This window comes from Balaenoptera ricei, chromosome X (genome assembly GCF_028023285.1).
Source record: "Balaenoptera ricei isolate mBalRic1 chromosome X, mBalRic1.hap2, whole genome shotgun sequence".
Classification (NCBI taxonomy): domain Eukaryota; kingdom Metazoa; phylum Chordata; class Mammalia; order Artiodactyla; family Balaenopteridae; genus Balaenoptera; species Balaenoptera ricei.
Window position 1 is genome coordinate 127,002,853 of NC_082660.1, and position 144,179 is coordinate 127,147,031.

Genomic DNA, 144,179 nt, shown 5'->3' on the forward strand with positions numbered 1-144,179 from the left:
AATGACTCATGACACAGCCTCCCTCGGCCTTTGGGACAAAGTCCCCAATGCAATTCCTTGGTTGACAATCATAGAATGGAAAATCTTGAGATTTCTCCACTGGCAAATGTTCTAAAGTCTGTTTCAGAACAGCAGCTTTTGCTTCCATGGCTGCCAAACTTTGCCATCCCCCTAACTCCCTTGAGTATGGCCCCAAACTGAGTCACCACCAGGTCTGCTGGCAGATGAAAAATGCTCCAGGCACAGCCAGCCTCCATGTGCGACACTCTACCGTAAAGAGACTCGCAGGAAACCCATCAAGTCCGATCTCTACTCTAAAACCCTGCTTTGCACAGACATACACCCAACTAGTGGTCTGACTGCTGTGGGGAACTAGAAAGAATGTGTTACCTGAAAACTGGAAGATCTGGGGTCTAGTCCCGACTGGGAAGGGGAATTAGCTGTGTTGAATGTGATCATGATGATGGAAGTGCCCGGGCCTCAGGTTCTTCATCTGTAAATTGAGAAGTCTAGACTGGAGAACCTTCAATGCTCTTTCTGGCTCGAACAGGCTATGATTCACAAGCAGATTTCTTCCTGTTTTTCTCCAAGGGTCATACATACTTCTGTGGCTCTCAGGAACTCGCTCTTTCGATTCATAAACAGCTTTTAATATTCATTTAGAAGATGTAAACTTTTTAAAAAATATTTATTTATTTTTGGCTGCTTTGGGTCTTTGTTGCTGCAAGTGGGCTTTCTCTAGTTGTGGCGAGCGGGGGCTACTCTTTGTTGTGACGCACGGGCTTCTCATTGCGGTGGCTTCTCTTGTTGCGGAGCACAGGCTCTAGGCACGTGGGCTTCAGTAGTTGTGGCATGCGGGCTCAGTAGTTGTGGCTCGCGGGCTCTAGAGCACAGGCTCAGTAGCTGTGGCACACGGGCTTAGTTGCTACGCGGCATGTGGGATCTTCCCGGACCAGGGCTCGAACCCGTGTCTCCTGCATTGGCAGGCGGATTCTGAACCACTGCACCACCAGGGAAGTCCCGATGTAGACTTTTTAATTAATTAACCAAACTGTTCAATGTACTATTTTGACATTTACAAAGATGGACATAATTTTATACTCGTTTATTTTGCGTCCGACTATTCTATAAAGCATTCCAAAGCTCACGCTCATGTGGGAAATGAAAGATACAAGCATGCATTAATGAGCAACATATCAAGGAGTCTGGAAACTCTTCAATTAATCTGGTTTCCAGACTGTTCTCTCAGGTTTCATCCTATTAAAAACCTGCCATCTTTCTTCCGACAAGACAACTTTCTCACACTCCACTAATAAATCACCAAAGCATTCCACCTTGACTGAAAGAGAATAATTCTCATGAGTTAAATGAACCTTCCACAACGGTGTACACTGAGTGATAACGGTTGACCTGCACTCATGATGAAGCCAAGTGAGAGAGAAGAGTGACTGTTCTGTGCCTACATATAAAGTAACTCAGCAAAAGACAGTGGGACCAGATGTGGATCCGGGTGTCTGCTGAACTCTCCTTATGGGGATATGTGGTATAGGCTCAATTTCAAATATCTGTTCCCATGGTTTCCATAAATTATCAAAATATCCTTATTATTCCAATATTCCAGTATTCAAACTACTTCTACCAGCATGTGTCTCCTCAAAAGTAACACATAGGTCTTTGGTGTCTCCACCCTGCTAGGTCCCTCCACAGTTTTCTCTCCTTTTCCCATCTGGCCGCCTTGCACGCAAAATGGAGCCATCTTCAGTGGGCACAGGAAGTCCTCTTTCCTCCCTGATTTCCTCCTATTTTCTCTTCTTTATCCACCTCCTTCTTCCTGGACCCCACCCCAGGAAGGTCAAAGCCGGGGGCCCTCCGTTCCCAGCTTCCTCCTGGGAGATCAGGCTCCTTCCCACGTTGACCCTCACAGCCCACTCCAGGGTCAGCTTAGGACTTTCAAACAAACAATGAATCACAACTACCACTCACCACATGCTGTGCAGTGTGCAGTTACTTTACATATGCATTTGTTCCTCACAGCAACTCTCGGAGCTAGCTGCAGTTATTATCGCCTTCATTTTATAGATTAAAAAACAATGGAGGGGGACTTCCCTGGTGGTCCAGTGGTTAAGACTCCGTGTTTCCAGTGCAGGGGGTGCTGGTTCCATCCCTGGTCAGGGAACTAAGATCCCACACGCTGCACGGCCAAAACAAAAACAAAAAACAATGAGGCACAGAGAGATTAAATGACTCGCCCAAACTGACACAGCAAGTAAACTGTGGCGCCCTTTAAGACACAGAGCGGATCATTACAAGATCAACGTATTTCACACCGAGAGAGACTGCCTCTCGTAATCCAATTTTAAGGTGTTTAAGGTATGCCTACAACAAAAGTTCTTCCCACTCGAGATGGAGAAAGACAGAAACACACAGGCCAACAGGTCCAATCTCCTGTCCTAACACATTCACACATTTTTCATTTTAGTTCTGCAAAATTTGATCAGTCCAGAGGAAATCGCCGCACTCCCTCCAAGACCAGCACTCACAGGTGCCAAGTGGCTGAACGAACTCACAGTGATCGAAGCCCTAGAGGGTTGGGGAGGGGGAGATGCTGCGTGGTACGGGGTGCAATCTGCAAAGGGATATGGGGTTCCCTTGCGGCCATACTTATGTATTTAAGGCAAAAGTTATAAATAATACCATCCTTACATATTAAACACAGAGATTCCTGTAAAGAAGTAACTTAAATTGGGGAAAAACTAAACCAACAAAAGAACAAGACATCAATTTTCTAAGACTCGTTTTTTAAATGTTTCAAAGAATGGTAGGAGAAGAAAAATAATTTTCCTTCTACCCTGCTAGATTCTTGGCTGAGACCCCCGTAACAGGAGGAAAACAACAGAAGTTTAATAGCATGGATCCCTCCTGTATACATGGGAGAGACCCAGGAAAACTGAGTAACTCCCAGAAATGTCCAAGCCACCACCTTAAATACCGCTCCCAGCTAAAGACCAAAGAAAGATGTTGGGGGGAGGGAGCCAGTTATGGGAGGTTTTCAGGCAAAGCACAGTGAACAAGGTTGTGCAGATTTAGGTTACTGCCTTCTCCATTGATAAGAGTTTCTAGAGATTTAGAGTCACCCTTGTCTTCCAAATCTCTTCCTGGTACAGATAGGGAGACACCTTTACAAATGGAGATTTCCCTTGTAAATGTAAATGTCTCTTACAAAAGGGTAACTTCTACTCAGCTTTCAGAGCTTTTCCCGTGTCTGCTTTTTGTTAAAAAATTATCTGCTCAAAATAATCCTTATGTCAGAGGCATATTTTGAGGTGGAAATTCTGCTTCCCTTCATAATCAAACATGGGAGAAAATGAATGCAGGAAAAAATAATTGTCTTTATGTCAAGTTGAAGGCTTCAAAATCTTAAGTCAGCAATGAATGAAAGACGAGTGATAACATCTGAGTATAGATTAGCTTCTATTATTGCATCTCCCCTCATTTTTAAGCATATGTACCTCACAATGGAAACATAACATACAGAAAATTTGAAGCTTCAGATTATATGAAACTGCAAGTATTTGAATTTCCACCTCTTTCCTCTCTAAATCTGAACAAACAGAATATTGTTTCTGTCGGTTCCCAGTATTAGGCAGGAAAAGATTTAATAATGCAGTAAGCAGGGCTTTCCCATTTTTAAATGACATTTTAAATCAGGTTTTACTGGAAGCTTAGTTTTCCCCCCAGAATCCCTTAATACACAGAATCAGAAAAAGAAAGAATTAAGAAAACCAGCACCATATTCTTCATTAAGAAAAAAGGAAAAAATACTTTGGGGATAAAAAAATTTTATATGTCAAAGAATGTAAAACCTATGCCTATTTAATGCATGATTCCCATTGGATTCTTTGTACAAAGAATGTGTTTCTCTTTTTTAAAAAATGATATGGAAAAAAATCCCTTCGAGGACCCAAACCCCCAAGCATGTCACTGCTAGGCATACGCATCTATAGTCAGTCTGTTATGGGATGTGCACCAACAAAAATGCTCCAACTATAACCACTCTCTTTCCTGTATCTAAGTATACTAGAAGCCCTGTCTACCAACCCTGTCCACCACGAGTAACCTGCTTGTTGATTTTAAATAGGTGCCCTGGTGCCCCTGGGAGAGCAATCTTTAAAAGAGTCCGGCCATCATTTATTTGATGGGTTTGAAAGATGTCTGAACAGAGGCTTGTGCACAGCAAGTCAGGATACCCCACTCTCCAAGCTTTCAGAGCTGGGACCTGTGTCATGGGCACTTACTTTCTCAAGAGAATCCAAGTGCTCTCATTTCTCCTTGGGGGATGGAAAATGCAAAGTTGCTCACTCTTTCGGCATCTATTCATGGAGCACCTGCTATGTGCCACGGTGTTCTAGGCAATGGGGACAGAGCTGTGAACAAAGCAACAGAGGATCCCTACACTCATGGAGCTAACCTTCTAATGGGCCAGATAACACAAAATTTTTTTTAAAAACAGGAATGCTTATTCCTTTACAAGTGTAAACACTTTATTCATACTTCATCAGTAACTCAATGAGGCAATGGGGCAAGTTAACCGTTGCTGGCCTCTCACAAAGGCTATTCCTTAGATCATGAGCATAAGCCCTGAGCCACAGCATAATTGACCAGAGATGTCTCTAATGAGGGAATTTCACCAGTACTAGTCACATAATCATAAAGCAGCACTTTGCTTTTCTATTTGCCATTTCCCTTTGCGTGCCGGTCTCTCGGGAATCTCACAAGGAAGAGGAGTTCTGGATTAAACGAGATTAGAACATTCCTGGATTCTTGACCTAATACAACTCAGTTACCCTCAAATCTCATCACTATTTCTAACAGACCTTATTTTGTAGTCATGGTCTGATAAAGTCTGGAATATTTGGATTAAACTATTTGCCAAAATTTTCTTTTTCAGGTTCTTGGGTACGGTCACCTTCTTCAGACACGTTATCCTAAGTTGCCCTTTTCCATTTCTTCTTGGAAAGCTCTCTCCCTTCCCAGTAAGTGGATGAGATTAGAAGCTGCCATCCTCAAGCCACCTCCTACCGTTAGTTAGTTACTGACCTCTGGCATCTTCGGTGCCAAATAACATTTATTCATTCATTTACTCAAATTGTATCCACTGAGTGGCAACCTTGATGCCAGGAATATGGCACTGAGTAAATCAGGAACCATCCCTGCTCTAATGGAGCTTATTCTTGTGAGGGGATCTATAAACAAATACACACAATACACCAGGCAGTGATACTTGCTATGCAGCAAAATAAAGCAGGGGGAGGGGGCTAGAGAGGGATAGAGGGAATATTTGAGACAAGATTCCCTGTCAAGTGACATCGATCCTACTCCACATTCCAGCCTCAGCAGCAAAGCTGTTTCCAGGTCATAAAGATGGGGATAAGTCCTAAAATGGCTAAATACAGGGACTCTGGCACCAGAAACTGTCAGGTAAGTTTTAACCTCTGCCAGGTGACATTGTTCTGCTCGATTTTCAAATGTTAAGGATGCTTTGTGCTATGGGAAATCCAGCAGACCATTTCTGCAACTTGCATGTGTCAGGCGCTACTTGTCTCTCAGGCACTGCGATAAGCAGTGGGGAGAAGAGGATGAGTGAAACACAGTCCTGCACAGGAGGGACACGTGCTCAGGATGCTCCCTGTCTCAGCAGACTGCGTCGTCGTTCACCCGGTTGCCCAGGCTGCAAAACTTGGGATCATTCTTTTTTGTTTTTTAAAGTATTTTTAAAATAAATTTATTTATTTTATTTATTTTATTTTTGGCCGCATTGGGTCCTCTGTGGCCTTTGCTGCCTCCCACATTGCTCTGCGTCGCCCTTGTGGACCTGCCCTTATGACATACACTCTATCTTGGTAACTCCTTCTCCAGTTCCTCTGCAAAGGTCATTTCCAGCCTTGCCCGTCGAAAATGCAGGAGAAAAAGGTTCATTCAGTTCATCTTAAAAAGCTTGTGCCAATCGGTAATGAAACCTCCAGCCATTAGAATCCCCATGGAGGCATTTCAATTCTTACTTCTTGAGCTGGGAATTTTTTTATTTTTTTATTTTTATTTTTTATACAGCAGGTTCTTATTAGTTATCCCTTTTATACATGTTAGTGTATATATGTCAATTCCAGTCTCCCAATTCATCCCACCACCACCACCACCACCCCCTGCCGCTTACCCCCTTGGTGTCCATACGTTTGTTCTCTACATCTGTGTCTCTATTTCTGTCCTGCAAACCGGTTCATCTGTACCATTTTTCTAGGTTCCACATATATGCGTTAACATACGATATTTGTTTTTCTCTTTCTGACTTACTTCTCTCTGTATGACAGCCTCTAGGAGCTGGGAATTATTATATATCTTTGAAGCACACTTCTTTACTTTTTTAACTACTGGCTTAACTCTGCAACATTTCCCTTCCTATTTGTTCCCTTTGCTCCTAGAACACTTTTATTAAAAACTCTTCCATTACCTGCTGTTTGTTTGTTTTGGAGCCAAAATAATTTGTTTCCTTGGTTCCTAGATCTGGCTTTAAATGCTCCCTTCTCTTCCAAATTTCAAATATTCTAGGAAAGTATAGGTTTTGTGAACCAAAATTTAATGTAGAAGACCAAAATTTTACATAAATAAAATGATGTACAGTTGACCCTTGAACAACTTGGGTTTGAACTGCCCGGGTCAAAGATTTTGCTATGGTCTGAATGATTGTGCCCCCCCCAACCCGCCAAATTCATATGTTGAAATCCTAACCCCCAAAGGTGATGGTATAAGTAGGTGGGGCCTTTGGGAGGTGCTTAGGGCATGAGGGTGGAACCCTCATGTATGGGATTAGTGCCTTATGAAAGAGGCTCCAGAGAGATCTGTATCCCCTTCCACCATGTGAGGACACAGTGAAAAAGTGTTGGCTGTGAACCAGGAAGTAGACCCTCACCAGAACATGATCATTCTGGTGCTTTGATCTTGGATTTCTCAGCCTCCAAAACTGTGAGAAATAAATTTCTGTTGTTTATAAGCTACCCAGTCTCTGGCATCTTGTTATAGAGCCTGAACAGGCTAAGACAGTTTTCAATATATGAGTTTGGGGGGGATACAAAATGCAGCCTATGGCACTAAGTGATCAACTTCCACGCCTTAACACCTTCTGTGTGCCAGTAAATATCAGCTGTGCATCTCCAGTCCACTTCTGTCTCCTGATTTCCAGAATTTCATAGCTATCCTCCTGCTAGACATTATACTGGGATTACCCACATGCACCTTAAACTCACTGCATTGAAAACTAACTGAAAAATCTGTTCTCCGTCTCCACCACTATTGCTTTTCCAATGTCTCCTTATCTCAGTGAGAAGCCTGTACATCATTCTGAGCTCTGTCCTCTCCGGCCCATCCTCCCCAATTTCCAATAATTACATCCTGCCAATTCTACTTCTTAAGTAATTTTAAAATGATTGCCTTCCCCACTGCCACTAGCTTAGACTAGGACACCATCACCTCTTGCCTAAATTCCTTACAAAGGAAAAAAGAGGGAGAAAGAAATTAACAGCACTTTACTATGTGCTAGACTCTACACTAAATGCTCTGCATGAAATTGTTCATTTCATCTTCACAACAACCCTGGGTGGTAAGGAGTATTGTTGCTGCCATATTCCAAACAAGAAAGCTGAAGCTCACAGAGATAAACCAATTTAACAGCCATCAATCTAAAAAGTGGAAATACCATGATTCGAACACACTTTTGCCTGGAACTAGAGGTTGTATACCTGACCATACTGTAATCCCATTGAAAACAATTCTGTAATTCAAGAAGATTATTTCCTATCAAAGAGGCACATGATAGAACCTAAGTCTATCTAAGGCCAAGGCTATTGTTTCATCCACAATACCCATCACATTGTAAATCTTGAAATGCCACATGTTAGGACATTTCTCCTGAATCATTCAACCCTCTGGCAAATAAACATCTGCCTCTCTCATAGGATGACCTACCTCTTACTATTGATGGCCGTCATTTCTCTTTTTTTTTTTTTTTTAAAGATTTATTTATTGATTGATTGATTGCTATGTTGGGCCTTCGTTTCTGTGCTAGGGCTTTCTCTAGTTGCGGCAAGCGGGGGCCACTCTTCATCACGGTGCGCGGGCCTGTCACTGTCGCGGCCTCTCCCGTTGCGGAGCACAGGCTCCAGACGTGCAGGCTCAGTAGTTGTGGCTCACGGGCCTAGTTGCTCCGCGGCATGTGGGATCTTCCCAGACCAGGGCTCGAACCCGTGTCCCCTGCATTAGCAGGCAGATTCTCAACCACTGCACCACCAGGGAAGCCCCATCATTTCTCTTTGACATTTGAGATTCTAATCAGCTCTCAGATTTTTTCCAGCACATCTGGTTAAGCTAACGCCAACCCCAACATAATTTCCTCCCTTGCACAGTTCCTTTATCATAGCCACTACCTTCTTGCTATCCCCTCATACACGTTAACTTCTGAAATCTCAATGTTTAATTAAAGATTATGATTTAGAGGTAAGTGCCAAGCTCTTACTATTCTTAGGAAGTAGGGGGATTTTCTGGAGCAAACACATGCATATGAGCTTGTTATATCTGAGAACCAGATGTTCCAAGATTCAAACTAAATATGTATCTAAGCCTCTAAAGCAAACCTGCCTTTTAAAAATAACCTTAAAATTATGCAATAAGTACTAAGCTATGGGGCACTAAACACGCAGGTACACTCACACACACACTATTTTGTTAGATACTACAATATATAGAAATGCATTGATTTCAATAAAAACTTAACTGAGCTCATGCAATGTTCAAGGTGTTAGTTAATTCAGAAAAGGAATGACAGGAATCTAAGATAACACAGAGCAAGGTAGGAAAAAGAGAAAAACATGCTATAAATAGAGATTCAAATGAGGGAGGCACTCCTGGTTACTGATATAAAAAAAGGTTTCATATAAGGTCAGTACAGTCGGCCCTCCGTATCTGTGGGTTCCACATCTGCAGATTCAACCAACTTTGTATTGAAAATATATTTTTTTATAAATTTATTTATTATTTTACTTTTGGCTGCATTGGGTCTTCGTTGCTGCACGCTGGCTTTTCTCTAGTTGCAGCGAGCAGGGGCTACTCTTTGTGGCCTTGCGCAGGCTTCTCATTGCAGTGGCTTCTTTTGTTGCGGAGCATGGGCTCTAGGCGTGTGGGCTTCAGTAGTTGTGGCACATGGGCTCAGTAGTTGTGGCTCGGGGGCTCTAGAGCGCAGGCTCAGTAGTTGTGGCACACAGGCTTAGTAGCTCTGCGGCATGTGGGATCTTCCCAGACCAGGGCTCGAACCTGTGTCCCCTGCATTGGCAGGTGGATTCTTAACCAGTGAACCACCAGGGAAGCCCTGGATTGAAAATATTTTTTAAAATTCCAGAAAGTTCCAGAAAACAAAACTTGAATTTGTCACCTCAGCAACCATTTACGTAGCAGTTACATTGTATTTAGAACTATTTACGTAGCATGTACATTATATTAAGTATTATAAGTAACCTAGAGATGATTTGAAGTATACAGGAGGTGTGTAGGTTACTTGCAAATCCTACACCATTTTATCAATATACAAGGGACTTGAGCACCCGTGGAGTTTGGTATCCACGGGGGTCCTGCCACCAATCCCCCACAGATACCACGGGACAGCTGTGCCTGAGCCAGTGCCAATCAGAAGCACAAATACTTAATAGCAAGAAATGAGGAAGAAAGCCTTCCAAGCAGAATCACCTGATTAAGTACATAGGGGTGGGAAAGAGAGGGGAACATTTGGGAAATGATGAGTAACAGGGTTTGGCTTGAGCACAGGATCGATCTAGGAAAGAAACTGCAAGATAAGTCTGCACAGAGGAATGTCACAGGAAGTCTTAAATTCCATACTTAGGAGTTTGAAACTGGAATTTTTTCTGTATTCGAAAATGTAGAATAGAGAAATGCGATTAAAGCTTCACTAGAAAAATAAACCTGGAGTGGAAAGTGAATTAGGATGACATAGAGATAGAAAGCAATTACAGAAATCCAGACAAGACACAATTTATCCATGCAATAACTCATACCTGGATTCCTACAACAGCACCTATTAGTCTTTCTGTCCCCTTCTGGCCCCTCCCATAGCAGCCAGACTGATCTTTTCCAAATGTTTATCTGATGCCCTTATCCTCATCTTTAAAGCCCTTTGCCCTTGCATGAAAATTCAGGTTGTGGCCCTGATCTGCCTGGCCCTGGGCTAGGTATTCTGCTTTATTTCATGACACTAGGCTTCAGCCACACTGGTCTCCTTTCTGTTCCTCAAATAGACCAAGCTCTTTCTACCTCAGGACCTTTGCACATGCTGGTTTTTTGTCTGCCATTCTCTTTGCCCTTTCATTATGTGGCTTGCTACCTTTTTCAGGCTTCTGTGACTCATACCTAAAGTAAGAACTCCTTTGTTATTCTCTACTCATCCCGTAGCTTTTTAAACTCACACCATTTAATGAAACTTAATTTTTGTTTGTTTCTTACTTGTTCTTGGTCTTTCTCTCTCCACTAGATCTTAGGTGGCATGAAGGCAGAGCCATGTCTGCTTTATTCACTTCTGCAGTCCCAGTTCTTAGCACAGAGTAGGTGTTCACTAACATTTATTGCTGAATACATGTTAATGATCTACACTGTATGGCAGGCATTGTAATAGGCCCTGAAGAGACAGCATTGAGTAGGAGAGTATCATTGTCAAGTAGCTAATGATCTAGAAAAGGGAGACAGGCATGGAAACAGAGCATGGCAATGGAGACAAGAGTAGAGTCAAGCCGACCAACTAGGAGACTCTTCTCACTGTTTAGGCAAGAAACGATGAGTGTCAGAGCGATGTTTAAGTGGCAAAAACTACAGCACTTTTAGGGAGAAGAGAAAGGATGAGTGTAGGCCATCACCCACCCCGATTTTTGGATGAAAGAGAGTGATCACAGTGGCAAAGGAAAGAAAAGGGCCATTGAGGAATATTTTAGATGCAGAACTACAAGTCTTGGCAACTGGTAAGGTTTTGAGGAAGAGACAGAAATCAAATGATGACTGAGCTTTGAAGCCAGGGAGGCTGCAAGGATGGTACTTACTGTCCTTACCCAAAGCAAAGATTCTGGGAGAAGGAGAGAGGAAAAGAATTTGAAAAATAGATATTCATTCTTAATTTTCACAACCTTCTCCTCAAACTTAAAGCCTGCCTTTTTATGCAGTACTTGGGAAGTGCAGCTTTAAGTTTTATTTAAAATAGAAAATTTTGACGTTTTGACTAGAGAAATAAGCAGTTTCATCCATAGTGTGAGAAGGAAAGTCAGGACTACAAATAACAAACACTGAACTAGTGGCCTAAGCCCAGCCACTCTCTTTCACCAACTACCTCTTAGTCCACCACATCCAGAGAACGGCAAAGATTTTTAAAGAGGAAAGATTTCATGTAGGGAGAAATATACTTAAAGAAAACCAAAATTCAAGTATATAATTGCACCCAAAAAAGAAACTTAGGCAATTTTTGTGAGCTTTGGGCATCAGGAATACTCACTGATGGTCTGAAAAAATTAATTCCTGGGCTAGATTTGATTGTAAGTGAGAAGATAGCCTTCCAGAACCAAATTTTTTAAAATTCGAGTATTATTTTACAAGAAGTAGAAGCAAACATGCATCTCTGATGGTTAAGTTGGCTTCAAGTTTCTGCAAAGAGAACTTTGAGCCAACTTTCTACCCTCTGAACCTTCCCACTGGCTATAATTTATGTCCATGAACGGCACTCATGTAAACATGTCCAACTTTCTATGGGTACTTGGAAAAAATTGGCCTCAGAATATGGTCTATTCAGTGGCTGCCCAGAACTTAATTAAAATTCCCAATGGACTAAGCTGACTTCAAGTGGTGTCATAACTAAACTTCCTAAAACTCTTCTGCAGAAAAATGTGACATGAATCCCAAGTCTAGCCACGATCAATCTTGAACACTCCAAGCGCCATAATTCATGTTGAAGCTGTCTCTACACTGGCAAGTGTTTTCCAAACCAAATTTATGTTTAAGCAAATGAGCAATTCATTTGGAACAGGCTTAACAGATCAAATGCATTTGTATTGGTAGAAAATGATTTTCCAAAGAGTCATGGAGGCAAAACAAAGACCTTCTTTGAGTAAACCTGACTTGCTTCAAAAACATACCCAAAGTCTTCGAAAAATCATTTCCATTTCCCTAGTCACCTGTGAGATCTCACCATGAGACTGATGATGTTGCTGGGGGAAATTCTGTTCTTCAAGAGTTTAACAACGTAATAGGGAGATGAGTGTGTCTTCGTGGAAAGCAATGGATTTTGGAAGCAGAGAGACCTAGATTCAAATATCGGTTCTGCCACTCTTAATTTTTGGCATGTAACGTAACCTCTTTTGCCTTAGCTTCCTGTGTTTTCAAAAGGGATTATGCCACCAATGCCATATCAGTGTCACAAGAATCAAATGAGACAATGTACATAAAGTAACTAGAATGATGCCTAGTATAAGGTACACAGTAGACAGATTTTAGGTACTTTTTCCTTTATTTTGCTGGAAAGAAACAGCCATGCACGTATTGAAAAATGCCACCCTCGCCTTGGTACATCTCTAGGTTGCAGCCATGAAATCTGCATTTGTCACCCTTTCTTTTACTTCTGTTCATATTCAAGTTAATTTCCCCTTCTATTCTCAGAACTGCTTTGTTGTAGCCTCTTTTATTTTCCAAGATAGAGCTTAATTTTTTCCTCCAGAAAGTCTTCCCCATATCATCAGAAACCACATCTTCCCCATATCATCAGAAACCAAGTACATCTCATGGCTATATTAACCTCATCTATCTCCCCCACAGATGCTCAACATTTTGAGGGTGGAGCCAACGTCTAACTGAACTGCTCCCAAGTGTGTTAAGCTCATATCAGGTGACGAGGTCAGTTGGTAAGAAACTGGGCTTTAGTAGAGGGGACGGTAGAAGTAGGAGGAGAGGTGGTCAGAGAGACTAGCGTAAGCTTGACCATCTAAGTTTAGATTTTATTCTACTGGCAATGGGAAGACAGTAGAGGAATGGCAAGTCTGACTTCTATTTTATAAGAGCCACACTCTCCTGAAGTACATAAATCAATATTCAGAGGGTGGAAGAAACATGACCAGTTATCAGACGATTGTAACAGTCCAGGAGAGAGCTAACGATGGTTTACATGGTTTGGTAGAGGGGGCTGCGGAAGAAGAGGACATGTCTGAGATGCAGTCAACACAGTTTGCTGGTGGACTGTATACAGGGGTGAGAGCAAGGAGTCAAGAATGATCCCAGGCTTCCCTGGTGGCGCAGTGGTTAAGAATCCGCCTGCCAATGCAGGCGACACGGGTTTGAGCCCTGGTCCGGGAAGATCCCACATGCCGCAGAGCAACTAAGCCTTTGCGCCACAACTACTGAGCCTGAGCTGTAGAGCCCATGAGCCACAAGTACTGAAGCCCGTGTGCCTAGAACCCGTGCTCCGCAACAAGAGAAGCCACCACAATGAGAAGCCCATGCACCGCAATGAAGAGCAGCCCCCGCTCACCACAACTAGAGAAAGCCCACGCACAGCAACGAAGACCCAACGCAGCCAAAAATAAAATAAATAAATTTACTTTAAAAATACTTTAAAAGACAAAAAAGAATGATCCCAAGTTTTGCAGCCTGGGCAACCGGGTGAACGACGACGCAGTCTGCTGAGACAGGGAGCATCCTGAGCACGTGTCCCTCCTGTGCAGGACTGTGTTTCACTCATCCTCTTCTCCCCACTGCTTATCGCAGTGCCTGACAGACAAGTAGCGCCTGACACATGCAAGTTGCAGAAATGGTCTGCTAGATTTCCCATAGCACAAAGCATCCTTAACATTTGAAATGTTTCCTGTGATCCTTTGGGCTTTAACTGAACTGAAACACAGATTCACTGTTTACTACAACGTTGTAAGAATGTGGGTTTTCCATTCTGTGGGCTTAAACTCTAGATGGCTGAAGGCCAAACAGGATTCTGTCTTCATACAGCATAACGAGGCCATGCATCACGCTCCTCTAGTGACGTACCTACTCAGGACCTAGGAAATCCTGAATAATGATAAACTATTCCAAGTGATGGTCTGAGGCTGCCAGAATGAGATATTCATGTGGGATTAGTCAAGGAGTGTAAGCTTACTGAGGACAAAGCCTGTGAGGGACTTAACTCCATACACATTAGAGGACGTTGCACATATTAGGCCAGACTGTATGTCTAACACTGCTATATAATTTTCATACATCTAGTTTAGTACAAAAATAAGTATGTGTAGAAAGGGGATGAAATTAACCATGATAAATTGTAAACAATTAAGAAGACTCACCTACAAAGAACTTTAAGAGTAAATTACGATATCTTCTAGTGTGATCTACTGCTTACTTCTTGAGATACAGAATGAGTCTAGTTGATCTCTTTCACCGTTTTAATGATATGCATCCTTAAGATTAAAATACAAGAAGCTTTTTCAATACAGCCATTATCTTGGCACCCACTCAGGGTAACGAAATTTCTTACATCACTGGGCATAGGGCAGGACTCCTAGACCTCATCACTACTGACATTGGGGTTGGGTAACTCTTCGTTTCGGGGGGCTGCCCCATGCACTGTAGAACGTTCAGCAGCATCCCTGGGCTCTACATGCTAGCAGCTACTCTACATGCTAGCGGCAACCTCACTCCAACCGTGATATCCAAAAATGTCTCCAGACACCGCCAAATGTTCCCTAGGGGGCAAAACCATCCTAACTGAGAACCTCTAGTACAGGGAAAAGGAATTAATATTCATACATTCATTTATTCATCCTATAAACTATTTGAATGCCTACCAAGAAGTAAGCAAGCCTCTGGGAATACACTGGGGAATGAAACAGATGTGGTCTCTGCCGAAATGGAGCTTCCAGCAGAAAAGAGAAAGAGGCAACCAACAAGTACACAAATACATGCCTGCAATAAGTTTTGTGTTTTTTTGTTTTTTACAGTAGGTCCTTGTCGGTTATCTATTTTAAATATAGCAGTGTGTACATGTCAATCCCAAACTCCCAATCTATCCCTCCCCCCGCACCCTGCCTTCCCCCCAGCCGTAACCTTAAGTTTGTTCTGTAAGTCTCTGAGTCTGTTTTGTAAATAAGTTCATTTGTATCATTTTTTTTTAAGATTCTGCATATAAGCAATATCACATGATATTTATCTTTCTCTGTCTGACTTACTTCATTTAGTACGATAATCTCCAGGTCCATCCACGTTGCTGCAAATGGCATTATTTCATTCATGCCTGCAATAAGTTTTATGAAAGAAAAGAAAAGGATGTCCTGGACAGGATAGTGAGGGATGGCATCTATGAAGAGGTGGCATTTAAACTGTGACCTGAAGAATGAGGAGAAGCCAGCCAGGGAAGAGTGGGAAGAGGAGTGTCTGAGTCCGAGAGAACAGCATGTGTGAAGCCCTTGCTATGACCCAGACAGTGTGCTGGTCCCACTCCACGCACGTGTCGTTTAGGAAGGGCGCCCTAGGTCCTGGCTGTCCACAGCAATCCCACGTGCACCTGTGGCCCTCTGATTATTCGGATGATGAATTAGGCTGCCACCTTACATTCAAATATTACAACATTTGAAGGGGATTTGGTTCCTCTCTCTATGCTACACATAGGCTTGCCTCGGAGATACTGCAAGTTTGGCTCTAGACCACTGCCATAAAGCGAATATGGCACTAAAGCAAGTCATGTGAATTCTTTGGTTTCTCAGTGCATATAAAAGTTATGTTTACACTGTACTGTAGTCTACTAAGTGTGCAATATCTTTCTCTCTAAAAAAAATGATGTTTGTACCTTAATTTAAAAATACTTTATTGCTAAAAAATGCTAACCATAATCTAAGCCTTCAGAGAGCTGTAATCTTTTTGCCTCGATGTTGGTGGCTGCTGACTGATCAGGGTGATGGTTGCCGAAGGTCGGGGTGGCCGTGGCACTTTCTTAAAATAAGACAACAATGAAGTTTGCTGCATTGATTGACTCTTCCCTTCACAAACGATTTCTCTGTAGCATGCAGTGCTGTCTGATAGCATTTGACCCACAGTGGAACTTCTTTCAAAATTGGAGTCAATCCTCTCAAACCCTGCTGCTGCTTTATCAACTAAGTTGATGTCATATTCTAAATCTTTGTTGTCATTTCAACAATCTTCACAGCATCTTCAACAGAAGTAGATTCCATCTCAAGACACTTTCTTTGCTCATCCATAAGAAGCGACTCCTCATCCATTAAGGTTTTCTCATGAGATTGCAGCAATCCAGTCACATCTTCACGCTCCACTTCTACTTCTATTTCTCTTGCTATTTCCACCACAAATGCAATAACTTCCTCCACTGAGGTCTTGAACCCCACAGAGTCATCCATGAGGGTTGGAATCAACTTCTTCCACACTCCTGTGATTGTTGATATTTTGACCCCTTCACATGAATCACAGATGTGACTCCTTCCTTTCCAGAAGGTTTTCAATTTACTTTGCCCAGATCCACCAGAGAATCACTATCTATGGGCAGCTATAGCCTTAGGAAATGTATTCCTTAAATAGTAAAACTTGAATGTTGAAATGACTCCTTGATCCACGGGCTGCAGAATGGATGTTGTGTTAGCAGGCAGGAAAACAACATGAATCTCCTTGTACATCTCCATCACAGCTCTTGGGTGACCAGGTGCTTTGTCAGTGAGCAGTAATGTTTTGAAATGATTCTTTTTTTCAGAGCAGTAAGTGGGCTTAAAATTTTTAGTAGCCTGTGGGCTGGCGCAGCACCCTTTCTTTCGGATCCGCCATCTGCAGTGGCACTGCTGCCAGTTTGCAGATTTTCGTGAAGACCCTGACAGGAAGACCATCACTCTCAAGGTTGAACCCTTGGATACAATAGAAAATGTAAAGGCCAAGATCCAGGACAAGGAAGGAATTTCCCCTGACCAGCAAAGACTGATCTTTGCTGGCAAGCAACTGGAAGATGGACGTACTTTGTCTGACTACAACATTCAAAAGGAGTCCGCTCTTCATCTTGTGTTGAGACTTCATGGTGGTGCCAAGAAAAGGAAGAAGAAGTCTTACACCACTCCCAAGAAGAACAAGCATAAGAGAAAGAAGGTTAAGCTGGCTGTCCTGAAATACTATAAGGTGGATGAGAATGGCAAAATCAGTCGCCTTCGTCAGGAGTGCCCTTCAGATGAATATGGTGCTGGAGTTTTTATGGCCAGCCACTTTGACAGACATTACTGTGGCAAATGTTGTCTGACCTATTGTTTCAACAAACCAGAACACAAGTAATTGTATATTGGTTAATAAAAGACATGAACTAATGGAAAAAAAATATTCAGTAAACCATGTTGTCAACAGATGTGCTGTCATCCGGGCTTTGTTGTTCCATTTATAAAGCACAGGAAGAGTAGATTTAGCATAATTCTTAAGGGCCCTAGGAGTTTCAGAGTGGTAAGTGAGCACTGGCTTCAACTGAAAGTCACCAGCTACATTGACCCCTAACAAGAGAGTAAGCCTGTCCTTTGAAGCTTTGAAACTAGGCATTGACTTCTCCTCTCTAGCTATGAAAGTCCTACATGGCATCTTCTTCCAATAGAAGGCTGTTTCATCTATATTGAAATTCTGTTGTTTAGTGTAGCCACCTTCATTAATGATCTTAGCTAGATCTTCTGGATAACTTGCTGCAGCTTCTATATCAGCACTTGCTGCTTCACCTTGTACTTTTATGTTATATATATGGCTTCCTTCCTTAAACCTCATGAACCAAGCTCTGCTAGCTTCAAACTATTCTTCTTCTGCAGTTTCTTCACCTCTCTCAACCTTCACAGGATTGAAGAGTTAGGGCCTTGCTCTAGATTAGGCTTTGGATTAAAGGAATGTTGTGGCTGCTTTGACCTTTTATCCAGACCATTAAAACTTTCTCCAGATCAGCAATAAGGCTGTTTCCCTTTCTTATCTTTTGCATGTTCACTGGAGTAGCACTTTTATTTTCCTTCAAGGACTTCTCCTTTGCATTTGCAACTTGGTTAACTGTTTGGTGCAAGAGGCCTAGCTTGTGGCCAGTCCTGGATTTCAACATACCTTCTTCACTAAGCTTAATCATTTCTGGCTTTTGATTTAAAGTGAGAGATGTGTGACTCTTCCTTTCACACTTAGAGGTCATTGTAGGATTACTTATTGGCCTAATTTCAATACTGTTGTGTCTCAGGGAATAGGGAGGCCTGAGGGGAGGGAGAGAGTCGAGGAAATGGCCAGTGGGTGGAGCACTCAGAACACACACAACATTTATCGATTAACTTCCCTGTCTTATATGGGCACAGTTTGTGGCCCTAAAACAATGACAACACTAACATCACAGATCACTAATCACACATCACCATAACAAATATAATAATAATGGAAAAGTTTGAAATACTGCAAGGATTACCAAAATGTGACAGGGACATGAAGTGAGCAAATGCCATTGGAAAAACGGTGCCAACAGACTTTCTGGACACAGGGCTGCCACAAACCCTCAACTTGTAAAAAAAAAAAAAAAAAATGGTATCTGCAAAGTGCAATAAAGTGAAGCACAATAAAACAAGGTCTGCCTGTATAAGAAAATTGAGCCCCATTTAGGTCAAGTAATTTGTACAAGTTCAAAAGTTAATAGGTGACAAAACCAGGGTATAAAATTTGTGTCCCACCTGACTCCAAAGTCAATGCTTTTAACTACTCTGCTTTAATGTCTCCCATAGGGAGGGGAAGGATGAAATAAGATAGAAGTACTAAGCAGATATGAGATAGTAAAAGTGGAAGTGATAACGTGAAACACAATAAATATTTGAAGAAATGATATGCTTTGCAATGAGATTAAAGCTGGGATTGGGATCATTGGAACCTGATGGCATGATGGCTCCAACAGGACCTGCAATCATGTCTTCTTAGAAGATCAGAAGCAACTTCCTCACCAAAGTGGTTCTGGAGGACTATTCACAAAGCACGTGGTTGATGGTGGCATCAGTGTATAATAAAAGAAACCCTGCACAGAGGTCAGTTACAGAGGTTCAATTTTTGGCTAAGACACCTACTAGACACGGGACCTGAAGTGAGTTTCAACCACTGAGATTATTTCCTCATCTCCATAATAGATATACGGGCACAAACCCTACCTAAATCACGGTTTGTCAAGAGACTCAAATAAGGTAATGCCTGTGAATGTGCTGTGTAAACTAGAAAGTACAATTTACCATCCTAGTAAAAGCAGGCTTTTAAATATATATATAGCCAATATTTTATTTTTTATTTTTATTTTTTTATTTAATTTTTTATTGAAGTATAGTTGATGTACAATATTATATGTTACAGGTATATAGTAGAGTAATTCACAATTTTTAAGAATTATGCTCCATTTATAGTTATTATAAAGTATTGGTTATAGTCCCTGTATTGTACAATATATCCTTGTAGTTTACTTTTTTGGAGGGGGGATGCGCTGCATGGCTTGTGGGATCTTAGTTCCCTGACCAGGGATTAAACCCGGGCCCTCAGCAGTGAAAGCGCGGAGTCCTAACCACTGGACCGCCATGGAATTCCCTCCTTGTAGTTTATTTTATACCTAATAGTTTGTACTTCTTAATCCCCTACCCCTATCTTGCCCGTCCTCCCTTCCCTCTCCCTACTGGTAACCAGTAGTTTGTTCTCTATATCTGTGAGTCTGCTTCTTTTTTCTTATATTCACCAGTTTGTTGTATTCTTTAGATTTAACATATAAGTGTTAACATACAGTATTTGTCTTTCTCTGTCTGGCTTATTTTACTTTGTGTAATGCCCTCCAAGTTCATCCATGTTGCTGCAAATGGCAAAATTTCATTCTTTTTTATGGTGGAGTAGTATTCCATTGTATATATATATATACCACATCTTCTTTATCTATTCATCTGTTGATGGACACTTAGGTTGCTTCCACATCTTGGCAACTGTAAACAATGCTGCTATGAACACTGGAGTGCATGTATCTTTTCGAATTAGTGTTTTTGTATTTTTCAGATATATACCCAGGAGTGGAATTGCTGGGTCATATGGTAGAAGGAAATAAAAGGAATCCAAATTAGAAAGGAAGAACTAAAACTGTCACTATTTGCAAGTGACATGATACTATACATAGAAAATAAAGATGCCACCAGAAAACTACTAGAGCTCGTTAATAAATCTGATAAAATTGCAGGATACAAAATTAATATACAGAAATCTGTTGCATTTCTATACACTAATAATGAACTATCAGAAAGTGAATTAAGGAAACAATCCTATTTACCAACACCTCAAAAAGAATGAAATACCTAGGAGTAAACCTAATTAAGGAGGCAAAATAATTATACCCTCAAAACTATAAGATGCTGATGAAAGAAATTGAAGATGACACAAACAGATGGAAAGATATACCATGTTCTTGGATTGGAAGAATCAATATTGTTAAAATGACCATACTACCCAAGGCAATCTACAGATTCAATGCAATTCCTTCAAAATACCAATGGCATTTTTCACAGAACTAGAACAAAAAATTTAAAAATTTGTATGGAAACACAAAAGCCCCTGAATAGCCAAAAGAATCTTGAGAAAGAACAGAGCTGGAGGAATCATGCTCCCTGACTTCAGACTATACTACAAAGCTAAGGTAATCAAAACAGCATGGTACTGGAATAAAAACAGACACATAGAGCAATGGCACAGAATAGAAAGCCCAGAAATAAACCCACACACTTACAGTCAATTAATCTATGACAAAGGAGGCAAGACTATACAATGGAGAAAAGACAGTGTCTTCAATAAGTGGAGCTGGGAAAACTGGATAGCTACATATAAAGGAATGAAATTAGAACATTCTCTAAAACCAGATACAAAAATAAACTCAAAATGGATTAAAGACCTAATGTAAGACCAGAAACCATAAAGCTCCTGGAAAAAAATATAAGTAGAACACTCTTTGACATAAATCATAGCAATATTTTCTTGGATCAGTCTCCTACAGCAAAGGAAATAAAAACAAAAATAAACAAATGGGACCTAATTAAACTTAAAAGCTTTCATGCAAAAAAAAAAAAAAAAAGCTTTCATGCAGCAAAGGAAACCATAAACAAAATGAAAAAACAACCTACTGAATGGGAGAAAATATTTGCAAATGATATGGCCAATAAGGGGTTAATATCCAAAATATATAAACAGCTCATATAACTCAACATCAAAAAAAAACCCAAAAAACAACCCAATGAAAAAATGGGCAGATGATCTGAACAGACATTTTTCCAAAGAAGACATACAGATGGTCACCAGGCACATGAAAAGATACTCAGTATCACTAATCACAAGGGAAATGCAAATCAAAACCACAATGAGATATCACTTCACACTTGTCAGAATGGCTATCATCAAAAAGAACACAAATAAATGTTGGCGAGGATGTGGATTAAACGGAACCCTTGTACGCTGTTGGTGGGAACATAAATTGGTGCAGCCACTGTGGAAAACAATAGGAGATTCCTCAAAAAACTAAAAAAAATTAGGTTTTTTGAGCCATTAGCATTTCTGCTTAGGTATTCAGTCAACTTCTTTATTTTTTCAATACACTGAATTCTTCAGAAGATCTGAAGATCCCTGGTGGTGCAGTGGTTAAGAATCCACCTGCCAATGCAGGGGACATGGGTTCGAGCCCTGGTCCGGGAAGATCCCATATGCCGTGGAGCAACTAAGACTGTGTGTCACAACTACTGAGCCTGCACTCTAGAGCCCGCGAGCCACAACTACTGAGCCCGCGAGCCACAACTACTGAAGCCCATGTGCCTAGAGCCTGTGCTCCGCAACAAGAGAAGCCAACGCAATGAGAAGCTCGCTCACCACAACGAACAGTAGCCCCTGCTCGCCACAACTAGAGAAAGCCCACGTGCAGAAACAAAGACTCAACACAGCCAAAAATTTAAAAAATAAATAAATAAATCTATAAAAAAAAATGCACGTTCTCCTGGGAAGGAATATAGATGTGACATTTTTTCATGTCTTGGTTGAACTGTCTGGTCAGATACACTAGTCTGGTTGTAGCTGGATGTAGCAGCTTGATGGACCTGTATGCCACTACATCAGTGTTTCCCATTCCACGATGGCCTTCACGAGCTCACCCACAACAGAATTTACTGTATGGCTCTCACAGTTGTTTCTAGTTGGGGAAAAGACTAAACAAAAGAAAAAGAGAAAGTATAGCACTCTGTTCTAGGCAGAAATTACCAAATATCAAGTTGGCATTGCAGTGGTACTTTCTCATATCCATCTGTGCTTGCCTGCTTGTACAATCAACACTTATTGTCTGGGATTTCAAGCAGTTTAAAAAAATATTTCTAGAAATACAGTGCCCCTTTGACCTTTAATCAACCTTTCAATTGTCATTTGCTATAACAGAAGAATGTTGGAAAATGCCTATTCTTTTACCTCATTATTTTTTTTCACATAGAGGGGCTGTATTTTTTTTTTTTTTTTTACAGTAGAACAGAAATAAAATTTCTCAACTTATTTGGAAGGGGGTTTTAAGTGACTAAAGTAGCTTCCATGGTGTCTTTTTTTTTTTTTTTTTTTTTGCGGGTTTTTTGTTTGTTTGTTTTGTTTTATTTATTTATTTATTTATTTATTTATGGCTGTGTTGGGTCTTCGTTTCTGTGCGAGGGCTTTCTCTAGTCGCGGCGAGTGGGGGCCACTCTTCACTGCGGTGCGCCGGCCTCTCACTGTCGCGGCCTCTCCTGTTGCAGAGCACAGGCTCCAGACGCACAGGCTCAGTAATTGTGGCTCACGGGCCCAGCAGCTCCGTGGCACGTGGGTTCCTCCCAGACCAGGGCTCGAACCCGTGTCCCCTGCATTGGCAGGCAGATTCTCAACCACTGTGCCACCAGGGAAGCCCCATGGTGTCTTTTTTAAGCTAATATTTTTTAGCAAGTTTATTAAGATATAATTCACATACCATAAAATTAACTCCTTTAAAGTGTACATCTTCAGTGGCTTTTAATATACTCATGGAGCTGTGCAACCATCACCAGTACTCAACGTTAGAACATTTTAATCACCCCAAACAGAAACTTCATACCTATTAACAGTCACTGTCCCGTTCCCAATCCCCTCTCCTCCCTCTCCCAACATCAACCACTACTCTACTTTCTGTCTGTATAGATTTGCCTATTTTGGACATTTCATATAAATAGAATCATATGACATGTGGCCTTTTGTATCTGGCTTCTTTCATTTAGCATCATGTTGTCAAGGGTCATCCACATTGTAGCATGAATCAGTACTTCATTCCCTTTTTTTTTTTTAATTTATTTTATTTTTGGCTGCCTTGGGTCCTTGTTGCTGCACGTGGGCTTCTCTCTAGTTGCGGCAAGCGGGGGCCATCCCGCGCTGCGGTGCACGGGCCTCCCACTACAGTGGCCTCCCCTGCTGCGGAGCACGGGCTCCAGGTGCGCAGGCTCAGTAGTTGTGGTGCACGGGCTTAGTTACTCCACGGCATGTGGGATCCTCCCGGACCAGGGCCCCAACCCGTGTCCCCCTGCATTGGCAGGCGGACTCCCAACCACTGCGCCACCAGGGAAGTCCTTCATTCCTTTTTATAGTCATAATGTTCCACTGTGGACATACCATACTTGCTTATCCATTTATCAGCTGATGGAAATTGGAGCTGTTTCTACTTTTTGGCTGTTATGAATCACACCTCAATGAACATTCATGTACAAGTTTCTGTGTAGACATCTGATTCCATTTCTCTGAGCTATGTACCTAGGAGTGGAATTGCTGGTTTCCCCCAAAAGTTTAAACAATTATAATTTGAATAGTTATTGTAGAGATGGGTTATTAAGATAAAATAATTGGAATTCTTCTCATAAAACCACTGTAGGCAGGCAAGAATTTGTATTAGAAAGATTTAATTTAAAGGTTAAAAAGATTGACAGATTATTTCTCAGATTTAATAGCTTGTAATTAAGCTGTTATCAACTTTAACACTTCAAAAGCTATTTTCTTCTTGTAACTGGTCATTATAAGTTAGGTTTCTTTCTGCCTGTTTTAGCACCGCTATTACTATTTATGAATTTCATTACTGTCAAATTATAAATTATACTAAGAAGGATTGCTATGTCAGATCATAACTCTTAGGCCATTTATATGTTTAATTTACAAGGTTTAAAATAGCTGTATTGTTATATTTGTGAATAATTAAATGAGCTAATACTGTGACAGAAAATATAAAAACAGATGAACATAAAATGTGCTTGCTATTTCATTCATTCACTAGGAATAAGGAATACAGTTTTGTTATAAAAATCACAAAACACTTTCCTGGCTTTAGTTTGAAAATGCAAGCACTAGTTTTTAGAAGTATTTTCTTAAATATATCATTAAGTACATTTACTGTAATTGAAGTGATTTACGCTCTAAAATAACTGCACTGTCAGTCTTGATTAGGGCAGAAGGAATCATCAGGAGAGGCTGAAGTTCGGGGACTGAAAGTGGAGGTTTCAATCAGCCCACTGCAATCAGCCAGCTCCTCACAATGCCCGCAGGACATCCTTAGGAGCTAATTAGGCCTCGAGCTACATTCTCTAGAATCTACACTCTCCATAGTCAAGGGATGGGGACTTTCAGAACAGACCATGTGATGAAACATTTGAGAACTTTTTAATGTTATAATTAACGTACGGGTTTAGTCACATCTCCACTTAGTCACATCTCCGTGGAAAAGACCCTGTTGCTAGAGATGAAATATCCTTGCCCCTATACAAGGCCAAGGCCTCCACTTGTGCCCTAGATCTCATCCCTTCTTACCTACTAAAGGACATCACTCCAGCAACTCTCCCCAACTACGCTTGCATTTTCCCCTTTCTACTCCACTGTCCCCACCAGCACACAAACATACTGTCATTTCTCTGATATTACAGAACAAACCACACAAACTTCCTTAGACCTTAATCCTCCTGTCAGCTATCTCCTCATTTTTATGCTTCCATTTGCAGTAAAACACTGGGAAACAGTTCTCTGCACATCCTGCCTCTAATTCATCTCCTGATTTCTCCTCTTAAACCCACTATGATTAGGCTTTCCACCTCCACCAAAGTTGATCTTGTCCTGCTCAGAAATGACCTTCACGTTATAAACCCCAGGGTCAATTTTCAACTGTCATCCTAGTCGACCTATAGACAACATTGAATATGAGAGACATTCCCTCCCTTTTCTTTTCTTTTTTTTTTGGACCGAATCCGGGCCCCCAGCAGTGAAAGCGTGGAGTTCTAACCACTGGACCACCAGGGAATTTCCCCCCGTCCTTTTTCTTATTAAGCTTCTTCACTTACCTTCCAGGGAGTTTTTCTCTGGGTTTTTCTCCTATCGGACTGGTTGCGCATTCAAGGCTTCCTTGGCCAGTTGCTTTCCTTGCATTTTTCACACTGCTGTGCTCCAGGGCTCAGTCCTTAGAGTGGGTCTCTTTTCTATCTACACTCTCCTCTTGGCTTTAAATACCATCTACATATTGATAACTCCCAAATTCATATCACCAGTCCATACTTCTTTCCTTAACTCCATACTAGTACATTTTACTTCCTATTCAACATCTCCATCAGTTTTCTAATTGACATCCCAAAATAAGCGTGTTCACAACATAATTTTTGAGGTTCTATCAAAACTTACTCCAGCCTCATTCTTCCCCATACCGTAGGCAGAAGTGCCATCCTTCTCGTGGCTCGGGTCCAAAAGTTTGGCGTTATCCTTGATTTCTCCATATGTCCCTCTCCCTCTCTCCCTCTCTCATAGTTCATATCTAATCCTTCAGCACCTCGTACTGCCTTGTCGAACCACTATAATCTCTTGTCTGGTTCCTTGCAAAAGCTTCCTAACTGTTCTCCCTGTTTCTCTCCTTTCACCCTGTAGCCTGTTCTCAAAACAGCAGGCAGAAGGACCCTGTTATTACACAAATCAGATCACGTTATCCCTCTGGTTGAAAAAGAATCCTCAATCGCTTCCCAACTCAGGGCTCAGAGTCAAAGTCAAATTCCTACACAGCCACACTTGGTACAGTCCAGTTAACTCTATGACCTCATTTCCCAAATTTTTCAATTTCCCAATTAATCACTCTGCTTTTTTGCCTCAAAATTGCTATTCACATTCCTGCCCTGGGTCTTTGCACTTACTGTTCCTTCCTCCTAGAGATCTCTTCTCTAATTCTGTCATCTCCATCAAGTCTTCCTGAAGTCCTCTTTTTCAGTGAGGCCTACCATGCACATATGCTCCTCTACCACTAACGACCCTTCACTGGCACTAGCCCCATCCTGATTTTTTTCCAATGTCCTTATTTATTATGTTTACCGCTTATTCACTATATCCTACAATTATAATGAAAGATCTATGAGCTCAAGGATTTTGGGGGGAGTTGCTTTCATTCATGCTGTTTGGCAAGCATTTAAAATAGTACTTGACACACAGTAATTACTAAATAAATATCCGTTGACTAAATATATCAATCAATCAAACTCAGCATATCCAAAACAAAACTTAGGAAGTTCCTCTCCCAGACCCATATCTCAGCAAATGGTACCACCGTTAATCTCATTGCTCAAACTTAAGACCTAGGAACCTGCCTTGATTCATCTTTTTCCTCCATCAGCAAATACAAGCGGTTTATCTTCAAAATACATCCAGAACTGGCCACTTCTCACCACCTCCACCACTGCTGTCAGAGCCCAGTCCACCATCATCTCTTACCCGGGTGACTGGTCTCCTTGCTTTCACTCTAGCTCCACAGTCTATTGACACTTCTGCCAGATTGATACTTTCATCTCTCAAATCAAAATATGTAATCTCCACATTCTTAAGTATTCTAAGTGGATGCCCACTACACTTGGAGTAAAAGTCAAACTCACCATGAGCCATTCAACCCAACAGATCAAAGCATAACAGGGACTTAGGACTAAATATCTAGAGATCCTTCTTTTATTTTAATGCTAAATGAAGTCAGCTCTATCCAAAGGCAAACTATAGCCTGCCCTGTGAATGGTAAGGTCATCACTAAAAATCTCTCAGACAGACACAAAAATGCAAAGCATTTGAGTGAATAATGTTTGTGACAAGAAAAAAAACTTTGAAAAGAATAGCAATCAAAAGAAATGTAATCGGATTAGATTTACCCATTGAAAGATAGGGACTATCACAACAGATTAAAATAACACAATATAGGAAAACAGTATGGAGGTTTCTCAAAAAACTAGAAATAGAATTACTATTTGACCCAGCAATTCCACTCCTGGGTATATATCCCCCCCCCAAAAAAAACCAAAAACACTAATTCAAAAAGATACACGCATCCCAATGTTCATAGCAGCATTATTGACAATTGCCAAGATATGGAAGCAACCTAAGTGTCCATCAACAGATGAATGGATAAAGAAGATGTGGTATATATATATATATGTGTGTGTACACACACACACACACACACACATATATATATAGTGGAATATTACTCAGTCATAAAAAAGAAGGAAAATTTGCCATTTGCAAAAACATGCATGGACTTGGAGGGCATTATGCTAAGTAAAATAAGTCAGACAGACAAAGACAAATACTGTATGTTACCACTTACATGTGGAATCTAAAAAATACAACACACTAGTGAATATAGCAAAAAGGAAATAGATTCACAGATATAGAGAACAAACTAGTGGTTACCAAAGGGGAGAGGGAAGTGGGGAGGGGCAATATAGGGGTAGGAGAGTAAGAGGTACCAACTATTATATATAAAATAAGCTACAAGGATATATTGTACAACACAGGGAATATAGCCAATACTGTATAATAACTATAAATGAAGTATAACCTTTAAAAATTGTGAATCACTATACTGTACACCTGTAACTTACATAATATTGTACATCAACTATACTTCAATAAAAGATAATTTTAAAAAATAACACAATGGGAGAGGAACCAAGATGGTGGAGTAGAAGGATGTGCTCTCACTCTCTCTTGCGAGAACACCAGAATCACAACTGGCTGCTGGACAATCACTGACAGGAGGACGCTGGAACTAACCAAAAAAGATACCCCACATCCAAAGACAAAGGAGAAGCCACAATGAGACGGTAGGAGGGGCGCAATCACAGTAAAACCAAATCCCATAACTGCTGGGTGGGTGACTCACAGACTGGAGAACACTTATACCTCAGAAGTGCACCCACTGGAGTGAAGGTTCTGAGCCCCATGTCAGGTTTCCCAACCTGGGGGTCCAGCAACAGGAGGAGGAATTCCTAGAGAATCAGACTTTGAAGCCTAGTGGGAATTGACTGCAGGACTTTGACAGGACTGGGGGAAACAGAGACTCCACTCTTAGAGGGCACACACAAAGTAGTGTGTGCATCGGGACCCAGGGGAAGGAGCAGTGACCCCAGGGGAGACTGAACTAGACCTACCTGCTAGTGTTGGAGGGTCTCCTGCAGAGGTGGGGGGTGGCTGTGGCTCACTGTGGGGACAAGGACACTGGCAGCAGAAGTTCTGGGAAGTACTCCTTGGCGTGAGCCCTCACAGAGTCTGCCAGTAGCCCCACCAAAGAGCCCGGGTAGGCTCCAGTGTTGGGTTGCCTCAGGCCAAACAACCAACAGGGAGGGAACCCAGCCCCACCCATCAGCAGTCAAGTGGATTAAAGTCTTACTGAGCTCTGCCCACCAGAGAAACAGTCAGCTCTACCCACCACCAGTCCCTCCCATCAAGCCTCTTAGATAGCCTCATCCACCAGAGGGCAGACAGCAGAAGCAAGAAGAATTACAATCCTGCAGCCTGTGGAACAAAAACCACATTCACAGAAAGAGAGACAAGATGACAAGGCAGAGGGCTATGTACAAGATGAAGGAACAAGATAAAACCCCAGAAAAACAACTAAATGAAGTGGAGATAGGCAACCTTCCAGAAAAAGAATTCAGAATGATGATAGTGAAGATGATCCAGGACCTCGGAAAATGAATGGAGGCAAAGATCGAGAAGATGCAAGAAATGTTTAACAAAGACCTAGAAGAATTACAGAACAAACAGAGATGAACAATACAATAACTGAAATGAAAACTACACTAGAAGGAATCAATAGCAGAATAACTGAGGCAGAAGAACAGATAAGTGACCTGGAAGACAGAATGGTGGAATTCACTGCTGAGGAACAGAATAAAGAAAAAAGAATGAAAAGAAATGAAGAAGCCTAAGAGACCTCTGGGACAACATTAAACCCAACAACATTGGCATTATAGGGGTCCCAGAAGGAGAAGAGAGAGAGAAAGGACCAGAGAAAATATTTGAAGAGATTATAGTCCAAAACTTCCCTAACATGGGAAAGGAAATAGCCACCCAAGTCCAGGGAGCGCAGGGAGTCCCATTCAGGATAAACCCAAGGAGAAACATGCTGAGACACATAGTAATCAAATTGGCAAAAATTAAAGACAAAGAAAAATTATTGAAAGCAGTAAGGGAAAAATGAAAAATAACATACAAGGGAACTCCCATAAGGTTAACAGCTGATTTCTCAGCAGAAACTCTACAAGCCAGAAGGGAGTGGCATGATATACTTAAAGTGATGAAAGGGAAGAACCTACAACCAAGATTACTCTACCTGGCAAGGATCTCATTCAGATTCGATGGAGAAATCAAAAGCTTTACAGACAAGCTAAAGCTAAGAGCAGTCAGCACCAGCAAACCAGCTCTACAACAAATGCTAAAGAAACTTCTCTAAGTGGGAAACACAAGAGAAGAAAAGGACCTACAAAAACAAACGCAAAACAATTAGGTATGTTCCTATGACCATTTTCTTATCTATAATTACCTTAAATGTGAATGGATTATATGTTCCAAGCAAAAGACATAGACTGGCTGAATGGATACAAAAAGAAGACCCATCTATATGCTGTCTACAAGAGACCCACTTCAGACCTAGGGACACATACAGACTGAAAGTGAGGGGATGGAAAAAGATATTTCATGCAAATGGAAATCAAAAGAAAGCTGGAGTAGCAATACTCATATCAGATAAAATAGACTTTAAAATAAAGAATGTTACAAGAGACAAGGAAGGACACTACATAATGACCAAGGGATCAATCCAAGAAGAAGATATAACAATTATAAATATATATGCACCCAACATAGGAGCACCTCAATACATAAGGCAACTGCTAACAGCTCTAAAAGAGGAAATCGACAGTAACACAATAATAGTGGGGGACTTTAACACCTCACTTACACCAATGGACAGATCATCCAAAATGAAAATTAATAAGGAAACACAGGCTTCAAATGACACAATAGACCAGATAGATTTAATTGATATTTATAGGACAGTCCATCCAAAACCAGCAGATTACGCTTTCTTCTCAAGTGCGCACAGAACGTTCTCCAGGATAGATCATATCTTGGGTCACAAATCAAGCCTCAGTAAATTTAAGAAAATTGAAATCATATCAAGCATCTTTTCTGACCACAATGCTATGAGATTAGAAATGAATTACAGGGAAAAAAACGTAGAAAACACAAACACATGGAGGCTAAACAATATGTTACTGAATAACCAAGAGATCACTGAAGAAATCAAAGAGGAAATCAAAAAATACCTAGAGACAAATGACAATGAAAACACAATGATCCAAAACCTATGGGATGCAGCAAAAGCAGTTCTAAGAGGGAAGTTTATAGCTCTACAAGCCTACCTCAAGAAACAAGAAAAATCTCAAGTAAACAATCTAACCTTACACCTAAAGGAACTAGAGAAAGAAAAACAAACAAAACCCAAAGTTAGCAGAAAGATAGAAATCATAAAGATCAGAGCAGAAATAAATGAAATAGAAACAAAGAAAACAATAGCAAGGATCAATAAAACTAAAAGCTGGTTCTTTGAGAAGATAAACAAAATTGATAAACCATTATCCAGACTCATCAAGAGGTTGTTTGATTTTTGTGTTTGGTTTGTATTAGAAATCTATGACTATTCCCACTGCCACCCTTAAGTAAAATAAATCATACTTAAATAAAATAAAATAAATCTCATAAGTAAAAAAAAAAAAGATAAAAAGAAAAAAATCAGGTGAAGACTGGGAGTGAGTGGCAGTATAGATGAAACAAGAATGGTAGAATGTCTGGGCTTCCCTGGTGGTGCAGTGGTTGAGAATCTGCCTGCCAATGCAGGGGACACGGGTTCGAGCCCTGGTCTGGGAAGATCCCACATGCTGCAGAGCAACTGGGCCCGTGAGCCACAACTACTGAGCCTGCGCGTCTGGAGCCTGTGCTCCACAACAAGAGAGGCCGCGATAGTGAGAGGCCCGCGCACCGCAATGAAGAGTGGCCCCCACTTGCCACAACTAGAGAAAGTCCTCGCACAGAAACGAAGACCCAACACAGCCATAAATAAATAAAAATAAATAAATTTAAAACAAAACAAAACAAAACACAGAGGCCCCCCATCACTGCTCATGAAACCATTGTTTAAAAAAAAAAAAAAAAAAAAGAATGGTAGAATGTCAATAATTGTTGAAATTGGGAGATGGCTATACCAGGGCTCATTATATTATTCTGTTTACTTTGCATGTGTTTGAAAATTCCAAACTTAGAAGCTGAAAAACTAAAATCAAACTGTTTCATGTAATAAGCTTCCAATTCCTTTGTGTAAAAGTTTATCGCTTCTTTTGTTTTACAGTGCTAATTATAAGAGCATTTGTGTCGTGTGAAGGCTGCATTATGAATTGCACACTAAGTCATCTTAGCAACCCTGATTATAACTGGGAACACAAAAATCTGGTGGTGGGAGGTGGGCAGTGAGAAAAATCTTCCAGGAACACATTTTAACCTGTCATTATGTAAAAATTGGTGACAGCCATCCCGTTCTTAAGGAAAGTGGGACAGCAAGTATGACACAAAGATGGCTCAAAGACATTTCTTCTCAAGCCAGTTGATTTTTCTCTTCTTCTACCAGATGGAAGCCCAGCAGAGACCATGGTGATCTGGATATTTAGACAGCATGTCCTACTTTTTGTAATAGCTCTTGTTTCTTCCCTCAAAGGCTCTAAAGGTAGGAATTTGGGGGTGGGAATATGAGGTGGAAATTAAGTAAAAGAGTAAAGGAATTTGGAAAGTGGACACAGAGGTTATTTTCCATAATCCTATCACTCGAGGATCTAATTTATCATGTGGAAGTACATATGTCTTCTCACAGATGCCAGTGAACTTCCTGCCAGAACAGAAGCAAGAACCCTCTAGTAAGAATGTGTGGAATAACATGGAGATATCGAAAAGCATAAGATATATTCTGGGACTATTAATGGTCCAGATGGCCCAGATGTATGAAGCATGAGTAGGGAAATAACCGTTAATAAGTTTAAACAGCATAGGGAGACTTGTACTTACTATTAGGCACCCATTATCTCATTAGGAGAAAAATCATCCCAGAAGTTTAAGAATGAGGTTTTGGTTAATATATTTTGATGTAAAAAAACATACTTTTCTTCTCTCTTGCAAAATGAATTACATGAACCCAGTTCATTCATATAATATTGGGAGTTATCTTTTTCATAGAATAATAACAATAATACCAAATATAAAAGTAGGAGCAACTTGCATTTGCATGGCACTTTAGATGTGTCAAATAGTAATGATAACATTTACGGACTGCATATTATACGCTAGGGACTGTGCCAGGTATGTCAGAAGACTGAACTCATTTGATCCTCACAGCAACAATAGCCCCATTTTATGGATGAGGAATCTGAGACACAGAGAGGTTAAGTAAACAGGGTCACGCAGCTAGTGAGTGGCAGAGCTAGGATTTGAACCCAGGCAGTCTAGCTCCGAGCCTGTGCTGCATTATGCTGTCTTTCAAAGCTGACATGGTCTATTAGTTCTGTGGCTGCGGAAAAAATTATCACAAACTTAGTGACTTAAAACAACACAGATTTATTACCTTACGGTTCCGAAGGTCAGAAGTCCTAAAATCAAGGCGTCAGCAGGGCTACCTTCCTTTCTGGAGGCTCTAGGGAAGAACACGTTTCCTTGCCTTTTCCAGCTTCTAGCGGCTGCCCACATTCCTTGGCTTGTGGCCCCCTGCATCCATCTTCAACACGGGCATCTCTCTGACGCTCCTTCTGTTGTCACATCTCTTTCTCTGATCACAGCCAGGAAAGGTTTTCCACTTTTGAGGACGCATGTGAGGAGATTGGATCCACCTGGATAATCCAGGATAATCTCCCGACCTCAAGGCTCTTAAGCTTAATCACGTCTGCAAGCCTCCTTTGCCAGGTATGGTTGTCACAAGCTCCAAAGACTGGGACATGGACATCTTCTGGGGACCATTATTCTGCCTACAACACATGGTTTCTTCAAAGGCTTTTCACTTACATTGACTGATTTGATATCAACTAAATGTGAAACTGAAGTATGCCTATTAACCCCATTTTCCATACAGAAAGACTATGTTTTGCCCCAAGGTCATCTAGCTAGTATTAGGGCCCTCTACAAATGGATCTCAAACTACCTCTCTAGTCCCATTTCATACAACTTCCCTCTACCTAATCTCTAGTCACAGTGAACTTTTTATTCCCCTCAAAAATGTCACAGTCTTTGCAATTCAGTATTTGGATGTGTTGTCACACCCCCTGGGAGGGACTCCCCACCATCTTGACTTGGCAAACTTTTACTCATCTTGTAATGTCCCACTTAACGTTCTCTGCCAGGTGTTCCCACATCGCCCAAGCAGCTAGTGGCAGGGTTCTCACTGCCTTTGTCATACTCTTGCTACACACTAGCCACACATCATAACATATGTGAACACATGGTGTTCGGATGCAAATGATTCTAACTGCCTGCTTCGATGGAGACGCTACTCTGATTGACATCAGGAGACTAAAGTGAGGATAACACACACACCCTTCCACAGAGAACCCGACAACCTGTTGCGTAACTCCTAGACGCCTCAGCCAGGCCAGAGTTATAAAATGGGGCCGGAGAAGAGAAAGCTTCTGCGAGGAGAGTAGTGAACAGTGTCTTTAGAGAGAGTGGTAGCCGGGTTATGAGTCCCCAACCTGGGGACGAAACTTCAAGTGCACCTTTGGAGAGTGTTTCCTTTAGTTGAGAGAGAGAGAGCTGGCCCGTGCCTGACTCATGCCTGAGAAAGTTAAGCCAACATTCATCCTGGGGGCTGACTCCTGCCTGGGACTCCAGGGGGCAAGAAAGTGCCTGACTCCTCTTTGCTGGTAAAGCCAGAGATTGCACTGAGATTGGCTAGCACTTTCAGGGGTTGTCAAAGCAAGGGATTTCCCCCATGGAGCACACGAAGTTCACCTGGTGAAACCTTACCATGAGGTTGTCTTGAATCCTATCCAATACGGGTACCTGAGAGGTGAGAACACCACGGCGGAAAGAGGCTAGATGCCCAGGAGCTGAGAAGTAACAGTGGTAGTTCGTTAGAATAATGGCCCCCAATGCGTCACATCTGTCACCTTTCTCCTTTACAATGTGACTCTACTACTCTTTCCATGATGAGGTGGAGTACATTTCCCCACCTCTTGAATCTAAGTAGGCTTTTAACTTTTTGGACCAATAACTGCAGCAGAAATGATATCATGAGACTTCTAAGGCTAGGCCTTGAGAGAACTTGCATCTCCTACTTTATCTTTCTTGGAACGCCTGTGCCATCAAGTAAAGAAGCCTACTGGAGGATGACAGATGGGTCACGTAAGCCCAGCCAAGAGTCCGCATCAAAGTGCCAGTCATACAAATGAGGCCATCAAAACCAGCCCCCCAGCTGACCTGTCAACTGACTGCAAACATGGGTGAGTGAGCCCAGCTGACATCACTTAAAATCGAATTGCCCAGCTGAGCCCAACCCAAACAGCCAGCCACAAACTGTGAGAAAATAAATGGTTTTTGCTGTAAGCCACTAAGTTTTGGGGTGGTCTGCGTTAATAGATAACTGATGCAAGCAACCATTTGAACTAGAGATGCATCTGCTGGTGTAAGAAGAACTGTAAAAGAGGGGCTCAGCAGGAAACCTCCAAATAGCTCACAAAAGCACCCCCCAAGCTAATACCAATTTTAACCTTCTATACCAGACTCATCCAATAACACCAGCTTTTGCCATCTGCCATGCCTGGACAGCCAGAAGTATCATTACAGATTTATCTTCTTCCTGCCTCTATCTCCCTTCCCACTTCTACAGCAGTGTCTTAGTCTGTTCCGACTACTATAACAAAAATACCAGAGACTGGGTGACTTATAAGCAACAGAAATTTATTTCTCACAGTTCTGGAGGCTAGAAGTCCAAGATCAGGTTGCTAGCAAGGTCAGATTCTGTGAGGGCCCTCTTCTGGGTTGCAGATGGCCATTTTCTCAAGTGTCCTCACATGGTGGAGAGGACGAGAGCTCTCTGGGGTTTCTTTTATAAAGCACTGATCCCATTCATGAGGGCTCCACCTCATGACCTAGTCACCTCCCAAAGGCCCCCATCTCCTAACAACATCACATTGGGGGGGTTAGGATTTCAACATATGAATTTTGGGGGCAAACAGTCAACCACCATCAGCAAAATTTTAGTTTATTAAGAGTCTCAATTCAGCATTTAGAATAGACAAACCTGGGTTAAAAAACAAAAGCCAAAAAAACCCAAAACCAAAACCCAAAAAAACCAAATCCCAACCCTCACCTTGGACCTGCTTTAGCTGGAAGCCTGCAGTGGGAAAGGGGAACACGGTTCTCTGCTCTTTCACAGTTCACCTGTTCTCCTACCTGTTTCTAAGAATAAGAAGAAATGTTAACGGCTTGCTGGAGTTTTTATATAAGGTTATGGGAAGTTTAAAGGGCCAGTAGAAGACGAAAATAAAGTCACTTAAAAAAAAAAAAAATAACACAATGTACAGGCTACTTAAAGAGACATAAGTAAAACAACACAAAGTTTGAAGAGAAAGCAAAAATATGAAAAGGAAATACCAAAAAAGCTGCAAAAATATAAATACCAAATGCAAATAATTTATAGAAACAGAGACACAACATAATGATAAAAGGGACAATTCACCAAGAATGAACAAATTCATGCCTTTTTATGTCCCTGACAGAATAGCCTAGTTTCCTAAAGATGGCCTGGTCTCCAGACCTAGAGATCACACAGCCCCTGCCAATCTCTCAACTATTTCACCCTCCCATTTGGTTTCCTGGCATTAATACCACCTGTTAACTAATTCTCTGTATTAAATTTGCTGTTTGTAAAAGACTTCAAGTGATTTCTGTTTTCCTAGTTATACCATGACTGATACAAGTATATTATTTTTCGAGCAAAATAGAACACATACAAATTATGTCATGTCATGTCTCACAAAATGTCCTGGTTCTGTTCCATTTCCTCCCCCTCACCATTCATTCTCTGCTTGTCTCTCCTTTGTGCCATGTCCTAAGTGGTTAACCCCTATAAATTGCATTATCGGGACCCCTTACACTCTGCCTTCCAGTTAGGTATGGCTAACGGGAGGGTCTACAGGAGACTGGAGAGCACAAAGAAAGAGAGGTCAGGGTAGTTTCCTCCTGCTCCCTCCCTGGCTGGATGGGTGCCATGGTTCTGGCATTAGCAGGGCCCTTCTATAACTTCAGCTTCTGCATCTGCATCTTCATACAGAGCACCCCTGTTTCCATTGCTCTACATCTCACTGGGTTCCCATAATACTGTTTCTTCCCTTTGTCCCTTAAAGCTTGGAGATCGTAATAGTCCCTTCTCACTGTTGACAGTCCCCAGCTGTTGTAACCTCCCCCAACATATTTGTAAATAAATTTTCATCACAATTCCAACTGAGTGTGCCTTCTCTTTCCTAGACCTTGAGTGCTGCTGAAGCTGATACACAGACTGAAACTGATACCTAAAGGAAGCTTTCACAATTTTCAAAAAATTAATATCAGACAGATGAAAATATCTCATAAAACAATTAGATTAGAAATCAACAATAAAAGTTAAGTGTATATATATGCAAAAACATACTCCTAAATAACTACTGAGATAAAGGAGAAAGCATAATGCAACTTATGACTAAATGGTAATAAAATTATTATATATCAAATATTTTATAGTAATATTTGATGGTATTTTATACAGATAACTTTTAGTTAGTTTTATCTATTTGTCTAATTATTTCTTCACCATTCTTTCCTGCATCTCAGACCTTTCTTCAGGAGTCTATCTTTCTTCTTCCTGAATAGTTTATTTAGAAGTTTCTCCAATGAAGGCCATTTGTAAGTATGTACTCTCAGTTTTGTTTAGCTTACATGTCTTAATTTTTCCCACACTCAAGACAGTTTGGCTAGGTATACACAATTCTATGTTGATGATTATTTTCTTTTAACTCGCTGAGAAATATTCCATATCATCTTCTTGGTGGTTGATTTTGAGTTCATTGTCTTTGGTTCTGTAGGTTCACAGCAATGTGAATCTTTCTTTTTATATCTCCTGCTATATATACCTGGTATCTCCTATATTCAAGGATTCTAGACTTTCATCAGTTCTGAAAGCTATTCAGGCCTTATAATCCTCAAAAATTACTCCTCTCTTCTCTTTATCCTATACTTCTTGGTCCTTGATTTGATAACATTAAAATATTTCTCTCCTATAACAAAATGATAGCAGGTTAAATCTGCATGATAGGTAGATGGGTATTTCAGTATATTTGAACTATTTGATAATAAAAAAGAATAACTGCCCATGGCTAAGGATGATCAAGTGCTTAAATGTTTCTGAACTGATGAACATAACACAAGAGCAGAAAATGTAAACAAACTTCTTAAAAAGATAAAACCTAAATAGTACATCTTTCTTCCAAATCATTACAAGCATTTGAACTACTTCTGAAGACAAATTCAGCTCTATTAAAAAGCTATACACAAGGAAACGAATGTTTGCTTTAGATGCTAAGGAAAGGTTCCCATGTTTCCCTGGAAAATTCTGGAATATATCTTGATTTTTAGTATTGGAGTCATGGAACACCTAGAAGTAAAGCATTACATCCTAGCTGACAATTTCATCCCCTTGTGGCTTGCCTCATACAGGAGGTTTTCATTTAGGTGTTATTGTTCGGCCACCAGGGGTTGAAACTGTACCTCATTCAACTCAACTCTATATCTCCAGTGTCCAACACGGAAGCTGACAGCAAAGAGGCACCTGATAAATGTTTAATGCAGTGCTTCTTAAACTTTAATGATCATTAAGAATTCCCTTGGAGAGACGGTTAAAACAGTTTCTTGGATCCCATCACAAGAAATTTGGATTCAGTGGTTCAGGTTGGGGAGCGTGAATTTGTATTTCTAATATGCTCCCAAGTGAAGCCTATGCTGCTGGTCTGAGGACCACACTATGAGTAACACTGGTTTAATGAATGAAAAAAATATGTGAAGATATGTTGCTTGGGGAAAACATTGAAATTTACTCATGGTATTACTCTGATTCTTTTTTTGAGTGATTTATATAACGAGTATTCTGCTTTTCCTTCTTATGGAGAGGCCCTTAAGGTGATGAAGCCCTCACAATCTTGCTCATAACTGACTTTTCAAGCCACACCAACCTACTCTACTTTCACCTAACTCACATGCACCTGCACACCCAAGTGCCATCATCTATGCTTTTTACCCTCTGTCTTGAAAGTCCTACTTTCAATCAAACCTTCATCCTTCAAGGCTTAGCTCAAACATTTCAAGTCTTTCATAATCCTCCCTCCTCCATCCCAAATTTGAATCACAATTCTTCACCTCTGCTATACCCCCAGAGAACTCATACCTTTCCTACCATCAAAATTATCCTCCAGTACTGAACCCATCCTCCGATACTGTACACAACATACATCACAGAACCTAGCACACGGTAGATGGTTAATAAATGCTGGTTGAATTAGAACAAAGAGAAATGGCAATTTCTAGTACATGTTAATTTAGCATTAAAATTCTGACATAGCAAACAGTATTTTCATGGTGATGTCCATGAGACAGTGTGATCCTACGTTCAGGTTCACGCCTGCTATCCCAGCATCGTTATTAAGACATACCGCTTTCACTCTCAAAAGGATCTAGGAGGGTAAATTATATGGTTACTTTATCATTAGCCCAGGTATACTTCTTAAGGTTCATTTATAGCAGGATCTGGCAAAATGTCGCCTCTGGTTTTCATTTTACCCCACTGGTCTCATCATATAGCCAGTCAGATGTCATTTGATACACATCAGATTCAAATGGACAAATTACAAAGTTCATTTTCCTATTTTAAAAACCATTTCTCACTTCCCTTCTTAATATGAAAAAGATGGAGCTTATGAGGAAGAGGTTTCACAAGATCATCCTTGAACAACTTAGCAGACTTGCAAAATAAAAAGTGCTATTCATGAGAGGGAAAAAAATGGTACCTGACATCCAGAAAGGGATTAAGCCAACCATTCATTTTTAATACAGATTTCTAAAAGCAGACATGAGAATTACTATTTATTTTATCAGCTAAAAAGAGTACCATATGGAAAAATATTAACAAAATATGTGACAAGTGATGGTGTTTGACAAGTTTGAAATAATCTATAGTTATGTAATTTTAAATGATAAGCATATTAGCTTGGCTACTAATTGAGACATTTTTTGCACAACAAAATAATGAATAAAGTGGCATAATATAATGTGGTATAATAAAAATAATACATCCTTACAGTCAAGCAGATTTAGGTTTAAGTTTCAGTTTTGCCACTTACTAGCTGTGTGGCCTCTGAGCCCCACTTTCCTCATCTACAAATATAGAATAACAGTACCTAACAAACAGGGCGGCTGAAAAGAATAAATGAGATTATATTTACTTAGAACATAGCATGTAGGAAGTATTCAGTGAATACCTATTATTTTATTGATTTTCAAAAACACAGAGTATTGTACAGATGCACAGAACTAAAACAAAGTTTTAAAATTCATACCAATTTTTTTTAATATAGTAACTTATGGTGTTTTCAATAGTCTCCTAGGTGTTCTTGGTGGGAGACAATGATAATGGAATAATTAAGCTTATTATAATTTCTAGTTTTATTTTACAACAGCCACAACCACCCAGTAAAAATGCAACTTGAAATGTTGATGAATTGTGTTGACCTGAAACAAACAGACTGCCAGACATTTCTCTAACAAAGATAAGTTTATTCGGGATCAGCAGAGAATGACAATTTGGGGTCTGCAATCATGATAAGCCACATGCAAGACCCCACATAGCAAGGGAAGGAGAATACGTTTTTTATTATTATTGAAGTGCAGTTGATTTTCAATGTTGTGTTAATTTCTGCTGTACAGCAAAGTGATTCAGTTGTAAATATATATACATTCTTTTTTATATTCTTTTCCGTCATGGTTTATCACAGGATATTGAATATAGTTCCCTGTGCTATACAGTAGAACCTTGTTGTTTATCCATTCTATATATAAGTTTGCAAACCCCCAAACTCCCAATCCATCCCTCCCCCCACCTTGGCAACCACAAGTCTACTCTCTATGTCAGTGAGTCTGTTTCGTAGATACGTTCATTTGTGCCATATTTTAGATTCCGCATGTAAGTGATACCATATGGTATTTGTCTTTCTCTTTCTGACTTACTTCACCTAGTATGATAATCTCTAGGTCCATCCATGTTTCTGCAAATGGCATTGTTTCGTTCTTTTGTATGTTGAGTGAGAATACTTTGGTAGAGAGGAAAAGGAAGTTAGCAAGGCTATAGTAAACAAGGAATCTATGGCTTTTCCTTGGCTGGGTCATTGCCAGGAAAGAAGAGGAGTCTTTCTTCTTGTTGGGCTTTGCTGTCATTGCAGGGCAAGAGACGTCCCTCTTCTGGTCTCCCAATTCTATTTAATTGAGGTTTCTGTTTATTAAATTTTTACATTTCCCCTTTTGATCAAGATCTTTCTTTGAAACCATCACTGATCTAGTCAGGTTTTCTAGTTGCAGTGGCTTTTTATCCCTCAGTGTCAGAGGTCTTTCCTTTCCTGGGTGCAGTATCTCACGTCGTAGGGAAAGTGCACAGATTGGAAACCTATCAAGGTCACATTTGAGTAACAAGGAGGGGTAGGATGGAGAATTTTTAGGCACTTTTTATCTAAAGTCCATATGTTGTCAAGATCATAGACATTGGAAATCATGTGAAGCGTTATGTCATCATCAAAGGTTTGGCAACAAACTTCCACAGGTCTGGTCCAAATATCTTGGGAAAGCTGTCTCATCAGATGACATCAGCTTCAATTCCAGGAAGTCTTTACTTTCAAGTCACCAGGTGATGTGCAGGTCCAGTCAGAGTTTAGCACTTTCTTTAGGTGTGTCACATGAATCCAAGATCTATTTCTTGGAGTTTGACAGCTCAAAGGTTGATTAGCAGTACTTGTTGGGGGCCTTTCCAGCTGAAGTGAAGAGAGTTCTTCTGGAGGTGTCTTTTCCAATAGATGAAATCACCAGGTTGTAAGGTGTGATGCTTAAGGTCTTTGTCTCCCAAGGGCACACTGTGAAGACTGCTCTACCAAAACATGATTATTTTTAATGGAAGCAATTAGGCCTTTGCAATATTGTAGTATATCTCCTTTTATCAGTTGTGGGTCAAAAGAAGCAGAACCCAAGTGCATCGGGCATCCTGTCACTACAGGATGGGTGAGAGTCTATAAGTTCCAGAAGGGGTGGATCTGAGATTTAGAAAGACCAATGGCAATGCTTTTCGCCAAGGTATTTGGAGAGCCTCTACAAATTTTGCCAATTGAGTCTTAATACTGCTGTTAGTACATTCGACTAAGCAGAGGATTGAGGATGGTAAGCACAGTGAAAGTGTTATAAAACCAGTCAAACAGCACAGACTTGTCGAAGAACCTAACCAGTAAAATGGGTTGCCCAATAACTATGAAGTTCAAGAGGAGTTCCCCTGGTAGGGATAATCTTTTCCAAAAGAACTTTAACCAGCATTGGTAGTACAGTGGTGAGCACAGCTGCCTTCCAAAAGAACTTTAGCCACAGAAGAGGCAGTAGCCTGTCTGTAAGGGAGGGCTTCAGTCCAGTGTGAAAACATAAAGACCATGACTAAAAAATATTTATATCAGTTAGACAGAGGAAGTTGTATGAAATGCATTTGCCAGACCTCAAATGGTCCATTAGGCAGTTTAAAATGTCCAGGAGCAGTACAAACAGGCTTCCCTGGATTGTACTTTGGACAACTGGGACAAGTGAGATTGGCACTTTTTGAAGTCTTATTAATGTTTCCCCACCAATATTGATCCACGAAGGCTATCATTTTGTCAGGAGCCCAATGTTTTGATGCATATACAGTGGTGAGGAGTGGGAATTTTGGAGTCTCTGGTAGGACAGAGTTGTTATTTGGTCCAAACCAGAGCTTTCTCTTTTTATAAAACCAACAATTGTTGAATTTCCAATCTTGGTTTTCCTTTTCTAAGGCCAATTGTTGGGCCTCTCTAGACAGTTTTTCTATATTATCATTTGGAGAAATATTCCTTTGGACCATAACAGAGGTTTGGCTACTGGTGGTCCCTTTAAGGGCGGCATTCCTTGCAGTAATATCAGTTAGGTGATTTCCCCTAGCTTCCAGAGAATCAAGTTTAGAATGCCCCAGAATCTTAATAATAGTTAAAAGTATTGTATTCAATAATTCCTGTACATGGGAGCCAATTTTAATTTCATTTCCACTGGAAGTACGGAAGCCATGTGGCTTTCACAATATTCCAAAATCATGAGCTACTCCAAAAGCATATCTACTATCGGTACAAATATTGGCAGTTTTGTCTTTAGCTAAACCACAAGCCCATGTAAGAGCATATAATTCAGCCTGTTGGGCCAAAGTACCCATAGGTAAACATGCTGCCTCAACATCAAAAGGAGTTGTAATAGCATATCCAGGACAATATTTGCCATTGTTACCTTTTAAGTGTGAACCTCGAGAAGTCAACGTTACCCAATGGAATATCCTGTAGATCATTATGAGGACAGAGGAGGTGGTCCATCAGTCTTAAGCAGTCATGAGGGACTTTGTCAGCAATGGAGCAGAGAAAAGTAGCTGGGTTAAGGTTATTACAACATAAAGAGTTATGTGAGAGGCAGCTGGCCAAAGGATTTCATAGGAGGTGAGGCAGATGGTTGAGAAATGTTGAGTGTGATGAGAATTCAGGAGAGCTTCTACTGCATGAGGTACCAAAGTGGTTAAAAGGAGATCCCACAAAAACTTTCCCAGTGGTTCTAATGGAAGGGTAGTAACCATGATGGCTCTACGGCAAGGCACATTTCCCCACACCACAGGGTCAAGTTGCTGGCTATAATACCTTATGCGTTGATATTGGTCCCTGTGTTTTTGGGTGAGTACCCCAAGAACATGCCCTTCCTTTTCATATACAAAAGGAAAAAAGGGAATCTGATAACTGGGATGTCCAAGGGCAGGTAGGTTCATCAAACTCTCCCTAAGTTCTTGAAAGCTAGGTTGTCCAGATCTTCCCATAAAACTGGGTCCAAGTTGTTATTGTTTAGTAAAACATACAGAGATTTGGCCGTAAGAGACAAATTTGGAATCCTATTTCAGCAATAACCAATTAGCCTGAGAAAACCTCGCAGTTAGCACTTAGTTTTGGGTTTTGGGACACTTAGGACACCATGAAGTATATCTGGATCTATGTTCTGATATCCGATGCCCTAAATATCGAACCTGAATTTGGGCAAACTGCAGTTTTTCTTTGGTGACCTTTTGTCCCTTTAAGGCTAAAAGCTTTAGCAAGTGGATGCTGTCTTCCTGTGAGGAGGCTTGAGGAGAGCAAAGAAGCAAATCATCCACATAGTGCAACAAAGTCATACCTCTAGGGAACTTTATGTCATCCAGATCAGCCTTCAGGGTTTGAGAGAAATAAGAAGGACTCTTAGAAAACCCTGAGGTATTGCTGTCCAGGTGAATTGTTTTTCTTCCCAAGTGAAGGCAAAAAAGTATTGGCTAGCTTCATCAACTGGAATGCACTACATATGTCAATTACAATACAGAATTTGCTTCCAGTAGAAATGGATGTTAGTAGAGTATGAAGATTAGGAACAACGGGATGTTGAGGGATAACAATGTTGTTTATTGCTTGGAGGCCCTGGACAAACCTCCACCCTTGGCCCTTAGCTTTTTCACCAGTAAAGGGGGAGTGTTACAGGGGCTACCACAAGGGATAATGAGGCCTTGAGCCTTGTAATCTACTATGGGCTTTATGCCTTGAAGGGCTTCTTTACTTACAGGGTATTGATTAATTCTGGGAAGAGGTTTCGAGGGAGCTACTGGGTTGGGCAAAAAGTTCATTTGGGTTTTTCTGTAACCGCTGGAAAAACCCAAAGGAACTTTTTGGCCAACCCAATATTTGAATCCTGATGGGAGATGCACTGTGAATTTTGCCAGTATCAGTTGAAGATCTTGGCCATAAGGAAAGTGGTGGCTGATTCAATAGGAACAAATGACCAGTGTTTCCAGAATTAGCTCTAGTACCGTCAGAGATGGAAAAAATAAGAGATGTCAAAGGGTCACTTAATTTACCTGCTTGGTTACTTTGATGACTCCTGTCAAATTCTAGGATTATTTCCCCCTTTTGGGAGAAAAAAATTCTGGCATGATATTTCTCTGAGAAGTCTCAGCCTACAAGATGGATAGAGTCAGAGGAATAAGAAGAAAAGAGTGTGTATCCCTCAAAGGGTCTAAAAAAAAGGAAAGAGGTTCAGAGACATGAACCTCTTGAGACACACTAGAGATGCCCACTATTGCAACTGTTTTAGTACTGTGAGGTGGCTGCTGCTTCACAGTAGTAAGGTTGAGTACCAAGGGTTCTGGTGTGAATTAGGACTGGGAGAGATTCAGCCCCAATTTGGGGAAATGTTTCACCAAGCCAATTAAGAGGGAAGACTGGGAAAGAGCCCTTGTATTTCCTCAGAACCTTGTCATTGAGAATTGAGAGGACATCAGAGAGGCAATTAGAAGACTGAAGATGCCTAAAATGCTTAAATTTGTAACAATCTATTTCCCAATGTCTTAGCTCTTTGCAATAATAGCAGAAACTAGGAGGGGTTTGGTTTCATTTAGGAGCCTTCAATTGCTGGAGTTGAATGTTAAGAATTTTGATGGTCTTCCATGGAAGAGACTCATCTAAAGTGTAAGACAACCTAAATGTAAGACCGGATACTATAAAACTCTTAGAGGAAAACATAGGCAGAACACTCTTTGACATAAATCACAGCAAGATCTTTTTTGACCCACCTCCTAGAGTAATAAAAATAAAAACAAAAATAAACAAATGGGACCTAATGAAACTTAAAAGCTTTTGCACAGCAAAGGATACCATAGACAAGATGAAAAGACAACCCTCAGAATGGGAGAAAATATTTGCAAATGAAGCAACGGACAAAGGATTAATCTCCAAAATATACAAACAGCTCATGCAGCTCAATATCAAAAAAACAAACAACCCAATCAAAAAATGGGCAGAAGACCTAAATAGACATTTCTCCAAAGAAGACAGATGGCCAACAAACACATGAAAAGATGCTCAACATCACTAATTATTAGAGAAATGCAAATCAAGACTACAATGAGGTATCACCTCACACCGGTCAGAATGGCCATCATCCCAAAATCTACAAACAATAAATGCTGGAGAGGGTGTGGAGAAAAGGGAACCCTCCTGCACTGTTGGTGGGAATGTAAATTGATACAGCCACTATGGAGAACAGTATGGAGGTTCCTTCAAAAACTAAAAATACCATGTGACTGGGCATATACCACTACTAGGCAATTTACCAAGAGAAAACCATACTGGGCATATACCAAGCAATCCCACTACTGGTCATATACCAAGAGAAAAACATAATTCAAAAAGACACACGCACCCCAATGTTCATTGCAGCACTATTTACAATAGCCAGGACATGGAAACAACCTAAATGTCCATCAACAGAGGAATGGATAAAGAAGATGTGGTACATATATACAATGGAATATTACTCAGCCATAAAAGGGAATGAAATTGGGTCATTTGTAGAGACGTGGGTGGACCTAGAGACTGTCATACAGAGTGAAGTAAGTCAGAAAGAGAAAAACATATCGTATTTTAACGTATATATGTGGAATCTGAAAAAACTGGTATAGATGAACTTATTTGCAAAGCAGAAATAGAGTCACAGATGTAGAGAACAAACGTATGGATTCCAAGGGGGGAAGGGAAGGGTGGGATGAATTGGGAGATTGGGATTGACATATATACACTACTATATATAAAATAGATATCTAATGAGAACCTACTGTATAGCACAGGGAACTCTACTCAATGCTCTGTGGTGACCTAAATGGGAAGGAAATCCAAAAAAGAGTGGATATATTAATACGTATAGCTGATTCACTTTGCTGTACAGTAAAAACTAACACAACATTGTAAAGCAACTATACTCAATAAAAAATCTTTAAAAAAAAGTGTAAGAGCGCTGGTTTGCCAGATTAATTAAATCTGGAGTGGACATAGTTTCCCATTCCATCCTGGGCCTTTTTATTAGAAGGGAGAGGTCCTGGTTCATCCCATTAATAAACACCGTTAAAAGCTACCTGGGTGAAATCAACATCTGAAGGAAAACCAGAACTTTCCTTTCCTTAAAAACAACCTGAAGTCAACTGCAATAGTCAGGAACAGGTTCACCAGATTTTTTTTTTTTTTGAGCAGAGAAAGGTTTATTGCAAGGGCCAAGCATGGAGAATGGGTGGTTCATGCTCAAAAGACCCAAACTCTGGTTCATCAGATTTTCTCTTCATGTGCAAAGATAAATTTTCTTCAAATCAACAGGCTTTGGAAAAGTCCTAAGAATTGCTCAATGAAGTCACCCAGCAACTGCCTAAGCCAGTTGATATAGTAAGTTAGCGGGCTGGTCTTTCAGTTGTAATTCTAAAAACCCTTTTAGGATTTTACCAGTTAGTGGTTTTCATCCAATGCTGGGCCTAGCCTTCACCAACAAGTATATGAATTAGCTGATATAAGTCAGAGAAACCAGGTTGATAAGTTTGAATGACTATATTAAATTCCTCAGTAAATCTGTGAGGCTCTTTAGTTACTTTGGGAAAATCTTCAACTATGGTTCACAGTTCAGCTTTAGTCCAGGGAATGTAAGAAATTAAGGGTTTAGCCTCTGGATCCTCAGAAGGCTTAATTTAAAAGGAACAGGTTCTGACAATTTCAGAGGAAAAGGCAGTGGGTAAATTTCAGAGAAAAGAGGAAGTTCGGTGAGAGAATTAGTATGCAGAGATTGAGAGTATAGAGGAGGTACAGGCAGTGGAGAAGGGAAAGAGGAAGATGGCGCTGGGGGTGGAGTCTGACCACGTGGAGCTGAGGGAGAGAGACAAGATGGCACTGGAAGCAGAGCCCAAGACAAAGAAGGAAGCAGAGCCTGAGACTTCAGGAGCCATTTGATCTTTCTTTCTTTGCTTGCCTCAGTTAATCTTAAATTCTTATTTTGAAGAGAGGCAATTACAGGGTCCTGACAGTGTTTGGAAGCCTCAAAATACCAATCTACCAATCAAAACAGGCATTCCACTCAGGTTTGGAAACTTTTGAGCTATTATAACCCAATTTTGTTTTAAGGAAATTAAGTTAATGGCCATTGATACTCTAAATTTCCTTTGGTAAGGTCAGTCCATTCAGTTAGAAATGGGAGTGAGGAAGAACTGTGGTTTTTAAACATAAAATCGGCCAGAGTCCCTGTGTGGGAGGAGCACCCTCAAAATATTTAGGTAACTGGGATCCCGGTTCTCAGATATTTTTCTCTAGAGTAAAGGAACAATTTTCAAACAGCACAAAGCAAACAGCTTGCAAACTGATATCAGCCAATTCTACGGAAACAGCTTGGTCCCAAAGGAACTAAGCCAAAGACTTGTTCAGCCAGTTTCCAGAGAACAGCCCCTATTCCAAAGGAATGGGCCTATGGCTTCTCAGCCAGCTTTGGTTAAAATGGTCTGATCTCAAAATCAGATAAAAGAGCCAAATGAGTACTCACATACAGAACAAGACCTTAACCAGAAAGAACAAAACCTTAAAATAGGTCCTGGGCTTCCCTGGTGGCGCAGTGGTTGAGAATCCGCCTGCCAATGCAGGGGACACGGGTTCGAGCCCTGGTCTGGGAAGATCCCACATGCCGCGGAGCAACTGGGCCCATGAGCCACAACCACTGAGCCTGCGCGTCTGGAGCCTGTGCTCCGCAACAAGAGAGGCCGCGACAGTGAGAGGCCCGCGCACCGCGATGAAGAGTGGCCCCCGCTCGCCGCAACTAAAGAAAGCCCTCGTACAGAAACGAAGACCCAACACAGTCAAAAATAAATAAATAAATTAAAAAAAAAAAAAAAAAAAATAGGTCCTGAATAAAGCCTGGAGAGCTTTCAATGCAAAGAGACTGTGAGCTTGGATTCAGGAGAAAGACATAACTTCAAACTCCAGGATTGGTGAGAAAAGCCGCGAGCATAGTGGGCTCAGTTTGTGGGTAACACACCTGTTTGCTCACCAGCCCTGGAGCCGCAGGGAGTCTTCTCTGTTCTCCATACGGGCCAGCAAAATGTTGACCTGAAATAAGTAGACTGCCAGATATTTCTCCAGCAAAGATGGGTTTATTAGGGGTCAGCAGAGAATTGCAATTCAGGTCTGCAACCCTGGCGAGCAACATGGAATCCCTGCAGGGCAAGGGAAGAACGCGTTTACAGGGGAAAAGGATGCTGGGAGGGCTACAGAAAACAGAGAGTCCATAGCTTTTCACTGGCTCAGTACTTGCCAGGAAAGAAAAGGATTCTTTCTTCCTCTTGTTGGGCTCTGCTATGGTCACAGGGCATGAGAGCGCCCCCTTCTGGTCTCCCAACTCTATTTAATTGAGGTTTCTCTTTATTAATTCTTTACAATTGACTTAAAGGTTAACCTTTAGGATACTAAGGACCTAGGTATGCTTCCTCTTTGAATCTCCATTGAATCACTGAATCAATTAGTTTTTTGGGAAAGTTGTACCACAGCCTATATTTATCATGTGAAATATCCAGGTTTGGCAATATTTCCAAATTCCAATGAATTGCCACAAATGTACTGATTTTTTGGCTAAAGTGAATAGATTTCCTGAAATTGTGTTAATTCCATCAGCATCAAAGTATGCTTGAACTAAGGTACTGTATTGATTATAGGCTTATATTCATAACACACCTATCATGAAATTTACCCAAAGAATAAAAGAGGATTAGAATATACATGTTGATGATTTGAGCATGAATATTAGTGACACCTTTGGGTACCAAAATGTTCTGTATTAATTCAAACACTGGAATACCTGTTACATACAAGACATGATGTTCAGAACTATGAAGCAGTCTCTTTTCTTAACTGCAAACACAGTTATCTTACTCACTTCTGAATCCTCAACATCTAACTCAGTGCCTGGTACTTCATCCTGACAAGTAAGAATGGATTAACTACATAAGTATGTAAGAGAAGTGAAAACAAAATGCTGTGAGAGTTCAGAGCGGGGACTATTCCCTTGAATACTCAAGAGTGTCTGTGTAGGCCCACAGAGAATGTTGTAATGGTTAGTGTGATGTGCCCAGTTACCTAATCTAACACTAATCTAAGTGTTGCTATGGAGGGATTTTGTAGCTGTGGTTAACATCTACAATGAGTAGACTTAAATAAAGGAGTCTATTCTCAATAATATAGGTGGGCCTCACCTAATAAGTTGAAAGGTCTTAAGAGTAAAACTGAGGCTTCCATTAAGAAGAAATTCTGCCTCAAGATTCCAGCCTGAGTTCCAGATTTCAGGTTTGCCAGCCCCCACAATTGTATAAGCTAATTCCTTGAAATACACCAAAGTGAATCAGCCATATGCATAACTATGTCCCCATATCTCCTCCCTCTTGAGCCTCCCTCCCAGCCTCCCTATCCCACCCCTCTAGGTGGTCACAAAGCACCAAGCTCCCTGTGCTATGTGGCTGCTTCCCACTAGCTATCTATTTTACGTTTGGTAGTGTATATATGTCCATGCCACTCTCTCACTTCGTCCCAGCTTACCCTTCCCTCTCCCCATGTCCTCAAGTTCATTCTCTACGTCTGTGTCTTTATTCCTGTCCTGCCCCTACGTTCTTCAGAACCATTTTTTTTTTTTTTAGATTCCATATATATGTGTTAGCATACGGTATTTGTTTTTCTCTTTCTGACTTACTTCACTCTGTATGACAGACTCTAGGTCCATCCACCTCACTACAAATAACTCAATTTCGTTTCTTTTTATGGCTGAGTAATATTCTATTGTATATATGTGCCACATATGATGTCTTCTTTCATGGTATGTCCCCTCTTCTCAAAGGCACTGCACTCTTCAGAAGGCCTCCTTGGTACCTCCTGATGGAATTTGTTCTCAACTTATAGGAAGTGACAAGGGCTCAATACTCTTTATTAACCAGGAGCTCAGTGAACACAGTGTTTATAATGTAAAACCAACAATGATATTGACACAGTTGTCCTCCTTCTCTGGCTTTCCTGAGGCCAATGTTAAGGTAACTTTCCATCTCAGAAGTCGGTCCATCAAGTGTATGGGGAAGAGACTAAGTGGGGAGGTCAGGCAGCCCCAAAACACAAGCAGGCCATTGTGGGTCACAATGACAATAATCCACGGCACGCTGAATCCCATGTAATTCTACAGAGTTGACCTGAATGCTGAAAACAACAATTCTTCTCCTTTAGGTCTCGACCTACCCTTAAGAACGACAGTAGGGCTTCCCTGGTGGCGCAGTGGTTGAGAATCTGCCTGCCAATGCAGGGTACACGGGTTCGAGCCCTGGTCTGGGAAGATCCCACATGCCACGGAGCAACTGGGCCCGTGAGCCACAATTGCTGAGCCTGCGCGTCTGGAGCCTGTGCTCCGCAACAGGAGAGGCCGCGATGGTGAGAGGCCCGCGCACCGCGATGAAGAGTGGCCCCCGCTTGCCACAACTAGAGAAAGCCCTCGCACAGAAACGAAGACCCAACACAGCCATAAATAAATAAATTAATTAATTAAAAAAAAAAAAAAAAAAAAAAAAGAACGACAGTAAAACTATGGTACCATAACTGTGATACACAAAGAAATATTTCTTTTCTAAAACTCACAAATACTATAAGATTCAGTGATAAGTTGTGATTCCAACCACAGTTTCATGGAAATTGTGTTGAGTTTATGAAGGGTGAGAAACAGATCTCTTCCTCCTTAAATCAACAGAATATGTCTTCTATGTTTTTACACAGAAGTCAATGTATGAACCATCAGCAGCAACACAGAACATTCCAGCCCTTGTTAAGCAACGTACAATGAGAAGACTTAAAACCGCAAATGGCAACTTGGACCTGAGAAGGACTGTAGTTTTTCTGTAAATTGAGAGACACAGACACCAGTGGGCTATGAAGCCCTCTTGAAGAAATACACAGAAGATGTGACTACAAGTAGTAAACTCTCTTGTAGTACACAGATGAGTAGGGCACAGTGTTTATACAAGTTTACAGACACAATATTTGCTCATAAGTGGTCATTGTTATTAAAGTGGTGAGACTGTGATATGGTAATACAACCTCTTCCTTACTACCAAAGTTAAGTGTTTAAATATTTTATAAGTGCTAATTCCCAAATTAGTCACCAGACACAAACTGCAGGTGTGAAAATATGTGATGAAGTTCGTAACCCACAAGATGTAGAAGCATTAATATTAAAATGTTGAATAAACTTACAAATATTTATCATTAAGTTTTGAATCTGTCCTTTTTCAAACATACACACTGATGCTGCAAACTAAGCATGAAATATTGAAACTGCATAAATGACTGTGGAGACCAGGAAAGTCTCTCCAAAGAATGACTGTTAGCCCACTTCCCTGATACTAACCAGAGGCTCGGCTGCGCTGGGGAAGCCCCAGCGGCCAGATCCCACTGCGGAGTGAAGCCCACTTACACTCACACTCAGCTCTGGTTACACTCGAGGCAGTTTAACAGTTCCTGGCACTTTTCAAGAACCTTCCTTTTATCTTCTTGACTGAAATGGAGTCTCCCAGTAGGATTTCCAACCATCTGCACGCCACTGAAGGTGCAGAATTCTGCAGTGCTTCTGGCTGCTACCCGATCTTTATTGACTTCACCTTCTACTCCATCATTTTCTGCTTCTTTTACAATCTGGTCAATATCATCTTTACTGAAACAGCCTTCGTCATTAGTAATGTGGATTTTGTTCTTCCTGCCAGCATTTTTGTCTGCAGCAGGTACCCTGAGGATGGTATTGGTGACCCTGTCGAAGGTCACTTGGATGTCAGGAACACCACAGTAAGCTAGAGGATCCCAGAAAGTATGAACTTGCCAAGCAGTTTCTTTTCATTAAAGCCCTTTCTCCCTCATACACTTTTGCTAAGACAGTGGTCTTGTTGTCAAAGTAAGCTGGGAACATCTGGGTCTGCTTTGGAGGCATTGAGGTGTTTCTCTTGATAAGGGATGCCACATCCTCCCTGCTGTCTCGGTGCCTGTTGGGAAAGGGGTAACATCAACGGGCTTCTCTGCACGTGCTCTGATTTGTCGCCTGTGAGAAGAGCTGCCTGTGCAGCTGTGCCACACGCCGTGGCCTCATCATGGTGGGTGGTCTTGTTGAGATCCTCTCCATTCAAGATATCTTTCAGCAATTTCTGGAACTTTGGGATACAAGTGGAATCACCCACTAGCACAATTCCATTAACCTGGCTCTTGTCAAGTTGGGCATCCTTCAGAGATTTCTGTACGTGCTTCAAGGTACCACGGAGGAGATAAGCACTGAGCTGCTCAAAGTGGGCGCAGGAAATGGAAGGGTAGAAATCCACACCCTTATAGAACCAGTCAATTTCAAGCCCGGGGTGAGCAAAGAAGTTCAAAATACATTTTGCCTTCTTACATGCAGCCTCGGTGCGGCACATTGCCTGCTTGTTGGAGGCTGTATGCTTCTTGCGCTTGCATTTGAAGTCATCAACCAGGTGATTCACCATACAGTTATCAAAATTTTCCCCAGCCAGATGTGTGTCACCAGCTGTGGATTTTCCTTCAAAGATGCCATCCTGGATGTTTAGGATAGATACATCAAAGGTGCCACTACCTAAGTCAAATATCAGCACGTTTCTCTTTTTTAAAGCGTCAGGTGTTTTGGGATTTATTTTTTTAAATCCAAGCCATGGAGTATGGTGCTGCAATAAGCTCATTAATGATTCCCAGGATATTAAGATCAGTGATGATCCCTGCAGCCTTGGTGGCCCGACACTGTGAATCATTTAAGTAGGTTGGAACAGTAATTACTGCATTTCTACTTTTTTTCCCCTAAATAGGCTTCAGCAAACTCTTTCATCTTGCTTAGAACCATGAAAGATATCTCCTCTAGGGGAAAAAAATATTATTTCCTTTATAATCTACAATTACTTTGGGCTTTCCCTTTCCACAAATCACTTGGAAAGGCCAGTGCTTCCTTCTGACTGAACTGTGGCATCATCAAACTTGCATCCGATCAGCTTCTTGGCATCAAAGATGGTACTGGTGAGGTTCATTGCCTCTTGGTTCTTAGCAACCCCATCGATGAGGTGTTCACTTTGTGAGAGCGACTTGGACTGGTACAGTTGCCGTGGTGATTGGCAATGATCTCTACTTTTCCATGCTGGAAGACCCCTACTCGCGAATAAGCGGTACCCAGTTCAATACCAAAGGGAGACGTCTTGAGTAAAGAAAGAGAAGGGGGTAAGTGAGGCTGAAATAGTTTAAAAGAAATCAGTGTCAACTATAGCCTCTTGCAATGAACCTCTACATGAGACCTATATCCTCTATTTTCTCCAGCACCTCCTGTTTGCTGTATTGCGGTCCTTATGTGGGTCAAACTCAAATATAAATGCATTCAGTTTTACAATTCATTCAGATGGTAATGTGTTCCACTTGTCTTCTATTGTTTGCAGCCCTCCCCTGCATTTGTGAATAGATGCCTGATTACAAGATGACCACCAGAATTCTGAGGATGATATCAAGCCATCAATGGCAACCAACAAGGCTTCAAAAGCCCTTGGAGCCATTTTGGTGTCTCTCGTGCCCACATTTAATTTGTTTCTAGGTCCAGTCAATTTTTCCTCTTTGCATGTGTCCTGTCCCACTGCCACCACTCTGGTTCAAATTTTTATTACTTCATATCTAGATTATCACAGTAGCATTACCACTAGTATTTCTCCTTTCTCTGATTTCATGACTTATGCATCACCGTCATTCATCCATCCATCTCTCCATTCAATAAACATCAATTATGTAACTGCCATTTGCTAAACACTGTGTTAGATACTGAAAGTAAAGGGAGAAATTAAATACGGCCGCTATCCTCTAGGAACACCATCATGCTGACCTTTTAAAATTATGCCTTTAATCACACTAACCCTTGCTTAAAAACTTGTTCCCTATCACCTACCAAATACAATAAATAAAATAAAACACATCCAACTAACCTTTCCAGCCAGTATGGCTTATGGAATCAGACAGACACAGATTCAAGTCCTGACTCTGCCATCTGCAGCTTGGTTAGTTTATTAATGATTAGGCATGCTTTTTAACCACTCTGCTCCTCACTTTCCTTACCTTTAAAGTATACCTACCATCTTGACATACAGTAGGTGCTCATTAAAAGTTCTTCTGACTTTTCTTGTCTTTAAATAACTGGCAACCCTAAAACACAGATTCACAAAGAATCAGAATATAATGGATTCTAGATATAATCAAATAAAGGTCCCTAATTAGACATCTGGGGAAACTGAGGTGCAAGTTGGGAAGCAACTGGCCCTTGGTGACACAGGGATTTGGTGGCAGATGGAGATCTGGTAGCTGGTCCTCATGACTCCCCATCGAAGCACTAAATGGAAGCAGCCAGGGAACTTGAGGGCAGGAAGGCAAGGGCCACTCCCAACCAGAAGAATGTTTCACTTGATGGTCCAGATCGCAAATATGTAGCAACATTCTCAGTTTACAGGGAAAAGCTATTTTTATTTTTCTCCAAATGGCAATGTAGAAGTTGGTGATAAATCTGAAAAATGGCAAGCACAGCAAATACTTAACTCTAAGACATTAAGGTAAGTCATAGAGCAGTGTCTTCAGTGGAGGGAAAGATGGATCTGAGACAGTAGGCAGGATGAGAGGGGAGGGACATGGAAGTAGAGAAGGTTAATCCTGGGCTGGTCTTCAGAAACCACTGGGTCTAAGCCATTTGGATGACGGGTAAGAAAACTGAGACCCAGAGAGGTCAAGGGATGGCCCTAGATTGCACAGATACTTATAGACAGAACTGGGATACCTGACTTTTTAAAATCTTGCAATTACTTCATTTGATTACACTGGCTGCTCAAACAGAAATATTTGCATCACTTAGCATTTGCTGACTACCTCCTATGTGCAGATCACTGATCAGTTGATGAGAAAAGTTGCTAAGTTATACCGGGGCTGAACACAGGTAGAGAGTAGAGGGAAGGAAAGCCATTGAGTTGTCCGTGTATGCAGCCCCTCTAGCTGCACAGGCAGAATATGTGAATGTCTGCAGTCACAGCCAGCCTAAGCAGGATGACTCCCAAAGAGGTTATTACAGCGTCATTTAAAATTAAAATTTAATAAGTTATATTCAACACGAGTTGAAAACATTCATAAATTTAATGAATCATCTAATTAAATATTGTATATGCAACAGTATGGAGGAGGCTGAAAGAAAACCATAAGAGTTATTTTTATGCTTAAATGCAATTAGTAAGTAATGTTTTAAAAACAAAACCCTCTTGAATTTCATAAAGCTTTTTTTCTAAAGCAGAAAATGTTTATTTCATAAACCATCCCTTGTTTTCAGGAATTACATGTTTATTTTTTACTTTCAATGCTAAGTAGTCAGCTAAACTACAGTTTATACCAGCCACCATGTTGTCAGTCCAGACTCAGCCAAGCCCGATTTCCTGCAGAATGATTACATGGCAATGTTGTCAAGTATTCTGTCGGGTTATGGCGCCAAAATAATCCCATGTTACTGGGCCGGGGGTGGGTGAGGGGAGGGACTACATTTTCTTAATCAGGACATGACACCTAGTTTCATTTATAATCTTTCCTTAATTTGCTTTCCTTATCCTATATTGTGTGGTAAATATATTAGTCTATATTTATTAGTTTATATTTATATTATAAAAATATAAGTGTGGTAAATATTTAGTCTCTTTGGGCAGCTGTTAGTGAAATATCTTCTAAGTTAATATGTCAGCTAGCTTTTAGCCCAATATTCAACCTAAAGTGGAAAGCTCAATTTGAAATCTGACAAGTAAGTTGCTAGACAAGTTTGGAAGTCTCTAAGCCACAGCAGCCTGGGTTGGGAATACTGCTCCCCAGTCCTCTTTCTTGAGAGCCTTCTACTTCCTCTGGAACTTGGGAGATCCCTAGAGGATTAAACCCCACCTTCCCAAGCGGCATGCTAACTGTGGAACAAATCATCTCCTTCATAGCCCCCACTGCCTGAGAGCGTTTAGTTCAAATGAAAGGTTTTGAGACTTCTGAAGGGCAGAAATGGTGAGTGAAAGCCATGAACTATAAGGAATGTTTTATTTCTTCAGCTGGCTGAGATGCACACAGGTAGTCACTGTGTTACCCCTTTCGTCAGTTGGGTATTTCTTAACTAACAGAGCCACCTCTTTGAGGTTCATGGGTATAGCTGGTTCTCTAAAAAATCATAATTACCGTAAGTATTGCATTTGGTAATGTAAGGAATCCATGCAACAAAAACAGATTATTTGTATGCCTTCATCCGGGACCTGTCATTACTCCCTACACTGCCAAGAGTGAATTCTCTCGTGAGACCCACAGGAATTTGCTAATAAATAAGGTTGAATCACCCCCCTCCAGGGGCTAGTCTGGGGCTACAACCCTATAGCATTCATTTCCTGACATTACTTAGTATATACCAGCTGGTCAAGGGTTAACTTTGCTTTTCTTCCAATTTGACTATTCCTCAGTCCTTTATGCAATCCCCCAGCAGCTGTGTTATCCCCAATATAAAAATGATGATTTAGCCTTAGGGATAAAAATCAGGTTAAAGACAATAAATTGCTTCGGAAGATGAGAATAACGGCCTGAAATATAGTATAGAAAATTACTGCACCCATTCTGAGTCTGAGGAAGAAAATCAGTTGACTCTTCTCTCCCCTTCCCAGAGCAAAATGTGGCTCTGGAAAAGCTAAGGAATGAAACAGAGGGAGATAATTCATCCAGCTTGATCTAACCAGAAATAGGAAAGGAACCATAGGAGAAAATCTGATTTGTGAGAACTGTCAGTAAAGAATGTCGAGAGGTTCCAAGAAACCTGCAGGTGTTGCTCCTAAGTCAAATATATGTCAACTTTTTATGTCTACAATAACGTCATGAATTAAAATGTATTTATGCATATAGATGGTGCATTTGATTACAACTCAAAAGTGGAATACTACCCCATTGCTTCACATTAATGACTACTCAGAACTGAGAATTCTGAAGCATTATTCTCTAGCATTTGCACAAGGGTTAGGATATGGGACTATCTAAAGCGGTTATGTTGCACTACCCAGCCTCACACATGTATATCTATCCGACTTTCAGAGACTTTGCAGGTTCCAAAGACTAAGGCACACATGTCAATTAATAAAAGTAAAATGCGATGAAATATTTCAAAGTACTTTGGAAATGTAAATTGCTATGGAAATGCAATATATTATTATTGATCTTAATTATAATTTCAGAAGTATCAAGCATACATTTATATACATATATGCACTTATATACATATATGCACATACATACATATATATGAATATACATATACGTGCGATTAGTCTTAGACACAAACTAAACTGTTAATATATAAAAGAGTGGTCATTTAAAAATTATACTAAAAGTGCAGTATAGCCTATAAGGGCAGAGAAGAAAATGGGATCAGGCAGGGCACATCAAAGGCTTTAACTGTAATGTTTTGTTTCTTCAGCTGGGTGGTAAGTACACAGGTCAGCACTGTATTATTCCTTTCCCTTAAGTTTGGTATTCGTAAGTAATAGATAATATTATTTTAAAGAAAAAGAATGCTCTATTCTAAACCTGCATGGGTATTTGCAAGAGAGAAAAACATTAAAAGGAAAATATCTGTAACTGCTGTTCAGCTACAGAAGAGGATATAAACACACACTTTCACACAAGCACACCTACACGTGCGTGTGTGCACGCACACACACACACACACAGCCACACACACACACACACACACACCCCGCCACGTGGTGTAATGGGATCAGAAAAATTGAAATTCTGGCTTTGGCTCCACCACATCTGAGAGGCCTGAGCTTATACAAGTCACTTAACTTTGCTGAGGTCCAGCTGACTTGCCCGAAGATGGGATTTTTACTCTGTAGACAGGGCCACTGTGAAAATTATTAATATCATAATGAATATAATTATTAATATACGGACAAGAGCACTCTGCCAAGTGAAACACCATTATATTAGAGCACGTGCTGAAGTGGGGATACAGGCCCTTTGTGCCCATCCAGTCACTGCACCGAACACTCACCTGGAGCCTGAAATCAAAGGAGAAGCTGCCTATGTACACACAGAAGGGAAAGGAAAGTCATATCTGATGTGGTCTTGAGGCAGGAGATAGATGGGGCCCAGGCTGAGCAGCTGGAGTCTGTCCCCTGGGGACAGATACTCCCAGACGAAGATAATAGCGGGGGCAGAGAGGGAAGCCTGACGTGGGGCTCAGAACCTTCACTGCAGTGGGTGGACTTCTGTGGTGTAAGTGTTCTCCAGTCTGTGAGTCACCCACCCAGCAGTTATGGGATTTGATTTTACTGTGATTGCACCCCTCCTACCGTCTCATTGTGGCTTCTCCTTTGTCTTTGGATGTGGGGTATCTTTTTTGGTGAGTTCCAGTGTCTTCCTGTTGATGATTGTTCAGCAGCTAGTTGTGATTCTGGTGTTCTCGCAAGAGGGAGTGAGAGCACGTCCTTCTACTCTGCCATCTTGAACCCATCTCCTCTACTGGATTTAAGTGAACACTGAAGAACACTCATACTGGAAAGATTGGAAGGAAATATAACAAAATGTTAACCATGGTTAACTCTGAATTATAATATTATATATTATACAGAAGAAAAACTAATTTTCCTTCTACCATTCTAGGTTCTTGGCTGAGACAACCCCTGTAATAAAAGACAGATTAACAAGAGAAAAAGAAACAGAAGTTAAATAACATGTATCCCTCCTTACACATGGGAGAGACCCAGGAAAAGTTCAAGCCTTCTCCATTGATAAGACTTTCTAGAATTTCAGAGTCACCCTCTTCTTCCTAGTAGAGAGGGACACACCCTTACAAATGGAGATTTCCCTTATAAATGGAAGAGTCCCTTACCAAAAGGTAACGCTACTACTGATTTTCAGACCTTTTCCTAAATCTGCTGGTTCTTAAAAAATAATCTGCTCAAAATAATCCTTATGCCAAAGAGGCATATTTTGGATTGGGGGTGACATATTCTGCTTCCCTTCAAGGTAATTTTTTGATTTTGCTTCCTTCATATGTTTCTGTCCTCCAAATTTTCTACTGTGAAAATATATTACTATCAAAATCATAAAAATTAAGTATCATTTAAAATACCAATGAAAAATGCTACCAATTACAAAAGCCTTTAAAATTACAAATTACATATCATTAATATGAAGACATCTTAAAATTTGTCACATAAAACTTACAAAATAAGAAAGAAACACTTTTGGTATGCCAACATTGGCTTTTATCCTGAACCAATCACTGTTTGTGTGTGTGTGTGTGTGTTTAACTAAAAAAAGAGCCTAAAAAATATTAACTAAAAAGTTAATTTTAAAAACTTTGAAAACTGAGAAAATTGAGGATGTTAACATCATAGATTTCCAAGGTAAGTCCAACACGCAAGCAGTATCAGAAAGGGCATCTTAAAAAAAAAAAAAAAAAAAAAAAAGAAAGGGCATCTTAAAATCTGTCTTCTTAAAACTTAAAAAAATAAAGAAACACTGACTTTTGATACATCAATTTTAGCTTTTTTCCTGAACCAATCAGTATTGTGAAAATCCTAAAGTTAGATGAAGAAGTGCTGAAATTGACCAGTATGGATTTTGTAGGTTTTGATACACTTAAAAATTGTTAAAACTCTGGAAGCTGGGAGAAATGTGGGCACGTTAATAACTTCATAGTTTGCAAGGTTAGCCCAATTTGCAATTTCATGACCAAGTTTTCTCACAACTAGACATGAACTCACTAAAGGAACACATTAGAGAACTCTCTAATTACTGATCACTAAGAAACAAACTTTTAGGTCAACAAGTCTTCTTCTAAAGGCATTACAAAGTACTCTTCTCTATTACCTATATTCTCTCTCATGCTCTTGATGTTGATATCTTTAAGAATCTCCAAAAGATCTCAACATTTATGAGGAAGCTAAGGTTTTCAGGATAATAAGAAATTCTTATCATTTCACATAAATGTCAAGTTGGATAAGGACCCAACTTGTTGGTTTACACCGTTTATCATAATAAATTTAATATCACTTCCAGCAGTGAGGCACAGCACTGCATCCACAATACGATAGGTAACTGGAATTCCTCTGCTCCTTAAATTAGTAAGCAAGTTACAGTGCATATCAATCACGCATAATGAGTCTGAAGCATGGCTTGATTATATTTCATTTGCATAAGAATTTTCTGTAATTTTTTTAAACTGATCATTTAAAATTCAGAATAGATTTAAATGCCACACAACTGCTGCTCTCCTCCTGAAATGCTAAGCCATCTTCTTATATAATACAAAAATGCTAATCAATTATTTTTAATGCAGATCCTAGCTTGTTAATGAGTTTTCACCTTTCTACATGCTGTCAAATCTCATTACACTGTCACCTTTCTAGGGTTCACAATTGGAGTACACATTTGTATGGCTCATTTCTAATTGCTACATTATTTCATTGCATTTACAAGGGAAACATCTTTTAAATAACCCTTGGATTGTCCAATTTTAAGGATAATTTGCTCTCTTTGCATTCTGTAGTTTGTAAAACTCCTACCATTAACTTATGGAAATACTGATTCAAACATTCTCTGATAAGCCAAAAAAGTCTGAAGACTAAAAATGAAACAAACAGGAACCAACAGATAAATGTAGAGCCAGAAGTTAATTACAATGAGATAAATTGTACAAATAAAAATAGCTTATTAAATATAATAATTTAGAAACATGGAATTCATTTGGGAATTATTATTTTTAAATAACTATTCATAAGATATTCAGAGGCTAAGCATTTTCTTGAATTTCATATATATTTCTTACAGTAGTCAAAGATCTTGAAAGATTTTGCTGGGGAGGAAGAAATTTCCCTCTACTCTTCTAGGTTCTTTTGGCTGGTCTAAGAATTAAATTGACATGAGACAGATTAATAAGAAAATCAAAGTTTAACAACATGTATACTTGGGAGAGACCCAGGAGAACTGAGTAACTCGCCAAAATGGCCCAAGCCACCACCTTAAATACCATCTCCAGCTAAAGACAAAAGAAGAAGTTGGGGGTGAGGGAGCCAGTTATGAGAGGTGACCAGGAAAAGCACAGTAAACAAGGGTAAGGTTGTTATGCAGATTTAAGTCCATGCCTTCTCCACTGATAAATTTCCAGAGATTTAGTCATTTTCTTCTTGGTATAGAGAGGAAAACACCCTTATGAACAGAGATTTCCCTTGTAAATGTAAATGTTTCTTTGAAAAGGGTGACCCCTACTTGGTTTTCAAGGTTTTTCCCTTGTCTGCTGTTTCTTAGAAGTTAACCAGGTTAAAATAATTAATATCCCAAAGAGACATATTTTGGGGTGGCAAATTCTGCTCCCCTACAATCTCCATGTGAATTGCGTTGAAATCTTTTAATAGAACACTTTGAAGAGTGCATCTTAGAAACCAAGACAAGGGGTGAGACAAGTGACTCGTTTTTAAAACACACTACATACTGGCAATAAGTTTTTAAAAATGTTTAAGAGGAAAGAAAAAAAGAATAGGTTATATGGGAGAAGCAAGCACTTGGTAGGAAAAAAATGAATTTAACTTGCTAAGTCAACTCTTAGATGCAAGTCCCTAAGCAATGCCAAGCATCAACCCACTGGCTAGAGGTAACGGTTCCTGATAGATCTCATTACTACACCTTGAATGTTCTATTCTTTGCAAGGAATATATATATATATTCTCCACCAAGGTAAATTTCTTTCCCTCTAAAGAAACTGTGAAATTTCCATGGAGAAAAATCTGCATGGTAAAAGGATTTATGGAATCATCCTGAGGCATTTTCCCATCCGTAAATTCCTAGTTTAGTTGGCACCAAGAATACACATTTGTTTAGGGAAAAAAAAAAATTCTCTTTTGTTCACTTCAAGTGCACAACTAATTCCTAAAACCTATTGATTCACTTTTATTCATTCATCATATACAGCTTCTAAAAACAGAATATGTAATATTCTTTGAAAGGGAGCTTATATAAAATTTTAATAAGCTGTTCCACATTTCAAAAATCACAAGATTACTGTCATTTCCTAGACAAGACATTTATCCTTAGTTCAAGATCCAAAATCACTTGTTTAATTTAGCACATGCAGCAAAGACAAAACAGCTCTCTTGCCTTCCCTAAAAAGCAATATTGCTTGCCATTAGAATAGAATTTAAATAAATGACCATTGAGGCATTCGTTTGATAGTGGGGTTATAGGTGATTTTCAACAATAAGCCTGTTGAAAATCTGGAAAACAAACTAAACAGGAAATTTTTAAAAGCAATGACAAATAAAGACTTCACCAAACAGTAAACTAGCGCAAAGCACGGGGAAGGCAACAGACCAGACAACGGATATGGAGTTTCCGGAGCCCTTAGGTGCTCAAGGGAAGGGCCCTCCCCTAGTGACAGTAGACCTGTAAAAGTAACCCTGTCTATGTCGGAAGAGTGCTTCCCATTTCAGGACAGCAAGTGATGAGGCCATACGGACCGTTACAAAGTAAAAGCCTCTTCTCCTCCAGATTAGCCAAAATAGCACAAACAAAATCCAACCTTGAGGTAAAGGTAAAGAAAAGACAAGGGGCTCTGAAAGCCCAAATTGCGAGATCTAGAGGTTAGCCAAATAAATTATAACAAATTCAACTTCAGAGTAGAGGAAACAAATGGTTAAACAGTCCCCTGTATCGCAAAGGTAAAATCACTAAACTCCAGGGCAGTGGTCAATTTCACCCCCTCTGCCTTGCCTCTCCCATTCCATTCTGAATGTTCTAGAGCCTCTGCAGCGTCCTGCCCCACTGCCTCTCCGACCTGACTCTGGGAGGTTTGACATCTGGCCCCGCTCTTGGCTCCAGGCTCTGGGGGTCCTGGCTCCGGGGTCCCAGCTCTCGGCCTTGGACCCCTACTCATGTCACCATATGGCAGGTGCACACCAGACGCTTGTAGATTCCTGTGTTCTGCCAGTGCCAGTATCTGCGCCTGCGCTGTTTCCCAAATCTGCCTCAGTCCTGCCTTCCATTCTCCCATGTGGCTCATACGCTCACAATTCAGCCGACTCTAAAAAATGTTATGATTTGTGTATTTTCTCATTCTCGTTTTTCATGTTTCATTTCCTCGAACTTCTCATTCTTTTATGTTTGTCCCATTTTTCTTCCATTGTAGTTTCTCATTCTTGCTCCTATTCTTTTATTATCTGGCACTATTTTCTCATTGCCAGGCTTCTTACTTTACTTCATGTTCTACTCATTTCCTCATTTTTACCCCCATAAATGTCCTTCTACTTTATTTCACTTTCCTCTCATGTTTAATCTCATATTTTCAACATATTCTCTACATTTGTATTATTCTCTCACATTTTTTTCATTCTCAAATTTCATTTTAGTGTCTCATCTTTTCCATATTAAACTTCTTCTCCTATTCTTTCATTTTCACATATTATCTTTTGCCCTTTCTCATGTTTATAAATTTCTATTTTCTCAAAGTCTTGTCTTTTCACTCCCTCTTACTTTCTACAGTATCACAGGTTATACTTTATTCCTTTATTTATTTTCTATTTTCTCCTTCCCTGTTTTACGTTCCTTTACTAACTTTCATTCTCTCCCTATTTTTACTCACATTCTCTCCCATATTCTTTTCCATCACTTTTCCCTCACATACATTTTCACAGTTTCTCTGCCACACTTCTCCCTCTCATTTTTAAAAATCATTATTAAGTCTAACAGAGTTAAGAAGAAAAGGTTTCCTCTAGTGCTCAGATGCCTGCTGGTAGGTGAACTTACCAGTTAGTGATCCATGCAGGTGAATGGTGAAACCGAGGCTGTGCAAGTCCAGATGAAATGAGGGTGAAGACCAGCCCATCTAGGGACAATAACTGTGTTTTATAATAGGCTGTGGCCTCAGTTACAGAAATTTCTGGAAACACCAAGGGGCCAAGGAAGTCTCACTTCAAAGTTCTCAACCAATCCTTCTTTAGGCACATTGTTTCCTCACAGGAGAGACTAATCTCACTGAGGCTTGTCATTGTCCGATTATAGGACAATTATTAGCCCCAACTAGCCCCAACTCTTTCCCTGTACATCCAGTTGAAAAATCCAGACAGATGGGAAAATAGAAATACACTGCTTGGGGATGGGAAATAATTTCAAGCATCCTTTAAGCCACGGGAGTAACTAAATGTAGAAAGAAAAGTTTAAAACAGAGTCCTTAGATACATATAATTCAAATTACAAGAACCAGGTGAGGGGAAAAGAATGAGCAAACAGATGCTGAAAAAATAAGCTAAAGGATCTCATGAGAAGAATGTCTCAGAAGTATCACCGTTTTAGATATAATAAAGAGAACATAGGGTTTAGACTCAATTCTACGTTTGACCACAAGGAAGACAAAATATTCAAAGCAGGGTTTGAGTGAGGTCAAAGAATAGAGGCCACAAAAAGCGAAATTCAAATAGAGGGATAGACCCGGCACAGCTTCATCTTTACGCTTAATTGTATGAATCGGCAAAGTGCAACTGGGAAGATCAGTCTGCCTGCCCAGTGTCAAATGGGAACAAACCTGGACTTAGCTAAGGAGAAACTCTATTCAAAAAGACTGTTACAATATGGAGAAGACTCCAACCTCAGGATCTGCAAGTGCCTCAAAGTCAAACAGAGCAAGGCTTTTCTTATATATGAAGGGGGAAGCAGGGCCAGCAGGAACTCCGTGGGAGAGAGGGGCAAGTGGTGGGAGTGAGCAGCTTGGTAAGATCAGAGCTCTTCAACAGGAAGTGTGTCTCTGTGTGGTCAACCGGTTCTCCATTCTTGGAATGAACTGTTAAGGGGGATATTATGCACCTTTGTGCTTGCTTAAGCTTCAGGTGACCCAAATGTCAGGGGCCTGTGGGGAGGACAGAAGCCTGACTAAAGTTCTGTCAAGCCAAGTCAGAGGGTAAATAATAGACAGTGGGGGGGGACTTGGTCACCAGTAAGTTAACAGTCCTACCTGGAAGTCTCTACTGGCAAACCAGTTGTGAGCAGAGTACTTAGGCGAACCACTCCATTTTCAACATTTATTTCTATTTCAGTCAACAAATATTTTTGGAACCTATTCTCTATCAAAGCTGTGTCTTATTTGTTTTTCTGTTCCAGTCACCTATGGAAATTGAGATTAAGGTACCAAATAAAATACAGAAATGGAAACAGCATTAATGGTTAGAAAGGCCAAATTTGTTACATTGTTGATGACAAAAAGGGGGCCTAGAACTGAACTGTAGGTAATCATAATCCACAAACACACACACACACACACACTCACGCTCACATACACATTTGATTATACCTCTGAAAAACTATCTTGGTAACTGAGAATGGATCTCCATTTGATGAAGAAAAGCATTTTGGCTTGGCTGTATAGTTATATTTAATTTAACTTTGCTTATACATTTTATTTGAATTATTTCTGAAAATGTAAAGTCAATCTTTCTATCTTGGGACATATATACCCACAAGAAAAAATATATTACTCTTTTTTCCCAGTACAGAAAATTACATTAGAGAAAGTCCAGGGAAATAGCAGGAGAACAGTAAATCATGCTGAGGTCAGAGTTATGTTTTGGGTTTTAATTAGTCATAATATAACACAATCAAAGAAAAATTTGCTGTTACTATCATTTTAACAAGATAGTTTTTCATAATGAATAGTGCTCAATAATAACCTAAGGTGAATCTGCTCAGATGAATTTGTTTTGCTATTAATATTTATCCAAGGATACTGCAGAATTCACACTTTCCACATCTGCAATCTGAAGTGAAGAGAAAGCAGTAGCAGGCAAGATAAGATGATGAATTAGGTAGAAAACAATCAAATCTAAAAGGAGACATTAGCTGTGATTAAACATATTATTTGCTATGCCTATTTCAGTGAAAAACAAGAATTCAAGAAACTGTAACATCTATTTATAACATGAAATATGGGAAAAGGTATGATAAAAGTAATATGTCATTGAAACCTGCCACTAGTATGGTCTCTTGCCTGTTTATCTTTTATTTGGTTTACATTTTCATACTCTTAGAAACCATTTATTTCTAGAGCTTCTAATGATATTATACTACATTATACATATGGTGATCTAGATGTCAAGATTGAATGAATATAAAATAGCTATTCCAAAGGTGTATGAATATGGCAAAAAGCAAACTCATCTCCTTATAGCAAAGAGCAATTGCCTAGAGATAAGATAACATTGCTAACTACGGACAATAAATAATAGGATAGAAATCACAATGGAATAATAAAATGCACCATTTTAACCATCAAACATGTATTACTCTTAATGGGTGCCATATGTTGTGGATTTACAACTATTCTTTTCATAACTACATTTTAAAAATAAGGAATGTGTTTCAGACTTGTAAGGGAGATGTCATGTTGTATTTTCACTCTAATGCCCCCTCCTACCACCACTACTATAACTTAACAAGGTTAAACCAGAAAAGTATACACTTTCCCTTTGATTAAAGACCTTTTGGCAAATAGATATATACATACATATATTTGCACACACACGCACACATATATATACATACACACACATAGATTTAGTTTAAAAAGGCAAACAGCAATTTTATGTACACAAATCAATTTAATATTTTCAAGTGATTTAACCATTTAAATAATTCAGAATAAGGTTAAAAATCTTTTTTTTTTTTTTTAAATATAGCTACCACCGTGTGTATATTAAAGGCGAAGGAAGAAGTGAGCACCAGACAGTAAGAACATATGTCTTTTAGAGCCAGAAGATTTGAGTTTGAGTCCTGGCTTCTAAATGACTCTCCGCAAAGCAGTGAATCTCTCTGAGCCTCACTTCATCCAACTGGAAAATGGAACTTACACCTGCCAGTATAATAAGAATCCAATGAGATAACATGTGAAAAAATGCTTCTGAAACTAAAGATCAATATAAATGGGAAATCATTTAGCTTCCCTAGCTACCTTCTCCACATGCCCCTCAGTGGACTGATTGGATGGTCAGGCCTACAAGGAAGAATGTGGGGTTCTAGGTGTGAAACTGTGATTCTATAATTTTTTTTTACAGTTCCAAATGTTCTCAGTTTCCTTAGGTCTCAATGTAGCCTACAACATGATGTAGATCAAAGTGCCTAGTTTTTGGATCCAGACCCCTGGGTTGGAATCCCAGCTACACCTCTTTTCATGTGAATGTGATCATGTGTCACTTCAGCTTTCTGAGCTTCAAGCTACTTATTAATATGGTGATACAAATGGTACCTACTTCCCAGACTTGTTTGACGATTGCATGAGATAAGGCTGCTTAATTCCTAGCACCATATTTGGCATATAGTGGGCACTCAGCAAAAAGTAGCAATGTTATCAATATTGGTATTTATTGACCTCATTTGACAATTATGCTTCCTGCTCTAAATGGCAAGATTCAAGCCCCAGGCATTTTTGCCTGAGATGTTTTTACAACGAATACTGCTCAATACAAGCTAAGGTGCATGTGCTCAGGAGAATCTGTTTTGATATTAATATTTATCAGAGGATACTGCAGGATTCACATTTTCTACATCTGGTGGGGATTTCTCTGCTTCAGATCCTTTTTTCTTCGACTGCCACTTATAATAAGGAATTTTTTCATATCTCAGTGACCAGTATTACAGATAGGTGTCACACCAGTGGACAAACAAAACACTATGTTTAAGGGTGAAGTTTCCAAGCAACCCCTAAATGAAACCGATATTTGAATAACAACGTAGTAGCATCCTCAACTAATGTTAACTTGTCCTTTACTAGATGACCCAGCATTCTAACCCTAGTGATGAAAGTCCTCACCAGGGATTAGTGATTACCTATGACCTTGAATCAGCCAACTTGCAGTAGTGGAAATTTGCATTTTCAGACTCCCTGTTCTCTAAGCAACTGCTTGCTTCCCCAAAATGGACTAGAGAAGAAAGAAGAACTTGTCACATTCATTTTTGGGGGAGCAGTGATTTGGAAGCCACTTGATTTGAGGATTGTATTTATTCACTCCTCTGTCTCCACTTACTGCTAGCAAAGGCTTTATCCCATAAATCATCTCAGATAATTTCTAGGGCCTTTAGTATCTATTTCACAAACTTAATAATTATGGGGGAACAACATAAATTTTGAATAGATGTTGATGAGTAAAAATACCATGAAAACAAAATTAAAAGAAGTGAGATAGCAGATGCTGAGATGGGACTAATTGAAATTGGGTGGTCAGGGAAGGCCACACTAATACAGCAACACATGATCAGAAACCTGAAAGAGGTGAGGATGTGGTCCATGCAGTTATCTGCAGGAAGGGCACTCCAGGAAGAGGAGCCAGCAAGGGCCAACGTCCTGGGGTAGGGGTGTGCTTGAGGAGCAGCAAGGAGAGCGGTATAGTGACGACAGTGTAGACAAGGGGATGAGGGAAGTGGCTAATAGGCCTTGTAGACAGCTTTTTACATGAACAATGTATGTGCAAGACTTTCATGGAAAAAAATGGTAAAGCACACTTAAACACACACACAAAAGAAGAACAAAGTAAATGAAAGAGGTACCATGTTTTCTACCTCAAGAAACTATCAGAAAGATAAAACAATAACACATTTTCCCAAAGTGATATATAGTTTCGATGTAATGTCAATCAAATTTCTACAGGCTTTTCTAGGAATTTGGTAAGTTAATTTAAAAATTTTTTAGAGAAACAGTGATACAAGGATAATTAAGTTGCCAAGATACTCCTATAGGAAAATAGGTAGATTTGATCTACAAAATACCAAGACTTTTCATAAAACTTTAGTAATTAAAAGTGTGGTATAATAATTGTTCTTGCCTACTGTAATCTTTCTGACTTTGTCTCCCCTTTGTTCATTCCACTCCTGGCTACACTGGCCTCCTTGCATGATTGTCCCCTTTGGACTTTTGTACTTGCTGTTCCATCTGCCTGGTATGTGCTACCTTCAGATATCTGTGTGACTCACCCCGTGATGTCCATCAGGCCTCTGCTAAGATCAGTGAGGCCTTCCCTATCTATCTTATTTAAACAGCAATCCTCAACCCATCTGGTATGCCCTATCCTCCATCTCTGCTTTATTTTTCTTCATAGAACTTCTCAACATTTGATATTTTACATATTTTAATTATTTATAACTTTATTGCTGCTTCTTCCCACTAGACTATAAGCTCTAGAAGGGCAGGTGTTTTTCTCTTTTGTTCATTGATGGATTCTAATAAGCTAGAAAAGTGCTTGGCACATAGCAGATGCTCAATGTTCGTTGAAGGGATGATAAGTGAATGAATGATATTGGTACAATGATAATATTTAACTGAAACATAAAAGACAAGTCCAGACATAGACCCAAAGATATATAAAAATTTGGTAGATGACAAAGGTGACATTGCAGTTCATTGGGAAAAGAACAAAAATAAATATAATAAAAATCCATGTAAGATATACGAAATGCCTAAATATGAAATGCAAAACTCTAAATATCTTTGAATTAAATCCAATTAATTTTATAACATGGGTAGGGAAATTTTTCTAAAACCAGACCCCCCCAAAAAAAATCCACAATATTCATAAAGAAAGTTTGCTAAATTAAATTACATTAAAATTAAGAATCTATGTTTTCCAAATAAAACCATAAAATAACTGAAAGGAGAAATCACAAATTGGAATAATATATTTGCTACACATATAACAGGCAAAAAGTTAGTTTCCAGAATATTTTTTTTTTAATCTTAAAAATAAAAACCAAGTTAAAAATGAGCAAAAATATGAATGGACACTTTATATAAGACAATATTCAAATTGCTTGTGACATATTCATCTATACTAAACATACTTAAGAATTATGGACATGCAAATATAAATTCACAACAAGACACCATTTTATATTCACTAGATTGAGAAAAAGTTAAGAAATCTGACAGTTCCAAGTTCTAGGGAGGATTGTGAATCTACTCTCCTACACTGCTGGTGCAAGAAATTGGTATAAGCACGTTGAAAAGCAACCTGGCGTTATCTTTAAAATTATATTGGCTAATACCTAACAATCCAGTAATTTTGCTCATAGGATATAGCCTAGCGAAAGTCTTCCACATGTAAAACGGAAGATAAAGTTGTCCCTTGGTATTCAAACATATTGCTCAAGGCCATTATACAAAATGGCATGGTATTTGCATATAACTAATGCACATCCTCCCATATACTTTAAATCATCTCTAGATTACTTAAAATACCTAATACAATGTAAATACCACGTAAATAGTTATCAATACAATGTAAATGCTATGTAAATAGTGGCTGCAGAGGCAAATTCAAGTTTTGCTTCTGGGGACTTTCCGGAATTTTTTCCTCCCGAATACTTTCTATTTGCAGTTAGTTGAATTTGCAGATGTGGAACACACAGATATGGAGCAAAGACTGTATGTTCATAGGAGCATCATACATTATTCCTTACCTTCCTCCCACAATAACAATAAAAATTAGAAGTAACCAAATACCCATTGACAGGAGAACACAGAAATAAATTGTGGTAAATTTTCAGAATGAAATACCACACAACAGGGACTTCCCTGGTGGCACAGTGGTTAAGAATCCGCCAGCCAATGCAGGGGACATGGGTTTGATCCCTGGTCCGGGAAGATCCCACATGCCACGAAGCAACTAAGCCCATGTGCCACAACTACTGAGCCTGCACTCTAGAGCCCACAAGCCACAACTACTGAGCCCACATGCTACAACTACTGAAGCCTTCACGCCTAGAGCCCATGCTCTGCAACAAGAGAAGCCATCGCAATGAGAAGCTTGCGCGCCGCAATGAAGAGTAGCCCCGACTCGCCACAACTAGAGAAAGCCCACGCGCAGCAATGAAGACCCAACGCAGCCAAAATAAAAAAAAAAAAATACCACACAACAGTGAAAATGAATGAGCTGCAGCTTCACACACTGACACAGATGAATCTTAGAAACATGAGGTCAAATGAAAAAACAAAGTCAGAAGAATATATACAGACTGATACCATTTCATTAAGTTTTAAAACAGGAAAAAAATAACAATACATTGTTTAGGAATGCATACAAAAACTGGTTAAAATTGAGCATGCAAGAGAATACAAAAAAAATTTTAAATGATGGTTACCTCTCGTAGGTATGGGGCAGAGGTAACTATGGGGCAGAATTGGTGTGGAGGACAAAGATATATTAAACACTATTGGTAATTTCTTGTTCTTAAATTGTGTGGTGGATTCACGTGTGGTACATTTTTCGTCATGTTTCATGGTTTACATAAGCATAACAAATTATTCTGTGTTTCGAATAGTTCCTAGTGATGCATTTGTTTTACAAAAATGGCTCAAAACAAAGATTTCTGTTCAGCAAAAGACACACAAAGTTAACAAATAGGTGACAGATTGGAAGATGAAATGTTCAATGTTAAAATCTGATAAGGGATTAATATCTAGACATCACAAGTTAGATTACCAGCAACAGAAAATCAGAGATATTGATAGGAAAAATGGACAAAAATATGAATAGTCAAGTCACGGAAATGGAAAACTGAATATGTAACACTAGTAATCAAAGAAATGCAAATTAAACCATGAACTAACACTTGTCCTCCATACTATTGTCAAAAATGTGAAAATCTGATAGCAAATGTTGGTGAGAACCATGTATTCTCATGTACACCAAAGTGTAATCTAGTACAGCCATTTTGGAGAACAGTCTGGCAGGACTTAGTGAAATTAATTAAGTATATAGATACTGTATGATCCAGCAAACCCTACTCCTGGAATATTATTCTAAAGAAACTCATGTCAGGACTGTAATAGGGTATGTACAAAAATATTCACCACAGAGTTGTTTGTGGTAGCTGAAGTTGGATGCAACCAAGGTGTTCATCACCAAAAGAGTGGATAAAGAAAATGTGGATACATACTATGGACTAGTCTGCAGCAGTAGAAGCAATAAACTAGATTTCCTTATAGTCATCTGGGTAGATCTTGGAAACATAGCACTGGGTGAAAACATCAGAAACCATGATACCTATGGCACAATACAATTTATATAAATTTTTAAAAATACAAAAATACTACATTCTTGACAAAGACACAGGGTCTTGAAAAGTAAAACAATGAAATCTTGCCTCTTCTTTCTCTTTCTCAACAATAGTTACTCTTATGAGTTTTGGTTTCAGAATCATGTTTGTTTCTGCTTTAAGCCCAAGGATATTCTACCTATGAAATCCACCTCTTTGCAAGAAATGGACTGATCTCTGACACTGGCTTAGTCAATAAAGGACAATGTGTAAATCACTCTACGGTTGGCACTTGGCCAAGGGAGAAGGCAGAAAAGAGGTTGATGTAAGTTTGTGTTCGAAGGTTACTGGTCTCAGAAGAGTGAAGAAATACTTAGTTTCTGACATTTTCCATAAATAGATTTTTGTACCAATTTGGTTAAAAGAAAAAAAGAGTAAAACAACTTCTTTGAAGTTGCAAAGAAACAGTTCATAAAATACCATTGATGTGGCTGCTGTTGGATTTAGTAAGCTTAAAAAAATAAGATGCTGCATATGAAAGTGATCTGTGAACTGTACTAATTGGCCAATATATTAATAATAACAATCATATCATAAATTCAAAGCTCTATTGCACTTTATCTAACAGTTTTACAAGTACTTTCACCTGCATGGATTGTGAGGCCCCTAAAAATTCACTCTAAGTTAGGCAGCTATTATCAGTCCCAACTGAACAGAATTAAAAACTGTGTCCCAGAGAAGTTGCCATTTCATTAGTAAATTACAGAAGAGGTACTGAAAACGTCTATCTTCTGATTGGACCACGAAATAATTCAAGAAAGTACTGAATCAGAGAGCAGGTTTTTGTTTCTTTGCATAATGTATTTTCAAGACAAAAGAAGTAGCAGAAACTGAACATATGTGTTACACTAAGCGCAGAATTCCCCTAATGTTAAATTCTAAATTTACTGCTACATATTAGGGAATTAAAGTGACTGAATTAAGTACTTGAAAACTCAGTAAAGTTACCAACTAGTAAAGGTAATTAGCAAAAATGATCTGCTATTTTAATATTACCATCACATATCCTGAGTAGGTTCTGAAATATTAAATTAAGAATGATGATATTCTTCAAGAAGATATTGAAAACAGAAAAAAAGTTCTATTTTGTGTGGTAAAATTTCCACTTAGTTCATGTTTTATTAATGAAAATTAGCTAACCATGGCACTCAAATACTTCTAAAAATATCATTCTAGAAAGACTTGACAAAGCAATGCCGCACATACTCAGTAAGTGACTATTTACCATAGATGAAAAGATAGCACTTACATTTCCTTTAGTAATTTTAGGATAATTAGCTATTGAAAAGTGTTATATATTTTTTCAGAACCATTCCAACATATAATTCAGATGCTCTCGTTTTTAAATTCTTCCTCACAAATAAACCCAGATGGCTTTTTAAAATATTTATTTAAAGTTCTAAATTTACATGTAAATTCATTTTTAACAATTTTTTGTCAAGTTTGGTTACATGCAAGTTTTGGCAGGTACCTATTTTCTCAAAGGCTGCCACAACAAAAGATGTTTCTTTTAAGCTGGAACACAATTCCAAGTTGCGTTATCATCAGTACATTATTCAACAAGAATCAGTATGCAATAGATAGTTGTTTTTATTTTTATTTTTTCATTTTAGTTGGCAGAAAGTGGCCTGCCTTATCACTTCACAATATTGCTATGATAGTCCACTACATGTAGGCTGCTTAATTTCTGTGTAAGACTGACTTGCTTCTTGAAATATATGCTAGATTCATTTGAATTTTATCAACCTGCAATCCCAAGTGTTTTGTCATACCATTTATTTGGTTATAGTATGAATTAGAAGGAAGACCACATGGTGTTCACAGCTAGGGAATTGCATTCAATGATATTTCCAACTCTAGCTGATAATGGTGTCTTTAATATGGATAAATCAAGATATTAGAAAAGAAGTGATTGCATCATGTTCACTTGATTTCCTCGTGCAGAGGGTGAGCACTCTACATAGGCCCTAAAATATCACCCTGAACTGCCTTCTCAATCTGCCTTCATGATAAAGCTCTGAAGAATAAGGGGCTAGGTAGCCTAATTGTCATTTATTGACCCTAAACCTTGGAAAGTTTGCATTTCATTCAAGCCATGAATGTGACTATGTTGGGCTGCATGTCAGGTTATGTTTATTGCATAATTTTAAATACACTTCTCCCAAGATATTCCTTTTTGGTGGAGATGCTTGAATTTTACATAAAATATCCATGATTATAGTTCCTATCCAAAACAAGCTAAAGTCTGGTGGCAACAAGGGAGTAGAGCAAAATCCAATTACCCAAGGCGAATAGACTACCTCCAGGACTGCATAATTCAAAGGGGTGTCATTCCCATAGTTTATGATGTAAATGATGCTCCCTGTGTTTGTGCAAGTAAATGAAAATATATCTGCAGAAATATAAATGGATTGATTGATAATAAAATAGTAGCTTACAGCTGTAACTCAATTTTCTCCAGACCTCAACAGACTGTCAAGACCAGCTGAGTTGGATTAATAATACTAACCCATATTTCTTGTTTTCTCACCCTACTCACATACTTCAGAAGACCCTCAGCCTCTGGTCCAGATGCCCATACTATCAAGCATTTCTGGGAATTCCTAAAAAGGCTCTCACATTTTCTCATGAACAAGTCCAGGCAGCTATGGATCCAACAAGCATTTGCTCTTAGCTGTTGCCATGTTCACTGCATTGCTGCCTCATACAGGCCCTGCCGCTCTACCCTGCTGGACTTGCTCATGAGAAAATGCGAGATCTCACTAAGACTAAGAGCTCTTGTGCCAGGCACTAGTCTCTCACAAACACTCTCTCCATCTTCTGCTGGGCTCTGCCATGGGTGCACTAAGCCCTTAAATGATCAAAATTGTCTGTGGTGAATGGGAGAGAATGTTTGACTTCTCTTTGTATTACACTCTGTTAGAGAGGACACACATCTGAAGAGTGAAACAGCCCTTTCCATTTATATCTACTGTCCTCTCTCTACTTAGGACTCTGACATCAACCCCAAAGGAACTGGACCAGTGAAATGGTGACTAAGAGCTTCCAAAGTGTCCTTAAAACAACTCTTCTGCTCTGGACAGACAGCAGAAGCAAGAAGAACTACAATTCTGCAGCCTGTGGAAAAAAACCACATTCACAGAAAGATAGACAAAATGAAAAGGCAGAGGACTGTGTACCAGATGAAGGAACAAGATAAAAGCCCAGAAAAACAACTAACTGAAGTGGAGATAGGCAACCGCCCAGAAAAAGAATTCAGAATAATGATAGTGAAGATGATCCAGTACCTCGGAAAAAGAATGGAGGCAAAGATCGAGAAGATGCAAGAAATGTTTAACAAACACATAGAAGAATTAAAGAACAAACAAACAGAGATGAACAATACAATAACTGAAATGAAAAATACACTAGAAAGAATCAATAGCAGAATAACTGAGGCGGAAGAACGGATAAGTGACCTGGAAGACAGAATGGTGGAATTCACTGCCGCAGAACACAATAAAGAAAAAAGAATGAAAAGAAATGAAGACAGCCTAAGAGACCTCTGGGACAACATTCGCATTATAGGGGTCCCAGAAGGAGAAGAGAGAGAGAAAGGACCAGAGAAAATATTTGAAGAGATTATAGTCGAAAACTTCCCTAACATGGGAAAGGAAACAGCCACCCAAGTCCAGGAGCACAGAGAGTCCCAGGCAGGATAAACCCAAGGAGAAACATGCTGAGACACATAGTAATCAAACTGACAAAAATTAAAGACAAAGAAAAATTATTGAAAGCAACAAGGGAAAAATGACAAATAACATATAAGGGAACTCCCATAAGGTTACCAGCTGATTTCTCACCAGAAACTCTGCAAGTCAGAAGGAAGTGGCATGGTATATTTAAAGTGATGAAAGGGAAGAACCTACAACCAAGATTACTCTACCCAGCAAGGATCTCATTCAGATTCAACGGAGAAATCAAAAGTTTTACACACAAACAAAAGCTGAGAGAATTCAGCATCACCAAACCAGCTCTACAACAAATGTTAAAGGAACTTCTCTAAGTGGGAAACACAAGACAAGGACCTACAAAAACAAACCCAAAACAATTAAGAAAATGGTAATAGGAACATACATATCGATAATTGTCTTAAATGTGAATGGATTAAATGCTCCAACCAAAAGACACAGGCTCGCTGAATGGATACAAAAAAAAGACCCATATATATGCTGTCTACAAGAGACCCACTTCAGACCTAGGGACACATAAAGACTGAAAGTGAGGGGATGGAAAAAGATATTCCATGTAAACGGAAATCAAAAGAAAGCTGGAGTAGCAATACTCATATCAGATAAAATAGACCTTAAAATAAAGAATGTTACAAGAGACAAAGAAGGACACTACATAATGATCAAGGGATCAATCCAAGAAGAAGATATAACAATTAGAAATATATATGCACCCAGCATAGGAACACCTCAATACATAAGGCAACTGCTAACAGCTATAAAGGAGGAAATTGACAGTACCTCAGTAATAGTGGGGGACTTTAACACCTCACTTACACCAATGGACAGATCATCCAAACAGAAAATTAATAAGGAAACACAAGCTTTAAATGACACAATAGACCAGATAGATTTAATTGATATTTATAGGACATTCCATCCAAAAACAGCAGATTACACTTTCTTCTCAAGTGCACATGGAATATTCTCCAGGAGAGATCACATCTTGGGTCACAAATCAAGCCTTAGTAAATTTAAGAAAATTGAAATCATATCAAGCATCTTTTCTGACCACAATGCTATGAGATTAGAAATGAATTACAGGGAAAAAAACGTAGAAAACACAAACACATGGAGGCTAAACAATACATTATTAAGTAACCAAGAGATCACTGAAGAAGCCAAAGAGGAAATCAAAAAATATCTAGAGACAAATGATAATGAAAACACGACGATCCAAAACCTATGGGATGCAGCAAAAGCAGTTCTAAGAGGGAAGTTTATAGCAATAGAAGCCTACCTCAAGAAACAAGAAAAATCTCAAAAGAACAATCTAACATTAGACTTAAAGGAACACGAGAAAGAAGAACAAACAAAACCCAAAGTTAGTAGAAGGAAAGAAATCATAAAGATCAGAGCAGAAATAAATGAAATAGAAACAAAGAAAACAATAGCAAAGATCAATAAAACTAAAAGCTGGTTCTTTGAGAAGATAAACAAAATTGATAAACCATTAGCCAGACTGATCAACAAAAAGGGGGAGAGGACTCTAATCAATAAACTAGACATGAAAAAGGAGAAGTTACAACAGACACCGCAGAAATACAAAGCATCCTAGGAGACTACTACAAGCAACTCTCTGCCAATAAAATGGACAACCTGGAAGAAATGGACAAATTCTTAGAAACGTATAACATTCCAAGACTGAACTGGGAAGGAATCGAAAATATGAACAGACCAATCACAAGTAATGAAATTGAAACTGTGATTAAAAATCTTCCAACAAACAAAAGTCCAGGACCAGATGGCTTTCCAGACGAATTCTATCAAACACTTAGAGAAGAGCTAACACCCATCCTTCTCAAACTCTTCCAAAAAATTGCAGAGGAAGGAACACTCCCAAACTCATTCTATGAGGCCACCATCACCCTGATACCAAAACCAGACAAAGATACTACAAAACAAGAAAATTACAGACCAATATCACTGATGAACATAGATGCAAAAATCCTCAACAAAACACTAGCAAACAGAATCCAACAGCACATTAAAAGGATCATACACCATGATCAAGTGGGATTATCCCAGGGATGCAAGGATTCTTCACTATATGCAAATCAATCAATGTGATACACCATATTAACATATTGAAGGATAAAAACCATATAATCAACTCAATAGATGCAGAAAAAGCTTTTGACAAAATTCAAAACCTATTTATGATAAAAACTCTCCAGAAAGTGGGCATAGAAGGAACCTACCTCAACATAATAAAGGCCATATACAACAAACCCACAGCAAATATCATTCTCAATGGTGAAAAACTGAAAGCATTTCCTCTAAGATCAGGAACAAGACACGGATGTCCACTCTCACCACTCTTATTCAACATAGTTTTGGAAGTCCTAGCCATGGCAATCAGAGAAAAAAAAGAAATAAAAGGAATACAAATTGGAAAAGAAGAAGTAAAACTGTCACTGTTTTCAGATGACATGATACTATGCATAGAGAATCCTAAAGATGCCACCAGAAAACTACTAGAGCTAATCAATGAATTTGGTAAAGTTGCAGGATACAAAATTAATCCACAGAAATCTCTTGCATTCCTATACACTAACAATGAAAGATCAGAAAGAGAAATTCAGGAAACAATCCCATTCAACATTGCAACAAAAAGAATAAAATACCTAGGAGTAAACCTACCTAAGGAGGTAAAAGACCTGTACTCAGAAAACTATAAGACACTGATGAAAGAAATTAAAGATGATACCAACAGATGGAGAGATATACCATGTTCTTGGATTGGAAGAATCAATATTGTGAAAATGACTATACTACCCAAAGCAATCTACAGATTCAATGCAATCCCTATCAAATTTCAAATGGCATTTTTTACAAAACTAGAACAAAAAGTCTTAAAATTTGTATGGAGACACAAAAGACCCCCAATAGCCAAAGCAGTCTTGAGGGAAAAAACGGAGCTGGAGGAATCATACTCCCTGGCTTCAGACTATACTACAAAGCTACAGTAATCAAGACAGTATGGTACTGGCACAAAAACAGAAATATAGATCAGTGGAACAGGATAGAAAGCCCAGAGATAAACCCACACACCTATGGTCAACTAATCTATGACAAAGGAGGCCAGTATATACAATGGAGAAAAGACAGTCTCTTCAATAAGTGGTGCTGGGAAAACTGGACAGGTACGTGTAAAAGAAAGAAATTAGAATACTCCCTACACCATACACAAAAATAAACTCAAAATGTATTAGAGACTTAAATGTAAGACCAGACACTATAAAACTCTTAGAGGAAAACATAGGAAGAACACCCTTTGACATAAATCACAGCAAGATCTTTTTTGATCCACCTCCTAGAATAATGGAAATAAAAACAAAAATAAACAAATGGGACCTAATGTAACTTAAAAGCTTTTGCAAAGCAAAGGAAACTACAAAAAGATGAAAAGTCAACCCTCAGAATGGGAGAAAATATTTGTAAACGAATCAACGGACAAAGGATTAATCTCCAAAATATATAAACAGCTCATGCAGCTTAATATCAACAAAACAAATAACCCAATCAAAAAATGGGCATAAGTCCTAAATAGACATTTCTCCAAAGAAGACATACAGATGGCCAAGAAGCACATGAAATGCTGCCCAACATCTTTAATTATTAGAGAAAGGCAAATCAAAAGTACAATGAGGTGTCACCTCACACCAGTTAGAATGGGCTTCATCAGAAAATCTACAAACAACAAATGCTGGAGAGCGTGTGGAGAAAAGGGAACCCTCTTGCACTGTTGGTGGGAATGTAAATTGATAGAGCCACTATGGAGAACAGTATGGAGGTTCCTTAAAAAACTAAAAATAGAATTACCATATGACCCAGCAATCCCACTACTGGGCATATACTCAGACAAAACCATAATTCAAAAAGACACATGCACCCCAATGTTCATTGCAGCACTATTTACAGTAGCCGGGTCATGGAAGCAACCTAAATGTCCATGGACAGACAAATGGATAAGGAAGATGTGGTACATATATACAATGGAATATTACTCAGCCATAAAAAGGAACGAAATTGGGTCATTTGTAGAGATGTGGATGGATCTAGAGACTGTCATACAGAGTGAAGCAAGTCAGAAAGAGAAAAACAAATATCGTATATTAACACCTATATGTGGAACCTAGAAAAATGATACAGATGAACTGGTTTGCAGGGCAGAAATAGAGACACAGATGTAGAGAACAGACGTATGGACACCAAGGGGGGAAAGTGGCGGTGGGGTGGGGGTGGTGGTGTGATGAATTGGGCGATTGGGGTTGACATGTATACACTGATGTGGATAAAATGGATGACTAATAACAACCTGCCGTATAAAAAAATAAATAAAATAAAATTCAAAAAAAACCCCAAAACAACTCCTTTCCTCTAACAACTAAGGCTAAGCCACTGGGCCAAGCTTGTTTATACCTGTGTCTTTCTTCCATTTCCATGTGTTTTTGCTCAGGAATCTCCTCAGTTTAACCATGCAAAGAGTCATTATGACAGTGCATCATACAAGTGTAGCTAACTACTCAAATCATGGGTGGGCACTGCTTTAGGCTACACGGGCCAGGAGTCCAAGCACAAGTATATGCCATACCTTAGAGGTTACAGTATGTTTTCACACACATTCTGTCATTCAGTCTTCACAGCAACCCCGTGAATTAGACTATATTTCCCTGTGAAGGACATCAAAATTCAGAGAGGAAATGTTATTTGCTCAAGGTCACTTAAAACAGCTTGATAACATTATTTTCTTGATTCTGCGTAGTCAGAGTGCTTATTTCATTTCATTTAGAAAACTTCCTGCTTAATTAGGGCACCAAAGTAAGAGACACTAAAAGAATGCAATGTGTAGACCCTATCAACCGACTCACTGTATCATCTACATGGACAAGTCATAAGAGCAGTAATGATCACATAGCCTGATGCAATAGACCATACTTAATGCAGGTAAAGAGACTAACCTCACAGAGAGTGGTTTCAGTAGATTGGTGGGGAAAGAAACCAGTTTGCAAAGATTTGAGGAGAAAAGAGGGAAAAAGCTGAGAAAACAGGACTAGATTATTTTGATAAACTTGAGCTATTTCAAGTAGCTTAGACTATTTGAAGAATAAAGGCCATATACGAGGATGCATATAGGGCAAGAAATTTTTCCTGCTTGGGAAAGGAAATGTCTGACCATACTTGATGGCAGAGAAGAAGTAGTTAATGGAGAAAAATTGAAAGTACAATAGAGAAAGAAGACATTCTTAATGGAATGAGGGCCCAAAGAAGGCAGAAGGGAATGGATCAAATATATATTGTCCTGGGGTTAGCCTAGGAGTAAAGATATCATAGAACAGAAGGAAAGGAGAAATGAAAAGGCAAAAGAAAATTTTGACTTTAATAGTTGATGAAGTTTTCAATAGTCTGCTAAACCTGTTTTCACTTTAATTAATTTAATGACTATTCATAAGGACAAATGTGAAGTGGGCTTTTTTTTCCCCATCTTGGGCGTCATTAATGGAAAAGTAGAAATCGCCACAAGAGTGGATTTAAAGTTCAAGTCCAAATTTTGATGCATGTTTTAACCGCAACAACATGATGCTATCTTGAGGTCCAAATGAGATAAGGGACATGTATATGCTTTGTAAATTACAGTGGTAAATATTAGTTATTTTTATTAACCACACTTTTTTTCCTGAAGCTTTTTAAAACTGCATAAATGCCTTTAAGCAGGAAGAAGTCTTATAAAGATAAGGAAAGAAGGAATAAAAGACAGAAACTGAGATAGGATGAGACAGAGAGAGAGAGAGGGGGGCTGAGAGAGACTGAGAGAAACAGCCAAGAGAACCAATATCAATGCCAAGCAGACAGGATTCCAACTGCCGTAAATTATCAGAGGAATGGACACTTCTCTGAACTGACATACAAAATACTAGACAGGATTTCTCCCAAAATGCAGTAATGCCGCAATGGAACACATTTGATTAAACACTCAATACACAAGATATACACAAGTTTCTTCAATTAGTTAAGAATATGATGCCAAAATCACCGAAGTGTGATTCCTGAACGAGATATTTCATATCTGTTTCTGGTACAATGTTCAGTTGTTCATCATTAAATCTACCGCAGGGACTAGCACAGAATAGGCACTCATAGAATATTTGTTTAGAGAAAGAATTTGTTGCCTGCAGCAAGCAGCCTTACCACCACTCGCAGCCAAGCAGTGTTTGGAGAAGATCACAGGAACAGCAAAAGAAAGAAGAGCCATAAATATTTATAATCAGAGTCTACTTTGCATTAGGTTCATCACCCGGTGTATCTGTCAGTGTTCCTGGACTAAGACAAAGATCCAGACTACGGCTGTTTCCTGTTACTTACTTGCTCCGCACCCCACCCCACCCCGGACTCCAGTCCCTAGCACTGTACTGAGGCCGTAGTAGGTGTGCCATAAGAGCACATCATGTTGATTTAAGGGGAACTTCCCTTTTATTGGGCTCAAATATTTTATTTGCTGTTTTGATTACTGTTTAAAACACATAATAAATGTAACAAAGCAGGCCAGACTACTGCTGGCACATTTCTGGGTCTTATAGAATAATCTCTGCTAACCACAGCAGCAACAGAAATAATATCACCCCCCATTCCTTGATGGCCAAACACTGTATAAGCATTATCCCTGATCCTCGTAATTCAACAAAATAGGTGTCATTAGCCCTATGTTACAGATGAAAAAATGAAATGCAGAAAGGTTAGGTGCCTTTCCCCTGGCCACACCTGTATAAATGGCAGAGCTGTGCTCTAACCTAGGTGTGTGTATACGGTTCTGAAGTCCGTTCTCTTTCCACTCTGCCATGCTTTCTACCCAAAATAGTTGAAGCTTAAAAGAACTGATGGCAGCTTCATATTTACATTTTTATTTAAATTAGTCGACAAGCTGTGTCTGCACTGAGGCATTGATTTGAGTGCCCCCCGAGTGGCATGGTAGCAGAGGCAACTAGGGCAACACAATTGAAAGAGAACATACTGGCAAGACTCAGGTCCCAAATTCCTCAGAGACTCCCCACATCCCTGTTAGTGGAATCTCAAATGAAAAGAGTAGCATTAATCGTATTTTTCAATTCATGAAACATTGTAATTATTAGTCTTTGTAAATCCTTTCTCGATTTTACATATATTCATTCCTTCTTATCCCCAGTTTGCCCTCCTGCTCTCCTCCCACCATAGATAACCATTGTAATGGGGTTAACATACATCCCTTTATTCATATGCCTGTAAACTGTGTATCTTTCTGTGTATGTCATGTATTTTTAAATTTATGTAAGTGGTATTGGTTTAATAGATCTCATCCTCTTTCTTACATTTTTCACTCAACATTTTGCTCTATGTAGACTTAGTCCATTCTGTCTCTCTGGCACACCCACCATAATCAACAAGATTGCAGCCAAATCCCTCCCACAGCAAAAAAATAAAATGAAAATTGCAACAGATAACTTTGTATACATCCATGCATGGACCTGTGTGTATCTCTATTGTACTTTGACTAAATGCCAACAGTTTGCCTTCCAGAATGACTGCACCGGTCTAGACACCCACCAGCAGGACATGGGGGTTCCCATCTCCCCACATTCCCACAAACACTTGGTATGATCACGCTCTATACCTTTCATCAGTCTAATAGAAGAAAAATATGTCATTGTTTTTAGTTTTCATTTCTCTGATTCATAGTCTTGGTAGCCTTTGTGTTTCCACTTCTGTAGAAAGGCAGTTCATATCCTTTGCCAATCTTTCAATCAAGGTTACTGTTTTATATTCTTGTTGGTTTGGAATAGTTCTTTGAATAATCTATATATTCATCCTTGTTTTAGACATTGCAAGTATTGACTCATTCTGTCACCTTTTTGTTAATATTGTCCATGGTGTCTTTTGTTAAAGAGAAATCCTTCATTTTAATATAATTATATTCATCAGGTTTTTGCCTTGTACTTGGTGCTTTTGGAGTTTTGTTTAAAAACTTTGTCTTAGTCAGTTTGGACTGCTATAACAAAATACCATAGGCCTCGTGGTTTATAAACAACAGAAATGTATTTCTTACAGTTCTGGAGGCTGGAAGTCTGAGATCAGGTTCTGCTTAGGGCCCTCTTCCACAGTCAGACTGCTGACTTCCTTTTGTAGCCTCACACAGTGGAAACAGAGCTAGAGCTCTCTGGGTTTTCTTTTATAAGGGCAATAATTCCATTCATGAGGGTTTCATTCTCATGACCTAATCACCTCCCAAAGAACCCACATCCAAATATCATCACTTTGGGGATTAGACTTCAACACAGGGAATTTTGAGGGGACACAGACATTCAGCCCATAGCAAATTCCTCCTCCAACCCTAGATAATAAGAATAATCTATAAATTCTTCTATTAACTTTGTAGTATTACCTTTCACGTTTAGGTCATTAATTCATCCAGAGTCCCACATTATATATGGCAGTGGACAAGAAATCAGCTCTATTTTTCTCCATATAAAAAGCTTATTTTCCTAATATTTACTAAACTGTCCTCCTTTACCCATGATTAATGGTTTCCCCTTTATAACATATTGAGCTCACATTTAGATTCCATTTCATTCCATTTAGAAGCATGATAACAGTTTTATTGTAAGTATTTACAATACTTAACAATATATTAAGAATTAAACGTTTTACAACTGTGTAAACTCATAAAGATAAATTTAAAATATCAACTTATAATACATGAGAGGGTATATCATAATTCAAAATTCAGTTAGCAGACATTTGGTCCTGTCCAAAACGTCCATGAGGTTTTGGATAGGACCAGATATCAAGGACCTTTTGGTGTGCACCAAATGTCTCCATGGACATTTTGTACAGGACCAAATATGACCAAATATCAAAGACCTTTTGGCTTGGACCAAATGTCTTACGGACCAAATGTCTTGTGGACCAAATGTAACATGGTCATTTTAGATAGGACCAAAAGTCTTGCAAGGAAAAATTGTATCAGTGGGTTTGAGAAAAAAAGTTCATATTGATCATGGTTGAAACACCTGTTTCCCCTCCCTTCCATGGATTCTCTGAGGTACATTTTGTAGGAGTGAGCCAGAAGCCTTTGCTAGTATCTCATCTTGTCAAGTTTCCTGGTTTTTATAACTGCATTTTCATCCTCCTGACTACTAAGTTCCTAGAGAACTGAGCAGTAGGTGGTTAATAATATGCCCAAGGAGGCCTCACCGACAAACTAACCAAATGATGGGGTGTTAAAAGAAAAAAAATAGAAAGAGCCTCACTTCACATGCTCTGCACCCTCAGTGCCTGGAAGAAAGATGTTGGCTGCGTGCATCTATTGTGTTCTAATTCACACGTCAAGTATGTTCACAGGGGAACCATCCAAAAGCACGTTACTGCCTTTGTTTACATCTCTCTATCATGGTTTCAGTGACTCAAAGCCTTTTAAAAGTGTCCATGAAGGAGAATTTCATGTGATGATATTAATGATTTCATGTATATTTAGGCTACATCTATACAAGCCACCATTAATCACTTCCTTCATCTACTGTGGCTTCAATTGTCAATATAATAGGGGTTTGAAGGATATGTCCTAATTAAAAATCAAGTTTCAACTCAAAGAGATTTTCCTATCAGTTTGGAGGCAGCATGAGCAAGTTTTCGTTTTGCGTTCTCTTCTGGATACTCCCCATAGGTTATACGGGTGCTAGCAGAAGTGTGCTCCTGTTACTCACTGCTATTCCTATACTTTCAGGCCATAAAATTGCACGGTGCCTGATATGAGAAGCATTTATGTATAGCTCCTCGCTAGCATAAACCAAGACTCAGGGGTCTTCCATAAACCAAGACTCAGGGGTTGAATTTCCCTATTAGGGAGTGTTGCTTATTCCATAAGGATGTAACTCCTTAAGAGTCATGTACACTATTATATACCAGTGCTTCAAATTCTGAGTAAGTAGTATTGAATGAATTATTTTTCATTCAGCCTAACTAATGGAAAATCCTCCATAAACAGTAGGCACCCTTCCAAAGGCATGGGGGTTTTGCACAATGAAGTCTTAAGCAAGACAAATTCAGGCTAGAAGATAGCAGATTCTGGAATGATAGTCTGATCTGATTCCAGCCCCTTCACCCGTATCTCAGTGCTCCCCAGTAGAACAAATAGAAATGGAATAAGATTACAGTTCCAAAAATCTGGTGTTTTTGACTCAAATGTCTTTATATGTTCCCCAAAGCCTAACTAAAAAACTTCTGTTCTGCTTTATCTTACTCCTTTCTCCCCTTTGCAATATCTATATTTTGTTCTAAAACTCAAATAATCCTAATTATTAGGAGAAATAATTATATGTGAAAGAAGAAATGAAAAAAATTTACTGAAGAAGACATGAAAAGGGATTTAAAAGAGCAGGGGGAAAAAAGCTTAGAGAAATCTTGTCCATTTAAATCATTGTACATAGTACTTGGCCCAATACCACATGATGACACTTCTTATTTTTAGCAGAAAAGAAGATTGCATCGGGTAGATGAGTATAAACAAATACACACACACACACACACACACACACACACATATATATATATATTTACATCCACATACTTTTTTTTATCAAATAAAGCCACATGCCTCACCCAAGTATATCTAAGTGTATCTAAGGAGAAGAAGAATGGGTTGTGGGACTTCCCTGGTGGTCCAGCGGGTAAGACTCTGCACTCCCAATGAAGGGGGCCCGGGTTCGACCTCTGGTCAGGCAACTAGATCCCACATGCATGCTGCAACTAAGAGTCCACATGCCGCAACTAAAAAGTCTGCATGCCACAACTAAGAAACCCTCATGCTGCAACTAAGAAGTCCTCATGCTGAAACTAAAAGATCCCATATGCCGCAACTAAGACCTGGTGCAGCCAAGATAAATAAATACATAAATAAATATTTAAAAAAAGAATGTGTTGGGCTTCCCTGGTGGCGCAGTGGTTGAGAATCTGCCTGCCAATGCAGGGGACACGGGTTCGAGCCCTGGTCTGGGAAGATCCCACATGCCGCGGAGCAACTAGGCCCGTGAGCCACAACTACTGAGCCTGCGCGTCTGGAGCCTGTGCTCCGCAACAGGAGAGGCCACGATAGTGGGAGAAGGCCCGCGCACCGCGATGAAGAGTGGCCCCCGCTTGCCGCAACTAGAGAAAGCCCTCGCACAGAAACGAAGACCCAACACAGTCAAAAATAAATAAATAAATTAATAATTAAACAAAACGATACCTTGTGCCTATGTATATATAAAAAAAAGGAATGTGTTGTAATAACAGTATTACCTTTGTGATCTCAGTTTCCCCATCTGTGAAATTAAAGCATTTTGTAATTTCCAAGGATACTTACAATTTCTGGTTCTCAGTCTTTTTGCTGACATTAATGCTGTATATAAAAATATAAATTTCTGGTTATGCTTAAAGTTCCAAAAAAGCAAACTACAATCTGTATCTGATTCAAATAAAAAAGTACTTGAAGATTAAACATTAGCTGCTATGACATTTCCCAGCATTATTAGAGTTAGGTTATAAGCTGTGTAAGAAAAATCATAGGACGCTGATGATTAATAAGCTGGAGTGGAAAGCTCTGTGGGAGCTTGTACTGTGTGAACTATTATTATATTTCAAAGGCACTGGGGAAATTCACCTGAGAATTTAGACCGATGCCCTTGAATTCATGTGCTTAATATTAATTTTCATTCCTAAGTAGCTAGATACTGTGCTGTAGAGCAGAGGTCGTTGAAAAGGTCCACCATCATGTGCCACAGTCTTTAGAGATTAAAAATGTGCCTTACCTAATACCACTGAATGCATGTGAATCAAGAAAACAAAAAGTAGGGATGGGTAATAAATTCCTTATAAGGAATTAATCTTTTAAGCAAAATACATGTCTTAACAGACGACTATACCAAAAGTAGAAATTATTTTACTTCCTTATAGTCAGTCCCCTTCCTCCTCAGGAATTACAAAGTTCTCACAAATATAACCATCCCTTAGCTCCCACTATCTGCTGAAACACACTCTGGATCTCACAAATGAAGCAGTCTACCAATTTGAACTGTTTGGGTATCTCAGTAAAGTTAATATGGCAACCAGAGACCCATGATGAGACATAGCTCATCAAGAAATACTCATGAGTAAAAGTATACATTGAATACACTGATCTTGACAAACCGTGCAGAGATGTTATCAGGCCTGATGTGTGACTTAGTCACCTGGTTTTGAAGGTCCAGGAGTGAGGCAGACAAAAGAGTGTAAGCCTTAGTATGTCTATGCTATAAACCAAGAAAGGCCAGGGTTAGTGTAAGGTGAGGGAGGCGCTCCCCTTAAATGCAAAGTTAAGGGAGCATGCCTCAAAACTCAGTAAGCAAGATAAACAATATTTTAATGTAATATTTTTAAAAATCAAAATTAATCATAAACATGATTTTTTTAAAATGCTAAGCTTTTAAATATAGGTACAACTCCTGCACCATTTTAAATTCTGCATCTTAGGTAAATGCCTCCCTTGCCTCACCCAGCTTCCAGCCCCAAAATCATGCCTGACGTGAGTGTCTAATGCAAACTGAAGTCTGAGACTCAAGTCCTTCCCCTCATCTGACACTAATCTATATAGATATAGCACTTGCATAAAATATTCATCAAAAATGCCTCTTGATAAAATGAGTCTACATACTCTATGGGAATTAATTTAATCCTAATTTCACTGAAATTGTTACAGAGTTAGTATGCGACATTCAGGAGCATCGATGAGGAAAGAAGGATGATCAATTCCAGCATTGCTTGATCCTAGGTGTGATAGCTTCTACATGACCAATCAGAAGAAAGAGATGTGGAATAACCATCAAACGGACAAGGCTTAATGTGCCTGCATATTGGCCTCACTCATGGATTTGATTACACTTTCACAAAAGACATCAATTGTGGTATCTTTGCATGTCTGGAAAGAGCCCATGCTTTCAGATTCCATACTGTTGTTCTTTATTGTCAGAATTTGACTTGAAGTAAAAAAAAAGAAAAATAAGGAGTAACACGCATGAACTGAACTCTACAATTTAATTAACACTTACATTTTAGGAGTAATGGAATGAACAAAATGCTATAGTGGCACCAGGGTGGGTGAAAATTTTTCTATGGTGGGAAAAAGGAAATCAGGAAAGACGATGGAGACATAATAAATGAAATAGGCTTTAAAAGGTGTACAGGGCTTCTCCAGATGAAAGAGAAGGATTCCAGGTAGAGGCGACCACATAAAAAATAGAGTTTACGATGATAAGATCCCCTTTCCTCTCTGTCAGTGAGCTTAGATGAGGGATCACGACACACAACACAAGGTAGAAAATTTAGGGAATATAAGACAGGGACAGACAAAATAGCATGAAGAGGGTGGAGGAAGGAGAGAAGACATCCAGCTTGAATTTTACCCGGTGGATCAAGAAAAGCATCACGGGGGAGCAAACACCCGAGCTGGGCCCTGAGAGATGACAGAAGGTGAATGTGCGCACATGACAAGGACATTCCTGACAACCGTGGTCAGCAGCACACAGGATGTTAACGCAGCAAAGAATTGTTTAGTTTGGATGTAACATGTATGAAAAGGAATAATGAGAGATAATGTGAGAACCTTAGCTGGGAATCAGACAGGTGAGGACAGGAAAATCCAGATTTGTATTCTTAGGCGGTGGTTAAATGGTGATGTGAGTCAACGGTGGTTTTGTAACAAGGGCATGATCACAGTTGTGCTTTGATAGATAAATCAGATCACAGAGTGTAAATGGAATTAAGGGAAGAAAGACCAAAGGCAAGGAGATAAGGAAAGAGACTTTAAAAAGTCCTACTAGGGAACTTCACCTTAATTCAGGACATGATCCTTTAAGACAAATAGAATCTGTCTTCAGGCAACTCTGAATTGCAAGAAGTGCTGGCACAAAAACCTTAACCAGAAGAAATCCCGGCCCTTAAATCTACCCTCAACTCCCTGCCTTAAGTCAGAGCCATTGCTCTAGCCCTTAGTTTATACAATTGCTTGATGCGTACTTTTATTATTTCCCTTATCAATTATGCTGATACTTTAGTAAGCTTTGTAAGATGCCTAGCACTATCTACACGTGGGATTCAAAATGGTTTCCTACTCCGTGGGCATCCCTCCAGCTATTGGTCCATCTGACTCAAATGTCAGCATTACTTTCGAAGGTTCTCCGTTGGCTTACAGGTTGAAATCCAAGCTTCTTGGTTAGAAACACAAAAGGCTCTGTGACCTGGTGGACTCTCCAGCTTCAACTTTCACCAGTCTCTGCCCCACAGTTTATGTTCCAGCAACAGGAAAATAGGTGTAGTTCTCTCCTCACAAGCTGCTTCTCACCTGGCCCATCAGTCTTATCATTGTCTTTGCCTGATAGCTCACACTGTGCAACACCCAATTCTCCCCTCCCCTGACGAAGTGAGGCTCTGCTTGGAGTATTTCCTCGGGGAAGTCTTCCCCTACAGGTGACTTCAGATTCATGTGCCGATATGTGCACTGGATGCAATGTCATCGATGGTCTGATAGAAGAAGACTGGTCATAATGCCAATGAAGAAAACAGACTGTGAGCTTGCTTCCTCCTGAGATTAGTAGAGAAGAGAAATTGGATATATCCTCTGAATTTCCTTCTGCCTGCCTGCTCCTTTGAGACACTGAGTCAATCCTGCCAATGATCTGTAGCGCTGTCATGAGCAAAGGTTGCTTCATCTCACCTGCTACCCTAGGGGACAGTCTTAGCCTTCTTATTAAGGCTTCAGCAAAGAATCACAGCAAGTTTTTTTAGGAAGCTGGGTTGATTAAACCATTCCAGCCTCTGCACCTTACACTCCATCACTGTGACATGAAGAGTAAAAAACATTTTTCACCCAGTGCTAACCTTTTTTGCTCTCATTTATCTTCCCTCCCCTGGATCCCAATTCAGTGCCTATAGTTCTAATATTTAAATGTGGACCAGGAGTCTATTTGAATTTAACATAAACATTTTAATCGTAGAAAATTTGGCCAACACAATACTATGCAATGAATGCCTATGTCTTCTGAGCGTCTGAGTGTTGCATAAATGTGCAAATGCTTACATGGAGTTACAGTCACATAAATCCATTCTCAGAGCAATACACTCTGTACTTTATTTTAAATTTGTAATTTGAATTTTTATGAACACTTATCTCAGTCTTATAAATACTTGAAATTTACTAGTCCATATATACTAGTTCTCAATTTTCACTTCTACAGTGTTGTCAAAACATAGACTTAAGGAAATTTAGAATGGCAAGAGATCCTTAGAAATCTGGTCCAAACTTTGCATTTTATATATACGGAAATTGAGGCACAGATCAAAGACGCGACTAGCCCAAAGTCACACAGTTAGCTGTTTAGCAACGACAAAACACGTTATCTCCTGCTATGTGGCCTCCTCATTGTGTCCAAACCACTACTGCCACCAATTAAGCACCGTGCTACCCAAATGGGACTGAAACCGCAAATCATCTCCCTCAAAGGGCTGGTTCTCCTATCCCATAAAATTGGTTTGCAAATCCTGTTACTTTTATGCACTAATTTTCCAAGACATAGCTCCAATATCACCTCTCCTCTAGGATGACTTTCTCAGACCTCACAGGGCCAGTTAGTCACCTTTAGCAACATATTATAATTTTCTCTGTTTATACCTTACCCTACCCTCCTAGCCTATGACATCTTTATAGCCAGGGGCCGTGTTTCATGCATGCCACTAAGAGCATTTCAATTCCTCTGGATGTTGTAACAAATTAGCACAAACTAGTAGCTGAAAACAACAGAATTGTATTCTCTCACAGTTCTGGAGGTCAGACGTCTGAACTCAGTCCCACTGGACAAAAATCAAAGTGCCGGCCAGGCCCTCCTCCTTCCAGAGGCTCTTCCGCTCCTTGCTGCTGCCAGCATCACTTGGCTTGTGCTCATGTCACTCCAGTCTCTGCCCCTGTGGTCACACTGTCGTCTCCTCTTCTGTTTGTGTCTAATCTCCGTCCAATTCCCACTTACAAGGATATGTATGATTGCAATTAGGACCCCATCTCAATATACTTGACTTAATCTCATCTACACAGTAGGTTTTTTTTGGTTTTTTGTTTTGGTCACATAAAGTGATACGGTTTCCAGAGATTAGGACATGGAAAATATCTTTGGGGAGGGGTTATTATTCAGCTTACTGAAACCCCCACTTCAAGACCAGTTTGGCTACTTAGCATATTTTTTTTAATATAAATTTATTTATTTATTTTTGGCTGCGTTGGCTCTTCGTTGCTGCGCGCGGGCTTTCTCTAGTTGTGGCGAGCAGGGGCTACTCTTCGTTGTGGTGCGCGGGCTTCTCACTGCAGTGGCTTCCCTTGTTGCAGAAAACGGTCTCTAGGTACACGGGCTTCAGTAGTTGTGGCTCGCGGGCTCTAGAGCACAGGCTCGGTAGTTGTGGCGCATGGGCTTAGTTGCTCTGCGGCATGTGGGATCTTCCCGGACCAGGGCTCGAACCCTGTCCCCTGCATTGGCAGGCGGATTCTTAACAACTGTGCCACCAGGGAAGCCCCTACTTAGCATATTTTTAAACCACATTTTACAGAATCAAGCTTCTCCATTTGGCCTTACCAGTCTAAGGAAACCATTTGTACTCAAGATGAAATGCAGTCAGAGATTCAGATCTCAACTACCTAGGTAATGAACTGATTTCACAGCTCAAACACAATTAACTTTGGTTATGATAACTGTTTGGAATAAAGAATGCTTATTTTCTACTGATTATAAAACCACTGCTTGCATATTGTAGAACATAAAGGGGAAAAAGAAAAATATTTATAAACTAAAAAAAAATCACCTGTAATTCCTTTACCTATAGATAATCACTGTTAACATCATGTTTATTTCCAATACATTATATATATTTATACACATATATGCATGCTTAAACAAATACATTTTACATTTGGTATATGTGTCCCTAATATTGTAAATTATACTATTTTATATATATTAACAGACATATCTATCATATTTTCTTAGATGGTTTTATACCATATTATGTGGAATATTTCTGTAGCCTATTTTTTTCTGTAGCCTATTTTCACTAGGCATTATATCATTAGCACTTTCCCATGTCATTAAAAACTCTTTGTAAACATCATTTTAATAGCTGCACAATGGTCCATCATGTGGGTATACCGTAATTTACTTTACCATCCCCTCGATGTTATGCAACTGGGCTGTTTGCAAATGACTTTTTATAGCACTGAATTATAATACAATGAGAGACATCTATCAGGGTCAATTCAGTATTGGTGGAAGTTGATGAATCTATTTTCACAGACTGGGAAATGTGTGCTTCCATATCGCCACACTTAACAGAGAGTATTGAAGTACTGATGTTTAGACTGTGTGCCAAGATGGCTTTGCCCCCCTATCTAATAGCTCAGTACCTATGGCCCAGTGTAGCACGTTTATCAAGAGGCAGAGAGTATGGGATGGGCAAGTAGGGAAGGGTTTAGAGAGGGACAACCCAAAATACTCACCTGGAGGATAAAGCCCAATCCAGGTCCTGATGTGAGCCAGAAGAGGCATGGGACATCCAGGAGGCTAGTGAAGTTAGATGAGGAGGTTGCCACTGAGTGGCTTAGTTGCCTCCAGCAGGCCTGGGAAGATGCAGGAACACTGAGAGCTGGAGGGAGAGTAGGAAGAATGATTGGGGCTCCGATTTTCATACCTGGAGAGCCAGAGTATAGTAGCCCCCCCCTTATCCGTGATTTCGCTTTCCATGGTTTCAGTTTCAACTGTGGCCGGAAAATATTAAATGGAAAACTCCAGAAATAACCATTCCTAAGTTTTAAATTGCACGCCATTCTGAGTAGCTTCATGAAATCTCATGCCAACTGGCTCCATCCACCTGGGACATGAATCTTCCCTTTGTCCAGCGGTTGCTGCCCGTTAATCACTTAGTAGCTGTCTCAGGTATCAGATTGACTGGAACAGCATCAGCAATGCTTGTGTCCAAGTAACCCTTATTCTACTTAATAATTGTCCCAAAGCACAAAGGTAGTGATGCGTGCAATTCAGATATTCTCTTACTGTGCCTAATTTATAAATTAAACTTTGTCATAGGTATGTATTTATAGGAAAAATTATAGTCTATGAGTATGGGGTTTGGTACTCTCCATGGTTTCAGGCATCCACTGAGGGCGGGGTCTTGGAAGGTGTCCCCCACCGACAAGGGGAGACCACTGTAATTCTGCCAGGCAGGGAGATATGGTTTGTGCTTTCTTTTATGCACAAGACCTCCTATCCCGTCCCGTTTCCCAAGTCTTAAAGGGACTGACCTGACTTCTCATAATTCAAATATTTAAGAGCTTACTATGGGCGAGGCTCCAGGCAAATGCTTCTTTATACATCGTGTCTTAGCATCTTCCATCAGCCCTATGGCAGCATTATTATCCTCACGTTACAGATAAAGATAACCAACACTCAGCAAGGTTAAGCACATACTCAAGATTGTTCAGTCAAGATGTGCACATCCGGGACTTCCCTGGTGGTCCAGTGGTTAGGACTCGGCATTTTCACTGCCGAGGGCCTGGGTTGGATCCCTGGTCTGTGAGGGAACTAAGATCCCACAAGCTGCGCCGCACGGCCAAAAAAAAAAAAAAAAAAAAAGATGTGCAGATCCCAAAAACCGTGCTCTTGTCTTAGGTCCTCTACCTTCATTCCTAGCCTAGGTCTCTGGGTTCATTTCAAGACATTCTGGTTCTGTGATTCCAGCTGGTACCTAAACAAAGCACTTCATAAATGTGTGTCTTTGGGTACACAGAAAGAGCTAGGGCTGGAAAAACAACACAAAGCCTATGCCTCCCTCCCAGTGAATTAATTTTCTCACAGGCACTCAGGGGGTCATTTTCTTTCAATCTCCTCAGTACTTACTTAGGATCTTTAAAATACACAGAACAGTCACTGTGAGTGTTATTGTTAACAGAACTCTGTAATTATTTGAAAGGAAAATGAAATTTAAGAGATATAAAATTAGAGATGAAGGTGTCTTTAAATAATATAACTCAACATTGAAGTATTGGGAAAGAACTCAATTTCAGAGCATTAACAAACACACTTGCTCATATTAAGCCAGGAAAGATATTTTGCTTTAAAGTTTAAATGATTTCTACTGTTGAGGCCCAGGACAGGCTGCCCCAAAATATGCCTCAATGGCATATTGATTATTTTAAATTAATGTTACCTAAGAAAAGACCTATGCAAGAGGGACATTCCGACCCTCCTCGCTGGCTCCCTGAAAGCAGGAGATAAACCTTCCATGTGAAAGGTGCGCTCCCTGTATCTGGAAGCAGAAGGACACCCTTAGCACCAGAGACATCCTTCTACAAGCGTGTAGAAACAAACTTTGTCACATCTTTAATTGACTACCCCAAGCCCAAACTCTGTTTAGAGTCTTCACTAATTTAGCACCCCAAATCTACGTTTCTTTGTCCTGTCAATTCCTCTCAAATTTATTGTTTCTTTGTCTAAAAAGTATAAAAACTGCCTGCTTTGGCCACTTTGTAGGACCAATTTCTATTAGACCTCTGTGTACCCAAATTAAAAATTGTTTCTTTTTCTCCTATTAATCTGTCTTGTGTCAGTTTTCTTGTTAGTCCAGCCACAAGAACTCAAGAGGGGGAGAGGGGGAAAGTTCCTCTCCCCGACACTATCTTTTTCACAACCATTGGCCACCCACACATAACATTATACTTAATACCAACTACAGTGACATTGATTATTCATTTTATTAAAATTATATAAATTGGGATTGACATATATACACTACTATGTATAAAATACATAACTAATGAGAACCTAAAAAAAACAAACAAAACAAAACTGAGTAGGAGGAATCTGAATTAATTTCCTTTGGTCCTGAACCAGTTTTGCCTAGACATCCCAAAACTTAGCTAAATTTTTATATTTTCTTCATACTTAAACGTGCTTTCCCATAATTCTTACTTTGTAGGCATGTGATTTCAATTCTGTTCTATACGATACCCCATCATAGTTTAACAAAGACCTTCTATTTTTGCCTGGTCAAAATTGTAAAGTCATTAAAAACTAGGGTCAAGTTGACACCGATTTTTCTGCCTTTCTGATGCATTCATGCTCTCTGATTACAGTGCTGGGATTGTAAAATATCAGATTTTAAAAAGTGCTTCAATATTCATTCAATGCATTTAGTCTTTTACTACCAGAAATGCCTTCTAACAGTGCCACAAAATTGTTCACAAACATTCTCTTGAACATTTCCATTGACAGGAAACTCATTAAATCTTGATATGGTCTATTCCATCTTTGGGCACTTAGAATGTTTGGAAAAGCCCTTCTTTTCCTTATTTTGATAAAAATTCATCTCCTCAAAGCTTCCTTTGTTTAGTTGTAGTCTTATCAATGATGCCACAGAGAAGAGTCTAATTCTTCTTCCACAAGTTTTAAAACACTATGATTGTAATATTACAACACTCTGATACTGATACAAAGTAATTAATAATGATAACTAATCATTAGATAGTGCTTACTGTATGCCAGGAACTATTCTAAGTTTTTTACATGTTATTAACACATTATAATACTCACAACAACCTTACCTAATGGATTCTATTATTATCCTCATTTTACAGAGAGGAAATTGACACAAAGAGAGAATAGGTAACTTGCCAAAGGTCACGTGATTAGTGAGTGGCAGAGCCAAGATTCAAACACAGGCTCTATGTCTGAGGCAACTAGACTATATATACATGGAAACTGATTTATATTATGTTAGGTTAGATTAGATTAGATTATGTTATGATATGTATGATACATTATATTATCATACAGTCTAAATGGATTAAAGAGTTATACATAAAGCATCAAGTCATTAAGGAACATAAGAAAACACAGGTAAATATATATTTCTGATCTCCCTCCACCAGCACAGTTCTCAGATTCTAGGCTAGATCCCAAGGGGGAAGATTAGAATATCCATTTCTGGATAAATGACTTACAGGTCCTGACATGTGGGCATCTACCACACTGAAGTCCACCAGTGAATAGCACAATGTATTTGCTCAGAATTTCCAAGTATATTTTTATCGCCTGACTCTCAAATATGCAGACGGCCAAAGGACAACAGACATTTGAGAAAATTCTCCAAAGGAAAGATAGATACCTTAATAAGTTAACATAAGAAAAAACAAAGAAGAGAAATAATTTAAGGAGCAAAACTCATCATTAACAATCTCAGATAAATAAGATAAAATATTAAATCTATAAAATTAGGCAAGATAATATTGAAAAAGAAATATTGCCCCCCAAAAGAAAATGGTCTTAGAAAATAAAAATATGATTCCAAATTTTTTAAAACCTTGGTAGAAACTGGGCAATAAGGATCAGTATATTGGGACTTCCCTGGTGGTCCAGTGGTAAAGAATCCACCTTCCAATGCAGGGCATGAGGGTTCGATCCCTGGTCGGGGAACTAAGATCCCACATGCCGTGGGGCAACTAAGCCCGCATGCCACAACTACTGAGCCCACGTGCCTCAACGACAGAGCCCGCGTGCCACAAACTACAGAGCCCACGTGCCCTGGAGCCCGCACACCACAGCCAGAGAGAGAAAACCCACACGCCACAACTAGAGAAGCCTGTGTGCAGCAATGAAAGATCCTGCGTGCTGCAACTAAGACCTGACACAGCCAAAAATATAAAGAAAATAAAGAAATAAAAATAAATTAAAAAAAAAAAAGGATCAGTATATCATGCAGAAAATGGAGCTTAAAACAAAGATCAGGAACATAGTAGACAAAAAAAAAAACAAAGATAAGTAAATTGGAGAATCAATTTAAGATATCCAAATTATAATGAGTTACAGAGAGAGAGGAGGGAAGGACAGAGGGAGAAATGAAAGGGAGGGAGGAAGAAAAAAAGAGGCATGCCAGACATATTTTAAAAATACAATAACAATTCCTAGAACTGAAAGACAAGCGATTATAATTTGTAGAGTTCTGCCATTTCTCCAGCACATTGAATGATAAAGGCACCATACCAAGGCAGAGCATGAAATTTCAGAACTCCAGGGATAAAGAGAAAAGTCTAAAAGTTTACAGAGGGGTTGGAACAGTAAGTTACACACATAGAATCTGGAATTATAGTGCCATCAAACTTCTCGACAGCATTATTGGAAGCTAATTGATAATGGAGCAATGCCTTTGAAATGACAGAAAATGATATTAACTTAGAATTCTACATCAAGAAAAAATATCAGTCAACGGTGTGAGGAAAGTAAATATATTTTCAGATAAGCAGTGCCTTCAAATTTAACTTCCTTGCACTTTAAAAAATAAAGCTATGGAAAATTTGCTACACCAAAATAAGGGAGGAGACCAAAAAAGAAAAAGACGGGATCCAGCCAACAGGAAATCCAACTCCGGAAAGTTCCAGCATGATGGCACCATATATGTCACTCAATTCTATCTCCTTAAGTATAAATCAGGTCACTTTTCTCCCCTGACTAACACACTGCAATGTCTTCCTATCACTCTTACAACGAGATAAAAACTTTTTTTTGGCCTATTTCTCCACCTTCCTCTGTCTCTCAGTGCTGCAGCCACCTTGACCTTCGATCAATTCCTTGAACACATCAGTGGCTTCTAGCACTAGGGTTTGCAGTCCATTTCCCTGGAATGTTTTTCCCTCTGATCTTCACAGAGCTGCATCCTTCTTTTCATCCAGCTCCAATACCAAATACCATGTCCTTAGACTCCCCGTCTGTTTATTTATAATTGTATCAACACCGCTCTTTATCGCCCTTACATTGTACATTTTTCTTCACAATGCTTACTATTACTTGCCATTATTTTATTTATTCATTTATTTTATTTAATAATTGTTTTTCTCCCCTTCTAAAATGTAAGCTCCAGGAGAGCAGGGGTTCTGTCTGTTTTATTCCTTGATCTACCTCCATTGCCCAATCAGTTCCTGGCACACGGCAGGTGTTCCATTAAATATTTGTGGCATGAATCAAATTCACCAAGATGTTAATAATATTCTTTTGGAGCACAAAGTTATGGATGATCTCTATATACCTTTTAGCATTTTAGAAATGCTAAAATTTTTATAAGCATTTACTGCTTCCATAATTAAAAAAAAATAACCATATTCTAATGTTCTAAACTAGAAAAAATGTAGTGGAAATTGTCCTCACAAATAGGATCGATTGGGCTGTGGCAGTTTCTGTCCACGTAAATCTTACAGAAATTAAACTTCCCTCTAAAATGAAACTTCCATAAGGATTTGTGAAGATAATCTAATCCCTTCCACTTCCTATTGGATTTCCAGTAAAAATGTTCTAAGGGATGTAAAAGCAGGGCAGGGGAATCTAGATCAGAGTTGGAAACTGCTCTGTCCTCTCCCCAGTTTTCCAAATTTCAGTGCTAAGCATCAACCTAGTGCTTAAGCCCTCAAGTCCACATCTTGGCACCTCCCTCTCCCTCCCCATCCCTTTGGCCCAGTGTTAAGCATGATTGTTTCTGGCACAGAGTAAGGCTTCAATAAAGATTATTTCACAGAAGTACTTAAGATGTAACTTTTAATTTTCTGATTAATCTCCTTTTCTCCATTATTTCCAGAAAGAAAAGGCAGCTAATCAAATTTTGAAAATATAAATTAGAAGCATATGAATTCTATATGCACAAATAAGTGAAAGGTAATAATATTCCATCATATATCTATCTATATATCTATCTCTATCTATCTATCTCATGTCTTCTTTAACCATTCATCCACTGAGGTACACTTAGGTTGCTTCCATATCTTAGCTTCATATGATGCTGCAATGAACATGGGTGTGCAGATATCTCTTCAAGATACTGATGAAAAGATATTTTATTGGGTTGGCCAAAAAGTTCTTTGGGTTTTTACAGAACAGCTTACGGAAAAATCCGAACGAACTTTTTGGCCAATCCAATATGTGCTTTTACAAACCTTTACACCCATCTCCATTAAAGCAGCACAGCTGCTCTATAAGTCTTCCTGATAGTCAAGGCCTGTTATGTGTAAGCAACAGAAAGTAGCATACCATAGACAGCATGCGGTCCTTTTGCTCTTTTCCTACGAGACTGGTCCTGTAAGAGACAGTGCAAGGAAGTTGAGGCTTTCTCATTTACAGATATAGACATAATCATAAAAACAAAATCTTTCCCCTCTGGCCACAGGTAGAGCGAAGAGGGCAAACTCTATGTTCAGTGAATCTAGTGAGCAGGCAGCCAAGGTAGGACGTGGTCCAGTTGGGAGCCTGGTTTTCTGAAGCCTATCCTTAGTGGGAGAGGGCTATAGACCCAAGAGAACTCTCTGAAATGTGACACAAGTTCTATATCTGCATTGCACAACATGGTAGCCCCTACTCATATGTGGCTATTGACCACTTGAAATGTGTCTAGTGGGACCGAGGAACTGAATTTTTAATTTGAATTCAATCTAGTGTCACGGATACAAAACAAAAGCAAAACTAGGAAAATAACCTCTTTACTTGCAAAGAGAGAGGGAGGCTTCTCCTAATAAGGCTGGATGTACTCTGGAAATGATCTGGGTGACTGAGGAAGGCAGGCTGTTAAGAGAGGCAGTGATGGCACTGAGAAAAGAACCCCAGATGAGGAGTCAGTAGGCCTGGGTCCCAGCTCAGTCCTGCCAGTAGCAAAACTGCATGAGCTGGAATAATCCCTTTGCTCTTTAGACCCTGTTTCCTCTCATACGAAATGAGTGGGGTTGAATTATTTATTTTTTAGTGGTGAATTCAGAAGAGGTCAAGTGCAATCACTATCATAAAACAGTCACAGCAATCCGTTCTTTGGGGAATGGTGAAAATCCCACACAGTAGAGAAAACAGTCTAGGGGTAGCTAGAAAAAGATACTGCAGCAGAGACACTCATGAGAAATCAAGTGATGAAGCAAACAATGGTCATCTTAGTTATAGCTGCCACTCATTGAGAACTTACTGTGGGTTAAATCCTGCTCTAGGGGCTGGATATACTTTGATCTGATTTAATCCTAACAACTCTATGAGTTGAAGTATTATCATTATTTCCATTTTTCCAAAAAGAAAGCCGAGGCTAAGATAGACTAGGTTACCTGTCCAAGGCCAATATAGCTAAGAAGTGGTGAAACTGGGATTTGATCCCAGGTTTATTTTTCAACAATGATATGCTGTACTTAATAGCTGCCATTTATAAAGGGTATTATATACCAGGTATTATACTAACCTATTTCTCTATGTTATCTTATTTATAAGAGCCTTGTCAACAGTTTTGTAGAAACTAGCCCAAGCACTCCCCTACTCCATCCTTGGGAGCGGGGAACACAGTCCTTGGAAGGTCTTCATCTTATGGAGTGGGGGCTTTTCTCTCCACTTTCCAAACTTTCTCTCTTTTTCACTTTAACCTCACTCAGTTCCACTAATCAGAATTCACCCTTCAGTCTCATCTTGACCTGCCGTGATTCAGAGAACTTCCCACTGTATGAAAAAGCAATTTTTTAAATGTCATAAAATATTCTCCTGGAGCAGTGATTTTTAATATTAAAAATTATCTGAGACTCTGAATAGCAGAGACAAAGTGGACAGATGGTACAGCCATCACTTAATTGAAGCAAAATGATTATATGTACAGTTTAGATGGCATAGCAAAGCCCCATCTGACAGAGAGCAAGAGTACCACCTCTACACTACTTTGCTTCTTAATAACTGACCTGAAAGAGAAGACCAGGTAAAGCAATCGGACACATCAACCTGATTTTCCTGAAAATGCTCTGGGAGAGCAACCACTTAATCTAGAGTCCAAAAAACAAATACCGAGGGACTTCCCTGGTGGTGCAGTGGTTAAGAATCCTGCCTGCCAATGCAGGGGACACGAGTTCGAGCCCTGGTCTGGGAAGATCCCACATGCCGCAGAGCAACTAAGCCCGTGTGCCATAACTACTGAGCCTGCACTCTAGACCCTGCGAGCCACAATTACTGAAGCCTGCAGCTCTAGGGCCCATGCTCCACAACAAGAGAAGCCATCTCAATGAGAAGCCCGAGCACCGCAACGAAGAGTAGCCCCCGCTCGCCGCAGCTAGAGAAAGCCCGCGTGCAGCAACGAAGACCCAACGCAGCCAAAAATAAACAAAGAAAGAAAGAAAGAAAGAAAAAAAAGAAACAAATACTGAGGCAAAGCAAGAACTCTTAGCAAACTATGGCAAAGGTGGTGAGGTTTTTACAGTGGAAACTGTCATTCTTCATTCTAAAAGTCAAACTGAATCAGGAATCTTAAGCTATGGTGGCAAAAGGCACAGTGAGACTGCATATCTTGAATGCTTTGTATATAACGCCCATCCATTTGATTTCACCTATTCTGGGGACAGATGATAAATTCGAAATATATTTATAATTCTTTATAATAATTATATTATTGAAATATATTTATATAATTCTCTCTCTCTCTCTTTCCTCTCCTCTCAGTGTAGAATCAGTATGCTACCCAGAGACAGGCACCTACCCACCATCATCACTACCAAACGCCCCCATGCTGGAAGCTGATTCTCAACCAGCTCTCTCAAGCCTATGGATGAGGTACAGATAATCAACAAACTTGCCTGATCAAGAGTTGACATTAAATTTACCATAGTCTTTACCATTATTCTTTAGCTTGTTTCCATAACTATGGAAACTTTACTGGAGAGTTTCAGGTTCACTTTTGAGGGGTTGGAAAAATAAATTTCCCACTACCCTTCCAGGTTCTCGGTTGAGACACTCCCTATGATAAAAAGACAGATAGGGCTTCCCTGGTGGTGCAGTGGTTGAGAATCCGCCTGCCAATGCAGGGGACGCGGGTTCGAGCCCTGGTCTGGGAGGATCCCACATGCCGCGGAGCAACTGGGCCCGTGAGCCACAATTACTGAGCCTGCGCGTCTGGAGCCCGTGCTCCCGCAACAAGAGAGGCCGCGATAGTGAGAGGCCCACGCACCGCGATGAAGAGTGGCCCCCGCTTGCCGCAACTAGAGAAAGCCCTCGCACAGAAACAAAGACCCAACACAGCCATAAATAAATAAATTAATTAATTAATTAAAAAAAAAAAAGCAAGCACCAAAAAAAAAAAAAAAAAAGACAGATAAACAGGAAAAAAAACAAACAGAAGTTTAATAACATGGATACCTCCTGTATACAAGAGAGATACCCAAGAAAGCTGAAAAACTCCCCAAAATGGCCCAAGCCACCACCTTAAATACCATCTTCAGCTAAAGAAAAAAGAAAGACATTGGGGGTTGGGGAAGCCAGTTATAGGTGGTGACCAGGAAAAGCACAGTAAACTAAGGGTATGGTTGTTATGCAAATTTAGGTGGTTGCCTTCTCCACTGATAAATTTCTAGAGATTTAGAGCCATTCTTCTCTTCCTGGTACATTGAGGGAGACATTCTTACAAATGGAGATTTCCTCTGTAAATGTCCCTTACAGAAGGGTAATTTCTACTCAGTTTTCAGAGCTTTTCTTATGTCTGCTGTTTCTTAAAAATAATCAGCCTAAGATAATCCTTATGCTGAAGAAGTATATCTTGGGGTGGTATATTCAGTTCCCCTTCACTTTTAAATCTGCACTATTTACATTCCATAATGGTTTATATTAATTAACTCTATGCTTACATCCCAGACTTTTACTGAGCACCTATCATGTGCAAAGTACAGCTTTAGTGGACTTGAGGGATATCAAGAAGAAACCCCCAGATTCTACTCTAAAATAATATAGAGTTCATGAAAATGCCAGGATCCATCACTACGATCGTCTCTGAGGATGAACAGCCTCTTTTATGCCCAGCCACCACCACTGCAACCACAGTCACCACTATTTCCAATTCTGTCTAGGTTGGCATGGGAGGTAGAGGTGGGAATTTGAGATATAACTGCATGCCAGACAACTACAAAGCAAAAGAACATGCCCGACTCGAGAAAAAAATTGGAATATCTCCCACCTCTACCTCCGTGCTCCCTGGAGACAAGATTTTTCTATGGGCTCCAGAAAGGTATATCAACAGGTCTAGTGATGCTGTGGGGTTTGTTCCAAAGGGAATACTAGTGTGACTTTAGTAATCAAAGATATTATGATTATACTTTTTAACTTAAACTGAACCATAAATTAATGATGGAAGATGACTTTCTGAGAATTTTATAAAAACCTATTTTGGGCAAAAACATTATTCATAATCATTATCCTAATGAATGAACAGAAAACACATATGAGTAATTGTACACCACATGGTCTTTGTTCACAAATACCTCAACAGTTTGGGTGAGTTAGTGTTATTCATTTGGCAAAAGTAGTCAAGCTAAAAGCAGTCTTGAGAATAGTATTATGAGTAAATTTGCATTGCGTACAGAACAGTGGAGGAATAATGATAAATTAAACATAAGGTGAGCTCAGATTTTGATACCCACCTACTCTGCAGTGAGAAATATTTTTGTGTGTGAAATTATAGTATGGTTTCTGAAAATATACCAACCACCAGACATTCCCACCAGTACCATTTTCCCAGAAGTACTTTCCCTAGGAAACTGTAATGTTTGGCATTTCTAAGTACGGACTAGAGCTTTGCTACTTCTTTTGGCCAAATGCACAAGTCTATAAAATCGAAGAGCAAAGGATTAATATCCTAAATATATATATAGAGATTATCAAAACCATTAAAGACCCAAGTAGATAAGTGATAGAGAGGCGGAAAACCCCTCTAGGTTCTTTGGCTAGTCTAATAATTAAATTGACATAAGACAAATTAACAGGAGAAAAACAAATTTCACTTCATATGTATGGGATTCCCAAAGACATGAGACCTGAAGACAGGCAGTTGAGGCTTAGATGCTATTCTGAGCTACGGAGAAGGGGGTAGGTATCTGGAGCTTCGAAGGGGAGGAAGATGTTCCTCTCTACAATCACCCCCATTTCTATCAAAGATAACCACAATAAGACTAATTTGTTTGCAAATTAAGTCTAGTTTTAATAAAGTTGTCCTGATTATTTACATAAGTACAGCAATAATAGTGTTTAACCTTATAGACTCTTTTAAATCTGCTTTGCTAGAACTTTTCATAAGGAATCTCACATTGAACTCTTAAAGTCATCTCAGGCTAGGAAGCCAAACCAAGCACTCATCATCACACTTAAGGCCTGAAATACCTATAAGTTTGGGTTAATTCCTCTCTTCACAAGGTCCCCCAAATATCCTGAGGTTCCTGGGCTTGCAGGAAGTGACCTTACTTACTAACCTGGTAAGGCTGCTGGGAACCCTGTAGCAAGTTCCCAGGCCTGATTTTTCCAAAAGGCTTTATTGGCTCCATAAAGTCAATCTTAGTTCCTTAAAGCTGTCAGGTCATAAGTGAGTCTACGCATATCCCTCTCAAATACGATATTCCAGTCAAAACCTTGGTAATATAACCAATGTTTCCAATTGTATCCTGTCATAAGGAGAACAGATTCTTATTGAACTTATGCAAATAACTGTATTGCCATGAAAATAAGAATACTCATTATGAGTTTCCAAATTCTGGAGGGATCAGGTAGGGAGAAAAAGATAAATATTTTGTCTTTGTTCACAAAGATACATTTCACTAAATTGCTGTAAGTTACAGATAGCTTAAGAGGAAATATTTCCTTTATCTGGAAAACAAAAAACAAAACGAAACATTAAAGAACCAACGATGTTTTAAATAAAAAGTCATACAAATTATAATCAGTTCATTCAGTTCCTATAATTAACTCTTATTGATCTTGATCTTTTGTTAGCAGTTTTATGAAGCCATCATTTTTTTTTTCATTAGAGTTCTGTAATTTCTTACCAAATTCAGTGGTATGATCAGAAAGTCATCAGAATACTGTATTTCAGAGTACTTGTCAGAGTCCTTTCCATGAATTTGTCTGAAAATGAAACTCTTTTGCAGGAATACTTTTGCAAAAGCACCAGTGTAAAATAGTAACCGTCTGTAAATGACATAAGATTTTTAAATGGCAATGGTTAAAGATCAGATGAGAGTTCATTATAATGCAATTGGCAAGGAAATTTGGTTATTTCTATGATACAAAACCTTTTAAGATAATAACTAGAATTACAAGTGATAACATACCAGGACATATCAGATTTTTAGGAATTTCATACAATTTTGAGAACAGTTGTATTAACAACATTCACTCATACACTATAACTTAAGAAGATTTATCATCACTTGTTTGACAATGATTCCCATGTAATTTAATACACCAAATAAGCCTAATTAGCATAACGTCTCTATTTTTTAATAAAGAGAGAGAACAAATCTTTTGAGATGTTCCAGGGTTCCTCTGCAAAATCCCAAAGTCACTTCGAGGTAAAAAAGACTTCATTTAGAACTTGAGTTTTGGGAAGTTTGTCAAAAATATCAAAAAGGTTTTAAAACACTTGATTAGACAGGATCATAGTTACTGTGAAACAATATGTAGTTATCCAGTTAACCAAAGTGAAAATTAAAGATTTTGCAGGCAAATACAGAAAGTTACATAGTCATATATATGACTATGTTTTATATATATATATAACAACTTTAGCTCTTAATAGAGAAGGCTCAGTTTTCTTAGGTAATCAACGATCTGAAAAGGGCAACATGAAACACAGAAAATTATTTTGATAAAACACAGAATCTCTGTTTTCTAGGTAGATTACTTAAAAGGTAAAAACAATCTTTTATAATCTCTTATCAAAAGCAGACCAATAGTCAAAAAAACCCCTTGTCCTTTTAGTAGATGAAAGAAAATTACATAAGCACACTACTGATATTAAAGCTTATTTTAAAAACCCTTATAATAGCAATTCAGTTTTAGCCAACTTGACTACACAAGGTAAAATTCTCTCTTTTTCTCTCTCTTCCCAACTTTCTATACAATTTTGTCCAATATTATCCTCTTTCCCATTCTGAAATTACCAGTTTTACATTAGGACAAATTAACTTTATTTTCCCTTAACAAAAATACATCGCCATACCTCACACCTTCTTAGTCAAAAATACATCCTACCTTCCTCATATACAAACTTGTTTCCATTATTATTTCTAGTCGTTTTAATTATACACATTATTAAATTTTGAATTAGAATTTTTAAACCTTAGAAACCTTAATTTCTGGTGAAAAGTAAGAAGTAAGCAATTGTGAACTGCCTGTTATACCAGCATTCTTTATATTGGCAAGTTCTGTGACTACGTTTCATAATTTCTAGAAGCATACGCTTCCTCATAGTATAAATTTTCAATGTGGCATAACACATGTTTACTATGACACCCAAATATATTTAGTTTCTCTGTGACAATGTAATAAGAAACCAAAAGTAGATAAACCTATGTTCAGTAATTAATGTTTCTGCATTTTATCTTATTAGGAAGTGATCTAAATTCAATGAATTTCCATCATTTAGCTTAACTTAGAAAAACTCTAAGGGTGTAAGTTACCAAAGAGATTTGAGAAACTAAGTAAACGTATCAGAAAACATAATTATTGTTGAAAAGTTCACCTAAAAACTCTCATCCCACTTACATCTATCAAAATCACTTCCTCCCTACATTTATGTTTAGACTACCCATGAAAACTTTATTAGACACTAGTCAAAGTCAGCCATCATCCCAAGCTGCTTTTCTTGCAGACAAATTTTATAATACAGATAACATAAACTTATTTCACTAGTAAACTCAGGTAGAATAAAAGTTGTTTATCTGCATATTTAATGCTGATAACTCTGAAGGCATACCTATGTTAATTAAACCAAACTTAAACTAGCTTTTATTTACCAAAGATTATGCTACATGAAGTTGAAAAATATTTGGGTTAGTTTCTATATTTCTGAGTTTTAGGAATACTTAATTCATAAGTGCTTATTGTTAAGCCAATTAAGTAGCAATCTCTTACCAATTAATTTTGAGAATACCTTCCACAGGTAGTAAAATATCACATATATGTAACGTACATCTGTAGACATATGTAAACACACAGAGAGACACAGAGACCCTATACCTTCCATTCCAAAATTTTAGCCATGAATCAGGTACAATAATACAAAACTCACTAGCTTATAAACCACAATTAGATCCAAATTATATTTCTGGCAGTTGGAATAGGTTAAGTTTACCAGCTCAAATTTCTAAAGCGTTTTATAATTTGTAGAGAAGAATTTTAGGATTTGTATTTGCCTTTGACAAGTAATCTTATGGAGTCTGTGGACTAGATTTGGGCAAGGGAGCCTTTATAGCAGTTCATATTTTAAAAAGCTTCTCTTTCTTGTTTTTTCAGTCTCAGGCAAGTGTGGGCAGTGTTTTAGATACCGCCTGGGGTGTTTATATTTCAAAGACATGGTAAGATTTACACTTTCAAGGGACAAAGAAAGAATACAAGTTTTCTCCTAGGCGTTTTTGGGGTATATTGGCACACTATCAGAAGTCTAGGGTAATTACTGTTTAAATTTTTCTTTCTTTTTCTTATATGCAGAACAATTGCACTTCCAATGTCCTGATTTTTTACAACATCTGCAAATGTCTGGAGGCAAATAGGAAAGGATCTGAGGGGTCTTTGAGTTCCTCTCAGAGTTATGCTTTTGTTCCTCTAAAGATTCAAATTGCAAACCAAGAATTGTTGATTTTAACTCCTTTTTTCCTCCTTCATTTCTGCAACTATCGTCAAAGAATTGGGCAGCTGCTTCCATTATAATACTTAGAGGTTGACTAGCCCACCCAACTATACTATTTTGAATTTGCCTTTTTATTTCAGGGAGAAAATTTCCTACTAAGGCAGAAATGGAAAGATTTCTATGTTCTGGAACTTTGGGGTTTAATGCAGTATGCGTTGAAAAGTCTATATAAGCATTCAACAAAGGCCTTTGGATGCTGTCTTTCTTTCTGAGTGTACAATTTAACCATAGACCAATTCACCTTAGATGAGGGGAAGCATTTACTATTGCTCCTATAAGCCCCTGAATATTGGTTTCCAGCTGTTCTCTTTCCTGATCATTTGTAGGAGGGCCTGGGAGAATTTCTGGTCATCGGTTTCCTCTGTGAGAGATGTTTTTCCCCAGGAAGCCATCTGGTTTGTCTGTTAACTATAGTGTAATTATGGTTGGGAAAAATATCCTTCAGCAGCCAATTAAGGTCCTTATGAGTGGGGTTGTGAATGGCCACTAATATTTCTAATTCCTCTCTAAATTTGGTAGGATCTTCTATAAGTGGAGGTAAAAGGGCTTTACAATTTAAAAGATCTGTTGCTGTCCAGAGGATGTGTATTCTTTGTCGTAGGGAATCCAGGATACATCCACAAAGAACATTGCATAGGAAGGCCTGAAGCTGGCAGAGAAAGTGAGTCTTACTGTCCATCCCCATGTTTTTGCTAAATTTACTTGCTGGCTTTCACCCTTTACATGAGTAAACTGTATACCCTGGGCCTAGAGATTAGGCTGAAGTGCTCTCTGTAAATCTTGTAGGGAAAGGGAAGCTAAAACAGGCAGCTGGGTTTTTAAGGGATTTTCTGGGGAAGGTGGAGGAGTTTGGGAGCTAAGGGAATTTGCTGAGGAGATGCGGCTGGATTTTAAGAAGGACGATATGCATTGGACGTGGACTTTAGTTTTTGTTCTAATTTCTGTTCTTTCATCTTATTAAGGGAGTCCCTAAGACTAGCCATCATATTCCTCTGTGTCCACTTTTTAATTCAGCCTTTCCATAGGTACAAATAAGATACTTATTTAGGATGAGAGCTCTCTAAAAACTTTTTTCTTTCAAATATAGCCAATTCAAGGCGTCCATAGTCTGGCCATTGACAAGTAGGATCTTATATTAATCTCAATAGTGACTCAAATCAATAAGTCTCTATATGGCTTAACATGGACCCAAGAGGCATCTCAAAGGAGAGTACAAAAGACACAGCCTTCACAAGATCCAGAAAGTTCACTCCCAGGTTAGCCTAAGAAAGCAAAGACTTTTGTTACGTGCTAAGAATGGTGTAGTGCAAATAGTGTCTGCAGCTGCCCATGAGAATGTGAGACACCTCCAATCACAGACCCACTAATCTGTGACATTTGGTGGGTGCTACTGGAATGGGACTTTTCCAGCACTACAAGGCAATGAAGGTTGAGACAACAAAGGTCCCCTGGGGACCAGGACCCCCTATGACAAGTTCTCCTGACAGCTGGCACAGCCGAACAAAGAGAATGCTGCTGTGACTTCGCATCTCAGAATCCCAATGTATTCGACTAGCCACCGAAATGAAAGTTGGTACTTGCATCTTCTGGCTGGTGGAAACCAGAGACAATATTCTTACTCGTCATAAGGCCAAGCTCTCAGCACATAGAACAAGGTGAAAGGAAAATCTCATCTGGTTTTACACAGGGGACCTACTCCAAAGTTTGTCTAAACAGATGTCGATCTGGTGGGAAGCATGAACTTACCAATTTCTGAGGCCAGCTTGAACAACAGGCTTATAGGACCTATGCCTGTGTTCTACCCTACGGTATGACAAATGACACAAAAGACAGAGACAAAGGAAAACAAAGACTTCCTCTGGGAGGAAAGGGAACGATAGAAAACAAGAGGACTCATAACAAATCTTTACCAGAGTTGCTATACCTAAGAAACTAGCTCACACAAATATTTTCTCCTGCTAATCTAAATTTAGAGAGAGAAAAGGACCCTTACCAGTCTCGCTTCCTCCAGACCATGCAGGCAGAGATCCAAGAGACTGTCATGGTAAGAATTCTTAGCTTCTGTTGGTTCCTGTCAGCAGTCCCAGCATCTCTCAGCTGCAGCAGCCCCAAAGTGAGCAGCGTCCAGCCAGTGGAGAGCCCCACACTGGGCGCCAAAACTGTAGGAGAGGAAAAGTTTTCCATTCTTCCATTATAGGCTCTTTGGCTGTTCTAATAATCAAACTGACATAAAACAGATTAACTAGAGAAAAACAAATTTTGTACTTATGGGATCCCCAAAGACAGGAGACCCAAAGAGTCAGGCAACTGAGGCTTACATGCCATGCAGAGTTAAGGAGAAGGGGTAGGGGTCTGGGGTAGGAGAGGGGGAGGAAAACAATTCACAGGAAGATGAGAAGAGCAAATGTTTGGTAAACAGATGTTTCCGTTCCATGCAGATAAGTCTTTCTGATATTAAATGTTATCATTGATACTTGCTATCTTCCTGGTATGGGCCCTCTATCTAAATTCTTTTAGGCAATTAAGGGAGAGGTAAAGAGCTTTTACAGTGGAATATTACTCAGCCATAAAAAGGAATGAAATTAGGTCATTTGTAGAGACGTGGATGGGCCTAGAGACTGTCATACAGAGTGAAGTAAGTCAGAAAGAGAAGAACAAATATCGTATATTAATGCATATGTGTGGAATCTGAAAAAATTGGTATAGACGATCTTATTTACAAGGCAGAAATAAAGACACAGATGTAGAGAACAAACGTATGGACACTATGGGGGAAGCAGGCGGTGGGATTAATTGGGAGATTGGGATTGACATATATACACTATTGATACTATGTATAAAATAGATACTAATAAGAACCTACTATATAGCACAGGGAACTCTACTCAGTGCTCTGTGGTGACCTAAATGGGAAGGAAATCCAAAAAAGAGGGGATATATGTATACGTATAGCTGATTCATTTGCTGTACAGTAGAAACTAACACAACATTGTAAAGCAACTATACTCCAATAAAAGTTTAAAAAAAAAACAGAAAACAAATTTTAAAAATTAAAAAAAAAAAAAGGGCTGTTCCTGAGTCTGCTGGGTCTTAATTGTCTTCAACTCAAAACAATCCACATGCGAAAGTGGCACACTTTGGGTCACACATTTTCCTTTTCCTCATGGGCAAAGGAAATTAAACAACTTCTAAAAGGCAAAAAAAAAATACCAAACAAACATATATTATGACCCAAAGAATCAGAAAATACACTAAAACAAAGATGAGATACAAGCTATGATCTGTTATTGTTATTATTTTTTGGCTGGCTGTATGGCTTGCAGGATCTTAGTTCCCCGCCCGGGGATTGAACCCAGGCCCTTGGCAGTAAAAGCATGGAGTCCTAACCACTGGACCACCAGGGAAATCCTTATGATCTGTGAATTCATATGCTAATCCACAGTACTAGTAAGAACTTTGAGAAGGGTAAGGGGCAGAGAAGCCAGTACTCTTTTACATTACTTTTGGAAAGCAATTTGGAAATAAGTATGAATAATCACAAAGTTCTTTATTGCTTTTGACCTAGTAATTGCATTTCTGGAAATTTATCCTAAAGAAAGTAAATATATATATATGTGTGTGTATATATATATATATATATATATATATATACACACACACACACACACTCACACGTGAAGATAATTTAAAACCTCTCTAAATTGTAAAGACCTAAATGTTCAACAGTAGAGGATGGCCAATGAAATATTATAGAGCCATTGAAAATAATGGTTTTGAAAAGTATAGCAACATGGGGGAGTTCTTATGATACAACGCAACTAAGAATTTCCGTGTGGCTGGTAAGGTAAAGAGAAAAGGAAGGTTAGGGTGTGTGGGTGTGTGTGTGTGTGTGTGTGTGTGTGTGTGTGTGTGTTGGGGGACAGGAGAAAAGCTGGTGAAGAATTTTAGAACCAATGAAACAGTCTTGAATGCAATGAGATACAAAAGGAATACAGTGCAGTGTTATATTTGAAGCTCACGTGCAAATTTGATGTATCTTGCAGAAACATCAATTTTATACGAAGAGTATAAGGAAAATGCGTATATTCAATTGACATATAAAGTAGAGTGCAGAATCTACATGCATCGCAAAGATAAATCTTGAAACTTCAAAGAAAATTCACACTTAGATAAGCAGGCCTTTCCAACCACTGAACTCATGGGAGTATGTGTCCATACTCTTTCATTGGGAGAAATGTCTCAGTTACACCATTTAAGAAGGGCAACAGTCAGGAGAGTAGGAAGCCAGTGACAAATTTTAAGAAATCAAATATGCTCAAACTTACGCTTTAAAAATATACTGTAGGCAGCATAGATTAGCTAGAAGCCATAGCATATGTAGGCATGCCAGTGAGGAGATGGTTGCCACTGTCCATTTAGAGAATGGTGACTTCAGCCAAGAGGGTGTGATAGTAGTCATGAACAAGAGAGGATGAATTTGGGAGAAATGTCAGAGATACAATCGTGATTTTTTTTTAGATTTTTAAAAATAAATTTATTTATAATTTTTATTTTTGGCTGTGTTGGGTCTTTGTTGCGGTGTGCGGGCTTTCTCTAGTTGTGGCGAGCAGGGGCTACTCTTCGTTGTGGTGCGCGGGCTTCTCATTGCGGTGGTTTCTCTTGTTGCGGAGCACGGGCTCTAGGCACGTGGGCTTCAGTAGTTGTGGCGCACGGGCTTAGTTGCTCCAGGGCATGTGGGATCTTCCCGGACCAGGGCTCGAACCTGTGTCCCCTGCATTGGTAGGCGGATTCTTAACCACTGCGCCACCAGGGAAGTCCACAATCGTGATTTTTAATAAGCAATTGGATGTGGGGGAGATAGATAGTTGGGAGGAAATAGTCAAACAGCTTCCATAGTGTCCTTTTCCTGCTCAAAAGCTTTCAACTGCTTTTTTTTTAGCTTGTAGTAAAAACTTTAAAACACTGAGCCTGGCACTTAAGACCTACAAAGATATAGCCCCAATGCACCTGTCTTCTTGTATCGGACTTACAGTGTTACTAGCCATGAGTCCTTGCCATTCTGCAAATATTCCCACATTGTTCATGCTGTTTCATATGCTTGGAATTTCTCTCATGTGTCTACTTTGCCAGGCTTCAAAATCTACTTCACAGCCTACTCCTCTATGAAGACACCCTAACCAGCCCTGAGCGGCGAGCTCTCATTTCTGTGAATGCTCAGAGCACTTTGTCTGCATCTCTTTTGCGTCACACATCTTATCCTCTTCTCAGCAGGGAAACCAGTTACTCTATCATTCCGTGAGTCAGGTCACGCCACTCCATTGCTCCAAACTCTGTCGTGGTTCCCATCTCACTCAGCTAAATGCTGAAGTCCCTAGAAATCTCTATCTCGGTGTTTCTCACTCAACCCCAGCTACACATTCGACTTCCGTCAGAAACTAATTTTTAAAAATCCATATCCAGGCTTGACTCCAGACCAAGTGAATCCAATCCTTAGGGGCACTATTTTCTAAACCTCCCTAAGTGATTCCACAGTGAAGTCAGGGTTGATTGAGAACCATAGAGCTAGTCTGAGGTGACGCTGCAGGAAGCCTGGGTGAACCGCTCCCTGTTCACGTCGTGGACTAAAGGCCCATTCTGGACCGCGGGCTGCCTCTTTCTGAGCCATTAACGTGTTTCTCCGGTACTTGCCTCAAGCTCGAGTTTCTCCACACAAGTAAGTGAATCAGAACACAAGAGCCTACTTACAACACAGTCCCCCTCAGAAGCTGTCAGCTTCTGTGACTTAGAAACATATTTTCTCCTCTGAGGAAAATTATGAACATAGCTTTGTCTACAGAAAAATGAAACCTTTTCAAAAATAAATATTTGATTCAAGTTTATCAAAATTGCAGTTGACAGAAAGCCAAATTTGCGAGTGTTAGCAAGTATGTTGTAGAACAGACTCCGAATCCTGTGGGTGCGGCGCTCTGCCAGCCCGGGGAGGGCTACGCAGCGCCCGTGTAGCCGCCCCTCTAACCCTCCTAGTGCCGTCTGTCTGGTCTGTGTGGTACAGGGGGTTGCTGCAGCCTCACCCCTGTATTCTAGAATTCTCTCAGTGGTGTCTTGTCCATGATTAGTTGTTCTTCTTGTGAGGGGAGCAGGGTCAGAAAGAACCTATGTCGCCATTTGGTGATGTCACTCCTAGAATCAGAATCCAACAAGCATTTGACAAAATGAGGCAGTGGAATGAATCTAATGAAATGCAGTAGAATTGGGCAAACATAAGCCAAATATGTCAGAGGTTTGACACAGAAGCAGCACATGGAAGAGATATTTAGGGGGTTGACTCTCAGTCAAGAGTACAGCAGCTTCCGAACTTGAGCATGCATCAGAATCACCAGGAGGGCTTGTGAAAACAGTTTGCTGGGCTTCCCCCTCACAGTCTCTGATTCAATACGCCTGGGGTCCAGTCTGAGAATTCGTATTCTAACAAGTTCTCGGGCGAAGCTGATATCGATGCTGCTGGTTCAGGGATGACCCTTTGAGAATCACTAGTGTAATATCAATTTCAAACAAGGTTACTGCAAGTTTAGGTGGCGGAAGCAAAATTTGTGCAATGAAGAGGTAATAGTACAAGTATTCTCCATTAGCTCTAGTAGGCATCTGTGCAATGTGTGCCATAACCAGCAACATGACCAGAGAAGAGAGTCAGTGATGGTGAAGGGACTTGTGACTGCGTCATATGAGGAACTTGGGAAGGAATAGGACCATGTAATTTGGAGAAGGTAAGATTTAGGTAGGACACAATGACACTGTTCTCTTCAACCCTCCAAAGGGCTACTACGTGGACAGAAGTAAGGCAGATATTTCTAACAGATGGAGCTGTCCCGTGTTACAATGAGCTGCTTCCCAAAGTGTTGAGCTCCTATGAGTCGAGATATTCAAGCACAGACCAAAAGGTATTCAAGCACCATATATGGAATTGGGAATAAATGGCCTCTGAGGCACTTTCAAAACTGAGAAATCTTATGTGACTACAGTTACCTTTAGTTATATAGTCTGCCAACATAAAACTACTACATTTGGAAAAATAAGGGCAAATTGAAGGATGGTATCCAAAACATGGTATCTCCAAATTGTGGTTGAAAGTATGAGACTAGGGTTATTTAAGAAAAGGCTATAACCAAAGCAATTTGATACTGAAGGGAGGAAATGGATTTAATAAGAGGTATCGAAGCAAAACCCAGACAGACTGCAAGGCAAGAAGGAAAGGTAAAGAAAGGTACAATTGAGTATGGCAAAGTACACGTAGAAGTTGGACTAAAAGCAGGCAAGAGAGCAAGACAGACAAAAATTCACTCTTTCCATGGAAATTTACTATCCACAGTAAATATTTTATCTCCATTCTGACATCTAATATTACCTGCAGTTATGTACGCGCCCAAATTTGATGTGAATGATCTGGGAATTGATTAGAGTTAAGAGAACTCATGAGGACTGTAGGTCAGATAAATGTCTGTGTCGTCAGTGCTGAGGTAGTAAATCAGTCTGAGGTGGAAAAAAGCAAAAAAAAATAAGGAACATGAGATAGAAGGTTGTCACTGTAAAAATACTACTTGACTAATCTAGGCACCCAGCTCTGAGAGGATCACAAGGATCTGGGGACACATGGTCCCTAAGGATATCTTGGGCAAAATGGTGGTTTGATACCATAGCCTTTTCCGATTCAAAGGTAAGCTCTTTGCACCTTTCCCATTCCTGGCCTTTTAGTCCTCTGTCTTCCTGTTCTCCCCTGATCTATGCTGAGAAAAAATTGTAATATCAGGCACTTATACTCTATTTTGAATGAGGGAATGTGAATGTGTTATGATACATAGAGATGTATTTCCTTTATACACTTTATACCATTATTAACAGACTTTAAGGCACCAAGGACAAATATGTGAAGATTTGGGGCAGAAAGAAGTCTTTCCTCAGAGTCACTAAAATAACAGCCTACTCTCCACTTCCCTAATCAGCCTAAGGGCAACAAGGACCACATGAAAAGCACTGGGGGAATCTTACTGGAGTCAGCTCCAACATAAATCACTTGAATTTGGAAAATAACATGAATATTGGGTGCTATGTGTTCTGGAATAAAATTTAAAAACACACGTAGGTGCCATTTCTCAGTGGCAAGAGATGTTATTTCAATTATTAAATTAAGTGTTTGGATTCAGTTGGCTAGCTAGCTCAGTTGTTGTTGAGGTCACTGTGGTAGATCAGCATAATGGCTTCAATTCCTATGTATGGCAATAAGAACTAGACTGATAGAGCTGGAAGAACCATTAGAAACCAGCTAGCCCCAATCTTTATTCCCTAGATGTTTAAAATAGAGGCCTCATGGTAGGAAAGGAATAGCCAAATTCATAAGATGAATGAGTAGAAGAGCTGGAATATGAAGGCCACATTGTGCTAACTTGGTAACATTTTCATTCTCAAATGGCACCCATACCCACGACCAGAGGGTGACCAACCCTCCTGAGCTGCCCAAAACTTTCTCAGTTTTAACACTGAAAGTCCCGTGCCCTGGGACTCAGTCCAGGGAAACTGGAATGATTGGCCACCCTACCTGGACAGCTATTCCAAAAACACATGACAACAGACCAAAGAGGATCGGCCCCGACTGTACAGATGTGCCTCACAAAGTGTATTACCAGTGCCAACTTCTACTGGGTCAGGAGCTCATAACATCATCCTCCTAGTCTTCTTCCTCTTAGATGTTCTCCTCTCCTCCTCTTCTTCTTGCTTAAAATCTATGTGTTTAACAATTTAATTTTTTTTAAGAATAAAAGTTTACAGTATCTGCCAGACATTGTACTAAATGTTGAGAATTCAGCAGTGAACAACAGAAAATCCCTGACCTCATGGAGCTTGCATTCTGGTTGAAGAGAGAAACAAAAAAACCCAAATACCTTAGTGAAATAGATAATATGTCAGCTGGTGATAAGTGATATGGAGAAAAATGAAGCACGAAAGCAAGGGAGAGAGTGGTGTTTGTGGGATGCTGCTTTTTTAGATATTGTTGTTAGGGAAGGTCTCTCTGATGAGATGTGGCTTTTTAATTTACAAAGTCATTTCCTACATTATTTCAATTATACGGGCATTTTCAAAGAACAGTATTATCAGATTAAACTTCAGTTTATACCCCTATTTAGTTTGCAACAGTCTTTCACTGCAGCGGCCAAATGTTTTAATTCCTCCCCTGAGTTCCTGTAACTGCTCTTCCAGTAGTGGCATTTGCTCTGTGGGAGCATTCCATAAGGATATGTGAGAGCTTTCGAACATCCCAAAGGGCCATGACAGTTGCAATGCAAACATTACCAAGGTCTTTTAAAAATATAATTTGCATTGTTTATGCTTCCAGATGTTATGGAAAAATAAAAATAAAGCTCTACTGAAAGACAGTACCTAACAAAGTGTCTGGGGACACAGAATACATTCAACAAATATCTGTGGAATGAATGGATTTATAGAAATTCAAAATCAAAGCCTTTGCTCTTTATTCAAATGTCACTTTCTCAGTGAAGCCTGCTGTGATTTCCATATTTAGAACTGCAACCCCTCTCCTACACTATCTTCCTTCTCAGCTACAGTTTTTCTCCATAGAACTTATCACTATCTTAACTGCCTCATACGTTGCTTGTTTATTTTATTGTCTTTTCTCCTCTCATTACAATGTAAGTTTCATGAGGGCAAAATTATTATGTTTGATTCACTGGCATATCATCAAGCCCCAAGAATGATGCCTAGAAAACAGGTGCTCAAAAATATTTAACGTATGAAAGAATCCATGACTTTCTCTCAAATTAATCCCTTTTTCTCTAAATCAACTGCCAGCACTTCCACCATCTCTCCTACGGACTATTATGTCCTCCTAATTGACCCCTCTACCACCTCTCCTAAAGAGTTTCTACATGACAGTCAAAATAATCCTTCTGAAATGAAGGATTTATTATGCTATTTTGAGACTTAAAATCCTTAGGATAATGTCCATACTCCTTCTCCTAATCTATAAGACCCAACTTGAGATAGTTTCCACCTATCTTTTTCAGCCACATTTCCCACCCTTTACTTACACACATTTTAAACTCTGTTTCTCATGACCTAAGCCGGCCCCCCCCCCCTTGGGGCATAATGTGTACAAGACTTTCCCAGAGTAAATGGCAACTCCATTCTTCCATTTTCTCGGGCCATCCATAAACCTTGGAAACATCCTTTTGCACACCCCATATCTAATCCAGCAACAAATAATGTTGCCTCTGCCTTCAGCATATACCCAAATCTAACCACATCTCAATGCCTCCACCGTGACCTCTCTAGACAACGTCACTACCACCATCTCTTGTCTACTTCCACTCCTCTTGCCCTTCTACAGCCTGTTATCCACAGCGGGGCCAAGGTCACCTTTCACAATACAACCTAGAAATGGTCTTCCCTTGCTCTTAACTCTCTAATAGCAACCATCTCACTTTGAATAAAGCCCAAAGTCCTAACCATGGCCTGTAAGGCCCGTCATGGCCTGATCCCTGTCTAATCTCTGATGTCACTGCCTGCCACCCTCTCCCTTCCTAACTGAGCTCCACTCACACTGACATCCATATTGTCTTAGATCTTAATGCTATTCCTGCCTCAGGACCTTGAACTTGCTGGCTGTTCACTCTACATTGTTTGCTCTCTTACTTCATTCATGTTTCTGCTCAAATGTCACCACCTCAGAAACCGCATTTTTAAAGCCTCCTCCCCCATTCTCTACCCTCTAACCTTGCTTTATTTTTCTTCATAGTACTTACTATCATCTGATGTTGTAAGTTTAGTCACTTTTTTTTACTGTCCAGTTCCCATACTAAAATGCAAGCTCTATCAAGGAAGAAACTTTATTTTGTTCACTGCTCTATCCCCAAGTACCTGGAATAGTGCGTGGAACACAGCAGGTGACATACCCATAAAGCTGGCCCTGCTCCTCTGGCAATCAGAGGTGCTTCTTTCAGTCTCTTATTCACAAGCCAGTGCTTGTCTGAAGGCTTCCCTGCCCCCATTCCAAACACTCCAGGCAGAGGTAGCTGTGTCTCCCACAATATTTTCACAACTCTCAGTGCTTACCTTTATGAACATTTATACTACATTGTAATTGTTTGTTTAGTTGTCATTCCTAATCTATTGTGAGTTCTACCAGACATCAACTTTGACTGATTCACCACTGAGCCTGACACATGGGTACTCAGTAAATGCTTATTCATCAAATGAGGGTCTACTGAAAATCCTAGCCTTCCATTGTAATTCATATGAAAAGAAGTTTTGCAAATTTATATGCAAACATCTCAAAACCACTCCCCTAATACTGCTGAGCCCGGGGTGCTTGATGTAAAGGGACACATTTTCAAAAGACAATTTTTTTGCTCTATTCATCAGAGCATTCTGAAGATAATACAAAGCCTTTGAACTTTGTGGATTCCAGATGAACTGGGTCTGTGCCATATGTATGTACTTTGATGAATTTTAAAATGGAACCCACTAAAATATTGACATGCAACATTTGGGATGGGAATTGAAAAGTAATTTAGAAAGAAAACAAGTCAAGTCTGTTCTCCGCTGATATTTAATGCTGTTTTGACTCCCTTGGCAGCCTCTAACACATTAACTTCTATCTTTTTTCATTTTCCCTTTAGTATATGTTCTCATCCTTGTTTTCTGTGAATTACAAGAGAGAATTTTGTAGTCTCCTATAGTTTTGTCTGGTAAAATAACTGCTCTGAACATAATTGCATTATTTTCTTAAAGGTAAACAGTTGTTAAAATTCAGAATCTAATTGGATAATTAAAATTTCAAGAAAGCATGATAGCAATTTCCTTTGTATAAACTTGTCTTTAAAATGATGCTCCCCAATCTTATTTTTACTGCGCATGGCATTTAGTTCCAGGCAGAGCCACTATTGTGAGTTGTTAGTTTATGCAGAAATGTAGTGAAATGCCTGGTCACCAGAGAACATTATTAATTCATAACACAGCCTCACTGAGTACCTCCAAGTGCATTCTCACAGTTAAACACTGCACAGGAGCCTTAGCTAAAAGCTGCGATGTAATGAGAACCTTCCGCTCTCTCCACTAACTGAACCTCCTTGCACAGGTCTAAAAATTGCATTACTCTGGTTCTGTTATTTTGAAGCTCTAGGGTTTAACTAGCTATTATAACAGCTAGATTAATAATTCAGAAATTATATAAACAGTTCACACCACACTTCATGAACACACTGAATAACAGATTCTTTTTTTTTTCTGGCCGTGCTGCGCAGCTTGCAGGATCTTAGTTCCCTGACCAGGGGTTGAACCTGGGCTCTCGGCAATGAAAGCACCGAGTCCTAACCACTGGACCTCCAGGGAATTCCCTAAATAACAAATTCTTGAGGTTGAACTGGCCTATTCTGTTCCAGTTTTCCATGAAGAGAAGGGCTGGGTCTTCCAAAGCATCCAGACAGATAGAAAAGAACTGACCTAATCTGAAAAAAGTTTATCTATTAAAAATCTATACTAAACATTATTATTAATGATGTAACATCTGAAACATTTTCCTTAAAATCTAGAAAGAGACAAAGAGGTTCACTATCAGCACTTTTATTCTAACTTGTACTGCAGGATCCAGCCTGTACAGTTAGACATGGGAAGACAATAATCACAGGTATAAGAATTAAAGAGAAAGAAATAAAACTGTCATTATTTGCAAATGATATGGTTTACTATCTACAGAGAAAAGCAAAAATTACCTCAAAGTATGAGAAATAATGAGAATTTAGTATGGCGACACTGTAAATCAATACATAATATTAACAAGAAGTATATGCATTTACATAGTGTTTATTCTGAGTCAGGTGATATCATAAGTACTCTATTTATATTAACTAACTTTAATAATCACAACAACCCAACAAGATATTCCTATTTTAAACTTTAGGAAACTGAACACAGAGGATTGTAGTAATTCAAACAAATTTACACAATAATAGTGGTAGAGCCAGGATTCAAACCTAGGTAAGCTAATTCCAGTAACAAAGCTCATAGTCACTATGTTATATTCAATTACACTGCTATATACTTGAAGCAGAATTAGAAAATATATTTTTAAAGGATGTGTTCCATAATATCAACAAAATAGAACTTCCTCAGAATAAATCTATCAAAAGATAACCAAGACTTGTATAGAGAGAATTGTAAAATGGCATTGAAATACATTAATAAGAAGAACTAAATAATTACAGACATGTACCATGTTCATGGAAAAGATTCAGTATCATAAAGGTTTTCTCCCCAAATTGACCTATAGATTTTATTAAATACCAATTAAAATCCCAACAAGGCTTTTCAAGAAAATTGGCAATCTGATTCTAAAATGTGTATGAAAAAACAAAAGACAAACAATATTTAAGAACCTACTGAAGAAGCAAAATCAGGTGGGTAGGCACACACTTTACTATTAAGCTATAGCTATTAAGGCAATGTGGTATGGGCAGAGAGAAACAGAGAGAGAGAGACAGAGACAGAGACACAGAGAGATTGGCTCATGGAACAAAAAAGTAAAGCCCAGAAGAAGACCCACGCCCTACTCACCTCAAAGCTTTTACATGTGTACTCTTCCCTCTGCCTGGAAGGCTCTCTCCACTTTGATATCTTCACAGCTTATTCTCATATCATCTTCAGGTCTTTACTCACACGTCACTTTCTCAGCGAGGCGTTTCTTGACTGCCTTATACAAAATTCACCTTTCCCTAGTGTCTCTTTCCCTTCTCTGCTTCACTTTGCCCATAGCACTTATCACAATCTGCCATACTATGTGTTTAACTAATTTGTTTTATTTGCTTTCATCCTCAAAAATAATGTGAGCTCCATGAGGGCAAGGATCTGTATCTCGCTTATTCACTTCTGTCTCGTCAGTACCTAGAACAGTGCTTGGCACAGAGTAGCAAATATTTACTGAGGCACTGTATTGAGTGAATATCCTGACTAGTTTATAAAGTTTCCAGTCTGTCTCAAACCACATTACCCCGATCCTGCTCTTCAATATGATACTGAACTTTCTTCAAAGCAACTGTGCTTAGATAACTTATTAGGATTTTGCTTTGTTGATGAAGTACTTTTGAAAGAGTGGGGTGTAGTGGTGGAAACGTTCCCCTTCTTCCCTTTCAGGTTCTTTGGCTGGTCTAATAATCAAATTGACAGATTAACAGGAGCAAAATAAATTTAATTACATGTATACAGGACACCCACAAAAACATGAAGACTCAAGGCAGTCAGGCAATTAAGACTTATATTCCATTTGGAACTAAGGGGAAGGGGATGGGGTCTGGGGTTTCAAAGGGGAGGAATACCATTCACAAGTAGTTGAGAAGACCAAAAGTTTGGTAAACAAATGTTGGCAATGAGGTGCAGGTAAACCTTTCTGATATAGAAAGTTATCTCTGGTAATAGGTCTCTTCCTGGTACAGGCCCTCTAATCTAAATTCTTTTAGGCAGTTAGGGGAGAGGTAAAGCTTTCCCTGAGTCTGCTGCATCTTAATTGCCTTCAGCTCAAAACAATCCACATGCCAAAGTAGCAAACCTTGGGGTGTAATATTCTGCTCCATATCAGGGGAAAATATATACTTTCCTCCCCCAACACAAAAAGGCAATCAAACTCTTTGTGTTTTGGGTGTTTGCTTTAAAGGGGAGCAGAATTTGACACCCCAAAGTATGCCTCTTTGGTATAAGGATTACTTTGGGCAGGATATTTTGAGAAACTACAGGCACAGGAGAAGCTCTGAAAACCAAGCAGAAGTTACCCTTTTGTAAGAGACATTTATATTTGTAAGGGAAATCTCCATTTGTAAGGTCTCTCTGTCTATACCAGAAAGAGGAGGAAGATTCTAATCTCTAGAAATTTATCAATGGAGAAGGCAATCACCTAAATCTGTACAACAACTTTCCCTTGTTCACTGTGCTCTTCCTGGTCACCTCGCGTAACTGGCTCCCCTGACCCCCAACATCTTTCTTTTGTCTTTAGCTGAAGATGAGATTTAAAGTGGTGGCTTGGGCCATGAAAGAGCTTTTCAGCTTTCCTGGGTCATGTATACAGGAGGTGTCCATATTATTAAACTTCTGTTTGTTTTTCTTCTGTTAAGCTGTCTTTTTATTACAAGGGGGTCTCAACAAAGAACCTAGATGGTAGAGGGAAAATTAGTTTTCCTTCTCCACAGCTTCTTTTGCTAAGGACAATCTTTTCCCTGTGTCCACTAGATTCAAAACCCAAAGTTACAGAATACCTGGAAGACACTCACATACACAGACTTTCCTTTTGGAGTTTGTGTCCACTGAGAGAGACTGGCATTGAGGAGATCAAAGCCCTTTGACCTGGGAGAGAGAGCGTGAGCCTTTTGGAGAGAACAAGGAGACCAGCACACCATTCTTTCAATTTCCTCTTGTATAGCATACTCCACAGTACATTATACAGGATATTAAATAAGGTACAGTTCATACACATGGAGCTCTAAAACCAACCACATGTGAAATTATCTCTTTCTGGAAACTTTAGAGTTGGTTTTTCAATAGATTTTGAACTCTGTAGGTCTATCGTTGCCTATAAAACTTTCTTCAGTATTAATTAGTGAAGCACAATTTGATATTATGAGCATAATAAAAAAACAAGGGGAAAACAATCACCCTGAATTCACCCTGAAACAGTAGCTGAACAACTTAAATAAAAAACAGATGAAGAATCTATGCAAGTTAGAAAAAAGAGTGAGAATTCCTAAAACATGAGCAATATTAGAATTTGCCATCCTGGTAAGGGGGAGGGGGTGCTCAAAGCCAGATTTAATTTAATTCTATTTGAAACTGAATTTTGTGCCATTTCTTGCAATAAGAGTTGCGGAGCACATTTATACTTTCTTCACAAACCTGACCACGCTACTCCTCTTCTCAAAACACTCTAATGAGTCTCCAGTGCCCTCAAGATAAAGCCTCAGTTTGTTAGTACACCAAAGTTTCCTCTTCATGACCAGGCACCTGTAAGTCTTAGCCCTTACAATGCCCCTCATATTCGGTTTCTAGTCATACCTGCAGTTTTCCACACAAGCCATCTTCTCTCTCACCTCTTGCCTTTGTTCCTGTTGCTTCCGTTGCTGGGATAGAGCACCCACTCCCCTGTTCTTTGCAAGGAGAACTTACTCATCCTTCAAGTCTCTGCTCTAGGGAGCCTTTTCTCACCATCCAACCCCCATGGGAGGCCATACTTACGCCCTTATCTGCATTCGCATAGCCCTCATGCCTGCCCATCACAATACTCATCACACTTGTGTAACTATCCATTTATATGTCATCCTCATAAAGCTGTGAGCTCCAGAAGAGCAAAGGTTGTCTGTCTTACCTTTTTATCCATAATGCCTGGCATATAGTAGATGCTTAATAAATATTTGTTGAATGATGAATGAAGTAGGAATTGCTTCTAAGAGGAGCTATTAAACAATGGAGTGGAATGCCTCAGAGGGCAGTGGCTTCCTCATAACTGGGGTGTCCTAGCAGATCATAGTCTACCACCAGTCTGGGAGGCTGTTGCCAGAACACATATTTCAATTAAGGGTTAAGCAAGGTGACTTCTGAGGTCTCTTCCAACTCTGACTTGAAGCAAACAAATCTCTGTAATGCCAAAAAAAAAAAAAAAATTCTGTCACTTCAATTAAATTCATTATGCTTGAATTCAAATTTATGTTCAATTTATATGTAATATAACCCCCTGCATTGGCTGGATACCCTCACATACATTATCTCATTTTGTCCTCACTATTATGTGAAGCACATTTTGCCATCTCCATCTTACAGATCAGGAAACTGAAGCTCAGCAAGGTAGCATTCACAGAGCCAAGATTCAGACTTTGATGGGTTTGACTCAGAGTTCAGGGACCTCTCCATTACATCCTACTTAAATGATCTTGCACGGTGCTAAGATTCCCGAGGAAGTTGCGTGAACATAACATAGACAGTCAGACACACTTGGAAAGAAAGGTGGCCTAAGGGAAAGTTTGATAAGTGAGCCTAAATGTTGGATACCCTCCCCTTGTCCTGCTTTCTGGTGACCCCTTTATGCTTTTCTCTTACCCTCAGGATTGTACTTTAATAACTGAAATTAAGTCATCCACTACTGAAACACAAATGAACTCATTACTATTAATATTAATTTGTGCCAATGTTCAAAGAATTTTAAGCCTGCTTTGGAATTTGAGAAACTGCTTTAGGAATCACTGAAAAATAAAACATGGAAGGGTACGAATGGAAAGTAGTAGTCCTGTTTGATGAATCTGGCTCTATTTTGGGTTTTCTCTGTGGGGTTTTGGGGAAACTTCTTTAGGCAAAATGTATCACAAATTATGCATGCTCTTCTTCAGAAATTAATGATCAGAACTATGAATACAGCAATGTTGAGAATTCCAACTCTCCAAGCAATATTTCATCTTTACTCACAAATATATGCAGAAAACAAGTTGATATTAAATTTTTCTTTTTTATCTTATGACATTGGAATACTACTTTATTAATATTTTTTTATAGGAGGAAGAGTCTTAATTTTTATTTAACTTTTTCTTCAACATCAGCCATGAAAATAAATTATAAGGGAAATACACTTATTGATCATTCTTCCTTTTTCACCTCTCTTTCCCTTTTGACAGAAAATGAAATGTAGAGTAAAAATGGAGAGAATGCAAACATGTCTGTCCATCCAGAGCATGTGGATTTTAATAGAATATAGATCATCTTTATCAACAATGAAAAGCTCCATGTCCTACTTGAAACATTTATCCCAAACTTAAACCTTTACAATATTAATTTTCATATCCCTCAAAGAATAGCCATAACATGGCTATTAATTTCTATGAAAAGAGAAAAAAATATGTGAAGGACAAATCATAAAATGATGCATTGAGTGACAAAAATGTTACTTTAATGTTAAAACTTTGTTTTTGTCTTTCCACAATACTAGCAGAATTGTACTGGATGAAGGGGGTTAAAGGAGAATCCTTACACTTAAAACATGAACTCAACGTACCTCTTCAATTTTAAAAGAAATATCTAAACAAACAGTATAATAAATAATTGCATTAGGATAGTACTCTAGGCATAAATCTCTGATTCTATACTCTTGCAAGGAGAATTTTAACGAGGAAGATTTTGTTCATTATGTCAAGTCAAAAATATTAATATTACCTTTGTGTTCCTGACTGTTTTCATGAGTTCCTGAAAATGTCACTCAGTTAGAATTTATTACTCTAAAATTTAAGAGTCTTAGGCTTTTTGAGTCTTTCATCACATAGGCAGGTTGAAAAGCAACATTGATCACTTCACCTAGACATGTTTGTAGCAGACAAATACCTGGAAAAATCAGTCATTCTTCATCATTAAGAAAATGAAAAGACAAGCTATAGACAGGGAAAAAATATTTACAATACATATATCTAATAAAGATAGTTATCCAGAATATATAAACTACATCTCCAACTGAATATAAAAAGGTAATCAACTCAATTAAAAACCACAAAAATCTGTGCACTGTTAACAAAAAATATATATCAATGGCCAGTAAGAATATGAAATGATACTCAACGTCATTAGTCAACAGGGAATGCCAATTAAAACCACAAAAGACACCACTGTATTCACACTAGAATGGTTAAAATGAACAAGAATGATGACAGGAAGTATTGATGAGAATATGGAACAACTTGGAATTGAAAAATGGTACATCCACTCTGGAAAACAATTTGACGGTTTCTCACAAAGTTAAACATATACTTACCATATGATCCAAAATTCCACTCCTAGGCATGTACCCAAGAGAAATAAAAACACATCTACACAAAAACCTGCATATGAATGTTCATAGCAGCATTATTCACAATAGCCCAAATCTGGAAACATCCCAAATGTCCTTCAGCTGGTGAATGAATAAACAAATTGTGGTCCATCCATACAGTGGAATACTACTCAGCAATAAAAAGGAATGAACTTTCAATTCACACACAACATAGATTAATCTCAAAGCCATTATGCTGAAAGAAAGAAACCACACACAAATAGCCCATACTGTCTGATTTCATTTATGTGACATTCTGGAAAAGTTAAATCTAATCTATGGTGACAAAAAGCAGGTAGGTCTTGAACACTGTGGGAGAAGAAAAACTGATTTCAAAGGGGCAGGATTAAAAAAAAAAAAAAAAAGGGGGCAGGATAAAACATTTTGGGTCATGGAAATATTTTATATCTTGATTCTGGTGATGATTATATGACTATATATGTTTGTCAAAACTCATTAAACTGCACCCTTGAAATGGGTACATTTTATTATATAAATTATAATGCAATAAACTTGTTTTAAAAATTACAATAAGAAAATGCTCACTTAAAAATAAGAAAAAAAAAATAAGAAAGAATGTGAGATTATAACGATAGTTAGTCCAAGGTATATTCTACCAGCAGCAAACGATGGGTCAACATATCTTCATTTGTGGACAGAAATGGACTATATATATTATAGGGGCTGAATGTGCCAGAGCAGCAGACAAATCTGTCTGTTTATACTGCTGCCTCAGTCTGTACCTCTAAGTCATGCTCCCAAATTGCCCCAACAAGTCGTACACACTTTGATCAGCATGAGGTCAGTGTCCAGCAATCCTGGTCCCTACTCCAGATCCCTGGCCTGGCACACAGTACACATTCATCAGATGGTCCAGAATTCCTCACTTGCCAATTAACTCGAAATGAATTTCTGAAGAATCATGAGATAGGCCGTGTATCCTTTGAGATACTAGAAAATAAAGTGTTAGGTAAATGACCAATTTCAGCTCAGGAGGAGTTGCAGACATGTGTTTAACAACCCAATTAATAAACTGCAGTGGGAGAAAACAGAACAACTCAAATAGTTATATATTTCAATGTTTTTCAACTTTGTTTGGTTTGTTGACCACTTGTACTAATTCCTATTTGACTCTACATGCTGGCACTTTTTATGTAGAACAGAATCTATAAAAAGTACTTGCTGAATGTTCCAAGAGTCTTCTCATGGCATTTTCTTTCATAGTGCAGCAATGCACAAAGTTGAGGCTGCTTCCTACACAATGAACAAAAATTATTTTCATGAAATTAGCTAGAGTGGTAGTAAACTTTGACCTTTGCTACAGTGTGGGGTAGAAGCCTAGAGCTATGGAAACATTTTTATTTTGTTTCCTTACAGAGTAATGAGGGAGGTCAGAGTTGAAAATGCCCCCAGGCTACACTGAAAAAAGGAGTTTGATTCTAACTGCTAGAAACAGCCACCTATGCTTCCTAATCAGCACTTCTGTTCCCACCGCGGGTCTGGTCCTTTTGTTCCGTAAGCGGGTGAGTTCCTAAATGGCACTGATTCATATGAGATCCCCATCTCATTCCGATTTGCTCGGTTGTTAGGAATTCCACTGCCAGAGGCAAACATCAAATCTAGAGGCAAACCTAGGCAAAGTCTTTCTGTACACAGGGGTTAAGACTTCCTCACGAAGGAGAAACACAAGAAACAAACACACATTCACAACAGCCACCACCAGCAATACCCCAGTGACCCCTGAAGGTCTGAAACAGTCAACCCACATTCTAGGCTTAAAAATCCAGAATCTCACAGTTTTCTATGCTGTCTAGGCAACATTTGTTGCTTTATCTGGGGTATTTTAACGTTTTCTGTATTAGAAAAATGTGGCAAAGAACGATGTAAGTATATAAAACGTATTAGGTGGATTTTCACAATGGGAAAGGAGTCTGTTTTTAAAAATTGGATCCATTCTTGACCTTCCTTGAAATAGTGAATTTCCCCAGCACGCTTAAAAACTATCAATTAACCTTCAAAACTTAAATTTCCATGAGCTTCTCAGGAACACATTATGAAACACACTGTATTAGATTCCAATTGCTGCTGTAATAAATTATCACAAACAGAGGGGCTTAAAACACACAAATGTATTCTCTTACAGTTCTGGAGGTCAGAAGTCTGAAATGTGTCTCACTGGGCTAAAATCAGCTTGTCAGCCAGGCTGCATTCCTTCTGGAGACTAGGCAGAAATCCATTTCCTTGCCTTATTCAGTTTCTCGAAGCCACCTACCTTCCTTTTCTCATAACCCCTTCTTCCGTCTTCAAAGCCAACGATGTAGCATCTTCAAATCTCTCTCCTCTGACTATGCTTGTATCCTTGCATCTCCTTCTAAGACCTTCTTGCCTTCGTTTTATAAGCACTTTTGTGTACATTCAGCGTACCCAAAATACCAGAATAGTCTCCCCATCTCAGGATCCTTAAATTAATCACATCTGCAAAGTCCCTTGTGCCATGTAAGGTAACACAGGTACAGGTTCCTTAGATTAGAATGTGGACATCTTTCTAAGGTCATTATTCTGCCTACCATACACAGTGGTATGTTATTTTCTACGTAGTTTTGGGGAGGAAAATTTTTCTTCTTTCCTTCTAGGTTCTTCTGGCTGGTCTAATAATTAAGTTGACATGAGAAAGATTAGTAGGAGAAAATCAAATTTAATTATGAATTCTAATGGGACCCCATAAGAATATGAGACCCATAGGCAGTCAGACAACTGAGGTTTATATGCCACCCTGAACTAAGGAGGAGGGGTAGGGGTTTGAGACTTCAAAGGGGAGGAAGACAATTCGCAAGGAGAAGATGGGAAGCAGTAATGTTTGGTAAACAAATGTTTGCCATGCCAAGGGAGAAGTCTTTCTTATGTAAAGCAAAGTTATCTTCGGTGACGCTGTCTTCCAGGTACAGGCTCCCTATCTAAATTCTTCTAGGCAGTTAAGGAGAAGGTATAAAGAAAAAAATTCCTGAGTTTTCTGTTTCTTAACAATGATCAGCTTAAAATAATCCTCATGTCAAAGAGACACATTTTGGGGTGGCATATTTTGCTCCCCTAGAGCAGTTAGAAAAAAAGTAAACTAATGAACTAATTCGTAAGTTCTCTGTCCTTGTGCATGGAGTTGCAGTGTAGGAACAATTGATAATATTTGTCTATGAGCTAGGTTTAGAATAATGCCAATGTAAGAAGATAGAAGGTTGAAAACATTAAGTTCCATTGGACTAAACTTGAATGATCTTGAGGCACGAGATAGATGGGGCCCAGGCTGAGCAGCTGGAGTTTGTCCCCTGTGTGCAGATACTCCCAGACAAAGATAATAGCAGGAACAGAGAGGAGCTGAGCCCTGCCCAGAGAAAAGATAAAGAGACCAGATATTCCTCATTCTCGGGGTCAAGAAGACCTTCCTGACTACACAGGAAGGCTCCTCGGAGGTCAAAAGGGAGGGGGCGCCACCCCATAGTAGGTTATGTCAACCTACCCACAGGCCTCTGTGCTGGAATCCATCTTGGCTAAGGGATGCACGCACACACATGGGAGGACCCTGAGATAAACCAAATACGGACTCAGAACCAGGCAAAGCAATGGGACTTCCGTGGCCTCCAGTGGTTAAGACTCCACACTTCCACTGCAGGGGGCATGGGTTCGATCCCTGGTTGGGGAACTGAGATCCGGCATGCCATGTAGTGTGGCCAAATAAATAAATAAAACAAATTCATTAAAAAAAAACAAAACAAAAAGAACCAGGCAAAGCAAGATGATTGGCCAAAGGAAACCCGGAAGAAATGCCCCATTTACTCATTCAAACTACCATGAAGACTGATTCTCTCTCTGAGCCCGCCCATGTGTGTATTCACACATACTCTTTTTTTCCTCCTAAGAAGCACTTTACTTGTTTCACTACTTTCCGTCTCTTTGCTGAAATTCATTTCTACAAAGCACACAAGCCAGGGCCTTGCCACTGGCCCTCGTGGTCTAGTGGTTAGGGTTCAGCGCTCTCGCTGCCATGGCCTGGCTTCAATCTCCGTTCGGGGAACTGAGATCCTCCTTCAAGCCGCTGCCGGACGAGGCCACCCGAGATCAAGCTGAATTCAGTTAGAATTTTGTGACAGAAGCAATATGTATTCTAATTAATCACATACATATTTTGTCAAACTCATGTAAGGTACTTAGCTCCCATTCCATCTATGTGATATAGAACAATGAATAACATGTAGATAATCCTCTTTTACATGTTTTAGTTGCCTAAATAAATTCCCCTCCTGAAAGAATGGGTTGGATTATTTATTCTTTAGTAACAGAGGATCTAAACATATCTTTTAGCTATTTGGAGGTCACGTAGGCTTTAAGAAGCTGCTCTGTCATTATTGAGTCGTAAAACTTAACAGCCCATGAATGCTGCCCGAGTTCAACACCAAAGGCTAAATAGGATAAAACACTGCATTAATTACAGTCTATTATCATCAGCTGTTGGTTAGGGGAAATGTGGTTATATTGAAACTTCAAAATACATTAAAAAATTAAACACTTTCATAACAGTAACAGCGAAAACATTTTTAAGGTAAAAATTTCCTATTCCACACCTCAAACAGCTTACCTGTGTTCACTATGCCTTGCTATTTTCCAGTTCTCGTGTAGGTACATACATACATTTATACATACATACATACCTTGTTTTCACATACCTGTAATCATAATATAGACACAAATTTATGTTTGGCTTTTTACACCCTAATATGTTTATTTTTTTTCAGGTAATTATGTAATGGTCATAATTTTTATTTTAATGGCTACAGTGTATTCCACAGCATGGATGTAACATGATTTTCTTGATTCTATGATTAGACGTTTATGTTGAATCCATTTTTTGACCATGATAAACACTGCTGTACATAACATTTTGGGGTGTGTTTTTCTTGGGGATTGGGGAGATTATTTTCTCGGGACAATTTTTAAAATTGTTATATAATAGTCATATGGAATTTTAAAACAAATAATAACAGGTTTTGCTCCATGTTTGTACATAGTAAAAGTATCACTAGAGACAGGGAAAGTACTTTTAAAAGATGCCAATAATATTTTTATACCAACATTCATACCTTGCCTGAAATCATTTTCCTGAGGACAGAAATAAGAGTGAAGAATATGCCGAATGAGTACAACGGTTAAACTATACACAGATTATTGTTGATTATGTAGAAAATGTTATGTAGAAAAATTGTGGAGGAATAAAAGGAACAGTGAATTTAAAAAGACTATTGCTATATGTCAATGGAGCAAATTACGAACTTCTGTACGTAACTCATGTATATGGTTTATATTCAATTCCATGCTAAATATTTAATAATCATTGCTCCTCTCCTGAGAACTAAATTCTTAAAGAATAGGGGTTTGAAGTTCTATTTATGTTACATAGGCTACAAAATTTTAGAGGTAATAGAGACATGTTAGAATTTTCAAAGTACATATATTTTGATGTCAGTAATAGAGTGTAAGGCAAGAAGTAGATTTGGTTTTATCAGATGATGGAATGATGGACTGACGGCAATTTCTATTACATTCTTCATGCTGCTTGTCACTTTACTCTTAATTCAAATGTACAAGGAGGAAAGACATTTTGTTAAAACTGTCAGTAAAATACTTAACAAAAGAAGCGAGCCATGTGTTAAAGGTTCCAAGAGGTGGGGGAAACACTGCAATAAATCGAGACCTTCTCCAGCTTTAATTTCATTATGTAGCTGCACAGTGTTTATCTAAAGAATTCACAATCATATGTAATTTGACTTTTAAGTAGGAAATATGACCAATACAGACTGAAGCATTAAAAGTTGTAAGTGCCTGTTCAATAATGTGAGAGAAGTCAGGATTTACACTAATGGGAAAGCTGGTTGGCTACCTTTACAGAGGAGAATATCTTTCAGTGGAATAGTTGTCCCTGACCACAGTGAGTTGATCCACTAGAGAATTCCTCATGCTTAATATAAGAGAATACTGATACACTCAAAATTTTAAATGGGCTGAAGATTCCATTACATAGTACTGCGAATAAAATTGGCAAACCTGAATCTCTGCGAGGTGCTATTGACACGATAATAATGATCAATTTTCTTTTTTTTTTTTTTTTTTAAATTAATTAATTTATTTATTTTTGGGTGTGTTGGGTCTTCGTTTCTGTGCGAGGGCTTTCTCTAGTTGCGGCAAGTGGGGGCCACTCTTCATCGCGGTGCGCAGGCCTCTCACTGTCGCGGCCTCTATTGTTGCGGAGCACAGGCTCCAGACGCGCAGGCTCAGTAGTTGTGGCTCGCGGGCTTTGTTGCTCTGCAGCATGTGGGATCTTCCCAGACCAGGGCTCAAACCCGTGTCCCCTGCATTGGCAGGCAGATTCTCAACCACTGCGCCACCAGGGAAGCCCATGATCAATTTTCTGAAAGGAGAATCTTTAGGATAAGAGGAGCTACCTCTAATTTGTAAACAATAGAGAACTTATACAAAGTAGCATGATTAGCTTGAGAGACTAATTTTGTAAAGTAACTTTATATTTCTATATGATGTCATTTTATTCATATTTTAAACATATAACTTTTAATTAATTAATTCTCTCATTCTTTCACTCAGAGTACTAAGTGCCAGATAGTGTGGCTATCTAAGTGAGCAGGACAAACACAAAATCCATGCTCTATGGAGCTTACATTCTAATAGATATCTGTTTATGGCACATATTTTTCCCCAGTACAAAACATCAAAAGGACCCATCATTATTGGTAAAAGAGGGGAAAACAACATAGAAGTATAACTATCAAATGGAGTTGCAGAGACATTCTAGAAAAGAGTATAACAAGCAGCAATATATTTCAGTGAATACTGGATAGGAAAGAGATAATGCAAGCTCACGGAGGTGTCAGAATTTACACCAAGTTTGGTTTTTCAGATGTCTGAGAGAGGTTTGATATGAACCTCACCTTTCTGTTTTGGGTGGACTCAACCTGAAGAAAAAGACTGTGTCTTTCCTTTGCCCCCAGGTCCTTTTCAATCTGTGATCCCTCATAACAATAGCACTGGTTGTCACACAGAGAAAGGCTGTAGCCAATAGGTAGTTTCACTCACATCTGTTTTATTTCCATATCCCTTAGATCCCCAAGCTACATGTGGCTATGTTGCTTGGAGGAAGAATGGAGAATGAATGGCGGGCTACACTACTGACTGTATCTTGTATCAGGTTTCCTTTGAGAAAGAGAAATTTGGATAATCTTGGGATCACAGAAATGTTTAATGGAACTCCAACTAGCTGAGGAGTCAATACCAGTGGGAAAACTCCCTTCAGAGACAAAAATCTGTAGTCAGACCAAATGAGCTCCGTGAAGATACTAAATCCACCTTGGCAGAGGCAGGGGGCCTCATTTTTGGTGCTTTTAAAGCAATGAATACTTTACATATGGGCTACAAAGGAAGCTAATCACTTTCCATATATTTTAAACACACTCTCTTATAGCCAATACAATCCAAATAGTTCAAGTACCCTCACTGTCCATGTGCCAAAGAGGAAATGCAACACTAGCCATAACTGCATCATCTTTAAAGAAACCCTTTGTGATAATTAAGCTCATTACATTTGAATATTTAATTTCTGCCAGTACACAACTAAATAATTATTCAAAATATTGTAGTGAAATCTACCAAGACTATTAAAAGTTTACCCAACTATCATCTAGAAAACATTACAAAGTTCCTAGTCAGGAGCATCAGAGCCTTTAGAGGATTTTCCAGTATCACCTTAGACGCCTTCTCAGCATGGTAGAAAACGATCACAGCTTACCAGTAACCAAGACAAATTCCGTCCACCTTCTGCTATTCGAAGTTGAAAATTCACCTGTCAACACTGTCCTCTCCTAACCTACATAGATAATCATTAAAATCATTAGGTATTGGCAAAATTCTCATAACTTATAAGATGAGGCTTTGATTTTTAGCCCTTAAACTTTTAAGTTATTTATTTTTTTGTTTGTTTTTGTTTTTCAAAAACAGAGGAAAATCCCAAGTTATATCTGTTTGGCAAAGGAAGCGATATCCGTTATTTGTGGCCTAAATATCCAATGCAATGTGCTCTGGAAACATTTCTCTATATCTCTTTAGTCAATAAATAATGGCTAATATATTGCCTATGATATCTTTAAATGATATATGGTCCATATCATGCTTACTGGTCCCTGGAGACTTAAAAGCAATTAGTACATAGCTCCTTTTCAGATATAATGATCATCTGAAAACAGGTTTCACAGACCTCCTAAAAGATTCAAAAATTTTGATTTAATATATCTTATGACTATGGCAGAGATAGATAAACACTTTGGTTTACATATCTGTATGTTATTTAAAGCAGTATATGTTTGTTTCCTCTGCTGGAACTTCTTGATTCCTTTGTTACAATGAACCAGAGTTGTTTTTTTCCTCCTATAAAGTTCCAAAATGCAATGTGAACAATGTTAGCTATTTACAAATCAACCAACTTCAACCTCTCCATTTTTCACTATTACCTATTTCCTCAGAGTCTGCTCCTGCCCTTGGAAATTCTGAACACTTGCAAGTCCTTGATGTGGCAGAGGTTTTTATTCGGTCAGCCATTTGGGAGAGTACCTGAACTACCTTCTGCACCAAAATAAAATCCACACAATGTCAGTCCAAATGCCTCCACTAAAAGCATCACCCTGGTCCTTAAACGAACACCAACACTGACACTTTAATACACAATTTTAGAGGAAACTAAGAAAATTACACAGTATCTGCTCTGCTATAAATATAAATAATACAATTTAAAGATAAGTATATAGATTAAGATCATTCACGATGTGTTAACAATAATTTGTTCTTACTAAACCCAACAGGGAAAATACAGTTTGCATTCAGGTCACCATTATTAGGACCTGGAGGTCTACATTTTTCTTAGTCTGTAGTCAGTATCTCTATTTGCCAGCAGGAGACTTCTACTTGAATTTTCCTCCTCTCAATTCAGATCAAGTTTGTCCAAATGTCTATTCTTCATCTTCCCTGGACATCTGTTGTCTTTCAGCACCTTCCTATATCAATCAGTGTCATCTTCAATCTCTCATAAGTCCTAGTACCAAACCTCAGAGCCCTTTCTGAATCTTTTTTTGCCCTTATCCTCTGCAACCCTTTGGTCCCTTGATAATCCTTCCAGTGCCTGCCTTTTATATCTGTTCCCTGCTTCACCTAGTCTGAATCCTTGTCACCGCACATGTAGACAATTATAGTAGATGCTTCCTAGCTTTAGAAACTCTCAAGTTCCTTTTGCTCCAATTCATCTCAGACTTTGCTGTCAGAATAACTTGCCTAGGGCTTCCCTGGTGGCACAGTGGTTAAGTATCTGCCTGCCAATGCAGGGGACACGGGTTCGAGCCCTGGTCCGGGAAGATCCCACATGCCCCGGAGCAACTAAGCCCGTGTACCACAACTACTGAGCCTGCGCTCTAGAGCCCACGAGCCACAACTACTGAAGCCCGCGCACCTAGAGCCCATGCTCGGCAACAAGAGAAGCCACTGCAATGAGAAGCCCGCGCACCGCAACGAAGAGTAGCCCCCGCTCGCCGCAACTAGAGAAAGCCCGCGCACAGCAACGAAGACCCAATGCAGCCAAAAATAAATAATACATAAAAATAAATAAATTAAAAAAAAAAAAAGAATAACTTGCCTAAAACATAAATCTCACTAAAATGTCATTCTATTCAAAACATCCAGTGGTTCTTCAATGACCTTTTGGATGTAGCTCAAACTCTGTGACATCTAGAATTAATTCAGCCTTTTTAGGCTGGTATTCTAGGTTCTGGCCTGACCTTGCCTATGTACTCTCATCCCACTATTCCATGACAGTGACCCAGTTCTCCAGTCAAGGTACCTCTTCACTGTTCACTAATATTATAATCATTCCCAACTACAAGCTTTCCTTCTTGCTTTATCTGGCTGTGTCTACTACTAGGCAGGGTTCCTTAAAGTGTCATCCAAAGGTCACCTATATCAGAATCATCTGAGATGCTTATAAATCATGCAGATCCCTGAATCCACAACTCAGACCTACTGCATTTGGAGACTTAGAATTTACAAGCTTCCCAGGTGATTCTGGTATAGGCTAAATTGTGAGCTCCATCATGTTATGGGTACGTGGAATTCCACTCTTAGTCTCTCTGAGACATAGTGCCTGGCACACATTAGAAGGTGAATATTTTTTAATGGGTAAAATTTATTATGGTATAGAATATCTTAAACAGGAGAATGAATTCTAAATTTCTTTGAATTCTAAATTTCAGGTATGAGGATGAAATTGTCTCTCCTTCCTTTGGTCTCCAATGGTGCCCTAGCTTTTGGCTAAGGTCAGGTATGTCCCCTTTAGTCTAGTTTCCATCTGCGAAACTTGGAAAACTTTAGAGCAGGTGCCAGGTGGACTCAAACGTAGGCAGGGTATCTGTCCAGCAAGCATGGAAGGTATAGGTCCTGTTGCAAGCTCTTTCAAGTCATTATTAGAAAGAAGTTAGGAAGTGAAGGCCAGTGGCAGGCTCACAACTAAGTAAATATGTTTTTCTGAGTGACAACAAAATGAAGCCCAGAAAGTTGTCAAATTCACAGCCAGAGTTAATGAAAAACTTGATAGGATGCTGAAGAAACATGGCACACAGAGTTTCTGGTCAGAAAGAATAAACAATCACCACTGAACCAAATTGTCTTCCTCTGACAGCTGCTCACTCAACAATGGAAATGCTCTGGTTAATTTCAAAGCCTGGATGAAACACCACAGAAAGAGGAAATCAAAACAAAGAAAAGAAAGAATATATCCTTATGGAGATTCCCTCGAGAGTAAACACTGAAGGTTAAGATCCGTTTTGAAAAAGGCACTATCTTTTTAAAAAGTAATATATGCACATGATAAAAATAAATTCATTCATAGTAAGGTGATAATGGTTAAAGTAATTCTCCCTCCCATGCCCTTTTCATTTTGTATGAAGGTTTAGATTCTTAAAAAATTGGTTCTTATACATTTATTATGTAGTTTGACCCTTTACTCTGTGGGAGGTGAAAAATAATTCTCCTTCTATCCTCCTGGGTTTCTGGCTGAGACGTCCTGTAATAAAAGACAGATTAACAGGAGGAAAACAACAGAATTTTAATAACATGTATACCTCTGTATACATGGGAGAGACCCAGGAAATCTGAGTAACTCCCCAAGATGGCCCAAGCCACCACCTTAAATACAATTTCCAGCTAAAGACAAAAGAAGATGTTGGAGGGGGGAGAGCCAGGTTTTTAGGCAAAGCACAATAAACAAGGGTAAGGTTATGATGCAGGGTTAAGTCCATGCCTTCTTCATTGATAAGGGTTTCATTGATTTTGTTACTTGTCTACCTAGCTAAAATACTTCAGGGAAGAAGAAATCTCATAAAATGAAATTTATATAAGCAAGTTCTAAATAGTTTCATGAAAGATTTGGAGGTGAGATTTATTGTCTTGAGTCTTAAAAATCGTTGGAACGACAACTTGGAAAATAATTATTTTTCTCTCCATATACTTTCCATGTATGTTCATGACTATAAATTGTTAAATTATCTCATTTCTTAAGGCCCAACTTGTTCAGGTAAGTATTTTGCTATTGGAAATATTCACTTTGCCTTTGGTTTACCAAATACTAACCTGAGTTTTGAAATAAATAAAAGTGAGTGGTCATTCAGAATATTTGATTTCATTGTTTTTCATTCAGAAAGCAAGAATCAGTACTAAAACCCATATGCTCCCCAACAGTAATTTTTTGTTTGGTTGTTTGTCTTTATAAATTTATTTATTTTTGGCTGCGTTGGGTCTTCGTTGCTGCACACGGGCTTTCTCTAGCTGTGGCGAGCGGGGACTACTCTTCGTTGCGGTGAGCGGGCTTCTCATTGCGGTGGCTTCTCTTGTTGCAGAGCACGAGCTCTAGGCGCACAGGCTTCAGTAGTTGTGGCACACGGGCTCAGTAGTTGTGGCTTGTGGGCTCTAGAGTGCAGGCTCAGTAGTTGTGGCGCACGGGCTTAGTTGCTCCACGCCATGTGGGATCTTCCTGGACCAGGGACCGAACCCATGTCCCCTGCATTGGCAGGCGGATTCTTAACCACTGCACAGCCAGGGAAGTCTCCAGTAATTGTTATTTATAGAATTTAACAAATTTTAAGGTGTTATTAGAAAGGTAAAGGCCACTATTTTGTCTTTACATAATATATAATTCTGAGAATACTTAAAACTTTTATTTTCAAAATATTTTTTCAACTGTATCAAGCACCCTTCAACAAATGATTCCTCAATTCTCTCTCACTAGTGAAAAATCAAATGAAAATGCTGTCCAAATGATTGAGGAACACTGATTGTCTTACAAGCTGACAAACTAAACAACATAAACAAACACAACTCAAAAAGTTCAATTTCTTTGATGCAGCAGCTAAAACTCTAAATAGAGCATGCTCTACTCATCTCCAGCCCTAGCACACCTTTCCAATCTTTTGATCACACAATACCTTGCCTAACTTGTTGGTTCTTTCCATAGATCAAAGAAGTAGAAATGAAGAATTAAGCAATTAACAGATCACTAGATCGCTTACCTAGCTTCCCTTCAGTAATCTCTCGAACAAACTGTGTGAACGAGATAGCACCTAAAGAAAAATCACGAGTCGACAAGCCTGCACACAGTAGGGGGTGGCGATGACTCTGACTCCCTATCTCAATGATTAACTGAGATTACTTCCCTTTTCCCCTTTAAAAACCTTTGTGGCTGTGCAGAATCTTCGGACGTGATTTTCGGGGGACACTGAGTCTACCATTTCCCCAGATTGCTGGCATTCTGATTAAAAGCAACTTTCCTTTCTACCAAGAAATGCTTCTTGGTATTGATTTTTGAGCAGCGAGCAGTTGGACCTGATTCAGTAACAATGTGAGTAAAACTGCATATTTCAAGTGAATATGATCTCAGGGGGCCTCGGCCTGCAGCAGCTTGAAGCTTGAAGCAGGGTTTCCGTTCCCAGACAGAGACTGAGGTCGGGCAGCGGCAGTGAGAATGCTGAATTCTAGCCACTAGACCACAAGGCCCTGGCCCGTCAGCTGTGTAGAAATGAATTTCCACATAGAGATGGAAAGTAGTGAAGCAAGTAAAGTGTTTATTAGGAGGAAAAAGAGTACAGGATGTGTGGATAGACACACAGGAGGGCTCAGAGTCGCACCCTTGTGGTAGTTTGAATCACTTTTATGCGGCATGTGTTCTGGGTTTCCTTTGACCAATCATCTTGCTTTGCCTGGTTCTGAGTCCGTATTTGGTGTAACTCAGGGTCCTCCCCTGTGTGCGTGCACATCTCTTAGCCAAGATGGACTAGTATGGGGTGGCGCCCCCTCCCTTTTTGACCTCCAAGGAGCCTTTCTGCGCATGTGTAGCGGGGGAGGTCTCCTTGGCTTCGAGAATGAGGAATTTGTGGTCTTTTATCTCTTATCTGGGCAGGGCCCAGCCTCCTCCATCATCCTGCTTTTATGGAGTTTCTGCTATTATGGAGTTTCTGTCCACAGGGGAGAAACTGTTCAGCCTGGGGCCCATCTATCTCCTGCCTCAGTTAAAAGTAACATCTTAATTTACAAAATTTAAGTGAAATATACACTAAATTTATTGATGTAGTAATGACACAACTATGACTTTTATATACATTTCAATATATTACGTATATTTCAGTTGTGATGTAATTGGATTTTCTTTTTGGCCGCGCCACATGGCTTGCAGGATCTTAGTTCCCCGACCAGGGATTGAACCCGTGCCCCTTGCAGTGGAAGCACGGAGTCAACCACTGGACCTCCAGAGAATTCCCATCAATATATTACATATATTTCAAATTTTCTTAAATTTTTCTCCTCATGCACAAGCCTTCATTAAAAACACACTTTTCCATGTTGCATTCCTCAAGATACCCATAAAGTATATGTTTCTAAGGTGAGAGCAAGCTTTATGTAGAAGCTGCAGAAGAATAAAGTCCTATATCAACCTGCTGTAGTCTATATCAGGGCTTCTCAGCATTGGCATTATTGATGTGTGAGGACAGATGATTCTGTAGGGGAGCAAAATTTGCCACCCCAGAATGTCTCTTTGGCATGTAGATTATTTGAGCTGAAAATAATCAAGGCCCGAAAGACTCAGGAAGAACCTTTGACCTTCCCCCCCAACTGCCTAAAGAATGTAGATAAAGGACCTGATCCAGGAACGGAGCCATCTCCATAGATAACTATAGTATAAACTAGGTGTGTAGATGGGGAGGAGCCTAGCGAAGTCTGCTTGTTAAAATTCCTGTCTGTGTCCCATTGTCTCTGCCTGGCCCAGCAAACGTTTATTTACCAAACACATGCTTTTCCATCTCCATGTGGATTGCTTTCCTCCTCTTTGAAGTCCCAAATCACTACCCCCAACATCCTCTCTTGTCTGTAGCTGAAGATGGTATTTAAGGTGAGGGCTTTGGCCATTTTGTCGAGTTACTCAGTTCTCCTGGGTCTCTCCCATGTACACATGTTATTAAAATTTGATTTTCTCCTGTTAATCTGTCTCATGTTAATTTAATTCCTAGACCAGCCAGAAGAACCTAGAAGGGTAGAGGAAAATTTCTTTCTTCCCAAGAATTCCTTGTTGTGGGGCTTGCCCTGTTGGATGTTTAGCAGAATCTGTGGTGTCTACCCAGCATTTACCCACTAGATGCCAGTAGCAACTTTCCCCAGGTTGTGACAACCAAAAATGTCCCTGGACATTGCCAAATATCCCCTAGGGGGCAAAACTGTCCCTGGCTTGAGAACTCCGTATTGATGCTTGAGTTGAGACCTGAGTATCATTCCACATTTCTAACTAGTGGAGAAGGAAAATGAACAGTTTCATATTTTATACAGACCACCAAAAATTAAGGTGGAAACTGAGAAAGAATGATCAATGTAACTCAAATGGTAGATTTTTTTTTTTTTTTGATTTTTTTTTTTCTGATTTGATCTAAGAAAAGCAAACAAAAATAGGATCTTTTCAGAACTAAGCAGATTTTTAAAAATCACTTTTCTGTGAAGACTTTAAAATACAATTAATCACAGCCCATAAGGTCATTCGCAGATAGGTGTGTACATGTATCATAGTGACTGGGCCAGTGTATGGGCTGTGCAGTGTGTATCAGGAGGGCAAGGGGACTAGGAGAAAAGCTGGAACTCGGAAATCAGACTGCAAATAAAATATGAGTCAGGACGGTGGGGGGAGTAGAAAGTCAGGAAAGCAAACAGAAATCCAGTGCAATAAATCGTTTGCAAACACAGAAAAGAGTCATCACACAGGACGTTGCCAGAAACTGAGAGAATAAATCAGGGCAGGGGGCAAATTATATGCATGGCCGCAGCAGAAGAGAGGTACCCACACTGACAACGCCTCAGATCGCTCTCCTCACCTAAACTGGCTTATTTCCCTCCCTGTAGAGAGACTCATCCCCAGTAAACCTGGCCTAGAAACCTGTATGTGGTGATCACTGACAGCAGCAATCTGGGTCAGTAGTGTAGGATCAGACTTGCTTGCTTGGCAAAAGCATTTCTGTGACTCTGTGTCCAGCAACAAAGCGCAAGTGAACAGACTGTGTCTACGCTGACATGACTGGTTTCCACCTCATTGTTGAACTGATGGCTGCTGGTTTTCAATCGGGACTGTGAACATACACTTAGACTGGGAATGTGATTGATTGTGTTTATATCTGCTTTCTCATTTTCCACGTGAATTACCCCAGAACACCTCTTCAAGGTGCTAAAAGGCCCTGATGAGTAAATTTAAACAAT

The 144,179-nt window shown here is 39.3% G+C and overlaps 1 non-coding gene and 2 pseudogenes across 1 annotated transcript; 1 reads left to right on the forward strand and 2 right to left on the reverse strand.

The window, feature by feature from the left end:
* The first annotated feature begins 13,194 nt into the window (after positions 1 to 13,194).
* On the forward strand, positions 13,195 to 17,398 carry LOC132357203 (ubiquitin-ribosomal protein eS31 fusion protein-like; annotated as a pseudogene).
* Positions 17,399 to 52,148: 34,750 nt separating this feature from the next.
* Positions 52,149 to 116,086, reverse strand: LOC132357204 (heat shock-related 70 kDa protein 2-like; annotated as a pseudogene).
* TRNAL-CAA (transfer RNA leucine (anticodon CAA)) lies at positions 112,746 to 112,818 on the reverse strand. Its single transcript has one exon. It is a non-coding gene; the product is annotated as a tRNA-Leu (tRNA).
* Positions 116,087 to 144,179: the final 28,093 nt, after the last annotated feature.